The 121846-nt window shown below is 36.6% G+C and overlaps 2 protein-coding genes across 3 annotated transcripts; both read left to right on the top strand.

The window, feature by feature from the left end:
* Window positions 1-19364: 19364 nt before the first annotated feature.
* LOC117408724 (aminopeptidase Q-like) lies at window positions 19365-47058 on the top strand. Its single transcript, XM_058992653.1, has 20 exons — window positions 19365-20237; window positions 25169-25311; window positions 25925-26064; window positions 29600-29726; window positions 30056-30210; window positions 32358-32471; window positions 32569-32709; window positions 33502-33567; window positions 33704-33769; window positions 34353-34522; window positions 35115-35185; window positions 35376-35512; window positions 38219-38274; window positions 39339-39486; window positions 39573-39667; window positions 41013-41123; window positions 43189-43356; window positions 43684-43824; window positions 44539-44614; window positions 45163-47058. The coding sequence occupies exons 1-20, from the start codon at window positions 19612-19614 to the stop codon at window positions 45316-45318; spliced, it is 2907 nt and encodes a 968-aa protein (XP_058848636.1). The 5' UTR covers window positions 19365-19611; the 3' UTR covers window positions 45319-47058.
* Window positions 47059-49508: 2450 nt separating this feature from the next.
* LOC117419323 (COMM domain-containing protein 10-like) lies at window positions 49509-102524 on the top strand. Of its 2 annotated transcripts, none has more exons than XM_034903352.2 (7): window positions 49509-49654; window positions 50245-50335; window positions 52932-53042; window positions 54325-54480; window positions 55732-55842; window positions 101924-101983; window positions 102055-102524. In XM_034903352.2, exons 1-7 carry the CDS (start codon window positions 49626-49628, stop codon window positions 102076-102078), a joined length of 582 nt encoding a protein of 193 aa, XP_034759243.1. In that variant the 5' UTR covers window positions 49509-49625; the 3' UTR covers window positions 102079-102524. The 2 variants fall into 2 exon arrangements, with proteins under 2 accessions (XP_034759243.1, XP_034759238.1); XM_034903347.2 differs by having other exon boundaries at window positions 49510-49654; window positions 102075-102524.
* Window positions 102525-121846: the final 19322 nt, after the last annotated feature.

Here is a 121846-nt window from a genome sequence, read left to right as displayed (position 1 = left end):
GCATGGGCTAACACATAGCGAATCATGCGCCCAGCCAATCAAAGCACAGTTGGGGGAGTAAGGTTACAACCAATAAGGATTCAAAATTCCCTTTAAGAGGACCTGTACGTCTGCGATAGCGAACGCATGGCATTTTGAAACCCCAAAAAAGAAGAAAGGAAACAAAAGCAGAAGTGAGGAGGATGACCAACACCCCAAGCAAGGATATTGTTGTTGTTGTTGTTGTTGTTGTGTTTTTTTTTTTTTTTAACAGCCTGGAGGTGGAGTGTGAATACTTACGAAATAAAAAAAGTTATCTATAAGGCTTTGTCTGACCTGCCTGGCACTTGGAGCATCTGCAATTTCCACCACTGGGGCTTCAAGTTCAGCATCTGCTTCCCTCAAACCCTGTAATCTTTCCTCTAAGTTCAACATCACATCCATTATAGAGAGCTATGTTATGTAAAACACAACCAGCCAGGAGGAGTGTACTGTAGTGTTCCCCCAGAGACATCCAAACATCGGAATCACATTTTGAGGATTCCAAATGTTCGCTCAATTACAGTACCCACCTCTGCCACTGCCACTGACTGACTCACTGTGTGACCCTGAGCAAGTCACTTAACCCTCTTGTGCTCCATCCTGCGGATGAGATGTTAAATCATTGTCCTGTTGTAAGTGACTCTGCATATAATGCACAGTTCACAGCCTACCTCTGTAAAACGCTTTGTGATGGTGGTCCACTATGAAAGACGTTATATAAAAATAAAGATATTATTATTAAGGCGGCTGTTTTTACATTAAGTACCTCATTGGTGCTTGCAGATGGCTGTCTTGGCAAGTTGCTATTTCATTGGTCCACAAACAAGTACTGCAAATTAAAAAGTTATGGTGCAGTTCTACAGTTCACATTGCAGAAAACTGTGAAAATAATGGAACGAATGGAAGGTGCTGGCAAAAAATTAAGATACATATATATTTTTTTTCTGTTTCACTTGTGCAGCGAGCGAGCGATGGGGGGGGGGGGGGGGGTGGTTGATCGCAGACATTGTTGACAAACCCTGTAGACCCCCACTCTCCTGGAATAATCCATACATTAGGATTAGACATAGTCTAACAGTAGACATAATAAATACTCGTCACAGTAACTACAGCCAGTAAATGTCAACTTTGTGCTTTTAAAATAAACATTTACAATATTAAATGCTTAGTATTGCAAATAGGCCCAAACGAGTGGATGATTAGCTCACGTTCAAGAGCTCTTGCCTTGTGTGTGCCGCACTGAAAGTATTTTGTGTGGCTTCTTTTGTAGGTTCAGTGTTTAGGCTTGTTATTGTTATTATTAAAGCTCAAACAACAGGGGGAAAGGAAGGTGCCACAAAAATAGAAATTAATAAGAACAATTGAAAGTGTTCATAATTCTTTTTTGACCTTTAACAATTAAAAGGGAGTGACTTTCTGATGTAAACAAGTTGCATTTGAGATCCAAAGGAACAAGAACATTAAAAGAAAAGACATGCTGTACAACATTTATTTCAGCCCTTGTGCACAGGTAAGAAAAAAATAGATTTCACTTGAAACTAAATATATATTTCACCTCAACTTTATTTGACTGGATACTTCGATCAAGTTTCGCAGACCCTATTTTACTGTCCTGACTTGTCAAATAAAAAAAAAAAAAAACATTTACCTAATTTTGCTTGGCAGGTGCTGTTTTGTTCACTCAAGTATTGGCATCTCTAGGTTTGTGAAACCAGCAGTTAAAGTTCATGTAGTGTTTGGTATACATTCTAATTTCAGGTGTAATCTGAATCTTAACTTCATTCAATTTGGGTTCCTGAGCAAAAAATCCAACATGGCAGTGGATCCCAGATTCCTGCCACTTTTCAGCTTTTTTTTAAAATTTTTTAAATTTTTTTTACTTCTCCTCACTTTCATCTCTAAGGACTACAGCTTTCCTTCCCCTGCTCTGCCACATAGGATACACAGTCAGAGTGAGAAGGAAGATGATGCAGTTACAGTGCCGGTACACTTCACTTTATTTCACTTCTGGCAGCCGCAGCAACACTTTCCTACCACATAACTCCCCTGAGTCTAATTATTAAGTGAATGCATGAAAGCATGATATTGGACAATCATCTGAAACCCTCCGCTACAAAACTTGGTTTAAAGCGCTACTGGACGTGCCAATACAACAACGATCCAAAGCGCACATCAGAATCTACTTTGGTTAAAGAAGAATAAAATCAAGGTTCTGGAATGGTCTAGTCAAAGTCCCGATCTAAATCCGATTGAGAATCTTTGATATGAGATGCAGAAGGCTGTGCACAAAAGAAGTCCTCAGAATTTGAATGAACTGGAACAATTTTGCATTGAAGAATGTTCAAAAATCACTAAAGAATCATGCCAAAAGCTCATTGACAAATATCCTAATCGTTTAAAATAGGTTATTATTGCTAAAGATGCCCCAACTAGCGTTTAATTTCACTTTCCTTGTCAGGGTATGAATACTTTTGAATTAGCATTTTTGGAGTTTTGCAAAAAAAAAAATGCTGAAATGCTACAAAAGATTTTTTCTATAATTATTTGTTTTCGAGAAATTTCTAGAATATCTAGATTATACATTTCCATTGGGGTATGTAAACTTTTGAACAACTGTATAATTAGTGTGTAGTGACAAAGTTTACCTGGTATAATCCCCCAACAAATATGTCTGTTCTTTTTCAGCATAAAACTATTTCTGTTTTCTTGTGTATTAGCTTTGCCAATTGTTATTTATCAAGAATGCAGAAAGCAGTTAGAAGGTTTCCAGTCATGCACTTGGGGACTCAGTAAAAGATAATGCACTGTTTTATCAAGTTACTATTACTATTATTTATTTCTTAGCAGACGCCCTTATCCAGGGCGACTTACAATTGTTACAAGATATCACATTATTTTTACATACAATTACCCATTTATACAGTTGGGTTTTTACTGGAGCAATTTAGGTAAAGTACCTTGCTCAAGGGTACAGCAGCAGTGTCCCCTACCAGGGATTGAACCCACAACTCTCCAGTCAAGAGTCCAGAGCCCTAACCACTACGCCACACTGTTGGCAGATTCTGAGCCCTAATACCATACATTCATTATTGTAAATGGTTCACAGTGTGTGATATGTTTAAATAGCCAACACAAATAAAGACTTGGACAATACTACTAATTCAAGGGCTGCTGGGAATTATCAGTGACCCTGACCCTCAATTTTCATACCATTATTTTAGATGTAATTTGTTTTTAAGTGTAGTTTAAGCATGTGAGAACCTGGAATGTTTATACTTATTTCACAACACAAACCATTGCTGCTATTACCAGTAAACACTGTTACATTATAAATAAAAAATAGAGTAAGAAAAATTGTAAACTTGGTTTCTTGTCTGCAAGGAGAATCCGCCCCTAACCAACACATCATCAGCAAGCGCATAAAAGCTCAGTGTGTTATTCTGCCATGTCGCTTCTTTTGTTTCGGCCTGTCAGTCACGCGCTGGGAAGCCGAAACAGGAATCGACAGCTTAGAGCCTGGAGGAAGGGCTACCCTTAGCCACGGATTCCCTGAGGTTTCCCCCTACATCAAAAATAAAAAATCTGTGAGTAGGGGTTTTTTCCTTACCTGAGTGCTGAGTGGTTCTTATTTAGTTCTGGGGGGTGAGTGGTCAGGCTGGAGAGGCTGGGCTCTTTCCCCCAGTGCAGTCATGCTCTGGGGGACGGGCCGTGTGAGCTGCTCATTTTCATAAATTTTTCAATATTTTGGGGGGTAGGTGGAAGTGCGCCACTGGGGTGCGTTAATCATTTATTATTATTTTGGCGGCCTCGTCTTTTGGGGGGAGGTGGCCCATAGCCACTAACTATCAGCAAAATGCATGTAACTGTTCATGTTTTTCCAGCCAGCCTCGCACAGGTAGCCGTCGAGGACCCACGGACGAGGCCTCCGGCCAAATTTATCATTCACTCGGGTCCTGAGCGCCCATCACAGTCATCGGGCCCTGAGCACCAATCACAGTTCATTAAATCATCTGAAATTGCAATCAATAAATCATTCATTCATTGCGGATTCTACGTGCTGAATAAATAAATATATTTATTATTTATAACAGTGGTAGTAAGTGTGTTCTTTAAGTTAAGACAGGTATATGATATAACCTGCAACTGAGTGAACTGATTGGTTAAAAACGATTCTGTGGTGTAATGGTTCTAGGATCTAGCTGTTAGAAAGTTTAAGTTAATAATCGTATGCAACTTTATATTTTACTGATAGTGTAGCACACTTTTGTTGGTAAATATCAATCAACAAAGTTCTTTATACAGGTTCTCAGTTAATGCCTGATACTATATATTTTTCCTTCATCTTGTTAAATAATTTCTTAATGGTCCCTTACGCAGTGCCTCTAGAGTCTATGACTATTACAAGCCTATTGAGTATCTGTAACATTTTTGTGTGTTATCTAACTGGAAGCCTGCTGCATTGCTTTTTATCAGCATACGTTTCTTTGAAAATAGTAAGTCTGGGAAAACAATGAGATAAAATCAGGCAGCGGTTTTAATAAACAAAATGACAGCTGGCAGGACATAACAGGCCCCTTCTTATTCTCGAATAGCTTAGTGCTTTTTTTTTTAATGATGATTGCAGAATCAGCAGGGAGATCAGGCATACAGCCAGTTACATCACCATGTGACAACCATGTTTTCTCCATTAGGGGAAATTAACATCATTAAAGCACACGCACAAAAACAAAACATTACAGCTTGAAAAAGGCTGCTATCACTGTGCAACGTGGGCCTGCTACACTGTACGATTGGAGAAACACCAGTCATACTAGACTCCAGTAATATCATTGCTGGTGCAGCAGTGTGGAGTAGTGGTTAGGGCTCTGGACTCTTGACCGGAGGGTTGTGGGTTCAGTCCCCAGTGGGGGACACTGCTGTTGTACCCTTGAGCAAGGTACTTTACCTAGATTGCTCCAGTAAAAACCCAACTGTAAAAATGGGTAATTGTATGTAAAATAATGTGATATCTGTATAATGTGAAATAATGTATAATGTGATATCTTGTAACAATTGTAAGTCGCCCTGGATAAGGGCGTCTGCTAAGAAATAAATAATACTAATAATAACCGTGTTTTTTATAGATGGGAAAAGGACATAATTTTAGTTAACTTTCATAAATCTAATTTGGTTCTTGTGGAGTATGTGGGGTGTTGTCACCCATGTAGATGTGACATTACTCGTGACATTACTCTTTCTGGAACAGACACACTGTCACTCCACCCAAACAACCTTACTTCCAGTTGAATGACAATAACGAAAACAGGTCTGGTCCAGCACTGTCAGACTTTAATTTCAGACCTATGTAAAATCTGACATAAGTCAACTCATATTACGGTGAAATCGTAAGTAAGTCCAGTCAGACAATAATAACCTTTACTTTAAGTCTGATTTGACTTATGTCCGACTGTGCTTGGGCTGAGTTGACAGTGAACTCAGACAAAATATATTGGTTGTCACTTGAGAAAGTTGTTTAGTTCTAGATAATGATCTATGGTAAAGATGATATAAGCTAAAAGAAGATATAAGAAGTATAAGAAGACTGTGATTTTTTTCTTACATTTTTCTTGGGGAATAAAAAAAACACTTGTTCAAACTACAGTATTACAGTATTTTAAATTATACTATTTTAAAAATAATACACAGAGAATCAATTTAGCTACAGAACATCATGTTCAACACATATGGGATTATTTACTTTGTTACTGCAATAGATGATGGGCCTCCTGAGCTCTCGGAGATACAAATGCTTTTCCCTCATCTGTGCTGTTTATGATGTTCATCCCCCTTTTTGGTTATCCCCGAACACGACCCAATAGAAACTTCAGAACCTTCCTTAGTTACTCCATCTGGAGCTGGCAACTGACAAACCAGATGTTTGATGAAAATACAAGTAAGATTCTTTATTGACAGTTACATGAGAGCAGCTGGACAGTAACAGGAAACTGTCCTGGGTTTTGTGGTATTTCACCCGCTGCTCCAGTAAACAGATTGGAGTGTTTGGTGTCTTTTGATCACATTTTTTTTTGTATGTTTTGGTACTGTTGTTTATTACAATAGGAGGAAAACTACTTGGAAAAATTCTATCCAAAAACATTTGGCTTTAATTGAGATGAGAGAAGAATCTGTTTCTTAAGGATGACGATACATACTAGGAAGGTACTGGAGTGGCTAGTGGCGTGCCACTATCGAACTACACATGAAACACAAAAATAATACATGAAATTTGAGAATATAAGTAAAAAAGTGACCCTTGGACGTGAATGGCTTCTTTTTATGACCTCCATGTTTTTTAAGATCTTACCTTTGAACAAATTCCCCCAAAAAGAAGTTGAAAGATTGTTTTCTTCTCATAAAATATTTTTGGGATGACACAATCATACACCATCTGACTCACAAAGCATGGAATTAATCATTGCAGTCCCACCTGGAAGCATAGAAGAACATACTTTCAGATGAGGCTCATCGACATCATCAAGTTTCATCACGACCGTCTTCCATTCAGGACTGGTGGATCAAGTTACCAGTTTGTTATTATCATCAAAGGCATCCCAAAGATCATGACAGCAAACCCGATCAAGTTTGTTACCTGTAACTGAGACCCAGTACCCCGGTGGTTGAAATGGGACATTTATCTGTTTATCTGATTAATAATGATCTAAGGAGAAATAGCAACACTGAATTATATTAAACACACATAATAGGATATAAAACAGATGAACAGTTAAAGATTCTGAAAATGTAGCTGGTATAAAATATCCCTTTTGTGGTTTACAGTATTTAATGGTTGGTGGTATTAAGATCATTAGTAATTTCTTAGTAATTAGAGGATTAGATAGCCATCAGTCAAGTGGTCTCATGAGCCAATTTATCCACGTAAACAGAAGATATGTTCCTATTTAAGGCAGTTTTTTTTACAACAACTTTAGACAGATTGAAGGCAGCGACAAGGTTGTGCAATTTCTTTGATTTGAAACAAGGTTTGACTATCATTCAAGTTCAACAAAACTATTAATTAGAGCATTTCATACTTTACAAACAATGAAACCCAATGATAGACCTATTATATAAAAGTCCTGACACGGGTAGTTAGATATGTAAATGTTTTGAATCAAAGACTGCAAATTAAATCAAAGACTGCAAATCCTCATGTAACCTTTGTCTTATTGCAGTTAATCAGATAGTCTGGAACAGACTGTGTGGATTTGAAGCCAGCGCACATGGAATAACAGTGCAGAAGTCTGCAACACCCATTAATCATTTGTAGTCTTCTACAAAAAAAAGTGTGGTTTACCAAACGTGTGTTTGTTAAGATAGGATGCTACAGTACAGTGTGTTACATCTAGTCTATACAAGTGTCTTTCCTTTCCAGCAGGATATTTTGACCAAATCGGTTCACTTTTGTGAATATTCTACATCGATTCCGAATTTGAAACATGTAAAATAGATCCAAGTGACAGAATAATAAATCTACAATCACAATTTAAAATGATGGCATGTATACCATTTAATTGTACATTTTAGGCTTAAGTTTTGGAACAACAAAAGGTGAAAAGTACAAAAAGTCAAGCAGCTGTTGTCTTTCTGAGGTTTTTGTCATTTCGATATTAGCTGGATGTCAGCTGGATATTAGTTTAAATGATTTCCTCACCAGGGGCTATATATTTCATTTTTACATCTGCAAATTTGACCTGCAAGAAAATAATTGTATGTAGAAAAGAATTACAGAAACACATTGCTGCCAAGTGAAAATCCCCCCCACCCACTCCCACCCGAAAAAACATGTCTTTACAAGTTAGTGTCATGTAATTGCGTGATATTTTTGATGTATTTTACAAGTAAATAGAAATCAGTTAGTGGCTGTTATTTGGATTACAAAGCTTGAGCTCACGGGTTAAAATAAAGTTTGATATCAATGAAACTGTTAAAGAAACCAACAACAGACTCAAACAGCTTTGTGACAGGCGCTGGTTTAGGCACAGCACGTGGAAACCCTTCTTGGATCAGCCACACTCAGACTGAGAGAATGCTGCTATGCAATCTGTCCAGTGCGGTGTTGAAAAACAAAACTTCAACAAGTGGCTGCCTCAGCACGTAGCAAAAGCTGCAATTGTACGTACGTGCTGTTGATAGTAAAAATAAAACCAGACCATAGCAAAGCTTTATACAGTTGGTTTAACTTTGATTTATTTCTTTAAAAGTCTTTACTCAAATAGTCCTGCATATAAGCATAAGTGATTTACATATATACTGTAGTCCCCTATTAGTGCAACTAATGGAAATCATAAAACAAAACATTGGTCTCTTTCTGCACAGCAGTAGTGCTTCCACTAGACAAACACAATACAAGGTAAGGTCTGTTGTCATCGTCGTCAGCCGTATCTGTTCACGTACATTTTTTTTCGGTTTGTTTGTTTTCAGGGGCACCCTGTCAGCATCACAAAGAATCCTTGAATTCTTAATACATTTATCAGTAACTTGTGATAGAAGTACACTTGTGACCCAGTCAGGATAAGTAAGTCTTTGTTTTACAATAAAGTGATTTGCATATTTTAAATTGCTCGTAAATTGTACATTGAATTATCCTTTTCACCCTTAAACACATATATAAATGGATTAGAGAATGGCCCCAATGAGCCTCTCTTACTTGAAAACAGATATTTAATAACATGTTTGGCTTTTATTTTAATCCACTGTACTGTGCGTTATTTTATTTCAAACAATTACATTTCATACAAGAGCCAAAGCTAATTTCGAGCGCAAGATGATGCTGCCTCATTCTACTCCTTTAACTCTTGTTCATTATCATTAATAATAATATAATTATTATTTCAGTAGTTCGGGACAAACACCAATCACAAAATGTTTTAGTACAAATATTTATTGTAGAGAATGCGGAGTATGCGATTTAACAGAAAAGTATGCTGTATATACACATTCATTTGGCATCAAACCTAACTTGGTTTGAGGGTTCGCTGCCTGGCCAACTGGACGAGGCTGAGACCCCCATTTGATAAAACATAAAAACTGTTAAGAAAGGTGGAGATGGGGAGGTGGTGGGTTACGATGAAATCAAAACGCAACTGAGAGATAAGTGAAGAGGGTATTTATAGTGCTAACAATTTAAATTAGCTAATGTGTAAATTGAATGATTCAATTTGGTGATGCAGAGATTGGTGTCTGACCCTCCTCCCGAACTTTAATTATAAATTTCATTTCAGTAGTTCGGGACAAACACCAATCACAAAATGTTTTAGTACAAATATTTATTGTAGAGAATGCGGAGTATGCGATTTAACAGAAAAGTATGCTGTATATACACATTCATTTGGCATCAAACCTAACTTGGTTTGAGGGTTCGCTGCCTGGCCAACTGGACGAGGCTGAGACCCCCAAAAAGAACAAGCCGGTCTCAATGCCACAATTAGAATTGAATATAGCCCACTTGAAGGTTTAGCCAACCTTTAACAAATGATCATCAGCACGCAGGAGAGGAAAACAAAACCCATTTTTGGGAAATAAACCTCTGGGAATCCATGGCTGATTCGATTGCCCTTCCTCCAGGCAGGCTACTAACACTTAAGAGCACATTTCTGTAAAAGCATTTTTAGGCTCCATAATATTTGTTATAAATGTAAACTTGGTAAGCACTGGAGGATCAACGACCTAACCGTTTGATAAGAGAGTCTGGAACTCAGTGGGAAAAAGCTGCTACGATTCTGAAGGAAGGACCGGAAAACTGCTCAGCTGCGAATCCGGACCTGGAAATAAATCAGGTGAAAGAAGAACAAATGTTGGGTGACGATTGTTCAGTTTTCGTTAATAAACAGCGGGCCTGAGGGTGATGCGCCCTGAGAAAGATGGAGATGGACAAGAGAGAAAGGGGTCATATGGGCCAACATGGGAGTTTAATTTATAAACAAAATTGAAAAGCTTTCTCTAATCTTCCTGGTCCGTTTTACTTCTTTTGAGCAGGAAGGAAAGGGTATCAGATGAGGGGATTGCTAGGTCAGAGATTAAGGGGTGAATCTGGGGGTTGAATTTGAGAGCGATGTAGCCTCCCAGCACCTATGGGAACCCAAGAAGGCTAAGAGAAAGAGCTGTAAGGTTTCACCTAAAACAGGCAGGAGTAGCTGGAGCAGATGAGAGGCACCAAGAGAGTACGTTGATGGCAATAGGTAGGCAAGCAGGAGGAGAAAGAGATTGATAGTTGAAGCCCTTTCAGGATTAGTGAAATTTGTGAGTTGCAGAGTGTAGAGCTGAGACACTGAAATTGAGTTGAGTTTGTAGAAAAACTTGATGCCGGAAATTCAAATCTTATAGCTCTGTTCTTAAGGGACATAAAACAGGATGACACTACGGGCACTGAAAATGATGGAAAGGAATGTTGAATGCAAAGTGAAATTTTAAAGCAATTCCAGGATGACCGGTACATTTGCAGTGAGCGGGGAGTGATGCTGAGAAGAGTTGTTTCTTGAGTCTGCAGAAATCAGGGAATGCAGCAGGTGGCTCACATGAATGTCAGGTCTGAAAAATGAGGAATCTGAGTTTGCAGGAGGTAGTCTTCGGAAGCCAATGCTCTGAATCTCTGCGTTTGGAAACGAGAAAGAGAATCAATTATATTCAGGTGGCCGAGAATGTGTTGAGCTCTGAAAATGAACTGATGAGTAACAGATAAACAGGTAATCCTTCTGAATATTCTCATTATATGGTGGGAGAATGAACGATCTTGTTAAAGATTTAGACTGAAGGTGAATTGTGAGTGGAGAAGAATGGATTTTGAGCCCAGGAAGACTCCCAAAAGGAGTGCGGCTACAGCAAATGGACACACTTTGCGCAATGACGAGGAGTGATCGGTTATAGGAATAATGCTGAATTCGTTGGGCCATGGAGCAGAAAACCAATTTTCCCTTGTAGTATCCTCCAAAGCCAAGAGAGGGAGCTGCATCTTTGAACGGCTGAATGTCTTTGTGCAGCAGGAGACAGTTGTCGTAAAAGAAAGTACTGCCATTCCTTTTTTAGTAGGAGCTCCCACAGGCGGAGTTCCTTGCGAAAAAAAAGGAACCAAACCATAAGTACGACATCATTGAGGGAATCGACAGAAAGGATCAAATAGAGAGAAGGTAGGAGATAAAAGCCCTGCCTCGAGGATTTATCCTCATTGCGTACAAATTGCAAAGCATATGACATGGTTTATTTAAATTTCGAGAAAGCTTTTGACAAAGTCCCACATAAAAGATTAATTTCTCATATTGAACGCAGTAGGGATTCAATGAAATGCATGCACGTGGATTAGGGAGTAGTTAACATGTAGAAAACAGAAGGCCTCCAGAGTATGCAGTATTGCGGCCCTGACTGATATTCAAAGAAATGGGAATGGTTTTGAAAGTGTTTGAATAAACTGCCGGTAAGCTGAAAGAAGAAAAGCATCTCACAGAGAAGAGACCACTATGGGGTCGTGCTGGACACCCATGGCGGCCAGGGAGGTCACTGCAGGGGCCTGCTGAATGCCTGCAGTGAGGGGAGGGTAGCCTAAAAGGTTACATTTGGAAGACCGCGGAGGTAAGGAATAGAAGGGGGCAGTGGGGCCCTGTTGAAGCTCGCAGCTGGTAGAAAACCGTTTGACAGAGAAGGGAGCACTATGGGGGCCTGCTGGACGCCCATAGTGGCCAGCGAGGTCACTGCAGGGGCCTGCAGTGATGGGGGGTGGGGAATGCAGGAGCAGCCGCACCCAACTGCAATTACTGATTAGAGGAGACATAAAAAATAGAGCAAGGTAACCAGTGGTGTATTACAGGGATCAGTATTAGGTCCTCTGCTATTCCTAATCTACATAATGATTTAGATTATGGCATATTAAGCAGACTTGTTAAATTTGCACACAACACAAAAATAGGTGGAGTGGCAAACACTGTTGCAGCAGCGAAGGTCATTCAAAATTATCTAGACAGCATTCAGAACTGGGCAAGCACATGGCAAATGACATTTAATAGAGAAGTGTAAAGTACTGCACACAGGCAAGAAAAATGTGCATTATAAATATCATATGGAAGATACTGAAATTGAAGGAATCTTTGTAAAAGACCTAGGAGTTTATGTTGACTCAGATATGTCTTCATCTAGACAATGTGGGGAAGCTGTAAAAAGGCCAACAAGATGCTCGGATATATTGTGAAAAGTTTTGAATTTAAAATCAAGGGAAGTAATGTTAAAAATGTACAATGCATTAGTAAGACCTCACCTAGAATACTGTGTTCAGTTCTGGACACTTCATTAAAAGAAAAAGGATATTGCTGCTCCAGAAAGAGTGCAAAGAACAGCGACCAGAACTGTCCCGGATTTAAAACACATGTCGTATGCAGACAGGCCAAAAGAAAAGAAGCTATTCAGACTTGAACAAAGACTACGCGGTGATCTGATTCAAGCTTTCAAAATCCTAAAAGGTATTGACAACGTCAACCCAGGAGACTTTTTGAACCAGGACCAGGGGTCACAAATGGAAATTAGACAAAGGGGCATTCAGAACAGAAAATAGGAGGCACTTTTTTACATAGAAAATTGTGAGTGTCTGGAACCAACTTAGTAATGTTGAAGCCGACACCCTGGGATCCTTCTTGATGATACTCTGAGATCAATAAGCTACTAACAACCAAACGAGCAAGATGGGCTGAATGGCATCCTCTTGTTTGCAAATCCTCCCATGCTCCCATGTAGTTTAAATGGCCTAGGAGGGACAGAAGATTGCGTTTAGTAGGGGGGGGGGGGGGGGGGGGGACCGGACCGGACAGAAAAGTGGAAATATAAAAAATACAATCCCCTGAGGACAGGCTCAATGGGCATGATTTTAAATGTGTTTGATATATTGACTTTAGCCAGTCATGCGTTTTTCCCAGCAATTTTGATTAAGAATATGGCGTGGTCGATTTGCATATTGCAGGGAGCAATCTTCGTGAGGGACTGTTGATGCTGGGTGTGGTGGAGTTACGGTGAGCAGAAATGAAGGAAGTTACAGGCAGAATAGCACAGGTTCCTTCAATGAAGTTATTACAAATCTGGGAAAACAATCTCTGGATACAAATGCTCAAAACTGCCGATGAGCAGTGAGGGAAGGGAACCAGAAAGGTTAGGGAACCTGCAGTGAGAGAAGGGAACCAGAAAGGTTATAGTTAGAGGTGAAGGGAGCACTATGGGGGCCTGCTGGACGCCCATAGTGGCCAAAGAGATCACTGCAGGGGCCTGCTGGACGCCTGCAGTGAGGGAAGGGAACCAGAAAGGTTATAGTTAGAGGTGAAGGGAGCACTATGGGGGCCTGCTGGATGCCCATAGTGGCCAAAGAGGTCATTGCAGGGGCCTGCTGGACGCCTGCAGTGAGGGAAGGGAACCAGAAAGGTTATAGTTAGAGGTGAAGGGAGCACTATGGGGGCCTGCTGGACGCCCATAGTGGCCAAAGAGGTCATTGCAGGGGCCTGCTGGACGCCTGCAGTGAGGGAAGGGAACCAGAAAGGTTATATTTGGAGGTGAAGGGAGCACTATGGGGGCCTGCTGGATGCCCATAGTGGCCAAAGAGATCACTGCAGGGGCCTGCTGGACGCCTGCAGTGATGAGGGGGTGTAACCAGAAAGGTTACAGATGCATATTATACAACAGTGGCGGGTGTCAAAACCCCAGGATAGATCGCGGGAGCAGCCGCTCCTAACTGTAATAACAATCTCTGGATACAAATGCTCAAAACTGCTGAAGCGCAGAAAGAAAAGCATTTCACAGAGAAAGGATCACTATGAGGGCCTGCTGGACGCCCATAGTGGCCAAAGAGGTCACTGCAGGGGCCTGCTGGACGCCTGCAGTGAGGGGAGGTAACCTGAAAGGTTAGAGTTGGAGCCAGAATGCTCAGGATCTGCTAAATGAGCCTTTGATTGACAGGTGCGATGGTCCTGCTTTCGGATTTTTCCGGTAGTAGAAGCGCTTCGTGGAGATGCAGTCGGTGCGGGCGAGGTGTTTCAAGTCCGCTTATAATACGCGGAAATTGGGCTAGCTTCTTGAGTCGCGGGTTGGAATTTGTAAAAACACCCATACTGACATGGGTTGGGCTTGTTTTGTCTTGATACTTGGCAACACTGGGTAAAGCAACGATCAGTGCTGACGTCATAGCGCCTGCGACGGGAAGGATGAAATAAAGTAAAACAAATTCTCCTTACGTGCTGTAGATTTGAATGGGATGTTGTTGCTACGAAGATAAAGCTGGAGCCGGGAGATCGTCCAGTCTCTGATTTCAGGAGTTGCGGAGGAACGAGTGGCCAGGCGGGAGCCACAGCAGACAGGAGAAGCTGACATCTGGGCAGAGAAGTTTGGAGTGGTAATACCGCCGACCGAAGTTGTGGTGGAGTTGGCCCGGGAAGGGCTGGTTGAACTGGTTGCGTGGATCTCGGCTCCGGTGAAACAGCAAACAGATCATCATACGTCGAAACAGAATAATCCAGAATGCAGACCATGATGCGTGCATGTACGATGAAATCAAAACGCAACTGAGAGATAAGTGAAGAGGGTATTTATAGTGCTAACAATTTAAATTAGCTAATGTGTAAATTGAATGATTCAATTTGGTGATGCAGAGATTGGTGTCTGACCCTCCTCCCGAACTTTAATTATAAATTTCATTAGTCGTAAGAATGCCATCAGAAAACTTTGTAGTGCCAACTGTAAATATTAACGATGAACAAAGCTACAAAGGACATACACAAATACACAAAGTCTATAATTACTTTTCGAACCCTAGTGAATACTCTGGAAGCATCAACAGTACATGTGCTATGTTTTTTTTTTTTGTGCTTTATTCAATAATTGTTAAACATGTATAAGCATGAGCTATTGGAGACACATGAATAGTAGCCATTGATTATTAAACATTTTTTTAGGATCCTCATTCAAAAGATGGGGATCCTTATGCACTGATCATGTCTGTCTGTCTGTCTGTCTGTCACACGCTACATGGTGAACACGATAACCTTGATTTTGTACCAGTCTTCATTTACATAGCCTATACTCCTAGCCTCCTGTAGACATATAATCAGATAAACTATTCATACAAAAATAACCTTTCAGGTGCTGTGTGATTATCACAAGATTGTGAGGACCCTCTGTATGTGTGTGCACTGGTTTGCAGGACAATACGTAGCAATATTACCATATGCACAAATCTAAATGTATTTGTTAAAGGAACTCAGTTGGTTTAAGCCTGTAATGCCCATTTCTGTATCACATACGATACAATGCTCAGCCACCCCTCTGTACTATTATGTTTAAAATCCAGAGTCACAAGCCAGAATTTTTCATATACAGTACATTATGTCTTGTATTCACGGACAGGGGGGGGAAGCATTTTGTGCTGAAACTGAATCTAGTTACATAAATAAAGTAGCTTTTCTCATTTAAAAAATGCGTGGATATTAAGGAGTTGAAGAGTGACAGATACGCATTTCTGATTTCCCCCTCAATTCTTACCATGTTCTTGAATACATTTTAAATTGGTTTGATGCAGCAGAAAAGCAAAAAACTAAAACATGGAGGAAGGATGAAAACAGTAAGAAAGAACTATTTAACAACCAAGGAGTGAAACGAGGGAAAGCATTTAAATATGTAAAAGTAAAATTTATACATTTTCTGGTAGTCATTTGCAAGTGTCTGGTCTGTGAATGTGTCTTGTAAAAGAACACACATTTTTTCAGAAGTCCATGACTTTATATCTTGTTTTTTTCCAAACACCATCTGCATGTAATAACTTTATGAGTCATGGAAAAATGTTAGATTTGTTTAAAAAACCACAAGTATCAGTGCCACATTTAAGAATGGTATATTAGTATATCTTTTTTCCAATAATTGTTATTCTTGTTTAGAGCATCTACCCGAAAAAACAATGCTAAATTAAGGAATATTATTCACAATGTGAACTATTAAGCTTTCTTTATATGTAAATTCTTAAGGCAATTTCACAAAACAAATTATTTATTTAGATTGTGCAGCTGGTGAGGAGACAACAAAGAACAAATGATTCTACGCAATGCCATTTTTTTTTTAAAATTACAAAAGTTTAATATCAGAATTTCTTCCAAATGAAAATACAGTGGTATTCACAAATACTTCGTACCCATTGAATTTGCATAATACTGCATTTGTCTGCTTATCATCTGCATGATATGTGTTCTTATACATCATTCATTGTCAGCACTAATATAATTCGGTGGTAGCACTAATGAGCATAATGCAGTCACCAGCATATTTTACCTTGAGACAGTGTCTTAGCAAGTCTGTACTGTACTGCAGATGTGTATAAGATTAGTGTTCTGTCAAAGATATATTTTGGTTGTTGTCCGAGTAACAATCCAGACTTCTTGTTGCCGGTGTCTGTGCCTGTTTGACGCTGACAATGGAGATGTTGCCCACGAGTGTACGTGGCAAACGTGAGTCTCAGGGACCGATGCGTTCACAGTAGAGCAAAAAACAGACCAAAGCCGTCACAGAGCCCCCCTCTGGACGGGCCGCTTTTAGGACAGCTGGACCTGGGCTGGACCTAGGACGTCTGCTTTTGCACTACAAAAAAATAATAAAAAGTGTTACCGGTGCACACCGTTGTGCACCGGTAACATTTTCATCCCTGAAAAAGGGATTTTGCTAGATATTTTCCATTGGAAATCTTTACCGGGGCTTTAGGATGCCATGAATGACCTATTGCTGCCAATTGTAACATCCCCCAACACCTGCAGTATATCTTTTAGTTAATTAAACCACGCTCATTGAACTCTTTGCTATTTTTTTTTTAAATCCCATTGAGTCTCACTGTACGAATATTTATAGAGTTATTTTTGGCACACTGATTTATGTAAAAAGTTTATTCACAGTTTTTCAGATAATAACCCCCCCCCTCCCCCCGCCAAAAAAAAAAAAAAATTGGAAAAGAGATTTCTTTGTTCATGTGCAGTACAAGATTCTGCTTCCACAGCAGAGCAGGTGCAATCTGCAAAACTGTTTGTCCAGCCAAAATCTCTGTATGCATAAGGTCATCCAACATGCAAAGCACATCTGGAGTAAGACTATGCATGTGGGTTGACTTTCTCCTGCATCCTCTCTTATTCATTTCCTCTTCTCACACAGTAGCCTACTGTCCTAAATCCTACTAATGTATGAACTGTACATTGTACCTCACATACATACAAACACAACGAGCCATAGTTTGAAGCAAGTACAAAAGCAAATGCTAACTTCTTGCTTAGTTGCATGTAGGAGCAGTAATCACCATGCAGGTACTCTCAGTGCCTGTGGATTCAAACAGGAAGCATAGTATTCATCTCTCCACAACAAAGTAGTGACGAGCATTGCCATCCATCTATGCAAACCAGGTACCACAATTCAAAGGGAAAGGGAAACAGCTGCATCTCTGTTGGAAAATTCTGTTGTAGACTATACGTTTTTAGGTAATTTGACAGATTATGCTATCATTATTATTATTATGAATTGGCCAATTAACATACATACAATTAACATAAAGCGACTTACAGAGGCTAGGAATGTGAACTATGCATCAACAACTGCTGCTGCAGAGTCATTTTACAATAGGACCTCGGTTTTACGTCTCATCCAAAGGACGGAGCACAAGGAGGTTAAGTGACTTGCTCAGGGTCACACACAATGAGTCAGTGGCTGAGCCAGGATTTCAACTGGGAACCTCCTGGTATCAAGCCCATTTCTTTAACCACTGGACCACCAAGCCTACCATATGAAACAGTATAAGTTTGAAAGACATTTACTAAATTGTATGTATTTATATATAGAGGCTGTTTGGTCCAGTGGTTAAAGAAAAGGGCTTATAACAAGGAGGTCCCCAGTTCAAATTCCACCTCAGCCACTGACTCATTGTGTGACCCTGAGCAAGTCACTTAACCTCCTTGTGCTCCGTCTTTCGGGTGAGACGCAGTTGTAAGTGACTCTGCAGCTGATGCATAGTTCACACACCCTGGTCTCTGTAAGTCGCCTTGGATAAAGGCGTCTGCTAAATAAACAAATAATAATATGTATGTATGTATTTATTTGTGCATATTTGCCTTTTTGTGTTTACAATTACATGTATTCTAAGGGGGTCTTTGTTCTGCAGCTTCAATAAATCAGACAAATGCATGTCTCTCGGGTGGCTGTAATAGACCAAATTGATTATCAGTGTGAAGGGATAACATATCTTTGATGTTCAACAGAAGTGTGAATGTAGCTTGACTCTGAAAATTCAAACCATGCACAGAAAACTTTCCCTTATCTTAATAGCCCCCAAGCTCTCTTCACAAAATATAGAGACGTGCAATTAACATATGTAAGGCTTTTTTGATCTGCCTTGATTAAACTGAAAAAAAAAAACTTGACATCTATGATATCTGTACCGTATATGATTTTGTGTACTTTGGTGTCTAACTTTTATTGATAAGATTCATAACTAAACTTATGAATCCTATAATAACCATGGTAAGAAGAAATAAAATAGACCTAACAGTGTAAGATATTTAAATGTGGGTGATTTATCAATGCACTTATTAACATGAACACATAAAATAAAAATGGAATGAGCCAAAAAACTGATTTTTACATTTTTGGATGGTGGTATTAAGATCCGCCACTGTTTTGATAATTAAAATGGGCAGCAGTGTGGAGTAATGGTTAGGGCTCTGGACTCTTGACCGGAGGGTTGAGGGTTCAATCCCCAGTGGGGGACACTGCTGCTGTACCCTTGAGTAAGGTACTTTACCTAGATTGCTCCAGTAAAAACCCAACTGATTTTTTTTATTATTATTTTTCTCTTTCTGTTTTTTTTTTTTTTTTTTTGCTACCCCTGTACTTTGCAGGGCTAGTTCTGAATATAAAAAAAAAAAAAAATCAACCAAATCATGTTTTGCAAGACAGCCTTCTTTTTTATGTTTACGGAGATGGGGTCATTTGCAGACACTTTCCAGGAATGTCAGTATTAAAATCTTAACATTAGAAATCAGGAATAAAGTATGTTATGTGTTTATCCAAAATGTACCATCTAAGCAATACATGTTTTTTGTCTTTCTTGTTCTTTTCGTCACTATGTTTATACACAAGCGTTAAGTATTTCAAAACCTGTAGTAAACCTGCATGGGAAGGCATTAAACTGAAAAAAAAATGTTGAGAGAAGTATTTGCGTGGAGAGCTGAAGTTTTAAAAAAGTTTGTATAACAATTCAGTTTCTGTGTTCTGACCATTTTAAATAGGCGTGGTTAACATGTCGTGCCGGTACTCCTCACTCCCGAGAATGGTACTTCAGTTCAGTTAAAATAAAGTTACATTTAACTTGATGACTCCCAGCCACTCTTTACAGAAAAAGTTGAAGCAATTGGGTTTTGACTGATAATAGCACAACCCACTTTTCATCGCAGCTCTGTGAATGTAAACCAAGACTCCTGGAGAGGAAAGCTTTCAATATATATATTTTTACATATAGCTGGCAAGTGAACGCTGAAGTCACCCCCAAATCAATACCATTAATCCTGCACTATGGGTCCCAAATGCAAAAGTGGTTTTTACGTAAGTAAAACAGCGGCAGTTCTGGTCACAGTGCTATTTGCTGCTTTATTGATTAGCTTTACCGTTTTGGCTGCTCTGTACGCCATATCAAGAATGGGACATGGCAATGCGACTATGCATGAAGAGCCAACGCAGGTACCGATACCTTTCAGTAGCACTTTTGCCGCTACCACCCAAAAGCCCAGTCGCCCCGGGATTTGGGATCACTACCGACTACCTCAGACCCTGGTACCAATTAACTACCAGCTGGAGCTTTGGCCGCGTCTAGATCCTGATTATGATGGGACTTACCGTTTTACCGGTGAAGCCAACATCACTTTCCAGTGCAAAGAAGAAACGGATATCATTTTACTTCATATTTCCCATTTGAATGTCACAGTCAGTCAACTGGAAATCGTTTCAGGAGGTACAGAGGTTCCTTTGGTCCTGGATGTTTGGAAAGCCGAGGTTAATCCTTATATGGTGCTCGAATTGAACACAACATTGAAGAAAGACAGTGTGTATGTGCTGAGGTGTGTTTTTACTGGAGCAATCGGGGAGAAAAGGCACATGTACGGACTCTTCATAATTCATTACACAGACGAAGGACAGAACATGTAAGTACCGGTAGATACATGAAAGATTAATAATAATAATAATAATAATAATAATAATAATAATAATAATAATAATAAAAGTTAAGAAAACTATATGCATTTTAAGATGTGAATGAATATATAGGCGTATATATATATATATATATATATATATATATATATATATATATATATATATATATATATATCAACAATGTTAGGAAACTAATATGACGTTTAGTGCATAAACAAAACTGCCACGTCCATATGTTTCGATTTGTAAAGTAAGTTAGGATTATATAACCAAATCACAACACACTGTAGTGTAACTATAGCATTGAAATAATACTGTTGTTATTTATCTTATTTATTTATATCACATTTACTACACTTTAGAAACAACTAAACAGGTTTATATTGTTTAAGCTTATGTAATTTACTTTTAGCGAACGTTCCATTAATAGACAGTTTCAAACAACTTATGTCTGTGTGAAAAAAAAACTCATGTTGTGAATACAATTATCTATTTGGGCAAGTACAAAACATAAGTTTTATTTTTTTTTTGTTTTACTTTGCTGGGACACAAAGTAATAAATGCAAACTAGCTGTAGTAGGAACTTGTTGACAGTCACGTTTGTTTACACCCCAGATGTAGTTTTAGCTAGAGGGGCAGCTTTTAGAAATTAACGGAAAATTGGCCAGTGTTAAATTACCTCTGTAGGAGTCAAATCCAACACTTTCCCAGTGTGCATATGGATCCACGCTCCACTCTCCGGCTCCGGGCACGGCACACAATCAGCCAACAGGTGGCAACGGCGAGTCAGTCCAGCCGTGCCCGTTACAATATATTAGCCTGTCTTGAACTTCTCCAGCACGGACAGAAGCGGTGCCATTACAGAAACCGCCGATTAAAATCACGAATGTTGATATAATTACTGTGGATTAGTGTACTTTGTTTTACACTGTGAAATATACCTTGGTTTAGATATGAAACAACACCGTGTGGTGTCAAATGTGAAAATGTAACGCCTGAAATCAGCACTGACGGCTAACACTGGGATTTCAACACTGGACAATTTGCTGTGCGGATTCCTCCCCTCAAAATTGGTTATATTAGTAACATTTTTGTGAAACATTAATTTATAGAGCTGATATTTTAAGCATGTTCTTTTAGTGCAATAAAAAAGCCTCTAAAATGACATCTTAATGGTAATACATCCACTTTCCAAAATGGATTGAGAATCAATCAATCAATACATCAATCTTTATTTTATATAGCACCTTTCACAAAGTGCTTTTACAAGATGCAGTAACAACAAGAACATTCATAATACATTAAATACAGTGGAAAGTGCATAATACATGATAGTAGTATAATACATGAAATAGTAGCAGCTAATAGCAGATATCAGGCTTAAAGAGCATGGAAAGCAAGAGAGAACAGGTGGGTCTTGAGAGCTGATTTAAAGCGAGCGACGGTGGGAGCATCACACACCAAAGCTGGGAGAGAGTTCCTGAGAGTCTGAGAAGTTTCAATTTGGCACAGATGTCAGTTTTCATAAGGTATATTTAGCTCAGACATGTCCAACCATATTGATGAACAGGGATTTCTTGAGCCATACACAAACATATGTCACTAATGTAATTTTAAAATAATTCTGAATAAATAGTAGCAAAGAAAAAAAAATGGATACAATGACATTAGATTTTACCTGACTAGGGAACAGCCTCAGCAGATTGTGCTCAATATTTTTTAAGCACAGCATGCTCTATGTTTACTGAATATTTACTCTACCTGCTTCATTCAGACTGCAGATTGTCCTTGCATGGGACACTTCCTATAAGAGCCACACTGTATTGCGGAGCTCAATGAGTCATATGGTTAAAGAGCCATCCGTTACAATTGTAATGTTATATTTTATGCATCTGCCACAGCACAACCCAGTACTGTCTGTGTGATTGCCTACTAATGTTCTCCTTACAAGCACATTGACAGATACTGTCTGATTAGGTCTCAGTTGTGTTATTTACACCTCATGTGACCTCAAGGCCAAGGGAGTCCCCACCAAAACCCAGCTAGAAATGTTTCATTTAAGTTGTATTGATTTTAATTTAAGTCATAAGGCAAATACATCTAATTGTTTTGAAAAGCTTTAGTAAATATTTATTTGAAAAGCAAAATTGTAACACTTTTTGTAGTAGAATGTGCTCTTATTTCCATCTGGTTTTGAACATGCTCAAATACAAGTAAAAAACTGTGTTGTGTGATGTAAATAACTTAAAATCGCATTTCAAGCAAAACAAACACAACGGAAATTTGGATCTAAGCAAATCTATGTGCGATGGCACCTGAAGGCAGTATATTGTATGTATGACCATGGGGGTCCAGAGAGGTGGAATCTGAATTTAACAAAAAAAAAAGTTGTATAGTGTTTTCAGGAAAATGAATAGACTGATCTTTAGATCTGTGTTGCATTTTTTAAAAATGTATTCAGTTTTTTTTTTTGTTTTTTTGTTTTTTTAAATAAACAAATAAAAACAGACTACCTCTAATTTTCTCCAAGAGACATCCTCCCTCAGTTAGTGTCGAGACGAGTTATACACACTCACACTAGGGGTTCCGGCTTTGTTTTCTTCCGACTTTTCGCCTCTCCTTTACAAATTAATTTCACAATTAACAGTTTCTCTGTTTTAATTCAGAAACAAAACAAATTAAACAGTGCTCATGGTTATTTTAAAAAGGGAGTTACAGTTAAACACGACGAAAACACAGATATTGGTGAGTAAATGACTGAGGGCTAAGGAAAGGTCACGTGTGCGTGACGAATCATTACCATTTTGCTAATTTGCATACGTTTTGCGTCGTGTTTGGTATCGTTTACGGCAGTTGTGACAACACGCGTGAAGATGTCAGCACCCAGGAGGAAAGGAAAGTTTGCTTCCAAATGTTTTTTAAACCTCATTCCATTTAGAAAAATGTCATCGATCACACATGTACCAGCAGAGGAAGTTGAATTGATCACAGCGAGCGATCATATCCCGTATATGCAAAAAATGGCACACAGAAAAGAAAGCACCACTCCACAGCAGGCAGTTCTCAGAAATCCTACTACGATGTCAACACGAAATGTGCTGCCTGTATGTGTAAAAAGTGGTCAAAAAAATGGTGGACTGAATTGAATTAAAATTGAAAGGTCACCATATTCTTTATTTCCTGTACGCCATAGAAGGCTAAGAACGCAGATGAATTATATATATATTTTATGCAAAAACCAATGAGGTATGTCTTTGCTAAAGTTCACAAAACAAAATTCAATGTACACTCATCTTTTTCAGACAAACATAATTGGTTAAGAACAAATATGTAAATAGATATTGGTCTTGTTAAAATGCATTACCTTGAAATTTTACCTTTGACCTTTTTTGTCTCACAATGCATATAAAATGACCCAATCTTAATTGATTTACTTTACACATCTTAACTAGTAAATAGTGAGAAAACAAAAAAAAAAATCTATCTGTTATTTTAACCCTTAACTGTCTCAGTTAGTGGTACGCAATAATACAGAGGAGTCACCTATTCGGGTGATGATGTGATGTTTTTGAAAGCTATAGGAAAGCACACCAAGCTGATCAAAAGGATAACAAGCGGCTGTCCAGAGATTCTTGGGCAGGACCTTTTTTTCACTGGCAGGAAATAACTTGTGCGTTCAGTGTGCAGACTACAGGGAGAGAAAGGCAGCACGATGTTAAAGAACTCGCACATTCAAACAACCAACATTTGGTGGATGTAGGTCTTGTTGATCTACTTTTTCATAATACTGATGTATGATGCAGTGTGTTACCAACATTATATCAGAAGGAAGCTTGCCCTTAAAATTGAACTTTTGAAATGTAAATAAAGATTACATTTTGGTGTGTTGTAAGACAAAAATGTGATGGGTCATATTGTGCTAATGTTTCATATAAATACAAATGCAGCTAAAGATGAAGTTGTGACAGTATTTTCATTGAAATCATTTGGTACCATGCCATTTTAATCTCCAGGTGTGAACAGGATAGCTGATGGTGATGTCAGACCACGAAATGCAGGCCACACAGTACTGGGGTTGAATGCGCTGATGCGCCAATTTATTATAAAGTAAATAAAAGATTTTAAGCAAAACACTTTAACAAAACAAACAAAACGGCACAATGGCCAAAATAAACAGACAAAAAAAGAGATGGATCAAACAAGTATCGTGCTGGTGTAAAACCAGAACAGGTAGCAATTGTTTTCTATATTATTCTCTTTATCTCACGACTCATGTCTCTCGTTCCGCCTCTGAACACACTAACCTCGCTCAGCCACAGCTGTGGGTTTTTATACATGTGACGGCCTCCAGATTAGTAATAAATCTATAAATCTGGAGACGGTCACATTCTGCACGGGTTTAGCATGGATGAGGAATTTTAAACCCATCCATGCTGTAAAACAACAATAACAAAACATACTGTATTTAAACAATAAACAATACATTTAAATAATAATACCAAATAAACAAAATACACACGGGGGTGGGGGGGTGTTACCCCGTCACACCATATTTCCAGGTAATCTGTTGTGTGTAGTAATAGTGTTTTCCTGATCAAACCCATAAACATAGGGGAGTAGAATGGATTCCAATGTCCAGATGTGAGACATCTTCAATAATTTTACAACCTAGCTTTGCTCCTATTTAGATCAATTGAATAGATCCCACTGCATTCCAATACTGCCCAAAATGGGAGACAGGTTTTCCCAATGAAAGGTCTTACTGACTTCATAAATCATGAAACTTGATTTATTTTTTTAAAAATAGAGACACCAACCGTACTGTACCATCAGCACATGCAGCTTGAGCAGTATTTTAGCTCTGAATAATCTTATTACCAAACATTGGATCAGTCTTATTTATTGACACTTCTTCCAGGTCTGTGGTTGCATCCCAAATGGAACCCACCTATGCAAGATCTGTTTTCCCCTGCTTTGATGAACCGGCAATGAAAGCCACTTTCGATGTCAGGATTGTCCATCTTTACAATTATGTTGCGCTTTCAAATATGCCAGCTGTTGGTGAGTATTGTCAAAGTAACAGCCAAGAAACTGTAAAGTACAATACTCTTTGACTACTATCCCATTTTATTAAAATTTACAGAAATGTGAGGGTGAAAAAAAAGGCCCTGTTCACAAAACTCCAAAGGAGAATGTTTAGTGAAGGACCAGTTTATTCTAATGTCGTTTTGTTAAATTAAATCAGGTTTGCAGTTCTTAAAACCCTTGTTTAAGAGATGGTTAAAAGTGTATTCTAATTTTCAAAGCACTGTTTAACTTGAGAGAATGGTTACTTACGCTTCAGAAACACTCCGTAAACCACTCTAATAGTGAATCCAATATCTATATGAACCACAAATGAGTGAAAAGTAACAATTAGAATGTCTAAATATAGGATCACTTACAGGAGGCATACAGGGTTTATCTCCATAAAAGTGTTTTAGTGACTATACTGTAAATTACAATGTCTTAATATCTAGGTTGTAAAGGTGGATGTTTTGCACGATAATAAAAGCAAAGAGAATAGACTGTCAAAAGTAATATATACATATTATAAATATGTATAAATAAATATGATGTCATGTTTTCATTATTGTAAATGATTATGTTTTAATTATTTATTGTTTTGTTTCAGATGTAACAATAAGAGAAGATGAGAATGGACATAAATGGAATGTCACAACGTTTAGTACGACACCAAAGATGTCCACTTATATAACAGCTTTTGTAGTTTGTGAATTTGATTATGTTAGCAAGTTCGAAGGAAGTAACGAGGTAAACATTCACCCTGTTAGAATTGAATTTGCTGTGCAGCAGTACCCCCCCCCCAACCCCCCCCACCCGATATCTTGAAAATATTTTATTTTCTGCATTAAAGTAAATCTGCAATTGGAAGGTCTAATGATATTTGCAGGTAAATATACTGCATATTAACAAATATATAATATATATAATATAATTTGCAGCATGTTTTTCTGTATAACAAATATCAGTACTGGCAAACAAACATTAGTACAGTACTTTAAACAAACATAGCTTGAAATTTATTCAGAAGCACCAAAATGACCTTCCTTGTGTTCCCCAGAAGTATCGAATATATATATATATATATATATATATATATATATATATATATATATATATACAGACGTGCTCAAATTTGTTGGTACCCCTCCACAAAAAATGAAGAATGCACAATTTTCTCTGAAATAACTTGAAACTGGCAAAAGTAATTGGCATCCACCATTGTTTATTCCATATTTAATAGAAATCAGACTTTGCTTTTGATTTTTTATTCAACATAATATTGTAAATAAGAAAACAAATGAAAATGGCATGGACAAAAATGATGGGGCCGCTAACCTAATATTTTGTTGCACAACCTTTAGAGGCAATCACTGCAATCAAACGTTTTCTGTAGCTCTCAATGAGACTTCTGCATCTGTTAACAGGTAGTTTGGCCCACTCTTCCTGAGCAAACTGCTCCAGCTGTCTCAGGTTTGATGGGTGCCTTCTCCAGACTGCAAGTTTCAGCTCTTTCCATAGATGTTCGATAGGATTCAGATAAGGACTCATAGAAGGCCATTTCAGAATAGTCCAATGTTTTGTTCTTATCCATTCTTGGGTGCTTTTAGCTGTGTGTTTTGGGTCATTATCCTGTTGGAGGACCCATGACCTGTGACTGAGACAGAGCTTTCTGACACTGGGCAGTACGTTTCGCTCCAGAATGCCTTGATAGTCTTGAGATTTCATTGTGCCCTGCACAGATTCAAGGCACCCTGTGCCAGGCGCAGCAAAGCAGCCCCAAAACATAACCGAGCCTCCTCCATGTTTCACTGTAGGTATGGTGTTCTTTTCTTTGAAAGCTTCATTTTTTCGTCTGTGAACATATAGCTGATGTGACTTGCCAAAAAGCTCCAGTTTTGACTCATCTGTCCAAAGGACATTCTCCCAGAAGGATTGTGGCTTGTCAATATGCATTTTAGCAAATTCCAGTCTGGCTTTTTTATGTTTTTCTTTCAAAAGTGGAGTCCTCCTGGGTCTTTGTCACAAAGACGGCCAGAGTGGGTGGCGTCAGACCAGACAGGAATACACAGACAGAGACGGTGGTGATGATGAGCTGAGTGCAATGGCTGCACTCAGCGTTTATTAACAAAATAAAAAGGTTTAACAGTACAAAAACAGGACACGGCACTGGTAGCCAAAAGAAACATATAAACAAAACGGACTAAACACTTAACAAACGGTGCACGGAGACAAACAAACACGGTGAGTACAAACAACTATTATAGTTACGCTTTCTTTCACTATTTAGTTTCTCCTTCTCCACACCCGTTCTCCACTCTCGAACACCCAACCCTGAGTGCAAGAAATGTGCGTCTATATATACTATTGTGCTGGGATTCAATTACTAATTAATTATTCACTTGAATCCCAGCACGTGAATTAATTCTGTGCAACCCCGTGCTCACATATTACATTTAACCAGCACGTGAAGTGATTTGTGCTCTCCTCGTGCCTAAATACAAATATACAATTTAAACACACGTGAAACACAGACCCGTTTATATCCCGTGTACCAATCTATACACCAACATTAACATACGCACGCATATATACAACACAGAACACACAAATGCACACAGGGGCGGGGCACTTTGCCACAGTCTTCTTCCATGGAGCCCACTTTCGCTCAAAAAGCGACGGATGGTGCGATCAGAAACTGACGTACCTTCACCTTGGAGTTCAGCTTGTATCTCTTTGGCAGTTATCCTTGGTTCTTTTTCTACCATTCGCACTATCCTTCTGTTCACTCTGGGGTCGATTTTCCTCTTGCGGCCGCCCCCTAGGGAGGTTGGTTACAGTTCCATGGACCTTAAACTTCTTAATAATATTTGCAACTGTTGTCACAAGAACATCAAGCTGCTTGGAGATGGTCTTGTAGCCTTTACCTTTACCATGCTTGTCTATTATTTTCTTTCTGATCTCCTCAGACAACTCTCTCCTTTGCTTTCTCTGGTCCATGTTCAGTGTGGTGCACAGAATGATACCAAACAGCACAGTGACTGCTTTTCTCCATTTAAATAGGCTGAATGACTGATTACAAGATTGGAGACATGTGTGATACTAATTAAAGAAACTAATTAATTTGAAATATCACTATAATCCAATTATTTATTATCTTTTCTAAGGGGTACCAACAAATGTGTCCAGGCCATTTTAGAATATCTTTGTAGAATAAGCAATAATTCATCTCTTTTCACAGCTTCTTTGCTTTATTCTATGACATACCAAAGGCATGCAAGTATACATGATAAAATAGCTTTTAATTTCATCACTTTTCAGGAGGAATGAAGCATTATTTCAATGAGCTGTAAGGGTACCAACAAATTTGAGCACGTCTGTATATATATATATATATATATATATATATATATATATATATATATATATATGAATGAAAGAATGTTGTTTGACACTGCCTTTATTATGTGCCAAACTATTTATGCAACAATATCAAAAACACTGACCTGCATACTATTCCCAGTGGAATATATATAAAAAAAACACCAAGTATATCCACCACAGTATTTATTTCTTCATTTTTATTCAGTTGTATCAATATCTGGCTTTCAAAATGATCTTCCCTTGCTTAATCACCATAATTATATAAAAAATGTATGTATTTTGGGGTTAAAAACACCACAAAGAAACCATTACAGGCATTTTCCAGTACTGGAGTTTCTCTTATTGAGCTCAGTGTTGAGCATCTTAACTTTGCTTCACGCTCCTCTTGTCCGAAGTGCATACAATGACATCTCTATAACAATAAGAGACACCATACACGTGACGTCTTAACTTACAGGCCTAAATGACTTATGAAGGAATATTTAAAACTTAAAAATCTATGTTTTCTCAATACTTAAACTTGAGTAGGCATCTAATGGCTGGCATTTTGTCTGTTCTAATGTATAGGAAGTAGTGTGTAGTCTGGTAACCATTAACTACTGGGTACGTGACAAAAATACAACTGATCTTACCACCAAATGAATTGCAGCCTGAATTAAATACAAGTTTGTGATGTTGCCATAGCTTTACAGTACTTAGTAAAGCCATTAATCAGGTTCTATATTTTAGAGAATAGTTGTTGCATTTACAAAAAACTACCTTTAAATGTTGGTTATGTGCCTTAGACCTTTTTGGTTATGCATCCAATATGGTGTCTTGGCTGACCAAAGATGACTGACCAGTGGCCCAGGAGTCTTTTTAATAGACACATAGATGTGTTGTTTACCATTTTTCCTCACAGATACGCGTTTGGGCTCGTAAAAGCGCTATTGAGAATGGTGAGGCTGATTATGCTTTAAATGTCACAGGGCCAATCCTAACACATTTGGAACATTTCTTTAATGTGAGTTACCCACTGTCAAAAACAGGTAACACCATTTTTAAAATCAACACATTCCATACTGTATTGAATTTAGACATTATACGCTTATTGATGGTACTGTATTTTATTTGTGTATACTGCAGTCATAAAGATGACTTTTCTAAACCCTATAATTCAATTTGAAGATATACATTGTTCAATTTTGTTTTTTACATAGTTGCAAAATCACTACTATGGTATTCAGCTGTAATAGTATTTATAAAAAAATATATAATCCATCTATGTATATTCTGACAATTCTTGGGAACAATACAAAATTGCTTATTCTGTGGCATTGACTCACTTTGACCATTACATTGTTTCTGTGTATTTCAGATCTTGTTGCACTGCCTGATTTTATTGCAAATGCAATGGAAAACTGGGGGCTCATGATTTACAGGGAGGATTATCTGTTACATAACCAAATGAAAGATTCTCTGGATCAGAGAGCAGTCATTTGCACTGTTATTGCACATGAGCTGGGACATCAGGCAGGTTATAGCAACACCTTTCAACTTACTATATCATCATTTGTATCATATTATCATGAAGTATAATGTACACAACAAAATCGTCTCTAGTAGGGGTGTGTTGAAACTCATATTTTCCGAATAATTACCTTTAAGAAATTTGAAGTTGTTACGTATTAATTAAATGGAATAAAACGTGTTAATTGTTTCCCTTGTTTGCACAATTATTGAGTATCGATCAATACCAATCTGACAGTGTTAAACTAACTAAAACTCATTTCTATTTTATAAGCGATTACACTATGTAACACAATTTTTGTTCCTGGGTAGTAAGTGTTATTTCCTAATTGCTTATGCCTCAAAAGTATAGCAAATGGCTATTATTCCCCACAAACTTTGCTTTTGTGACCAGGACAGTGATATTTTGAAATTTACCTCTTTCCAATGAAAAAACAGGTGAATTTGTGTCTTTTCGTTCACATAAAGTCAGAAAAAAACAACATATGAATCCAGATTAACATGTATTTATACTAAAGTAATACAAAAATGACTACAAAAGATTTAGAAGTGAGTAGTTTTTCGAGATTTATGATTATACTGTAAATCACTTTCACGAATCAGCCCCCAAATGTAGTCTCCCATCATGTTCTCATTATACTGTCCTTCATTGACAGCTCATCCAGGAGCCTCAAAGCCGTGCTGCTCCATAATGGTAACAAGTACCAGTCTCTTCCCCTGGCTCACTCGGTGTACCTCAAAGAGGATTACAACAGCATCAAGACTTTGCTGGACGCCTTGAAGTATGATGAGTACGGCTGGGACCCCTGGAAGGTGCTGATGCCACCACTGCACATCAAATTGGGCCTTATGAAACAATTTGTCAGCGCTCTAGATAAGGAGTCGGCAGCCTTCAAGTACCTTCAAGACTTCTTCCCTAAGCTGTCTGAGGCAAAGGTCAAAGCCGGTGTCTTCGTCGGACCACAGATAAAGAAGATCCTGGAGTGCAATGAATTCCCCAAGAAGGAACAGCTTTGTCGCAGTGGTTCGGGGCTTCCTGGGCAGTCACAAGGCCGAAAACTATGTGGAGCTGGTTGAGACTCTGGTGAAGAACTACGGCACAATGGGCTGTAGGATGTCCCTCAAAGTCCATATCCTTGATGCTCATCCTGATAATTTCAAGGAGAACATGGGAGCGTACTCGGAGGATCAAGGCGAGCGCTTCCACCAAGATATACTGGACTTTGAACGCCGCTACCAAGGACAGTATAACGAGAACATGATGGGAGACTACATTTGGGGGCTGATTCGTGAAAGTGATTTACAGTATAATCGTAAATCTCGAAAAACTACTCACTTCTAAATCTTCTGTAGTCATTTTTGTATTACTTTAGTATAAATACATGTTAATTTGGATTCATATGTTGTTATTTTCTGACTATGTGAACGAAAAGACACAAATTCGCCCGTTTTCTCATTGGAAAGAGGTACATTTCAAAATATCACTGTCCTGGCCACAAAAGCAAAGTTTGTGGGGAATAATAGCCATTACTATACTTTTGAGGCATAAGCAATTAGGAAATAACACTTACTACCCAGGAACCAAAAAAAAAAAAAAAAAATGTTACACAGTGTTATTTGTTTTACCTTTCTTTTAGCCTTTTGATATAAAATCTTTTTTTTTTTTCAGTTTCCTTAGTTTCCTTAGAAATGCATCGTCTCTGCAGTGGATTGTGGGACGTAGCCCTGGGCAAGGTGTTATCTGTGATTAAAAAAAGAAATGCATATCCCAGTTTCCTTCTTAAAGGTAATTCGGTAATTAGTTGTAAAATATGAGTATCAGCACACCGCTGGTCTATAGGAACCCAGGATATCAACAGGGTATAGGTACTGGGGAAACTTAAATACATTCTCATATAGTGTATGCCACATAGTCTCCAAGTTTAGAGTAACAATCCTTGTTCTGAGACCAGCAGAGGTAAACATTTTTAAGTTTGGAAACAACTGTAAGGAAGTGCCTTTAAACTCTTTGTATTCGTTATGTTTTTCTCATTGTCTTACAATTGATCTACAGGGACTAGGAATCCAACAAAAAACATTTTTTATGAGTTTGTGTATACGGTATTTATTATTACATATATTTAAACATGTGTCTTGTATTTACTTTATAGTGGTTTGGAAATCTGGTGACTATGAACTGGTGGAATCATTTGTGGCTAAATGAGGGTTTGGCAACATTTGTTGAGTTCTTAGTCCCTCATTATGTGGAACCTCAAATGAAGTTGGTAAGTTATTAATATTATTGAGGCAACAATATTATAAAACCATTTCATTATAAAACTGTGGGTTGTTCTTATTTTTTTATTGTAATTGCTTTTCAAGAATGAACTACATGCTTTCGCAGACATGCAGGAGATGTTTTCAACAGATTCATTTCTGATGTCTCAGCCGCTGACTGTAAAAGAAGAAGAAATACAATCTCATCAGATACTCCCTATGTTTAATTTGGTGACTTACAATAAGGTATAGTATGTGCAGCAAAATACTTATACATTGCAGTGAATCAGGGAGAGTATGGAATGACTCAACTAAATCATTTACAAACCAAAAAATAAATGTTACTGGGAAGACTGCCCCATGCATTACAGTAATGGCTAGCTTAGATTTCCAGTCACACATCCAGATCCCCAGCATCCTCACTTGATTCTTAGTCATTGTTCTTGTCTGGTTCTTAAAGTTCTTAAAGGATCCTAAAGATACAACAGGGCTATTTGACCAATTCCACACCCTATGTAAAGAAGTGTCTGCTTGCCTCTGTCCTAAGTCTTTCTCCACTTAATTTTCAACTGTGTCCTCTAGTCCTGCTTTCTGTGCTGTGCCTAAAGTATTAGCCAGAGTTATTTTAAAGACCAGTTAAGTTGCTACTATACTGTGGAGATATTTAAACTGTGAGTTTTAATGTAGGAATAAAGTAAAAAAAAAACAAAAAAAAAAAAAACAAGTAACTTGTATAGTACTGCTTAGCTTTTATTGAACCTAAACACAAGACTTACAATAAGCTGTCTGGATATAACTTAATTATGAATCTACTTTACAACCCTGTGGTTTAAAATGTTACATTTGTTTCAAAGAGCTGGTAACAAGTGCCCATTGACTTTCTCTGCACAGCATGAGCATTTGAAGCAATACATATTAAAAGGTTAAATGAGTGACTCATTGTGGCACATGAAAAGTATATGCTGATGGCTTTTTTTACCCTTCATTTTACCCTTTTTTCATTAATAATTCAGATGTTCTCATTTTTGTAATCCTTAGGGGGCTTCCATTGTGAGAATGGCTGCCAGTTTCCTGACTAAGAAAGTGTTCCAAAAAGGGCTCAGCGTGAGTTTGAAAAGGTCTTTCCTTTAGTTAGCAGGCTTTCCATATATAGATTAACAAGGCGTAATAAAAAAAAGCTATTTTTTATAACATTTTGTTTTTAACATAATAAGCTGTAGTAACGCTTGTTTCTTTACAGTCCTATCTTCAGAACTTCTCCTACATGACCGTTGAGCAGGATAACCTGTGGAATCACTGGCAAAAAGTAGGCTACTGTGTTAATTATATTTTAGGTTTCAAACGCAGTAGTTCTGAACACTACAGAGCAGATGATCCACACATGGACTTTGCATTTTAGATTGCAATTCAAATGGCTGGAAATGAATGGCATTCATAACATTGTAGTTAACAACACACATAGCGAGGCTACTATTTGTTTGCATGTGTAATTAAAAAAATGATAATGTTTTGCTTATTGTAATAACAATGTCATTGCATGTGTAGTAGTTTTTTTTAAAGCCCACTTTCATTATGAAAGAGTTTGCAGTTCATTAAATCCTTTTCAACTGTAGGGAGGGTTCATTCGTTTATTTTCATTTTCATTGACCTAACAGAATGTTAACAAACGCTGTTAAAAAAAATAGCCCTAAAAGAAAAGTCCTTGAAGTTTTGTGAATAGGGCCCGTAATTCTGTTGTTATAGTGTTAATGTCAAATACAATTAACACCAAAATCTAAAACATTTAAATCTATGTTCAAAGTAAACTAATCCCCTGTAAACTGATAATTACTATATTAAAGTTATTCAAATTTCGAGTGTAATAAAGGTCTTTTTTGTGTTTTAAAAAGTCTGTAGACAGTCAGAATGAACTCCAGTTGCCAGCCCCTGTAAAAGATATAATGGACTCCTGGACATTACAAATGGGATATCCTCTTATTACACTGAATACATCTTCGGGTACAATTACTCAGGAAAAGTGTTTCTTAACAAAACCAGATAATCAAACTTCACATGGCAAGTATGTGTACTCTTTCTTTTTTAATCCAACATTGCTTTAGTGTAAACAGGCACAGCAATTTTAACCAGAGATCAAACATGTCCTCATACGACACACACAAGTACAGCTGAGCCCAAAAGTATTTCAATGTAACATTTTCCAATTCACTTCATTTCAATTTTTAGACTTTGTGCTACATGTCACAAGCTGTATAAAATTGAGTCAAGGGCTGTATTGCAAAACTAAAAACATCACTCTACCTCGACCCTCGCTGATCCTCCTCCAGTTAAAGAGGTCTGTAGTCTTTGACTTAGAGATCGTGCTTTAGTGCAGTTAATGTCCTGCAACTCGTACTTTCATCAAAGCTTTTTGACATCTGGAGTGCCTTTTGCTCTTATTGGCAAAAGAAAAACCCTTTCAGTGTTTGTTTGGGAATGATGTCATGCTATATTTTGATTTTTGGAAAAAGAGAGAAACAAATATTCATACAGAGCCTTTCAAATGAGTAATGTCTTAATGTGCTTTAAAATCAACAAGCAGCATTAATGTGGTGTAACATTTTAAAACAGCACACCGTATAAATCATAAGGTTCTCATGTTATATTATTTTTAGTTGGTTTGTTCCTATAAATTGGATAAAGAATGGATCTGTGCAACCAATGAAATGGCTTGAAGGAAATAACAGTAAGTTGAAACATATTTCTGAAACATATTTATAATCTGAAGAGACTGATAAAGATGTATGGTCAAAATGTTTGTCATTGAATTTAAAAAGATGCATTTAGTATTACTACTTTACAATCTAGATTGGAATGTGTAGTTTATGAAGAGGAATGCTCTGTATTTAAATATGATGTATATGTTGTTATTTTAGGTCTATTCCCAGAGATGCAGGCTACCTCAGACCAGGACTGGATCCTATTGAATGTGAATGTTTCAGGGTATTACAGAGTGAACTATGACCATTCAAATTGGGAGAGAGTGCTGAATCAACTAATGAAAGACCCAAATGTAAGTTTTAGGTCTATGTGTTTCTATGGAAAGAAAGCGGGTCAAAAGCAAGCTGTTTAGTACATGTGTGAAATAAATGTGTTCTAATTCAAATTATTAAACTAATTGTAAATAATTTGCATAATAACTGCAAATTACTTCCTTGAAGGGAATATGCACTTTTGATTTCACTACCAGTTTGTATTTTTGTTTTTATGTTTTATAAAACATTTTGCTTCAGCCTACAAACTAGACTGTGATTGTCAACAGTATATTTCTCCAGCTGATTGTCTACTCTGTCCATTAATTAAATTATTAAGTGATTACAACAATATAACCAGAATCCGAAGTACAAAAAAAGTACATTTGCATATATTACATAATTTATGTAGACAGCATAAAAAGGTAAGGACAGTAAACAAAAAAAAAAACATTTGATATTGTTACACTTCAACTGAATTGGTCATAAAAATTAAAACAAGTCTGCACAAGCCACTCCCAGTATTATTATTATTATTATTATTATTGCATCACACATGAAGACATTCCAGTGGCTTCCAGTGGAACATCTTGATGGGTCCATACAAGTTCAAACAGCTTAATGATGTTTACTGTTGCCAAATGCACAGAAAAGTATGGAAAGGTCTAAATATTAGAAAATGGGAAATAGGGATAACATTTCATCCTTGCAAAGGAGAAGAAAGGAAATAACATACAAGTATTGCTGTGATGTTCTTGTGTAACCACACACACATTGGCTATGTTTAAAACAACATTATTTACAACATATGCAACACAGGCACACATCCAGATGACACTGCTGATAAAAACACTGAAATCTCACTATTAATCAGCAACATCTCAAAGCGCTTTACAAACAAACAAAACAGAAAATAAAAACAGTCATAAAAATGCCTTTCTATAAAAGTAGGTCTTTATGCTAGATTTAAAAGCATTAAGAGTAGCAGAATCCCTGTTCTCTTTAGGAATGGTGTCCAAAGTTTTGGGGCATAACAACAAAAAGCCCTGTCGCCCACAGAACGCAGGTGAACAGAGGGAACACATAACAATCCAAGATCAGTTGAAGGGGTGTAGACTCATAAGAGATCAGATAAATACTGTGGAGCCAAACCATGTAAAGCCTTAAAAGTAAGAAGTAAAATTTAAAAATCAACACGAAACCTGACAGGCAACCACTGCAGGGACTCTAGAACAGGAGCGATATGATCCCTTACACGTGACCTTGTCAGGATACAAGCTGCTGAGTTCTGAACATGTTGTAATTTGGACAGTGTGCTTTTGGAGATGCCTGCAGGCAGAGTGTTACAATAATCAGTCCTCAAAAAAACTAATGCATGAACCAGCTTTTCAGCTACAGAAGCAGAAAGCATAGGTCGCACCCTAGCAATGTTTCTAAGGTGGTAAAATGATGCCTTAACAGTATTCTGCACATGAGGTTCAAAAGTTAATCCAAGATCAAAAATAACTCCCAAATTTCTAATTGTGGATCTAAACTCAAGCATAGTACCATCAACTGAAAGGGTTAACAGCATTGGTTTTATGTAACTGGTGGGCAGTGCCTAGCAACATAACCTCTGTCTTGTCACAGTTAAGATGCAGAAAGTTTTGTGACAATATCTTAATATCAGAAATGCAACCAGCAAGCACAGAGGCAGCAACATCAACGTCAGATTTAGTATGCACATAAATGTGGGTGTCATCTGCATAAAAATGATAATTCAGGCCATGTAATCTTAGTATGTGACCAAGGGGAAACATGTAAATACTAAATAGTAGAGGGCCCAAAATTGAGCCTTGTGGGACACCAGATGTTACCAGCCCAACCTCAAAACTAAAACCACCAAGAGAGACAAAGTGTTGACGCCCAGTAAGATAAGACTGAAACCATTTTAGTGCAATGCCAGAAATGCCAAACAAACTCTCTAACCTAACAAGTAGGATAGCATGATTTACAGTGTCGAATGCAGCACTAAGATCCAAAAGAATTAAAATTGATAACGCACCTGAGTCAGCTGCCATAAGAAGATCGTTTGTAACTTTAACAAGTGCAGTTTCAGTACTGTGTAGTTGTCGAAAAACCAGATTGCAAAAGGTCATAGGTTTATTTGCAGTTAGATGGCAATTTAATTGCAAAGTGACAGCTCGTTGTAATATTTTACCAAGATGGCAGATTTGAGATGGGACGATAATTATTAAAATTATCCAAAGCAATGTTAGCTTTTTTAGGCACTGGAGTGACTATTATTGGAGGGATTAAGTTGACACAGCTTTAGCACACCATATTAACATACATTTTTTTTGGCTATAAGGTCATCTTAAGGGAATCCTTTGTCCAATAATAACACGTACAATATAGTAACCATTCTCAGAGGTGGAGAGAAAAAAAGCTATGAAAAGTGTAATGGTTAAAATATATCTGCTGTAAACCATTGTGTGGCCATTGTGAGGTCAGTAACATTTGAATGTTTGTGTAATAATATTATTATGAAATATTAGCATAGCCCACCCTTAAGTATCATAAAATGACAGCCACTGACACAGCACTTTGAAGTTTGTTGTAAACCCATGTTGTGGTAAAACACGGGCAGGGTTAAATGGATTTCAAAACAACAACATAGCCTGCTACCTCTTTGTTGTAAACCTCTGTTGGCGTTATAGTTGGTGTTGTTTTGTCTTTGGCTAACTCTCTTTCCTCATCTTTCACAGGCAATACCAGTGAAAAACAGAGCACAGATAATTGATGATGCTTTTAAATTAGTATTGTGAGTATTCAATTAGATAACCTTTCACTGAGGTGATCTTTTATTGTGGTGTAGATTACAGTATATTGTGATGTACAGTACTGTGCAAAAGTTTTAGGCAGGTGTGAAAAAATGCTGTAAAGTAAGAATGCTTTCAAAAATAGACATGTTAATAGTTTATATTTGTCAATTAACAAAATGCAAAGTGAGTGAACAGAAGAAAAATCTACATCAAATCAATATTTGGTGTGACCACCCTTTGCCTTCAAAACAGCATCAATTCTTCTAGGTACACTTGCACAAAGTCAGGGATTTTGTAGGCATATAGTCAGGTGTATGATTAAACAATTATACCAAACAGGTGCTAATGATCATCAATTCAATATGTAGGTTGAAACACAATCATTAACTGAAACAGAAACAGCTGTGTAGGAGGAATAAAACTGGGTGAGGAACAGCCAAACTCAGCTAACAAGGTGAGGTTGCTGAAGACAGTTTACTGTCAAAAGTCATACACCATGGCAAGACTGAGCACAGCAACAAGACACAAGGTAGTTATACTGCATCAGCAAGGTCTCAAGGTCACGTCCAGTCCTTAATAAAAAAAACACGTCATAGGAAAAGCAACGATTTGTTACTTAGAAGGAGAACCAAATGTAAAAAGGGATAACAATTCTCTTCTTGAGAGTAATATTGTAATTGCAGCTTTTCTATCATTCATGTGTTTTCAGTGTCATTTTCGAAAAAATAAGTAACCTACAAAGTGGTGGTAATAAGATAGATCTTCTGTTTTTTGATAGCCCCATGTATAGGGGGTGAAATAGACGATTTTTCCTGAAAGTGACCAATACTGTAAATGACATCCTTTCTGACCAGCTTGATATAAAGTCCAGTTCACCATAAATCCCATTTTCTGTCTCTTTTTATTAGATTTTCTACTGTTTTACTGTATTTGTGCCCCCTCTTAAAAACCTAGTGGCACGGCTCCTTGTTGTTTTAAATCAGTGATAGATATTTATAGTTTGTATTTGATAAATTAATGTTTAAACATGCCTGTTTTAATACCTGTTTCCATTTCAATTTAGGTCTGGGTATTTAGATGTTGAAACTGCTCTAAGCACAACTAAATATCTCTCCAAGGAGACAGAATTTATGGTATGGAGTACAGCACTAGACATCATAGATTTGCATCTGAACTTTCTGTCAAACACTCATTTATATGGATTATTCAAGGTATTTAAAAACTAAACATAGTTCACATGCCCATCATATTAAACAATGTTTAACATTTTTTAAATAACTTTTTTTTTTTCTTTTAGCAATATTTGTTAAGAATATTTTCTCCGCTTTATAAATATTATATGGATTTAATAGGAGGAGATGTCTATAAAGTGAAGGATGATGCGTTTATGCAGTAAGTATCATAAAACAATTTTTTATTGTATTACCATCTTTTTATTTGCATTTGGTATTGTACAGTGTTGCCGTATTGTATTCCCTATTTCAAATTATTTGATATTTACATCGCATATAATTTGAATTGCATATACAGTACAATGTAAAATAACCAGACAAATAGGGGTGTAAGTAGGCTTATTGATTTTCTGGATAACTGACCAATGCCAAGACCAAAAACTACAGCAAGCTCCTAGCTTTGCATGTATTAAATACACAACAATGACAGTTATTAACCTTTATAGTCTGCCAAACCCAATTTAACGTCTAAGACCCCATTCACACTTGCGATTAAAGGTGGCCCAGGGCTGCCTCAGGGCCACAGTTTCTCATATGTGAACCCTCCAAAAAAGAAAAGGCAGCTGTGGACCGGCATAGATTTAGGCCACCGTTTCGATGTGGCCTAGGGCCTGCAATTGCAGGACCAGGGCCAGCCTTTACTATATATGAACGCAAAGCAGACTTAGGGCCGCCTTTTTGTATCACATGACCAATGTGGTCATGTAGCTCAGTAGACAGTCCCATACTCCCACACGTGTGAACGGTACATAGAAAAGCGAATGCTCTGCTAGCCAAGACGGCAGTGGATCAATATTGAAAGGTAATTATTTCTACATCATACAACTTTAATTATAAAAGTATTAAATTAAAAAAAAATCTATCGGGTTGACGTTCAGGTTGTGTCTTTCACATGATATATGAGCTGGTGCATTCATAATTAAGCTTAATTTGTTACAATTACCTTTTCTTCCTGTTATTTAATAACTAAGCAATAAATATAAAAACTGCAAGATTGTGGATCTCAATAATGATCAATAATGCTGGCTACTTGGCATATTCAGCCACCATTGTTTATTTGATGCACCATAACATTAAGTCAAAATAATCAATAATATATATAGTTCTTTTTAAATATATACCATAAAATTGCTACTGTGCTGCATTGAAAAATATATATATTAATAAGAAACATCTGCTACAAATCAAGGATTATTGTATATTCTGGTAGTTCTTCCATTCTGAGTGCAGACTATCTTTCCATAAAAAAAAGCAATTTGGCACATTTTAGGACTGCTTTTCAGACATGTGAACGTGCAAAGGCTCCTTAAACCGCAAATGTGAACGGGGTTGCAGACCTAAATATGCGGGTGCCCTGGGCCAGCACAGTACTGTGAACGGGGTCTAACAGATTTTAAAAAATCATGTGGATCCAAGTTGTGTTCCGGTTAATTAACAATTTCACTGCATAGGTTTCAGCATAATAGATGGTGCAATACTGTTTTTGTTCATTTGTTCTCTTGAAGGGTATCAGTGCACAGATCAGTGAAAACAGCATGCTGGCTGGGTCTTAAAGAATGTCTCCAGTTAGCAGCTTCACTTTATGGAAGATGGATGAGCAATTCTACTGAAAACAAGTAAGTGTGATTTTTAGACAGCAAAGATGGAAAGTCAATAAGATACCTATTGCTATGAGTAGCTGAAAAAGTACCCAAATTGTTTTCTATTATGGTTCTATCAGCTGCTTACACTGTGAATGTTTGTTTGTAAACATGCATATGTAGTACAGTTCTCCCTTGATATTTTGTAATTCAGTCATTTACAAATTGTATGGCCTGTATCAATATTATTAATATTATTTATGAATTCGCCAACATCCAATATTTTCCTGACACTATAATATATTCACAGTTTAGCCAACGTATGTTTTTTTTGGCCGTCTTGAGATTTAAAACCTGCTCCAGTACATTGAATGCTCATTAGATAACTTTCACCATCATCGCGAGTTGGAGAGATGGAGTTCTGCCTGCCCGCCATCTTAACTGGGGCTCAGGGAATTCCAATGGAAATTGATTTGATGTCAATCTGCCGCTGATGGGAATAAAGTCCTTTTTCAAATCGCTATCAGGGTCGATCCCAGTGGCAGATTGTTCAGGTTCCACTTAGTACAGTATCACGTAGAAAATACTGCCAATTGACTCAAGATGATGACTTTTTTTATCCTAGTAAAAATAAAATATCTGACTGAACTTAAAATGAAAAGCTGATAAAATCTTGTAGTCATATAACACAAACCGGAAATAATGTATAAGAATATAAATATATTTATTTTGTTTCTAGTTTACGATGAAGGAAATGAACTGCAACCAGAACTAAAAAGTGTTTGTAAACAATTCCATGTAGCTTCCAGTGCTTATGAGTGACCTACTGTAGTTTCAATATAAATAGAGGATATGTCATGAAAAACTATGAATTACTGTATTTATGTCATGTGATTATTTAGACAGCTAAACACGATCCAGGAGCTGTCGCTAAAGGCCAGCACGAACCTGGACAACACTTCACTTTGTTTACACAATAATAAGTAATGTATTTTCATCATGAGCACTAGAGCACGCACTGTGGAATGGTGTTTGTGTTTGTGTATGTGTTACGTGTGGGTGAATTAAAACGGGACTGTTATTATTTCGGGGCAAACCCGCGGATTATAAATAAGCAATACACGACGCTGTATTGCTTTTCATTGACATTGTTATTATTTACTGTTGTTCGCCATCAGCATTGGGATTACAAAATACAACCATTAACCCTTTGCGGTCCTATGTTGGACCAGGTCCAACATTACAATTTTCCCTTTCCGGTCCGATGTCGGACCCTGTCCGACATCATCAAAAAGATGTAAAACACAGGTCTCTAGTCGTTTTTTCTCTGGAAAAGCCAGGAAAACCATTCAATGGCCGAGTGAGACCGATAGGAGCCGAGAGAAGCCGAAAAAACCCCAGAAAAAAACCAGAAAAAAACAGGCGGATCTGAGCATTACACATAGCCTGGCACCACAGAGATAACATGGACATAAACAAACAAGATAGCTGATTCTGTATCCAGGGCTCAAAGAATATCACAGATTTTGCAGAGCTTTTTGAGATATTATAGTAATAAAATAATGACTTGGATCATATTATTGAGGAGTTTGGTGATAAAATGAGTGATCAGGAGATCATTTATCGGTATGCACGACTATGAAGAGGTATGTGAAAAATACAGCGAACAAGGGGTGGGGTGGGGCGGGGCTGGAGATGCAGTACTGAGTGTCCTGTTGATATGCAGTGTCTTTTAAACACGTTTTACTGTGAAAAAAATACTTTTAAACAGCGCGTCTAAAATAAACTGTGCGTGTGAAAATAAATTGGACCTGACACGGCTGAAACGCGCTGAATAAATGGACAGCAAAGGGTTAAACAACATTGCACCTTGATTATAATTGTCTATGTTTATTGATCACCTGCACACTGTTATCCACTTTGCCACAAACGTAGAGTAAAAAAAAAGCTTTCCTGTTCCATAAATGGAATGACAAAATATACTGCAACAATATATTTTAGAATGTGACATTTATGAGTATTAAATTAAAGTACCATTTTTTTTTACAACCAAAGTGGCGAAACGCAAAAAAACTAGTGCTTTCTTTTTTTCCTTTTTCAGAATCCCATCATATTTAAGATATGATATTTATTGTTACGGAATTGCCTCTGGTGGTGTTAAGGAATGGGAGTTTGCTTGGGAGATGTTTCAAAGTCAGAATGGCACAGAACAAGATCAATATTTACTCTTTGCCTTGAGCTGCAGTAGAGAACCATGGCTTTTGAACAGGTAAAATTCCTCATTATAATGGTATTTCACATCTGGGCAAAATCATGACTGATTACACTGTTTGGTGAAAAAACTGTTTCCCTGGAGCACCCCTGAGTGAGTTTAGTGCACAGGGGGTCAGTTAACGTAGAGTACTCAGAAAACATTACAAACCAAAATGTCCTTGAGTTATTCAGCACAGGTCAGAGCTGATTAAGGATCAGCCTGCTGTCAATATGGCAGGTGGACCTGCATTTTCTATAATAGAGAGTATGTTTTTCATCTTACCATTATCACGTATTTATTTGTACTACGACCTTCATTTCAATTTCAACTTTGTTCTTGAAGGTACCTACAGTATTCACTGGATAGCTCATTGGTTCAGAGGCGATATACAGGATCTTTATTGAACTATGTGATAGAAAATGACATTGGTCAGTCATTAGCATGGGGCTTCATACAAGAAAACTGGAAACATTTTCAAACAGAGTAAGTATCCACTCTATTTGTTTTATTTGTGTTTTTGCTGGATAATTCTTGCACATTTTCTATATATATATATATATATATATATATATATATATATAACATGTAAACTTCTTTATTTGAATATTGAATTTGAATGTCTTGTAAAGCAAAAGTAATATTGTAATGACGAAAAAAAAGACTCAGAAGGCTGAGGCAATGAACAAGTTATATTATGTTTTGTAACCAATTAGTGGTGGTTAGAGGAGGCATTTTTCCAATGAGGACCCAATGATTCAGCGCATAGTGCAAAGCTAATAGGCTTCCCCACGTCACTGGAATAGTTAGTAAGCACAGCAAAAAAGGGTATGGGTAGCAGTGTGGAGTAGTGGTTAGGGCTCTGGACTCTTGACCAGAGGAGGGTTGTGGGTTCAATCCCAGGTGGGGGGACACTGCTGCTGTACCACTGAGCAAGGTACTTTACCTAGATTGCTCCAGTAAAAACTGTATAAATGGGTAATTGTATGTAAAAATAATGTGATATCTTGTAACAATTGTAAGTCACCCTGGATAAGGGCATCTGCTAAGAAATAAATAATAATAACAGATACAACTATGGAAAACTATGACTCATTTGTAAATAGAAGCAGTTACATTGTTGTATTGAGCTGGTTACTAAAGAAGCAACTAACAACTCCAAATACTGGGAGGAAACTTTAACTGTTTCTTACTTTTCAGGCATGGAGGCCATCAATTTACATCTGCACTAGGAGACTTGGCTGAGAGGTTTTCAAGTGAATTCCAGCTAGACCAGGTGTGAAAATGATACCATTACTGTAGTTTGGAAGGTGACAAGTCATGTGCTGTTTGCACCTCATTGAATGCTTACCCTTTTCACATATGGTTCATTGCAGTGAACCGAACCAAAGCCCTTTGAACTATATTTTTATCTGCTATATTTAACTCTGTTTCATATGCAGAAATGTTAGTGAAGTATTTAAATGTAATCTCCCATATCAATTATGTATTACAATTCTGCTTTGTTCCTGTTTACGGCTGTCCTCACAAATGAAATAATGCAACATTCCATGCTAGTTCATGGAGTGTTATTATCTTTATACAACAAGCACAATGTATGGAAAATAGCGAAAATATCAAGCTCTGCATCTGCATTGTGGTGTAATTATTCTGACGTTTGATTTGAATGAATGCCAGATAAGATCTGGTAAGAAAAAAGAAAAGATTAATCCCACTGTTGGGCTGAATTCACTGTGAGGGCTTTTTTCTTGGATCTTTTAACATATGCATATAAATGTGGTGATTGACTAAGTGGTATTGAAACCATTCTGTTTATATTTTCAGCTGGTGAAGTTTATTACTAGCACTATGGATGAACACAAGCAACACGAGGCTATTGAACACATAAAGGAAATGAAAAAATCCCGTATCTGTTTTAAAACCAAATATTATTCCAGGATTTATAACTGGTTAAAAGAGAATTTACGTAACACAGGTTAGTAGTGGCTCTCCTGAAGAAATCAGCCTGTGATTTTGTTAAATCTGTATTTTCTTAATGTAACTGATAAAAAATAAATAAATAAATAAAAACTGCTGTATTATATAATATTCCATCAATGTCAATTAATACAAATTAACCTTTTAACCTTGCACAATAACAACTGCTACCATGTACCATTTCATTCAGATCTGCAAATTCGTGTTTTTGAAATGATGAATGGATTTAGTTATCTAAAAAACACAACTGGCCGAAAAAAATACTTACATTAAGAAAATATTTAAAACAACAAAAAAGTAGCACCATGCTGGTAGTTACAAAATGTAAGCCATTTCAGTTAATGTGGTTTTACTATACCATTCAACCTGAACTGTCACCAAAGGGATTACACTTAGATGTCTGATATAGAAACAGTAGGTGGCTGCTAATTCTCAGTCCTTCACTTGTATTGAAAAAAACTCAAATATAAAAATGGTACAATAGTAAAAGAGGGTCTTGGCTTATTGAAAGAAATATAGGCTTATCTCTGTACAATATGTAAAATGTCACGTTCAGGTTAGTTATGCCAATTAATTTGTGCTGAACATGTAGCGTAAACGCTGGAAATTCCAGCAACTGCTGGTAAGTTGGTGACCAACAAGTGTTGGGGAATTAGAACAAATATTGACTGGCTTCCTTAACCTGGGTTAGCTATAATTTGATTACTTGAGGAGAGTAGACATCAATAGTTCAATAATTGTGCAGTAAAGGGATTTAAAATGATCTTTTATCTAAATCAGTATAACTAATTCTTTAACCAACACAAAGCCTCTTTGATCAGTTTGACTAATTGAAAACCAGTAAGCTAACAGTTCAGACCAGGAAAGACCTTTGACCTCTGGAATTAACATCAGGGTTTGTAGTTTTGTCCCACCCTTCTGTCAGTATAAAGTTATAGAATTCACTGCTACTTTTCGATCTGCCCATGAAACCAGTCTGTAAAACATCAAACTACTGTATGGCTGCCACCAGTTCCATCTGTAGTCCGATCTACAACACAAAGGTCAAAGATTGCAATGTCAGATTATATTACATTTTAAAATCATTCACCTACAGTACTTCTAATATTTCCCTGATAAAATAATTAACTGCAGCAGTGTGGAGTAGTGGTTAGGGCTCTGGACTCTTGACCGGAGGGTCGTGGGTTCAATCCCGGGTGGAGGACACTGCTGCTGTACCCTTGAGCAAGGTACTTTACCTAGATTGCTCCAGTAAAAACCCAACTGTATAAATGGGTAATTGTATGTAAAAATAATGTGATATCTTGTAACAATTGTAAGTCGCCCTGGATAAGGGCGTCTGCTAAGAAATAAATAATAATAATAACTGACAGTCCTTCTTTCTGCTACTCAAAGTTTAACATCCACATTTGCATTGGCCACAGTCATAACTAGTTTGATTTTGGCTTCTTGTTGATAGAAACGAACAGGACACATTTCAAAGAGCTTTCAACTCAGTTCTAGTAGCAGATGGAAATGCAGCATGAGATAATTAATAAAGGGCCTAACATATCAAAATGTGCCTAAGTACAGACTTCTACAGTACCAAATATAAAACAGATGTTCTATTGTTGTGTTAGTTTTTGTATTTGTTATACACCCCATTGTATATTTCTATATGAACTTTTTTCTTTGTATAAATTATTACTGTAACTTTCATAGTTAATAGTATTTTAAAATATTTGCTAAATAAGTCAATCTTAATAAAACAAATTCAAACAACACTGTGTCTGAATGGATTAAATGTATTCTATTGAAACATGCCAAATAATGTTACATCAGGATGTGAACAATGAATGTATTAGTGTGTTAGGTAAAAGTGTCATTTGGGGAACTTAGTGGAACATGGAATTGGGCACTTTTTCCTAGAAACATATTTGGCATGCTGTTTGGCATATTTACCAAAGTAATTTATGATATAGGGCCTAATTTTTTTAAATTGAAGAAGGAATCTATGAAAAAGACCTAGGAGTTTCTGTAGACTCAGAAATGTCTTCATTTAGACAATGTGGGGAAGCTATAAAAAAGGCCAACAAGATGCTCAGATATATTGTGAGAAGTGTTGAATTTAAATCAAGGGGAAGTATTGTTAAAACTTTACAATGCATCAGTAAGACCTAATCTAGAATATTGTGTTCCATTCTGGTCACCTTGTTACAAAAAGGATATTGCTGCTCTAGAAAGAGTGCAAAGAAGAGCGACCAGAATTATCCTGGGTTTAAAAGGCATGTCGTATGCAGACAGGCTAAAATAATTGAATCTATTCAGTCTTGAACAAAGACTGCACTCAAAATTCTAAAAGGTATTGACAATGTCGACCCAGGGGACTTTTTCAACCTGAAAAAAGAAACAAGGACCAGGGTCACAAATGGAGATTAGATAAAGGGGCATTCAGAACAGAAAATAGGAGGCACTTTTTTACACAGAGAATTGTGAGGGTCTGGAACCAGCTCCCCAGGTATGTTGTTGAAGCTGACACCCTGGGATCCTTCAAGAACCTGCTTGATGAGATTCTGGGATCAATAAGCTACTAACAACCAAACAAGCAAGATGGGCCGAATGGCCTCCTATCATTTGTAAACTTTATTATGTTCTTATGTTCTTATTTACTAAATGTTGCTAAATTTAATGGTTTTAAATTAGTGTGTATGTTCGTGATTGCCGGATTTACTATTGCAATTTTATTCATTACTGATATATTAAAATGAGTATACGCACTAATAAATGATCACTTTAACACACGCACTAAAATGAACGCCCTTTAGTAAATACCACGTGAATAGAGCTCATCTCATTATTCTGAGCTGTATTCACGTGGTATTTACTAAAGGGCGTTAATTTTAGTGCGTGCATTAAAGTGATCATTTATCAGTGCGTATGGAAAGTAGGCTTTAACCACTGATAGGCGTAGGGTTGCCATCCCGCCGGTATTTTACCGGACTGTCCGGTATTTTTATGTACTTTGACCCACTGTCCGTTTTTTTTTTGGAAGATGTCCGGTAATTCTAAGCATTCTAATCTACTGGATATATTCTTAAAAAAAATGTGTTACAATAAACGATTTAATATAACATGTTGTGCTTGTATGAGTGGAATTCAAATACTATAACACAGCGCTGTGTAAATGCACCAGAAAGAATTGAGGTAACAACGTAAGCAACCAAAACGCGGTACCGTCATGTTTTTAATTGCGTGCTCACCGCTGTGTGTTATCTGGTATGAGCATGCGCGCTGCTGTTAAGTTTGACAGCCTTTGAATGAAGAAGCGCGAAACTATTAAGTAGCATACTGTAACGTTAGTCACAATGGCAGAGACAAATGAAGAAGTAGACAATAGGAGGGGATGGGGCGTCCGGTATTTTCCAATCTCAAAGGTGGCAACCCTAGAGAGGCACGATTTAAACCTATTTTTCTCGGCTGTAAACCAGTGATGTGCACTTTGATTCTTTTTACTGACTCGATTCGTTTGGTTCAAGAGCATCCAGCTTATGTTCTTCCACAATGTGAGGGAACTGCTTGGTCATGCGGATCACTGAAAAAAGAAAGGCTAAACATTATAAAAGGCTGAATTATAATTACATTTAATAGATGTATATGCAGTTGTCCTCTTCGATTTTGTACAGTAATGACGCTAAAAAACAGAAACTAATAATATTGTTAAAAGGTTCCCGGGTGGGATTTTTCTGACCGGGAGATTGGTGTTCAAAACGCGAGGGTCCTGGTCAAAATAGGTGACTTGACAGGTCTGTATACAGTATACCCAAATTCAAATGCAAAGGTGCTTTATTAGCATGACAACATTAACAGTACAGTATTGCCAATCAGTTAGAAAGTACAGTATACAATATAATACACCAATACAAGTAAATACATTAAAAGGAATAATTCAATAAAGAGGAAGCCAGTGCCCCTGTGCAGAATGTTCACTTTGCGTCCCTCGGGCTGTGACAGGCACAGACATACTGGACCAGGTGAACACTGAGTCTGTACTTACTAGTCAGGGTCTGCCTCTGCTTTGTGTCTTTCGCCCTTGATCAGGTAATCTGCCAGGGTAAAGTCTATTGTTAGGGCCCGATAACATTCATGTTTGTTTTGTATTTTCGTTTCTTTGTACCAATGAGTGAGAGGTAGTATTTGAAGTGAGAAGAACCGAAAAAGTGTTTGACAGTATCGGTCTTATTTGACCCTCTTGGGCTTCTGTCACAACAATTCTTACAGCTGACTTAGAGCACGTGACTCCCAGGAAGAGAAACACTGCGCACAGACAGAGGATGGCTGCGATAATTAAAGAAACTCAAAGGTAGCTGTTCATGAGTATTTTTTTTTATTACGATTATGCTGATCATTTGTCTATAAAGGTTTTTATGTTTTAAAGAAAATATTTCTGTTACCTAAACACTCATTAAATGTAGGAAATGGGTACCAACATTGAATTGGGTTGTAAAAGGTATCTGTTATAGACAAATCTTATATATATATATATATATATATATATATATATATATATATATATATATATATATATATATATATATATATTACATTTTACTTTTAAGAATTAATTGTGATCGCTTTATAATTTGACAGTTCTGCCTCATAAAGTCTACTTTATTTACAGAATAAAGTTGTATCATCTTACTGCAATGACACGACTTATTAAAAAGGAGCCGAGTCTTTATTGATTCAGTTCTGTGGATTTTCAAGCGACACGTCATACATTTTCTACACCACAAAATCATAACAAAGAAAATATAAAGTAACCACACTTGTTTGTTTTTGTTTCTTTTATACTGTTTATTACATTTTAAGTACATCCGGGTGTACTTTCATATTAAGATTTACAGAGGAATGAAACACACAATTCTGTTTATTTTTTATTTTTATATATAGCATAAAACAAGCAGTGACCCTTATCAATGGCATTGACCCTGGTAAATTCCCAAGACTGCTTTCCCGCATCCTTCAGAAGCTTCATTTAAAGGTATGGTATTGAAGTATTGAATTACTAGCAACCATTACATGTATACATGTGCTGTGTTCTTTCGGAGTATGTCCTGAACCGATCTGCACATCATTTGCAGTTGGTTTGAAGGTTTCCCTAAAATCATTTTTATCAGAGTAAGAGCTGCACAAATCTTCCATCTAAAGCTGTTCTTGGTAATTTGTATCTTCAGATTGAAAATGGAAATGTAATTAAGAAAGAAATATCAATAAAAATGGCCAGTGGTAAAAAAGAACGGTTGGAATATTATATATATATATAAGTTGGAATATATATATATATATATATATATATATATATATATATATATATATATATATATATATATATATATACACACTACTCCTGTAGAAATTAACTGTTCTCAGTAATGCAGAATGACCTGTCTGTACAATCACCTATGTGTAGCCAGTGTACAATAAAGAAGTGCAGTGCCATCTTATGGCCAGAAGGCAGTATTACAAGTCTTGAGGTTGACACGGTGGCACAGTGCTGAGGTAGGCAACACCAGCTATGGAGGTTTAATAGGTAGAATTGAAGGATGAAGCAAGCGCTAAAGTGCAAGTACCAAATCAGAAGCAACTGACATTCCCTTTAAGAAAGCTGTGATTTTGATGAACAAAACAGTTCTTTATTGCCATCACACCATTTGTTAATGATGGTGTTAATGAACTATTTAGAAATATTTACTTAATTGAATAATTTTGCATGTGTATTCATTATATATATATATATATATATATATATATATATATATATAGAGAGAGAGAGAGAGAGAGAGAGAGAGAGAGAGAGAGAGAGAGAGAGAGAGAGAGAGAGAGAATACTTCTACTTTTAAATAAATGGCTTTGAAATAAATGGCTTATTTAAGATTTATATGGGAACTGTGGTTTGGAATGTGGCTTAATGCTTCTGTGAAAAATAAATATTTGTAAGAAACATTTTTTTATATACATAGGCCTACACCACATACTTCATAATTTCTGGAAGTAATTTAGTTCAACACATTTTATATTTTGATATGAGCTTATTATTTTACTGTCAGTCTTCCAACTATCTCTGTATATGTTTCAAACCCGATACAAAGAAATGGTGCATTAAAAAATATTAAATGATCTGGAATCAATTACTAAACACAGGTATAAAATATGGTCTTATATTATTATTTAAAAAAAAAAAAAAACATTTTTTTTTATTTTTTTAGAAACCTTCAACATTGTAGATCAGTACTAAAGTTTATGCAGCCTGTAGGAAGTGTTAGGTGGGAAAACAAAGCACAGGAACTGTCTTAAAAACCAATAAACTTTAATAAATGTAATGTTTAATTAAATAGCAACTGAGTCAACCAATACACTTACTAACTAATGTTTACTAACACCTGACGTGTGTGTGTGTATATATATATATATATATATATATATATATATATATATAATGTACAACTTCTCTAATAGAACTTCTGCTAACTCAGGTAGCTGAATCAGTTACTTGAATGATAAAATAATACATTTCCTGTTGGCTTGCACTTCACCTATTCCTCATAAGGAATTGAAAAGTTGCACAGTGAGCTGTTTAATAGTGATGACCGCAGTACAGGCAATTCATCTTTGATGGATGCAAGCTGTGACCATCATACAAGAAAAGTGTCTGTATTAACAAATTACAAATACCAAAATAAAATGTTGACCTTAGGTAACAAATAAGTGATGGAGCAGCGCCCCACCCACGATAAAAGCACCAACACTCTGCTCCTCTGCGGCCCAATTGCACCTCTGATACTGTGTCACACAGCAGAGCCGTGTCCACTGTATGTCCTGTACAGAAGCAGTCAATCAGTCATTTACACTCATTTCAAGGTACTTATAACATTGTTTCTGATGTAGCATGCTGGAATGTAAGTTAGGTCATACGATAGTCAAATGCACTGATATCTAAGGAAATGAATACAATTGCGTAACTTTGTGTATTCCATTGTTATAAATTCGGTGTTGTGCTAATCCAATACATCAATGGAAAGGGAAGAATCTTTAGATTTCAAAAGCGTGGATATTATTTTATGATAGTTTTACAAAATGCATTTGAAATAAACCACCTCTTACCTGGTTAGTTTGAAATGCAGTTTCCCCTGTCCGCATCGACATCAAAAATCGCTCAAAGCTAACATGCAAATGAGGCTACATCCCTACCACCAATTCCAACCACTGACACTAACACAGACGGAAAAGGACAAGGCAAAGCATGTCACCAAAATTGCATGACAGTGCAAAGGCAGTTTGCTCAGTTTTTTCATCAAAGTTAACGGTTTGCCCCGTCATCAAAATCGGATCCCTAGACTTGTGTTGTGGTTACCTATCCAGTACAGTATATCGCTATGCTGCACAATTTGGTAATAATATATATTTTTTTAACTTATTTGGCCTTCTACTATCAGAGCAATATATTATATGCCTACTTTACAGTAGTATTTTGATATTAGTAGTATTTTTTATATTAGAAAAATTGTAGCATTTTATGCAGTTTATTGTATTGTTGATAATAATTGTGCATGGACTTACAGTAACACTTCATATTGCAGGCAGAACGTTCCTTTAGTGAGGAGGAAGAGGAGAAGCTACAGTCTGCTTTCTCACTGGAAAAACAAGATCTTCAACTAATCCTAGAAACTGTGTCGTTTATTCTAGAACAGGTAACGTTTTTACCGTCTGTAGATTCTTGTTCATTTTTAACCCCTGTTTTTTCTGTCCAGTTTGAATGTTACCTCACCGCTGCAATTCTACCAATCAGGAGAACTGAAGATCAGTGGGTGGGCTCCTTTCCCAATGTCAAGCCAAACACTTTTTTTTTAAAGCTGCTGGACCTGCTTTCTTGCTGCTGTTATAAGAATTTAACTTCCCAACTGCTCAGATTCCCCATGACTTCTGTTCATTTCTCACAATAAACTGCACATAATATGGGACTATCTGTTTATTTATTTATGCATCACTGTTTATCCTCCATTCTGTATGTCTGTCAGACAATCCTTCTGTTCTAGTATACCATTCGGAATAATTACACTGTACATTAAATATCTATTTAAGGGTCTCAACAGCTGGGGCTCTAAATACCACTGCTGTTTAGATGATTGCAATGGAATTGTTTGCATAGGAAGGCTATGAGAGGAAGGCTGAGAGTTTTGTCTCTTAAAGTGTAGGTATTTAAAACATCAGGGAGGACCCTGTTTTATTTATTTAATAGGTGATGGTATTTAGACCCACCGCTGTTTAGAATGATTGTAAGATAATGACTCCATGTGTGTTTTGGACTTCAATAATCTGTTGTTTTAAACTGGAACATTTAAACAATGCAGTCACATCTCTTAATTCATGATACATCCTCTATGGACTACTTTGTGTTTTGTTTTATTATTATAAAGCATCTCTGGGAGGGGAGCTTTTATGTTTTAGTATAACGCTTAGAGAGCTTGGCTTCATACTTGGTATTCCCACACCTCCTACTCTTACCACAACACTGTCAAACAGTGGACAACTAACTTCTTCATGAAGGAACCCTGACTGACACAAAATGGTCTCATGTTAATCAGTTCACTCAGAATCACTAATACATATCAGCTACAACAACAACCTTTATGCCTCGCGGTGGTAATCCTGGAAGTGTGTGGCCCATCATTTGAAATGGTACCGCCTCCTGCCAAGTTTCAGGTTCTAGGGTACATTTTTTTTTCCCGCTGCAGCAGCACAAAGCAGGCAACTGTCTTTGTAATCAGCCCTGTATATTTAAGGTAATGCTCTGATTCTCCTAATTTGTTGATAACCTACTGTACTATTCAAACCCACTACAATAAATTTTAATGAGCAAGCTATGAGTCTAACACAACTGCTGTGCCTGGAATTGCTTCATCCTGGTTCACCAGTGTGCTGTAGTAGGATAACCCATCTCAGTATTTTAATGTATTTTGTGTATCTCTGCAGGCCGTCTACCACAATGTAAAGCCAGCTTCTCTCCAGCAACAGTTAGAAAATGTTCACCTTAACCCTGAGAAGGCAGAGGCATTTGCCCAGGCATGGGCCACTACTGGCCAAGAAACTGTTGAGAAATTCAGACAGAGAATGTTTGCACCGAAGAAGGTAATAATAAAATGATATTAAATGCAAATGTATTATAATAATCTAATCTGAAATAGAATAGATAATAGTATAATATCAGCAATATGTAAGATTTATTTAAAGCACATCGTATTATGGATTTTTAAAAAAAAATATATATACTAGTATTTGCACAATGAATTTTGTAAAAAAAAAAAAAAAAAAAAAGACCTCTCGACAGTATGGCAGTCATTTTTAAGTGTTCAGCCAGTCTGTGGGATTATAAATTTGGAATTACTGCACATTTTTCCAATCAATCCTTCTTCAAAGTGTGCCCATGGGCCATTATGTGTCTAGTAGAAAAGTCCTTACTCATTACCCTGGCTTCATTAATTACTGCCTATCCAAACCATCACCTTCTATAGTTCTGTAGTTAAAGAACCAGTAATAATTTGATGAAAATGAATATATAATCTTTTGAAAGCCTACTGGGTCAGCTATGCTGTCAGCTATGTAAGTACAGATTGTTTCATTTTGGGGGGGGGGACGACAGACACCACAGCTGTATCCTGACACAGTAATATACAAACAGGACAGATGACAGATCTCTCCATATAGCCACATTGTGATACTATCAATAACCTCTGCTAAAGGATATTCACAGCAAGCTGTATTACAATTGGATAGAGGGTTCTATACATAGTGTGTATCCATATAAAAAAGGATGAGAAAAATTGTTAGATTAAAAAGCAGAGGAAGAACAAATAAGGGACAGGCAGGAGAAGAAAGGGCTGAGGAGGTGGATGTTTTCAAGCTATTAATTGGATAGAATTAAACGTTTTGAGGATTGGGATTTGCTTTTGAACATTGTCAGCTACTAAGGTTTTATCAGCTGTTTATACCTAGACTCGTTTGTGTGTGGGGGGGGTCATGGTGAAATGTTTGATGGTACATTTTAATGGGATTCCTCTATGCTGGAGGTGTTTATTATTCTTTTCATATTCAATGCTCTGTATTGCTCTATAAATGGCATAACAGGTAGATTTAATACGAGGTCTTCTGAGTGTGGCAGACGAGAGTGGGGGATCTAAAGGTGTCACATTTACATATTCACAGTACATGCAGTTTAAGGTGATCTAGTTTTTTCGTCTTTTACAGCAGCGATTGTTCTTATTTTAGATTTACAGCTTTCCGGGGGATGTATTATTATTTAAGGACATTCAATTCAAATGTTTTTCTTTTATGAATATATTCATTCTTCGTTCTGTTTTGCACTGTTCCTTTTGTTTTAAGCTCGAGAGTGTTGGATGGCAGCTCAGCCTACAAATGGCACAATCCACACAAGCCAAAATGAAGTCACCTTGTGCTGTTTTAGAGCTTGGGGTCCGCAGTGAAGATTCAGAGGTAAACATTTACTTACATGCCTGTATGCTGTAAAGTGAAGTGAGACCATTCAGATTTTACATTTTTAGGTGTATCCTGTGTGGTTTCCATAAACATATGCTAGAATTTAAGTATTCAAAGTAAATATACAAGGTTTGAAGGCACAGAGATACACACTGGGAACCTGTGTTCATTAAGAGTCCTTTGTATATTCTTCTAGAGCTTCTTCATAATGTTAGGTTACGGATGTAAGCCTGGTTCCCTGAAAGAGAAGACGACCACCAACCAATACTTTTGGGATATGCCTGCCACAGGTCAGGTATTTACTGAGCATTTTATGTCAGAGCTTCCGATAGGCCCCTCCGGGGAGAGACGTCCTCGGTCCCGCCTCCCGAGTGAACAAACAGTCACTCCACGGAGCTCACTTCCTCTTTTGCATCGAACCTGCAAAAGCAACTGATGCGACCTCGCAAGGTTTGGTGGTCGTCTTCTCTTTCAGGGAACCAGGGTTACATCCTTAACCTAACATTCCCTTTCAATTCAAAGATGACCACCAACTGACTAATGCTGGTGTTGGTGGTTAACACTGTTGTGAAAGAGGTGCAGTGAATGGCAGTTCGGGGAGGGATTGGGTTGTGTTTTTGGAGTAAAGGTAGATTTATTTGCTTAATGGTTGGGTAATAGAAGCAAATATAATTTCAGTAATTTAATCTTCAGAACTAATACAAAAATAATGTTAGGTGTTACTTTGTCAGTTTGGTATGTATGTGGCCTATATGCCTAATTTGTCCAGCTATTCCCTTTTTTTTTTTTTTACAAAACTATTTCATTCAATGAAAAATGCAATCTAAAGTAATCTGTGAAAGGTTATCATGTAGCCCAATGCACATTTTAGTGAACCATGATTATAGCTTGTATTTTGCATGCTGTGTTTCACTGTGGTTATTACTGCATTTATGTTGTCTCTAGCATGGTCTGGCCAATTACATAGCAAACTTTTTTTCCCAGAGGCACATATAATTTACCTACTAACAAAAGTACTTCATTTAGGCCTGCTGATATATACCCTGCTGAGAACCAACAATGGCCCCTAGCAGAAAAGCACAGTTAGAAAAACACTGGTATGTGTGTGTGTTGGTAAAAAGGACTTTTCTAGCTGTTGTAATTATGCAACTGTACAGCTGGTGGCAGTGTTGCTACACCTAAACTAGTTGTCTGTTTCCATGTAACAATTCATATTTATCAAGAAGTTGCTAATAAACAAGTTGCTAATGATTGCTACTTGGATTAAAGACTGAGTTTGAAATACGTTCCAGCATGTTAATCCATTATAAAGTTTTTAAGATTGGATATGCTTCAGCACAGTAATAAGGAAAGGTATAAATAAATGAGAATCCTAACGTGATGGAAATATTCAGGAACCATTTGCCTTCGCAACAGTATTGCTGCCTTGTCTATGTGAAAAGCTCATTTAATTAAACAAAAGGGCCAGTTCCTTTTTACGCAATTCTAAACTCATATTGACCTTTTCAACAATTTCCTACTGCAGCTTTTTCTTTAACCAGTGTTTTTCTTTCACCAAGAAGAATACATTGAAACTAAAATGTGTTTTTCTTAGTGTTGGTATTTAATTGAAAGAGAGGTGGAGTGACATGTTTGTGTTCAAGTGCATTTCAAACCAGCTTTAAAATATTCTCAACATTGCACTGCTATTTTTCTTGCATGCAGTGTTGTGTGATTCAAAAGAAACATACATTCTTAGATATTTCAAGTATGCTGGCATTGAAATAATATCTTTCTATTAAAAAAAAATGAATACAAAATGTATCTTCACAGATACTATTCATGTCTGAAGATAAAATAATAAAACAAATTTGAGTTAACAATTAGTAGTATCAGTAAGTAGCAAATCCATTTTATGACAAAAAATGTCAGCAGAAATTAAATTGGTTCATTTCTATTGCTTTACAGGTATTTGAGGCTGCAAATTCATCTGACTGTATATGTACAGTAGATGCCAATGTAATAAATGCATCAGGTATAAGATGGTAGTTTGAAGAAAAACTAAATAAATCTGAATATTTAACAATTATTGCTCTTTAATGAATAATGTACCAGTGTTTAAGGTGTGTAGTACTCAAAGAAGGCCTATTCAGCAATCTGTACAAGTCACAAAGACAAGTTCTTCAAGGTGCGCCGGTAGCAGATCTAATAGCTGAATGATACAGAGTATCCACAATTGTCAGTGAGGTCATTTCAACGAATAAACTGATAAAAAAAGCACACAACTTAATATAAAAATGGGAGTATATGGGACTATAGTCAGTGAGTGCCCTGAAGCTACAAAATCTAATCAATGACATGAATGATCTTTATGAAGTACAGAGAAAAACTTGCAAGGTAGCTAGCTATGAGGTTACAAGGCATGAGAGTCACTACTTCAGCAAAACTGAAGGAAACAAACTGCATCATAAAAAAAAAATGTTTTATGTTATTGATTTGAAATGCAACCATTCCATGCAAGATTCTGTTTCTGTTCTCTGAAGAGCTTCAGAAAGCAGTAGAGTTCAATATAGTTCAACTGGCTGGTAGCAGACAGATGTTTATTTTAGGAAACTCAAATCCGAAGTTTAAAAGTCTGTCTAGAATCAAAACCCTCTCAAATGTTGTGCATCTGTGAAAACAGATAACATAAATTGGCCCTATCACTGCCTCTGTTTCACCTTTTGTCCGACAGTCTTTCCGTCTGTCCGTTATTTCCACTCTACTCATTGGCATATGGGTGAACTGCATTGAATTGCAGTGACTTGTGTCCATTTTTATTTTAATTCTACAAGCTTTAAAATTGCACTAATTTTATTCAACCCTCACATGGAGAAACTTTGGGTCAAAGGCCATTAAAACAGGTGTTTTTATCACCTTGAGTTACACTTCTGTTTTTTTGCATTCGCAACACATGCACCCTGGAAGCCCTTTCTCCATTATAACCACAACAAGAAAAACCACCTCCTGAGAATTTGGTCCACCTGAGCTGGAATGACCCTATAGTGACTGGATGTGTATTCCACTATATGGGAATATTTTGCTTCTGACAAATGCGACAACCTGCATTAAAGTACAGATTCTACGTAAGTCTAAGTCTTGCCCCTCCAGCTTGTCCCAGTAGCTATTTATGCAGATGTTTTTTGTAAATCCTACCTAATTTAGGTTCATGACAACTTTATAGACTTTTAATTTTAGCTTGGTTTTGTTTTGCGTTCTTTTCTTTATTAAATGTAACACTAGGGCTACCGTTGCTGGTATCCTAGTGTCAGCACTTGTGTTAATTAAATCTGCACGCCTGCTCTGCGTGTCAGCACCCAATGCTCTGTGTCTGCCTCAGTATTATTCATTGACGACCCACGTATATAACCTCACCCTGTTACAGTAGTCAAAGAGTGGAGCTAATTAGGATCTGTGAAACCAGCCAATAGATATTTTTGACCTCATCTCACCATCCAGTTTCAGAATCCATAACAATAATGTGTCACACAACACTCCTAGTTACTTAAAAAAGGTGTCTTGTTTAACTGGGCACAATTAATAAATAGCAAAGGAGAGATGACTGCTGTGCTATTCCAACTACTCATTTTGCCGATAACTGCAGTTGAACTGTAAAACAAGATTCAGTCTTACTCCTGTATTTTTTTTTATCATTATTTGTCATTAGCTGATTTTGTTTTGTGCATTTAAAAATGTCAAGAACAATGACTAAATTATTCTATGTTTATAAATGATATTGCACTTTTAGAATTCCTGTATTGATATTTTATCTTAAACAGATGTGTTCAGTAAAAACATTATTCAGATTCTACCTCCATTATTACTGACCAGGGGAATAGCAATTTACTGAAATCAAGTTTTGAGGTACAGTATTTTTTTGATTAACAAATATATTGACTAAAGGTAAGAAACCACACTTTTTCTATTGACCTCTTGTAAACCTGTAGTTTTGTCGTGATTTGCCGAACATAATATCCTTGACAGATAATAAGCAAAATGTAAAACAGGTGTTTGAGTTTAGACAATACCACAGTTTTAACAAAACTTATAAATGCGTAGAAAACTGTAAATGTGCTGTGTCTGAACTCGGTATTGGTATAAATAATGGTCTCCTTATGATCCTTTAGAGACATACGTTTTATTACAATCTCAGCTGGACCGAAACAGAAAGGAAGTGTTTCATAGAGAAGGTTTCAACAGCTGAGCTTTAGCATAGGGCATACAGGCTTTTTTTTTTTTACATCAAGGTTCATGGAAACCAGACAACGTTTACATGGTTTATACGTTAACTGACAGCTATTTCCACATTTAGCCTTGTAAATCACTACAGTAGTGTGAGCTTTCTTTTCTTCAAGGAAAGATCCACTTATTTTTGCCGGGTCTATAAATTGCCTGCATTCAAAATGCATTTTGATTCTACACTTTTGTAAGGTTCCATTCTTTATAACTGCAGTCACTGCAGGATCAGACTACCGGGAACCAAACTGTGCTGTTGATGGGGTAGGGATTATTCCTCTAACCTTGATCATTCCAGTGGGAATGTTTTGTCTGTCCAGATCTGAGTCATTTTTTTGCATTAAGTACAAACTGCTGACTGACAGCATTGATAAGGATGAGAGCACTTGACATTAGGCAATGGAAAAACTGTAACATAAGACCGCTTGTTCATGGCTCATAAAATTGTTATTCACTTGGTCAAACAATGGGTGTTGAGATTTCTGTAGATAAAGTATAACAAGCCTACCAAGTTTGATCCAAGACTGAAGGCAAAAGTAAGATTCTGGGACCAATGAGTAAAAGGATGACATTACATCCCCACTCATACACTGTGTTAAAAAATAATGAGGTTAATTAAATGAACAGTTCTTGTACTACTCTGAAATGTAGTTCCGTCATTGTAACATCTTATACAGTCTTATATAGTTTCACTTACTTTTTCTTTAGGTTTAATTATGTATGTTCTACCTGAGATGTAATCTAGATGTAAGAAAAATAGTTACGCTTGTGGAAAATTAAGCTTTGATGTTGCCCAGAGCTTCAGAAATATTATACAGTACACACAGTATTATTGTGTGGTGTTCTGTAAATATGAACCATGTTTCATAGAAAGAAAAATGCTGACACTGTTATATGCAAATCTACTACCAAGGTCACCCTCCCATTACACACCTGATATATTTCCCACATTGTTTAACTTGCAGTGAAAGCACAATGAAAAATGATGTTTAATATTATTTTATTTCAGCATTGAAAAATACAAAAAGGTGTACAAACCAGTTGGAATATACAGTTTAAGTATATTTTAAAATAAACCTGTTCAGAGTCCCAAACAGAAAAGGCCAGTCTCCGCTGCTGTACGCCTGCTTTATTTCTTATGTATTTCTTATCTTGCTGTTGGATTTGTCAGCTCCTGGTTCCCATTAAGGTCTATTAAAAGCAGGGTTTGCGTTTCTAACTTTAAATTGTTATTTACAGCATTGGCTACTGAACATCTTTGATACTCAAATAGACCATACTAAATACAGGGCATTAGTGTCTGGTAATCTTACAAAACAAATGTACATTTGGAAGGTGGAGGAAATGTGTTAGCAATTTCATGTTACCATGTACTTTCAGTCTTTTTAAAAAAAATAAGCAGTTTGGTGTGTTTGTATTGATTTGGTGATGTTTTTTTTGGTCTTAAAAAAGAAAGACCACATATATTGTTGTGTCTCACAGTTTCACAGTATTTTTATGGGTATACTTTATTGTATTAATCATATAGTCAAGTTATTCCAAAACCTGTTATTTAAATTTTCTCTGTAACTATATTGTTTTGATGACTTACTCAAATTTTGTTAACTGCAAAAGTTAAGTTTAAATGTAATTACTTTACACAAATAATAATTTGGTACTTAATGGGTTAATCAAAGTGTATCCTGACATAATTTGTGTTTATTTCATGAGACAGTGAGTCCATCCAGCTTAACAAAGAAGTATGAGATCTTTGCAAAATTAGATTTTCAACCAGGGTACAGACAGAAAAGTAAGTTTGTATTAGAAACTGTGTGAAAGTGGGCGTTTGTCAAGACAAAGTTGCTGAATGTCTAGTTAAATGTAACCTTCCCCCCCCCGCCCTTAGAAACTGCTGCAAGAAAAGAAAAGTGTCTTCGAAATGACAGCTGTTTACAGTCACATTATCAAAAGACCATCAGAAACCATTAGCCTGCAGTGTGGAGCTGTTGTAAGTTGTAATTGGTGGATGATTCATAGGTTGTCAGAAGTCTTTATAATGGGTTGCTGCCTGCAACTTCAAAAGACATTGAGGGGTAGGCAGGTCACAAATATTGAAAGTGGCAAGGTGTTAAGCCTGAGTTGTCCTTATCCTTTCACTTTCTTGATATATAACAACAGTCATCAGACGGCAGTTGCCTTGACAGTTATGCATACTGAAAGACCTAGGAACATTTTTATAAAACATATCGCTTCTTGCGGCTGATTATGATTATATTTGGAGCAATACTGTGAGATGCTTTGCATCTCTGACTATTAATGTATGCATGGTTCCTCACTATGCTCCTTTAACGCAATGTAAAAGCACTGAATTAGTTGCTTGTATTGAGTTGAGAAGCTGAAGCTCGGCTGTGAATATCTGGCCGGCTGGGTGCCTGTTTCCCACAGGCACACTGTAAAATAGAAGAGACGCTTTCACTCTCAATGGCTGTAGTGTCTGCATACCAGAAAGATCAACTAGGGTGTCTTGGCAATAATTAAAGTTACCACACTGAAGCCATTTTCTTGAGTTATAAATGTAAACTATGAGACATTCCCGGGGTCAAGCTATAAATGTCAGCAATGTATTGTGGTTAAAAATGGATCCCTTGGATGTTGCATATATGTGTTTTAGATGGTTCTGAAAGCTCAAATTGGCCAAGTTGATTGTGCCTAGAGACAAATCTTTGTTCTGGTCTTTTGCTGTGTAAAGGGTTTTATATTTTCAAATGAAGACAGAAATGTTATTTTTTTATTGAAATAATTTTGTTTTTTTTACTAAAACAATTGTTCCATATTTATTTCAGTTTGGGTCATCAAAGGCCTGAGAAAATACACAGCAAATAAGTCGCATTATTAACGCATTATTAGTTTATAATGGGGAAAATGTTTTTTAATTTCAGGTGTCATTTAACAGAAATTTAGTAGAAGAAAATAACTAATTTTGTATAATAACTAAAATTGTAATAATAAAGTGTAGTAACAGTTTTTAATGTTCACTCCACTGGGGTCTATTTGAATTATTTAACATGCTAAACACAATAAAATACAGTAAAATTAGGCCCACAGAACACCTGATTCCCTTTTTAAAAATAGGTACACACGAGGACCAATTGTATGAACCTCCCACCACAAAAATATCCCATTTATAAGAATAAATTAGTAAATGTTCCTACTTTTTCACAACTACAGTGCTACCCCCGTTATAACACGACCCATTAGGTTTTATTGTTGTTTACATTACCGTATTTAAACCCATTTTAGTTGAAACTGGGACATACAGTACTTATAAAGCTCTTGTGCTTGCACTGTATTTTTTTTTTTCTAAAAGTAAAAACAAACTGTCTGTTAATGTTACAAAACAAGTATGAAATAATACAAGTGTGTATAAACGTCCTTGGATTCTGTGTTATTTATTTACAGTTTACAACATTTATTATAAAAAATATACAATTTAAATGAGTGGTGTAACTGGTGGAATAGCAGTTTCTATATTGTAACAACCCGGGATTTATACTGTTGCAGGGTGTTTGTTTGTGTGTGTGTGTGTGTGTGTGTTTGTGTGTGTGTTTGTTTGTGTGTGTGTGTGTAAGTGTAAGCAAGCAGGGAAACGGTAAGCTTGCCTCAGCTGGGATTGATTGACGTCTGGGTAGGCGGTGACATGAAAGCCCACATCAACGGGGACAGAGCTGAAAGCTAAGTCAGACAAGCTGCTCTGTGAATGTGCAAGACTGTTTGTTGTTTTTGGTGTGGCCCAGGCTGAAAGAGGCCAGGAATAATCGTCCCAATAAACCGTGGATTTGAGTACCTCCTTCATTTTCCACGGTACACTACAATATTAATTTGGCCATTGTAAATCATTTCGAGAGCAAAAATGCCAATATTCTTTATAAGGCGAGACATAACTAACACAGTCTCCAATTATGGACCCCGACAAACACGTTATAACGGGGTAGCATTGTGTATGTTACTTGGCTGTGTTGGCTTGAGAGTTATTTTTTGTATGCAATATATGAGTGCAAGTTAAAGTGCATTAAAGGCAGAGTGCTATATTGTCCAGAAGGAAAGAGTTGAGTTTTACAGGTGTTGTCTGAAGTGTGTCTTGAGGAGGCGCCGGAAGGTGGTCTGGGACAGGCGGAGCAGAGAGGTCGGGTGGAGGTGTAGAGTGAGATGAGGGTCTGGGGCTAGCTGGGTGCAGTCTGGTCAAGGCATTGGTAGCCTAGTACAAGAGTCTTGAACTGGATGCAAGCGATGATCGGGAGCCAGTGAAGTGAGCGCAGCAGTGGAGTAGCATGGGAGAGAGAACACCAGGCAAGCAGCGGAGTTCTGGGTGAGCTGGAGCGGACGGGTGACGGACTCAGGGAGGTCGGCCAGGAGGGAGTTGCAGTAGTCTAGTTGGGAGAGTACTAGGGCCTGGCTGAGGAGTTGCGTGGAGTAGTTGGTGAGGAAGGGTCGGATTCTTCTTATGTTGCTCAGGAAGAATCGGAAGGTGCATGCTAGAGTGGAGATGTGCTGGGAGTAGGAGAGGCAGGGGTCCAGGGTTGCTCCAAGGTTCTTGGCTGAGGAGGAGGGACAGAGTGTGGTAGATTCCAGAGGAATGGAGATAGAAAGATCAGAGGAGTGGGAAGAAAAGGAGGTCAGATATAGATAGATGTTGAGTTTGAGGTGGTGCGAGTGCATCCAGGAGGAGATAGCAGACAGACAGGTAGAGATACGGGAGGGGATGGTGGGGTCAGAGTGGGGGAAGGAGAGGAAGATATGCATCATCAGCATAGAAATGGTATGAGAAACTATAGGATGTGATGAGGGGGCCCAGGGAGCGGGTGTAGAGAGAGAACAGGAGAAGACCCAAGACTGATCTTTGGGGGACTCCTATTGAGAGAGAGGGTGAGGTGTGGAGATTGAGCCGCGCCAGGGAGACAGGATGGTAGTTCTGAAGTGAGGTTGGGTCGAGGGTTTTTGAGGAGGGGGTGATAGAGACTTGTTTGAAGGCAGAGGGAAAGAGGCCAGAGAGGAGAGAGGTGTTGAGAAGGGAGATGAAGGGGAGTGGAGCAGGAGCAGAGGAGATGGAGGAGGAGGAGGGGAGGGAGGAGAAGGTAGAGAATAGTTTCCGGCGGTTGTTACTGCATTTTCAATTTACTTTATTTTCAATTCATCCACCAATGACGAAACTCCATTCCCAGGCACTACCACACAGTTGCCCATAGAACATTCAGAGAGAGTGTCTATCTTTAAAAAAAAAAAAAAAAAAAAATGGAAAGAAAGCAAAACTTTGAAAAGGTAAATAAATACGCGTTTTAAACAGAACTTTTTTTTTTTAAACTCTGATTTCTTTTAAAGGAAGAACACAATTTCCAATAAGCAAATGCAATAAATAAATTAAACGTTTCCACATAAAAACCTGTACAAATACTATAAAACTGTTTAACTGAATTCAGTGACTTGTGAGAATGACAAATATGATAGCAATCTGCTTACAAAAAAAACTAGTTTTACCCTGTGAATTACCTTCACTACAACTAACAATGAAAAACATGTTTTTGAGGAAATGTTAAGCAGTAAAACAGATCCAAAAATAATTTCAAAGCTACTTTGAAAAAAAAAAAAGTACATAAAGTACTTTAAAAATGAATCTGAATATAAACTCCATGTCAAACACAGCCTTCTGCTTTCTGTCAGGCATCTAAAGGAGGGTTATCTGGTTTTAGATTCTTGGTGACCCATTGTGGTGTCTGCCTGTCATCTTGCTTTTTGCAATCAGAGCTAGAAACCCCTGTTTGCACTGAACCTCAGACGAGTCTGTTGTAACAATATTCAGATAATGTGTTTATAAAAAAGCATTATAGGAACTTTACCTTGGGATAGCAGAAGCTTACCTTTGTCAGGCTCAGTGCTGGTTGAGTGTTGTACATCCTGTATGCAGGCACAATATACTGTAAGTAATATTCCGTCTGTGAAATAAATACCCATCTCTAGTGTTTTCAGCTGACTGAACAGTGAATAATTCTTTGCTTCCAGTTTACTTTAGACAATCAACTAAATGATGTTCATTTACATTGGACAGTTGTTAGTAATAACCGATAAATTGGGCCAGTTACAGTATAATAATAATTATGGGACTTTAATAAAATTTGCATCAAATCATAAGATTTACACACTGGAATTTATTGAAGCATTTTACAGCGGCAGGCGAATTATCCTGGATTGCTTTGACCACCGATCCGTGGTTGTCCTGGTGTTTCCCCTAAAAAATGTAGGGAGATTCCCGGTTCAGTAAAATTCTCTAACAAAATCCTTGGATGGCTTATCTCAGCAAGATATAAGTTGATCAAAAGAATGCCTTATTACTAATTTACATTCCTACAAACATAGTTCATTAGAATTAGTTTGAGAATTGACCCTTGGTCCCATACCAAATATGCCTTTTCCCCTTTACTGCGTAAGATATGTTGTTTCAGTTGTAGATGTAATTTGTACTCCTGGACAACCTCATGTAGACAATGGAGGTTTTTCACGTGAAGTCATCACAGCATGGCGGGGCCACACTTGCGGTCAGAAAGCATTGGCGGGCAATGACAATTTAACTAAGAGCAGTCGTTACACTTTGGATTTTACAATGCCAGATGTGTGTTGTGCTGTTGGGTGCACCAACAGAAGAGAGGAACAACTTTGCCCTCCTATCTGCTGAGCCAGACAGGAGGGCAAAGTGGATTTCAGCCATTAACATGGCAGTAAAAACACAGTCGAAGCAGACAAACTGGACTCCAACTCAGTACACACGTTTAGCTGTCACTCACTGAAGTTAATTTTACAGGAACAAAAAATCTTCAGATTCCAGTTACTGACACTTTGTAGAACAAAATTAGTATTATTTTTTTAATCCCCATACAAAGTTATGATACTCTAGTCTATACCAAAAATGTCATATACAGTCAACCTCAGTTAACTCATCTGGTAGATAACTCCCAGATTTTCACAATGAGTGAGAAGCAAAAAATGAGTTCTCGTTCAATTGGCTTTAAAACCTCAGGTTATTTGGGATAACAAGCTTGTCAGCAGAACTTTCAAAGCACATGTTTTTGCATGCGAAACAATTGGCAATGCTTGATTTCTGTGTGAAACTAGTGTGCTCTGTGGTTGCAAGTACATTACATTTTTGTGCAGAAGATACCGTATTTGCATTAGCCGTCATGGTTGTTTTGACCACCAGTATAGCGGCGTAGCCTACTGGAGTCACATGACTGCAACACCTCAATTGACTGCGCCATTTAAATGTCCCGAGCTAGGTAATGACCTCTGCAGAGAAGTAATAGCATTTCTAAACCAAACAAATGTTTTAGTGTGCAAATCATTTTTTTATGTGTTTTTACATTACATTTTGGATTGCTAAGGCAGCCAGAATTTCTGTTGATGTTTTAAGTGAGTTTCAAGATTCTAAATGAATGTTAGCTTTGTCAGGCATCTACCACAGGGATAAAGACTGCTCTTCTCGGAATCGGATTTGCTGTGCAAGTCATAAGGTTTACAATCTTTAGCATGGGAAGCATTACTCTGATCACGATCAGCAACCACACAATAGAGCCTGCAATAGAAAAATATTGTCCCCCTTTTTTATTTATTCATTTATTTAATTTACTTAAATACATTTTAAAACTTGGATTCAGATTGTTCATTGATTTGTCGTGTACCCATCCAATGAAAAATGTAAATATTCCTGATAAGTTAAATAAAAAAACAAGAACAACATTCATATTACGAGTTGCATGCAATTTCGATCAGTAAATATCATCTTCCCAGTATGCATTTGTGGTTAAGTTGATTACATAAAAAACATTGTGTGAACACACTGTGAACTCTCTGTCAGTAGTGTCAGGATAAAGTGATTGGTGTGGCTGCTGTTTATGCAAAACATAGGCCTCATGTTTTTCTAGCTTTTGCCTGGATGACTGTGGAGCCTTTTGACCTTGGCCCCTGTTACAAAGAACATAAAATTAGTAATTAAAGAATGTTGTTTCAAATGTAGTCCAGTGTATGATCTGATGTCAAGTACATAAACCACATCCAGAATAGTCCCATCCCCTCAAAATTTGAATACCAAAGAAACTCGTGCAAGTCGTGCTCATGTGCTGCCTTTTTGACTCCTAGGATATTATCTCCTTCTCATTTCCCCACTGTCAAATTCAGGAATTTGCAATATTATTCATCATATTTTTAAAACATAACTTGAAATCATACTTATCTATATATATATATATATATATATATATATATATATATATATATATATATATATATATGTATATATATATATATATATATATATGTATGTGTGTGTGTGTGTGTGTATATGTACACACACAGTACTGACACAAATTATGGAAGCAACAAATGATTTACAGAACAACTAGAGGTGGGATTTTACTACCCATTTTTACTCACTGAAACCTCTTACTTACTAAATATCTTGGTATCCCTTTAAAAATATACAAAATATTTGAATAAGCAAGACTAATCATAAGTAGAATGGTAACCCAACATATTCTCCTTTTTCTAGGAAAGCAGTGCAGCTAAGAGCTTGCTGCCAGATAACCTCACTCAGACTATTTGCTCACTAAATATCGTGGTATCCCTGAATAGATAACTGTCTCCTCTTTAAAACTATTCTAACGATTTTCAGAGCAATCTTTCTCACAAGTTCAGTTCAGTTTAGTACCAATGCTGAATGACTGGGTGCTGCATTTGTTCTCTATTTTACCCCAACAATGAGTGGAGAGTGCCAAGACTGGTACAATATTCAATGTGTAGTAAACAATATTGTTTATCCAGAAACATATTGTTGACAGTAAAATTACCAGCAAGAGAAATTGCCATACCCAGTAATTCCGCATTGGCTGTATTTGGATCATATTTGGGGTAGCACTGCAATTCATTAAAATTTTGCACATTTTTAAAGAGGAGACGGTTATCTATTCAGGTCGTAGTTTGAGTGAGGTTATCTGGCAACAACCTCCCCATTCCCAGTTTTACAACTTTCCTTTCAACAGGAAAACATGTTGGGGTACCACTGTACTTGTGAGATGAATTGCTCCTTAAAATCTTGTGCATGAATAGGTAGTTGTATATTCAAAGATTCCAAGGTATTTAGTTAGTAAAGGGTCTAGGTGAGAAAATAATGGGCAATAAAATCCACACCCCTAGTCTTGCTGTAAATCATTCATGTTTTCAATAGTTTGTCTATATTGAATAGATTTTCTTATTTATTTATTGTGTTTTATGTAAGGTGACCAGATTTGCAAGTCCTTAAACTGGGACAGTATGGAAATATTGTGAGGAACTTCCAATGTCAAATCTACGGGGAAGGGTTAGGGTTTTTATTTTCACTTTGGCAGTGTTTAATCTAATATCATATTGAAAGTGAATGCAGAGACTCATGGTGATATTCAGAGTGGAATCTTTTACTTGCAAAAACTTTTTTGTGAATAAATAATCTTATTGTCTTTGTAATGTCATTTCTACTAACAGGTATAGTTATTACATTACACAGTAGCAATTCAAAAATATCAAATTCCGAGATTCTATTTTATTGCCGATTACTGCTGCTAATCTAGTCCCTTTTCTGCCTAATAAACTGCATCTTCTCTCTTTGATTTCCACTTTACACCTTTCTCTCTCTCTCTCTCTCTCTCTCTCTCTCTCTCTCTCTCTCTCTCTCTCTCTCTCTCTCTCTCTCTCTCTCTATCCTCCAGTGTCCAATCTGAAAACAAGGCCCTTCCTGTATAAAACATTACATATCTCACTATTTCTATTTATTAAATGGTTACTTCATGAAATCTAGTTTTCTGAAAATATTGAATTTCTTACCATTTAATATTTTTTCTACTGCAGTTTCTGCTTGGATTCTTAGTGTGCTGTGATTAATAGATAGTATGATTTTTTTTTTTTCCCAGCCACTTTCTACTATTAAACTATGAAATGTGTTAAATATCTTTTGACTGTGTGCAATAAATGAAGCCCACTAATCAGCTTTTCTGAGTTTTGTTTAGAAGCTGCCCTGATTGCAGAAACAGGAATTTCCTTCTGAAGTAGTTATTAAGTATGGTAAACAGTAATCACATAGGCAAACTTTTAATTTTCTCAGAATAGTTGTATTTCCAAATTCCCCCTTTAACATGCTGTAAGCTGACAGGCATCACCTAAAACAACAAGGAACCTGTTAAAAACGTGTTAATTGCATGATAACATTTCCTGCCTGTTCACTTTCTCATTATAATTGATTGGTACTGAAGAATTGCATAGACAGGAAGGCAGGAAATGTCATCATACAATCAACACGTTTTTAACAGGTTCCTTTCTATTTTAAGTGATACTTGTCGGCTTAAAACGTGTTAAAAAGGGAATTTGGAAATAAAACTATTTGGAGAAACTTATGTTTTTATCAATGTGTTGTTTTTCTTCTATTAAACTAAAAGCTGTGATAAAGTAAAATACTTATAAACTACCTTATAGAGCTATCACACCTACGCAACAGATAGCATTCATTGTAAATATAAGTACTCCATTGTCTATTTTATTAAACTTTGCATGATAAAATATACATTTAAGAGAAATAAAAATAAGGGGCCGCCAAATTAAAAAGAGATGCCTCTGCGGCAGCTTATTTACATATTATTTAAAGAAAGGTAAAATGAAACGAGGACGTGGTTCTTTTTTTTTTATTGTTTTAAACTATTTGTATCCAATACAGTACTCAACTATCAATGTAAATGTTTTTGTTTTAAAGAAATTAAATTTGCACCAGGAGACCTGAAAAAATAGTATTTCATTATTGCTAAAAACAACATGACATGTATACTTAAAGAAATAAAACATTTTCTCACACTTAATATTTTTACAATTTGAATTTCACAAATGTAGAGAGTAATAGATAAAATAATAGAGGGTACCTGTGGTGAACTGAAAGTGAATATAGACTTATTTCAAAAGAAAATATGTTTCCAAATACTTTTGTCACATTGTACAGCCCCTCCTATCGTTGTGATGGGCTACTTTGATGCACAAAGTGTTCAAACCACGACAAGCTTCAATGCACTTCGTTGTAAACATGTCAAAGTAATGTGACATGACAGCATTGATTTCTGCAATTGTCGCCTATAGCTTCACACGAAGCAATGTCGTTTGCATGCAGATATACAAATATCGTGGATGAAAAGATTAATTCCAATACAATACAATGGTACCTGTATGAGCCATTAATGTTAGACTACAGTAGACTAACCTCTTCAGGCAGCTAGAGTGATGATTCAGGCGAGGATAGCCGCCAGTTTGTTTTAGCAACAGTCAGTGGATAAACCCGCCCGCAGTTCTCTTTGATTGGTTGCAAATATGAACGTTGACTGTTCAGTAATTCTCCAGAGTTGCACGGTGCTGTACAGCTGCTTTTTAATGCTGCTGGTCGTTCAACCTTCTTTAGTCACATTAAGTGTCATTGTACTGTAACAAGTTAGATATGGTAGAAACACAGAAGCCTGCATGAAAATACAATATTCTGTAATCTCTGTTACCACTGTGACGATGCTCTGGGGAAAAAAACAGGACAAAATGAGCGTCCCAAGAAAGGTTCTGGGGACACCGGGACCTGTGCTTCAAAAGTGTGACTGTCCCGTCCAAAACAGGATGTCTGGTTACCTTATTTTTATGTGTTGATTCTCACAACCTTACCATATTCTATTTGTAAAACTGGTACTTAAGAAAATAACTGTAAAATAAACCAAGACCACTGCAATAACCAATCCCTACATTAGAGATTTACTTCCTCTTCAAAGTACTGGCTGCTGTAGAATATGTGCCACATCCCAAATGTTATTTAAAGTCCACTGATGCTGTTACACTTTCATTAAATTATTTAAAACAGATGTAGTCCAACTAATGCTGACATTATATTTAATTAACAGTTGTGTATTGAAAATGAAACCTAAATGTGTAAATAAATCTAAATCAGAGTGGCAGATGTTGGGGATACCAGATACACCAATGTCATTACTGTTTAACCTATTTAAAAGTGCATTTTCAACCCAGTATAAATAAACTCCCTGGCTACAAAAAGTAGGCACATATGAAATCCATAAAGTAAATGTTGGTTGCCTTGGTTACCTGTGAGATTCAGGTTGTCACACATGAAAATAATGGTCATCATTACTTTCTTTTTGAAAAACAGAATGAATAAAAATGAAATAATGGATTGCCTTTTGGTTTTTATACTCACCTCTGGCTCAAGGTGAAAAGTGTACTAACACTGTTGTAGTTGTAGTCACTGAAATAATAAGCAGTACCTGATGTCTCACACACAAGTACTAGTTGGGATAAAATGCATATTTCTCACAGTGATGTTTTGCAGAATGAATGCATTTTGTTTACTTTGTTTTGGATAATACAATGAAAAGTGCAGCATATACTGTGTACAGATGGGACTGCATTTGCTCAGTACACAAAATGAATGTGTAGTAAGAATTCCGTGGGCTGGCTTATAGATTATTGATAGTATGATGCATTTGTAGTGACACTAAAAAGCACTTATCGGGCATTAAGAGAAGTTTCTTTGATGTCATGAGTGATGGAATAGCTCTGTCTGCTCAGTTCTTGCTTATCAGATCCTTAGCCCTCTCTTGAGTGCTTCATACTGTCCTGCTTCTAGCAACATAGAGACAAGCTCAAAATAACAATTTCATGTTTTGCTTCTGTATATCAAAGAATACAAATGGCTTATTCCGTCTGGAAGGGCAATTATATGTCCACCTGATGGAAAGTAATTTATGAACGAAATAAAAGCCTGTAGTGATGAATTATCTTTTTTATTATTTTTTTCGCCATTTAGCAGAATGGAATAGACATTGGAATAGCAAATAACGGAAGTCTGATTTCCTTTTATTACTAGTAGTTTGATTTGTTCTAAAAAAAAATTTGAATTGGATATATTTTTTTTTTTTTTACAAATTACCAGCGAAGTAAACACATTCATTTCCTTGCAGCAAACTAACCAAGTCCTCATGTAGCATTAGTGGGGGAATCAGACGTGTGCCAAGCTGAAACAAACTACAGTGCTACCGCGTTATAACGCCACCTGTTATAGTGCGAAATCAGTTATAACATGATAAAGTTGTGACTCCCATTTCCCCCATAATGCAATTTGACTCACAAACTTTGGGTGAACATTCCAAGTTATCCTGGTGATGTTATCGTGAATTATGCTAGGATAAATTGTAATAAAAACAACAAAAAAGAAAAGAAAACGAAAGAGAAGACGACCAACAACAATACTTTTGGGATATGCCTGCAACAGGTCAGGTATTTACTGAGCATTTTATGTCAGCACTCCCGATAGGCCCCTCCGGGGAGTGACATCCTCTGTCCCGCCTACCAACGGAATAGTAGTCGCTCCGCGGAGATCACGTTTCTCTTTTGCATCAAACCCGCAAATGAGAGTGATGTGACCTCGCAAGGTTTGTTGGTCGTCTTCTCTTTCAGGGAACCGGGGTTACATCTGTAACCTGTCGTTCTCTTTCAATTCAAAGACGACCAACAACAATACTTTTGGGAAAGTATATCAAAGCCATCGAGGGGGAGCGTGAGCAGACAGCAGATGAGGGACGTCTCGCTACCACCAAAGCTTTACGACCTGCTTCCCATAGGACCCTCTACTACAGGACCGTCCTGAACCCGCAACTCGCTGCAACACCGTCTTCTTATCCCCGACCCGACCCGCTTTAATTAGACCTGCAACCCTGACCCGAACCCGCAAGTGTTTGTCCTTTACCTACTGCCTGCATCACGACTCTCTCACGCAAAGATATCTCTACCATTCTCCACAGATTGAGTTTACACAATAGGCTGTACAGCGTGGTAGATTTCTCTAGTGGCCTGGGTATATTTTAACATTGTGACATATTACTATCTCTATCGCTGCTTACTATACTATAAAATACCTGTCTCTTCCTTTCGTGCCACCAGATGAAAGGGAGCTACACCTGTGCTTTCACAGAGATGATGTACCAGTTTTGTGGCTGTCGTTAACAAAAACATAATGACAGGTTTTACAAGCAACGAATCCAGTCACATGTTCATTATTTTCATTTGCTATGATTCCAAAATAATTCCACACTTCTGATTTACCTCTCGGACTATTATCCACCTCATGATATAAACACTGAGCTATCTTTTGTTTCACCTCGTTCACACACATTTTTAATATCACCAAGCAGACGTGATAAAAAAGTCAGCTGACTCCTCCCTAATCGCCTCCTGCTTTAGCAATGGAAATACTGGTATATTTACCTTCTACTATGTTATTTGGTAAAGGGTTACAGACGAGTACGCTGAAAGGACAGAAAACATTTTTGGTGATTCAAATTCAGACCCGAACCGCAAACTGGGAAAAAGTCCACATTCCGACCCGAACCCAACCCGCTTTTGCCGACTCTAAATCAGACCCAGTGGAGGAAGCACACGTTGTTTTTTTTTTCTTAAACTGCAAGGCAGTGAAAAAACTGACACACACACACTTACACACAGCAAACGCTGAAGGGTAGGGTTTTTATTATTTTTTTTAGGTTGCGTAGACCGAGTGGGCAGGCTGAATCAGCCCAGTGGCGTCGACTCAACAACGGTTGCGTCAAAAAGCAGAGGAAAAAACACAGACAGCAGATGCTGTAGGGTCAGAAAAAGCAGACTACAGTCGCCAAGCGATGTAGGCTGTTGAAAGAAATATATATTTTTTTTTTAAATGGCTCACAATTCCGCAGCGTTTCAAGCTCAGTCTTCAGAAACTGAGTTTCAGATTCCGGGGAAGTGGTAAGCCGACGTCCAGCAATAAATTACAGGGGAACGAACAGAAAACTCGAAGTGAGAGCTTTTTTATAAAGACTCACGCAACTGGAGAGCTTAGTTTGTACCTACCTTACCTACCTGATTGTGAGAAGCAAAAGAGAACGCGATCTCCACAGACTACTTATTCCCTGGGTAGGCGGGACCGAGGACGTCACTCCTCGGAGAGGCCTTTCGGCAGCTCTGACATAAAATGCTCAGTAAATACCTGACCTGTGGCAGGCATATCCCAAAAGTATTGTTGTTGGTCATCTTCGAATTGAAAGGGAACCTACAACACTGTGATTTTGTTTTATTATTATTTTTACATTACCGTATTTAAACACATTTAAATTGAAACTGGGAAATACAGTACTTATAGTTTTTATTATACTGTATATATTGTAATGACCCGGGATTTATACTGTTGCAGGACTGGTCTACGGACCCTGTTGTTTGTGTGTGTGTGTGTGTGTGTGTGTGTTTGTTAGCAGGGAAGCAGTAAGCTTTCTTCAGCCAGGATTGGTGGGTGATGTCCGGGGAGGCGGGGACATGAAAGCATATAGGGGGTTGCCAACATCGCCGCGGGAAGAGCCAAGTGAGTTAAGCTGCTGTGTGATACCAGGCTAACAGGGCCGGGAACATTTGTCCAAATAAACAGTGGATTCGAGTACCTGCAAATTGTGTGTGTCTCCTTCCTTCATTTCCCACCATACGCTACAATATTAATTTGGCTTGTGGTCATTGTTAATCATTTCAGGAACAAAAACACCAATATTCATTATAAGGTGAAACACAAATAATGCGGCCTCTTAATTATGGACCCCGACAACCGCATTATAACGGGGTAGTACTGTAATAACTTTTACAGTTCCAGTCTAATAACGACACTACTATCCTCACAGCAGTTCTTAAAAGTGATCAAATTACAAAATAAACAATAACAAAGGGTTAGCAAATCTTATTCATGCATTGTTTGTGATTTTTCAATAATTTCTAAAACATTCTTAATTGCTGATAGAGCTCTGCAACATCATTTATCTTGTAACCTGAGATATCAAGGGCCCAACATGCCAGGAACTTGCAGTACAGCAGTCTGAGCATGGAAATTGCTATAATGAGTACAGGCAAAAAAAAACATTTGTAAGTATTTTACTTGTTATTGCAGTATAATATGTTTTACACTTGGAATTACATCGTAAGAAGATCAAGTAAGGTTGAGTAACCAGAATTTTCAGTTTTGTGATTTAAACCTATTTTTCAGAAGGCCATGTTAACTCCTTGGCAAAGGATGGAAGGTTATTTTTAAAAGCTTTCCACAATTTGCTGAGTGATACATTGAGTAATGAAGTCTCTTTTTAGTTAGATTACATCTGCCGCAACCACCACTGCTGGTGAGTATTAATAATGCAGGTAATCCCATTAGGTCTGGGCATTTGCTGTCTTGCAATTTACACAGATCATCAAACAGTCAGAATGTATGGTGTGTGAGATGGTGGCCAAAAGTGAATAGATGATAATTGTTTTATCCAGAGCTGGCAAACTCAAGCCGTTATTTATAATTTTTTTAAAAAAAAAACGAAAAAAAAAAGCTCTGTGACTAGATATAGCTATTGCTGTCAGCATTGCAATATGTACATTGATGTGCAGTACTTAATAGATAGAAAAATACCAAAATAATGAATGTTTATAAATGATCCTTTTAAAGATTGCCAGTGATTAACACATTGGGAAGCATTCCACTTTCTCAAAATTAATATATTATTGAATTAGGTACAGTGCTTGCCCTTGAAACTATCCTGCTATTTTTCTTTTTTATTCATTGTTTGTTATTATCTGATCTTCATCCCTGACCTTATACGGTGATTTAAATACCCCTACATTTTTATTTTTGTGCTCTTTGGTTGCAGTATGTTTGTAAAAGCTAATTTTACAAGTTGTTCTTCAAGTATGTAGCTATTTTGAAGCAGTCGGTGGTGCAAGTATTAATTTGATTTTCATGGAACTATTAGAAAGAGATGTGACAGTGAAGAAATAAAAGGAAATGAGCTGCGGAAGCTAAAAGACATATTTTTGATTGTATCCTTTTATTGTTTGAGGAGCAATTGATGCATAAATTACAGTACATTTTGATAGTCTTATTAACGCAGTGTCCTACCTCTGTGTTCTGTTTTGAAAATGTGGTTGTGGTTTGTTGGCCAGGTTTTTGGCTTAAATGCAAAGAATAATGCAAGTCTTGTGATAACTAATTGAATCTAGCAGCTGGCCCTGCTCTGAGCAAAGTTTTTGGAGGGTTTGAAGCTTTTTATTTTAAAGTTTCAGCATTGTGAATGCTGAACACGAAGGCTGCTGGTGATGACTTTGCAATTTAAGTGAACCATTTTTCCTTGTCCTCCTCATCTTTCTTTTCCTCCTGATTTGATCTCAGAGATGTGCTGCAAAATCACTTCCACTTTTATTTTTGATTATCATTGATTACACCTGGTAGCAACTATATACAACAGTGGATGTGCTCTGCTTGTGTATGTGTTCTTGAGAATGTCAGATCTTAAGTCATAATGACCTACTGACTTTGGGCTTGTAGTTATAATGAAGGCTGTCTTAAGAGCGGTCTGTCTGAATTTTAATAAAACATTATAGGCACGCTTGTCACAAAGGTATTGAAATTACTCTGATTTATTGGCAAGTGTCTGTATATATCATACTTTCATGTTTTTACTTGTTATCTTAAGATCTGATTATAGAATGATAATATCTATATACATTTTTATTAGTTTTTTTTCTTCAATGAACAGATAACAACACATAAAATCTAATCAATTTAATGATTGAATTTAATAAAATAAATTCTTCTGTTAATTACAAATCTTTAACTTTGTTTTCTGAGGTAAATCAAACAGATTTTTACGGTCATTAACAGATAGGTTAGTGTCACTTGTTAGCCAAAACCCATTGGAAATGTCATGTGACTTGGTTGAGACCCCCAGCAGACTGGTAGCCTGTGGCAACCTAAACAAAAGATGAGCTACATACTGTTTGTTTTGACATAGTGATATGTCTGTCTCTTGTGTATTTTATGAATTCCTTTTACTTTTCTATGTATAAATCAGACTTGGTTAACAGTAATCCAGATTACTTTGTTTCTATTAGACATATCTGGATTAGGTTATGGACATTATTTTGCAGGTCTGGGAACATCAGTTGTACATGCTGGAGTGCTTTACAGATTCAATCCATGTCAAGCAAACACCCTTCACTCTACCTGCTCAGATGTTGCTGTTCTCTATCTGTTGAAATCATCCCGAAATCTCTCCCATGATGCTGAAATTTGAAAACATGAACAAAACTCGCAAGACAAAGATGTTGAACATTTTTGTAATTGTAATTGAGCTTTCCAAATTACCCAGTACAGTTCCATTGGAACAGAAATGTTTGGATAAAGACTGTTGGTTTAGCTACAGATCATCCAAGTATGGCTGTATGTAAGCTGCTGTTGATTGCTGTTGTAGTGGTTCATACTGTTTAAAGTAGCTTTGGCTTTCACTCTTTCTTTATGTAGGTCTTCCTTGTGTTTTTTTTCTTTTTATTAGTGCCAGTATAGCATGTGTTAAAACAAAAACTATAATGCAAATGATTTACACAAAAGAACAAGTGAGACACTTATATACTGTGTATTGTCATAGATGAGAGCATTGTGGACTAAAAGACAGCCACGGTAATAAATTGCCTACCAATGTCTGTTGCACAATGGACATAAGGTAAGAATAATTAGCATAGTGTATTAGTTTCAAAGCTGTCATGATGTCCATCCGATGTGAATGAAGTACATTATGAAACCTAACACAGAACTTCAGTTTTGGCATATTGCAGGCACTTTCAACAGGGAACCATTTTTAATTGATTGAGTGTTTTAATGGTTTATCTGATTTAATGTGATATGCTTGTTCTTGCTGCTGGACCTGGCTTTATCACTAGAACCGCTGCGGTTATACTCGTACCTAAAACCACCGCCAGCAGTCATTATGACGGTTACATTTTAAACAACATATTAAAATGAAAGACAAACTATCAGCTACAACTCCAAAGTTTTATTCAAGGGCATCATGTCAAACATCTGCACAGCCAAAACACCGTATTTAAATGAACAATTAAACATAAAAGGGTTTATTTTCTAACTTACCACATATAAACCACTACTTCAAAAAATTAAAAACTATAATAAAATAAACATTTCAAAATAAACTTGTGTGTAAACAGGTATATGTACATACAAAATTGTAAAAACTAAATTATTTTTTAATTTAAAACTAAAGTAACATATTTTCTCTTGCATGTGTGACTCGGTGCAGCACTGAATCCAGGTTGAGCTGCAGCAGCTTGCTGCTTTGCAGTTTTCTGTGGCTAACTTCAAGATTAAATCTCTCCTACTGATATTTTCCCTGAGGCATTCCTTGAACAAAACGAAGGATTTGATGACTGACAGGTCCAGTAGAGATAACAACAGGCTTGTATATACAAAAAAATGGGCAGGATTATAACTTCCTTATCATGATCCTGCCTTTCAAATGCCGTCAGGGTATTTAATACATGTATTTAGGAAAAGTCATGAATGGACAACCACATAACTTTCAGACACGCAGAGTAATTTAAATTTGAAAACCTCAAACATTTTCAGCTCATTTGTATGGAAAGTTTTTGCTTGCAAATGATTTACCATTGCTACATATGACCCCTTATTGAATATGGAATTGATTTAATGATGCCGTTCAAATGTGATCTAGCTCTGAAGGACATTGGCTAGAACACCAGGGTTTGGGTGATCCCACAAAGTAAAAATGGTATCAGCATCGCATTGGTAAACTCACGCAGGCTAGCTCAGCAACAACAAGTACAATCTTGAAAGTTATTACTGGTCTCTGTTTTTAATGCTTTAATTTAAAAAGGCTATGCTTTGGAAGTTGAAGTTACAGTAGGCTTTCTCCTTACATTTCATTGTCCAGGTTTTCCACAAGGAAATGTACATGGTTTTGTGTTTTAAATCTTGTTTAATTCTTCTCTTCCAGTTGTCCTGATTACGTATCGGAAACCGTTCACAAGCTAACTGAAGAGTAACTAAGAGTCCTGCCAATACAAAACATTTCAGATGGTTTAAGATTTTTCATATGAGGCATTCTCATTTGGCAGTAACTGCTACAAATGACCAACTTTCTTTATAAATAGCAGCAAACTAAAAGTGTATGATGAGTCACTTTCAAAAGGGAACTCGAACATATGCTTGCTTTTTAATTGCAGGATCCCATATGTCAGTTCTTAAGACATTCCTAATGGATTGGCTTTCAGCTTCATTAAGCAACAAGGGCTTGAAGTGGGCAAACAACAAACTACACAAGCAGTTCAGAATACACACAAAATATATTTTTTTAAAAGTCCAAATTTCTTGAGTGGAAACCTTAAAGAATATGCTACGCAGTAGATTGGTCATGATGCCAGAAACTCTATACAATGTTGTTTTACTTCTCTGTTTCATATGTGCTCCCGGAGCCAACAGAAATCGCGTGCATAAGCCACCCAGAGAGAGAGAGAGAGAGTATGTTTTTCTATGCAAAATGAATTATACATTTTGAAGATGGCAACATGCATCACTGTTTGAATTTGTTTTGAACACTAGGGATTTTTAAGTATGTTTCATAGTCCCTGATCTTGTTCCCCAGATTATTCCCCATTCATCTTTTGTTTAAAAATTCTACATATCCGGAATGGCACTTTTTAGACAAAACATTTTCAAGGATGACTGGGAGACTTTGTTTTCTACACTAGTTTTGGATAACCCAAAACCTAAAAATGTCATGTTGGAGAAAACACTGTGTCCTATATAGATTATATTATTTGGTCTCTGGAGTGAATTGAGTAGTGAAGCCTTTGATAAAGCAAAAGGGAGGAATATTGACATGAATGAGGGTCAATAAATGCATATTTTCTCCCAGACTCATCAAACCTTAGGCAAACCCAATAGTAATATCTTTGATGATATCAAATGATAACCTGGAAGCCTATAAGAAAAGTCGATAGCCTTTTCCCATGGTCTCGCAAAGTCTGCTTTTGTAAATGTAACCGGCAGGTGTGATAAAATAAATTGTACAAGAACAAACCTACAGAGATTTGTTAAATTTAGCCTCATGGCTTGAAAACCCAGGAAGGTAGAATAGGAAATATGCTTGTAATATTGCATTTCTTCAGCACTTGTGAAGAAGTATTTCTTTTTAAGTAGAGGTTTGGAAAAGTCAGTAGCTTCTGATGTTAATTTCCATACTGTGAAAGCATCGCTAGGGGTAATCCGCGTGTGAGCACAATTTGTCCTGATGATTGCATCTCATAAAGAAGCAGACTTAGCTGCTACAAGATTACAGGCTCAAATCAACGTGTTGCAAAGGGACACTGTTCTAAGTAAGGCATTATTCTTCACAGCAAATGATCGATCGTCCAGAGTAAAAGATTCAGGCAATGAGGAGGTAATATTCCACTTAATTGGGTTTGGCTCTTTTTTTTTTTTTACAGTGCTTAGAATGCTGGGCTGGCAAGTGCTAGGTAATAGGTACATCTAAAAACACTAAAGGTGGAATGAACTTAACCATTAAATGTAACCATTTGGGGCGTACAAAAGTGAACATTTCAGGTTTGCAGATATGCGTGGTCGCACTAACATTGAATTTAAATAATTGAACACAGGACTGCATGACACTGTGATGATTCCAGCACATTTACATTAACATAAATCAAAGGAAATAAACATAAATATGCATTAACATGCAGTAACGTGTTTCCAGTGTGCACTTTTCCCTTCTTGTGGCTTTAACTCACCCACTATAAACTGTAGTCACAATATTGTGGTTATTGAGGAATAGAAGAAAGGAGGGCGAAGACGAACACACGGTGTCCTCCGAAGCGTGTGCCGTCAGCAGACCATTTTTTTTTCACACTGCAGACTCACCATGCAGCCACCCAAGAGCTACAGTGTCGGAGGACAACGCAGCTCTCGGGCAGCTTACAGGCAAGCCCGCAGGCATCCGGCCAGACTACCGTGGTCGCTGGTGCGCGGTGAGACGAGGACACCCTGGCCGACCTAACCCTCCCTCCCCCCGGGCGACGCTCGGCCAATTGTACGCCGCCCCCTGGGAGCTCCCGTCCACGGTCGGCTGTGGAATAGCCTGGACTTGAACTCGCACTTGTGGGTGGTGTCAGACCAGGGAGTAGACAGACACATCACTGGAGTATGCAAGTGCTGATGTGCAGTTTAATAATAAATAAACAAAACAAAAGGTCTGAACAAAACACAAAACACTGGTACAAAACAAAACGGCACTGTGGCCAAAACAAATAGACACAACAGACATGGAACCGACATGGAACCAACAAGTATTTTAACCAGCACTGTCAGCAATTGTTTTCTCTTTATGCTTCTCTCCTACTCATGACTCCCGTTCCGCCTCTGAACACACTCAACCCCTTTTCAGCCAAAGCTGCTTGTTTTTATATTGTGGTAGAGGGATTAACTGGCTATCAATTACCTAGTTTTTCCCTTGACCACATTCGGCACAGTGTTTCTCATACCCGTGGTCAACAGCCAGTTTGTCAATAATCACTCGCTGTTGACCACGCATTCTCACAATTTTATCTGGATGGACAATAACAATAAAACAGCATGTTTTCAAATAAACACAAAACTGTATAATTTGGATCTTGCTTGGATACAATTATTACAGTCTCCTGCAACTGTTAAGGTTTATTTATTTTTTTAATTCAAGACCTTAACACCAAAAAGTCAACCTTGGTAATATATGCATAGGGTAACCAGACATCCCAGTTTAGCCAGGACAGTCCCGGTTCTTTATCAAACGCCCTTTTTATTTTTATAAAGTGGTTAACAGAGACATACATGCTTATTCTTCAGTGCACCGTGTGTTTTCATTTAGTTTATTTCTAAACTAGTTTTGAATCTACAATTGTGTGTAATACGGTAATTTTGTAGCTGTTCAGTTCTGGTGGGATTTGGCCCAGACACTTGGTAGAACAGCGAGAGGTTGCAAGCACCCAAAGAAAGAAAAATGCCAAAATGTAAATGTATTTGTAATAATTGAATGTATTATTATTATTATTATTATTATTATTATTATTATTATTATTATTATTATTATTATTATTATTATTATTATTAATAAACCCAATATAAAAGTAGCAATATGTATATAACACAGTATGACTAGTTAAACTAATTAGCCACAAGTTATATACCGAGGAGTGTACTGAAAGTAGCTAGCTGCTTAAAAAAAAAGAAGATAATACTAAGAGTGAGAGGATGGCTATTTAAATAACCATAAGAATATCCAATATTTAAATTGCTTATTTAGTCTTATCAATTATTTAACAATGTGTCCCGGTTTTGAGCTTTGAAAATCTGGTCACCCTATAATATGCACGTCAATAGCTCCTCAACCAAAGTGCGTGCCCAGACACGTCATATCTCCATGACGACTTGCCGCACACAGAAAGTAACGTTTGTGTACTATGTGCAGAGTAGTTCTTTATTCTCTATGTTTACAAATGATTCAAACATTCCTTGTCCATTGTATGGTAAATATGGTCAATCAGGAAGTTGGCACCATTATAACCGTAGTATACAGTAACTAAGGTTAATGTTTGGGAAATAATAACAATAGTGGAAGCAATGAATATCACATTGTGTATTGAGTATTGCTATGGGTTTCTTATTAATTTATTGTCAGGGAATGTCTTTGAAATTGAATGAGTGCATAGGAGTACACTTTACCATACAACGTATTTGTAATGTATTACTGAAGTATGCATGACATGTCTGAAGTAAGCATAGGGGATAATATGGTATAAACTAACTGTAAGCTGGGCAATAAAAAATATTATCTTGTCTGTTTCAATGTCAATATCACGCAAGTGTACTCTTTGTGCAAGTGCTAGTAGCCGCCTGTCAGTGGTTACCAAGATAATCGTTCAGGATCCTGCAAGTTGAGAAGGCCTCTATTATAGCTTCCTCTTAACACCATTTTACTATCCTTAATTGATTTGTTCCAAGAATTATGCTGACAGCGGTATTAACACAGATGTTTTAGCGCTCTTGTTTATTAGAACAAGATCTGGTACAGGAAGCATATTATTAATTCCCATTGTTCTGTGAATCACTCGTCCTTACTACTGTGCACTGGAGGAAAAGGGTGAGGTACATTATGTATGAGAGATTCTTGGATGTTTGCATGCTGTTTCCATCAACATGTCCTGAGGCAGGAAGTTCGAGGATAATACATCCTGCAGGTGTGTTGAACAGAGCTTTTCCAGTATTGATGTGGTTTGCGTGGTCTCTTTACTTTGAGTCCCTCTTCAGACTCCCATGTCTTTGAGGCTTTGCAAATATACCTGTGCCAGAGAATGGTAACCTCATGAGCAAACCCCATGGTTCCTCTTCCGAGAAGAGATGCAAAACACTGGTCCACCTTTAACATTGTAATGTTTGTTCAGCTGAGATAAGTGTACTGGTCACTGGAAACTTACTCCTACATCTGTTGTATGAGATTTGCTTTCCATTTACAGTATTTATTTTTTACAGCTTTCTATTTTTTCCAACACCAAAAACTTTATCTCACACACCTGCCATATATTTGTGAAAAACTATTATGTAAACGTATTGTCACAAAATCAACCAATAACAATACATTTTTCTAGATTGCTCTTGATAAATCAGCGAGATGCTGCCAATAAATTGGCTAATTCAACGGTTAATAAATAAATAAATTATGTCCGCAATTGCATCCTTATAGCGTTAATGTGGTTTCCTGATTTCTATGTGTCCGTTGGCTTTGTTATTAACAACGATATTCTTCTTGCCAAGTTATTTTTTTTTTTTTAAACTCAGTCTCCACCCATGCTCTGCTGGATACGTTATCATCAAAGGCTGTGTCGTGAGATCGTACCTAGATTAAATGTTCACCTCATCCTGAGGGTGGAACCTCTGAAGGCACAGCTTGTCCCCGCACCAGGTTATGAAGTTGGCAGGTGGTGTTAATCTAGGTTTCTCACTTGGAAGATTTTAACCTATAACATTATGGCTCATTGAGAGTTTTACCTACATGTTTTTGCTTCAAGGTATAATGCTCTTTGTTCTGAACAGTAGGAACAATTACATGTGTGATATATTTAACTAATTAGTTAATAATTCAATCATTTTCATTTCTGCTAGCAACTTTATATTTTCAGTGTTATGGAAATTCTTCAGGGAAAAAACTTAACGTCAGCATTCACTTTGACCTGTGACTTAAGATAGATGCCATATTGGAGTCATGTGAACTGTGTTTAACAAATGAATTTTCTTCATAATCAGGTTCCTTTACTATATTCTAAAGCACATTTTATTTTCTTCTATATCACAAAAAACGAGTTCTTTAAGCAATTTGATAAACTGTCTTTGGTACATTAAAATGTAGGTTGTTGTGTGGAATCCTTACAATTACAGTCTACAAACCACAATTTCTATGTTAGCTAAGTGAATCATGCAGAATGGCATTTGTAGACTGCACTGAAATAGATTAACCCATGCACCTGCTCATTAGAAATATATATTCAATTTTAGAAAACACTGACAAATTACTTCATGGTGGTCCAAAGCCTTATAGGAGCAGGTACAAAAAACAAAAAACTGTTAAGTAAAAGTCATGGTGACATCCTACAGCAGACATAAAGGTGTATTGTCAGAGTGGTTCCTGTGAACCCTAAAACTGAGTGTAAAGATCAGACATAGATAAAATGAAAAGCTCTGTTTCAGGTGGTCACTCATCCAGGCCTTCATTCTCATCATCACCTCCCAACAGCCAGTCGACTCTATGGGGGAAGACACTCAGTCAGACATTAGTCTTTCTCGCTTGATATTTTCACAATACCTCACACAAACATCTGAGTGTAGATCAGTTGTTCCAACCCTTTTCCTTTAGAGATTTTTTTTTCCCCCCACAGACCATTATTTTATTAGTCTGTCAGTACTGATACTTTGTACATGTATTACGTGTAGCGCAGAACAGTTTTGGGTGTGGAACTACTATTGGTCACTAAACATCTGTTTATGAGTATTTTGGTAATTACTGTTAAAACTATTGGAACATTGAAAAAATGTGACTACTTGAACTGTCTTGTAAATAAATGTAAATCAGTAGTGGCTCCTGACTTTAATAGGAGGCTGTGTGGTCCAGTGGTTAAAGAAAAGGGCTTGTAACCAGGAGGTCCCCAGTTCAAATCCCGGCTCAATCATCCAGATAAAGCTGAAGCACTAACGGATAACGACATTGAACGTCTCTACAGCACTGAAACACTACGTTTAAAAAAACTCAACTGTACTGCTGAAACTTGTGATCTTTAATATTAGCATCACAAGGGTATCCATGTATTATAAAAAATAATAGATGGGCCTCTTCAGTGAGTTACAGGAAAACAATTCCATCTCGGGTTTCTGAGACAGTTTATAAATTACTCGACCTTCGGTCTCGTAATTTATGATGTCACAGAAGCCCTAGATGGAATTGTTTTCCTGTAACTCACTGAAGCCCATCTATATATATATATATATATATATATATATATATATATATATATATATATATATATAGACACACACACACACACACACACACATGCTTTTTATTATACGCAATCAAATATAACGTTGCACGTTTCAAAAGGTACTTCGTAATTTAATAAGAAATGTTATACAACAGAAGCAACAGAATATAACAAAAACATTGTGGACTTACTTGATTGATGAATCTTGACTGATGTCGTTTGAAGAAAAAATATGTTTTACAGTCCGTGGAAGATTTTTTAAAACACTAGCCCACAGAAATCCACTGGGAAGATGAAGAGCCAGTTTGAAAAACCAAACAGCAAATACTCGCAATCAGCCATTTCGTTTTTTCGTACCATGAGCAATTAAAAAGGCAATTTTGTTTTGGGCCTCCCTGTAGAAGAAGTTCCAATTTAGGGTTTGGACGACCTTTATTGTTATTTTTTATTGTTATTTTTTTCCTCAATTGAAAGTGAGGAAAATGGCATATGAATTAAAAAAAAAAAAAAAAAAAGTAAAAAAAAAATATCTACAACGTACTTTATGGAAATCGAAACTTAAGCGAGTAGCCACACTTGACTCTTAACCTGCCTGCCAACAGACTTGTCAAGATTAAATGTAATTATGAGTGGTAGAGGCTAGCCACAAACTTGCATCGTGTAGCCAATACAAATACATTAACACTTGACAGACAGAGGGTAATTGCAGGTTGAAGACACACAGAATCCCACCTATTTTGAGGCTACATTAGCCAATAGTAATACAGTAGACCTTTGAAAGCATGACATAAGGTAAGCTTTTTTTTACTTTTACAAAATGACACGTAGGCTTAGCTCTATAGGCTCTTATGACGAGCCGCCACTGATGTAAATCCTTGGCAATTCATTCTCTATTGTATGCAGCCCATACCTTGTTTTGCCTTGTTTATTGCTGTCTTGAGACTGTAATATATGAAAGAACTCAGAACTGCCAGAACAATATATACTGCTTTATTGAAACTTTCCATGCTACTCAGGATAGTTCAATAAATCTATCTTATTGACTGTTGGGCTATGCCGTTAGTTCAGTAGTTACATTCTGGATGTTTATAGAAGCAAGCTCTCTACTGCGTTCATCTTAAGAATATTGAACTCTATTGCAGACAAATTCTACTATATTATACAAATCAAACTTATTTCTTATGAGGTTTTTTTGTGTGCTTAATTACTGGTATTAAGGAATCACTTGGTTGTTTATATCAAATATTATTCTGTTGCAGGTATATAATCCACCTGCAGGAAAATGGCATGTTCATTGCTTCACATTGGAGCATTTCTATACAGAAATAAATCAAATCCAACAGTTGTCATGTGTTTGAGGTAAATACAATGTATCGTTTTCATAGTTATCATTTCAATATATATATGTAAATGATAAAGTGAATGAGTGCATTGGCACGGTTGGTGACACTATTACATTGTTTAAAATGTGATCATAACAATTATGTTTAGATAAGTGAATGTATTATTTTTTACACTTACCTGTTTTTTAAAAAAAACATTGCAGGATGGGCAGAACAGCACCATCAGCTGCTGTTGTGTTGGACATTCTCCAAAACGATAAACTAGCATAGCACAGATTGTTTGAATGCATGCTGTTTTGGCTTTGGCATATGTGAATTGATTATAACAGGTTAACTGTGGGTCCCTAGCTAAGTAATAGCTTGTGACTGCTTTACTGCTCTAACCCTCTCCCCACTCTACAGCAGGGATGTTTCATGCAAATGCTTTAGGGCCTAGGCGCATACAACCTAAAGTGAGGATGTAATGCATTTGGTTTAGAAATATGTTGGAATAAATATAGTTCTGTTGACCAATTGCTGACAGTAGGAAGCCTTTGCTTCCATATCCATATAAATGACTGATGTTTCATGGCAGTGATTCTCAAATGTTATTACTTTATGGGTCATTCTGGAGAATGGATTTTAATTAGAAGCATTAAACACCTTGATGACTTGTCACGTCAAATATGTGCAGTCCTGGTGCAGGATTTTTTATTTTATTTTGTCAAATCCCTGTACCTAGTCCTTCATGTTTAGAGTCCATTTTACAGAATAATGTTTGTCTTTGTTTTCCAAAATATTTTAAACAGACACATGACTGTAAATCAGGTATGCCAAATCAGATGTGTGCTCAGAAATGCAAAAAGGGACCCCAGATGCTTAAAAGGGCAGACAAAATGAAATTTGATGTAGTTGATGGGAAGAGCTCTTTATAGTTTGCAGTGTTAATGTGATTTACATTGGCTCATTAAAAGGGTCATTTGCCTAGCCCACATATTTATTAAATGAGATGTGTCCTACATATATATATATATATATATATATATATATATATATATATATATATATATATATATATATATATATATATATATTTTAAATTCTGTTGATGTGTTAACCCTTTATAACTGCTGGACAAAGTACATCTTGTGCTTGGCAGCAATATTATTTTTGCAACTGGCACATCTTTGTTTGAGGTGGAAGGGGGAAGATGAACCTACCGTGAAAAATGTATTCATGATTTTTTTAAAGCTAGAATGATGATGACAGGCCAAAAAAAGCCTGTTTCCTGGGTTAAGAAGAAAGCCTAAAGAAATAAATGAATTATCTTTCCTAAACTATACAGGATAATGTGAATGGTGATTAAATGTGTTCCAGTATTCTTATTGCACATGAAGCTGTAGGCTTTTCTTTGTAGAAGAATTGTATTTGTATTTTATTTTTTTACAGCCAAACAAATGTTTATATTGTAATATAGATTGAATTCAGTTTCATTAACTATGTTAGCTCCTAATTGGTTCTAACTGGCATATATTGATTGATCAGCTGTGAGCATATTTTAATGATCATGTTTTGTTGAAAGACAAAAGAGGATTGTCTGTTTATTATTTACTGTACAATATGTGCAATATGATAATTACATTATTTCTTCCAGTAAATTATATTCTCATGTACTATACCTATTGGTGCAGTCAGTATCTGTCAAAATGTCTGCATACCACTGATAGCCCACCCATAATTGGTTTCCTTTGGAATGTATTATTTTTAATCAAGAAAAATGACTTTGCTTTGCATTTTCAGCTTTAACTGCAGAATCTGCAGGATGAAATATGTATCCTACCCTTGCAGTATTATTTTCAGAGCTCACGTTAGATGTGGTAACCTTGGCAAGGTTATTGGTTGTTTTTGCCAGAAATGCTGTTGTAAGTAAATTATCGAGAAACTCATATTACATTTTAAACCTGTATAAAAGTGTGATTTTTTTGTTGTTGCAACATAAAAGATATTAAACCTTGAAGGTTTTATAGAATTACAAACAAAAGTGCCTTCACATCACAATGATTCCATTGATTACATAGGTCACACGATGTACTATTTTGAAAGTACACACTGCCCTAAGTATTATTTGTATAAATATAGCAGTGAGAAGTAAATGTTTAATAATGCTTGAGGACCTACAGGAATTGTACCTGTAAGAATGTATGCCGTACTTCCTGAGAAACACTTCTACTCTGGGAGACACTGCAGGTAAAGTATACTAAAAAACCTTCCAATCCCATGATTCTACAGTCAGATATACTTCAGATACCACAGAAAGCTCTCCAGTGACAAATGACTTCCATACTATTCTCCATATAAGTCTGTAAATTTTAGTACACTACTTATAAGATGCACCAGAAAAGAAAAATCTATAGCCTGTGGCAACAATTTTATTATGAGCCACAAAAAAATACAGTATCAGTATCAGCCAAAGGTAACTAGACCACTCCGTAGCATAAAAAACAAGATTATTATATGAAGATGGCCGCTATTCACAAAACGTTTTTAAAAAGTTAAGGATTTTTGATGGACTGTTTTTTGAAGAGTGTTTAAAAACAATCTGTAATTTCAAAAATGAGAAAAATGGTCTGAAGATAAGGACAGTTGTTATCTTAGACCCAAATCCTTATCACAATCCTTAAAGATTTGTGAAGAGGGCACAGTGCTTATCAACAGCCAGTTAAACAGCGACAATTCCTTAGCACAAGTACAATTGGTCAATATAAGGTCTCTAGCACCTAATAAAAGGCCACAAGTGTTTTATTTCAGGCATTGTTTAATCTCTGTTGCAAATCAAGCCACCAGCAAATATGTAAATATTCATTGAAGTAATTTGCCTTTTTTTCTACTTGATGAAGGAACATGTCCATTCTAGTACCTCTGAATGTTGTCTTTCAAATCATGTAGACTAAAGGTTGCTTCCTCGCTGTCCTGTAGTTCAATCTGTCTATTTAAATTTAGTTTAGCAAATAAAGAAAAACAAAAGAATGGAAAATGGTATTTGGTGAGTCAGTGGCAATATAACCACAACAATAATAGCAAATATATTACTATATTATAGTTTATTATAGTCTACGGTTTGAAAGTTGTAGAAATCACACTACTGGAGGCAGACTGATTACTTTTGGCAGTTTTATTTCAGCATATCATAATATGCTTCTCTAACAACGACAGGAGTATTTGAATAAACTTTATGAACACACTGTGAATAAACTACTGAACAAAGAGCACGATCACCATTAGTGCATGAAGGCTACTAGATGTTTTATTGTTACAAAACTAGTTTTTTTTTTGGTTTGTTTTTGTTTTATACTTGGCTAATAAATTAGTATTGGGACCTAACGGTACCGTAAATGCTAAAATGTACACATATACTCAAACCTGCACTCAAATCCTAATTAAAAAATAAAAATGTTACTGATACTTTTATTCTTTTACAGGTTTTTTAAAGAAGTAGATAAAAACAAAACAATCACAAACCATGTTCACTTTTATTGGGAATACCCATGATGCAATATTGCCTACTACTGGTAATTTAAAGCTTGATACAGTACACAAACCTGAGATTAACAGCCTCGAAAAAAAAATTATGGAAAAAATACTGAGGAACTCAATTTTAATATTGTAAAGGCCTCTTAATTAACCATTTTAACTGGGATAATGAAGCCTGGAGGCTACGACCACACATTCTAAGCAAATTGCATTACTCATGAAATATTGAGGAAAATGTTTGTATTCATGAGCAACTAAAACTAGTGTGGCATAAAACCATGAAAAAAACAAACTAAACCTTTAAATGTATTTTTATTTTTTTTTAACACAGACATTTTCTAATAGAAATAGAACCCTCACGTTATATTAAATGCCCGCGCCTTCAGCTCAGGACATTTTACTGCATGAGGCGGTAAGCCCTCTCACATGTGTTCTCTTGCTTAAATAATCCCTTGTTCCTCCCTTCAACCTTTATTTTACTGGTGTTAAATACCTTGGCATCACGTTGCAGTTTTCTGATTTTCCTGTCCTAGTTCCTCAAGGTTGCGTTGTTTACAGTATTTCTGAAGACTTTAATAGGTTGATGTAATATCTACAGGTGCAACTCATTTGGCAATCTGTAAACGATTATTAGATACACAATATGAGTCAGTAGCAGAATAGAAATTGACTTTCTGATTTTTTTTTTTTTTTTTTTTTTTTTTATGGTTGATTTAAAACAGAGGAGTTCCAGAGACAGTCCTGTTGTCTGTCATGTGGCCAGCCCTTTCAGACATCGCTAGCTTTGCACCACAAGAAAGGCCTAGGTTAGCACTTTAAAAGAGCCACTTCACTTGGGAAGCACAGAGTATGCTCTCCAGACATATAAAAACAGAGCTGGTTAAAAAAAAAATATGACCTCTAGATGAGAACCAGCAGATACAGAACAGTACAACTGAGTCAGTGATCTAGAGGAAGCAATAGGCAAGAAGTCATGGAAACTAAACAAAAATAAAGGAGGCTGGATCAGAGGTTATTGATGGACTGGAATTCGCTTTCTATCTTTGACTGGGGGTTGATTTGAGTAAATATTTTCTTTCAATTAACAAAAAAAGCTCTGTAAGTGGTAGTGTGTGTAGAAGTTCAAATTTGATTGAAGTTGTGCCTTATCAGAAATAATCTGCATGCTAAAGTGCTGAATTGAAAAAGAAATGTAATCAAGGAGGACAGTGCAGGTTGTAATTGCATGTGCAGTATTATTTGAAAGTGAAGCCAAATACAGCTATCCATTGTACCTTGGGATCAAGACTCTTCAGTGGATATTAAAGTTTTGGAAAATCTCAACACAAAATGTTTTTTAATTATGCCATTTTTTGTAATCCGATATCCCGAGAATTACACAACATTTACCCTATTGTGATAAAACTTAGAATTATTATTATTATTATTATTATTAGAGCAAACGTATTGATTTGTTAGCCCTCCTAAAACAAATCAAAAACACTTATTTTACTTTGAAATCACTTTTAGTTTTTAAGGGGGAGTGTTAATAAATTGACACTGTTAGTTTGTCAGTATAAATCAATTATAAATTGATTTATACTGACAAGTCTGAATGTAGACAATACATTAGCAATCTAGAGCAGCCTATCTCACAGTTTTTGTTGTACTCTATACTGTATATTTTTTCTTGTATGGACATGGACAGACAGACTAATGGTGGTTTGTTGTTCTAAACTAAAACAGATTCCGCTTGTCTGAAGGCAGACGTGTAGGCTGCATGTTGTCTGAAGTAAAGTGTGGTGCAATTTTGATAGTTAAGCCACAACAGAAGATGGTTATTGTAGCAAAGAGGAAACGCCTGCACATGTAAACCTAAACCTTCTCTTTGGAGTGGCATTCCTTACTCAGATTACACGGTACACATTCGTTGTTTTCCGTTTTAATTGGGATTCATGTGCTTAAATTACAGGAGTTGCTTTGTTCATCCTTCCTACAATATTAATGGTGTTTATTCAGTTCCTGGCGGGTTTGTTTTAAGGCCTACGCGCTTGTTTTATTTAAGGATCATAGTCTTCCAGTGATGATTGTGTTTCTGTAAGTGGTGCCACTTGGGTAATGGGTTGCTGTAATAACTGACTTAACAGATCTTGTTTTCTTAGTTTTGCAAGTACATCCTATTTGGCTTTTTAATCTATTTGTTTCAAGTTTTCTTTTGATACAGTTTTCATCCGTTCAGTATAATTGGTGTAGTATTTGTGTATTATTACCTAATACAGTAATATTTATTCAACCCTTGCAGTAGAAGCTTTGTATATCATTACCTCATCTCATCTGCAGTGGTCCAGTTTGTTTAAATAGTTTATTGTCCCTAGTACTGGTACTATATTATTCCTATATACATGTCAGTAGCCAAAATAGATCCATAAACCATGTTGACCGGCTTGAGACCAGGTATCCTTGGATTTTTAACATAGTGAATTGAAAGAAAAAACAGCCATACAGAATATTAGGCTGCAAGCGTGTGACTCATTCTGGTTGATAACTCTTAGACTTGTTTAAAAGCACTCAGACCTGCTTTGCATAAAATGTGTGGTGTTAGGTTTGATTGAACATTTTGATTGTTGAAAAACTATAAACTATTATTATTATTATTATTATTATTATTATTATTATTATTATTATTTTATCCTAGATTTTAATTTCAATAAATAATTTGGTGCTGCTTCCACTCAAAGTCTTACTACAAGTGAATCAGTCATTTGGCTGCTGTGACTGTGCTGTCAGTGGACCCTTTGGAAAGTTTATTTATCCAAACACTGTATTATGTTGTTTTATTGGAGGACAAGGGAATTTGGAATCCCAATAGGTTATTGGCAGACATATTCTACTGATTATTATTATTATTATTATTATTATTATTATTATTATTATTATTATTATTATTATTAATAATAATAATAATAATAATAATAATAATAATAATAATAATAATAATAATAATAATAATAATAATAATAATAATAATAGTAGTAGTAGTAGTAGTAGTAGTAGTAGTCGTAGTCGCAGTCGCAGTAGCAGTAGCAGTATTAACACTGATCCAAGCTTGATGCAGTTTGAATTGGATGGTTTCTGTGGAAACCAAATAAGGTTGCTTTAGACAAATGGCTTGAGGCTCCTTGAATGCTGTATCTGTTATATTGTTGCTAACTCAGTTGTGGAGAGGAAATAAAATAGCCCTTTCCCAGCTGTTTAAAGCAGGTGATTAGAAGTAATGTGTAACTTATTTTTCTATGTTGACTGTTTTGGGAGAGTGCTAGGGGATTTCATGGATGTTGGTAGAGACACATTAAGCTTAGCATGAACTGTGTGTACATTTCACTGGCAACTTTCATAAACAGTAGGGAAAGTACACCAGTAGTATACATACTATTTTGGAGAAACATGATTAGATCCCTTAGGGAAAGATAATTAGATCTCTCCAGACTGATCTGGTATTTGTTTAAGGACTGCCATCTTCTTGACTTTTAATTTTTAACTAAGAGGCATTGAGGTTTTTTTGGCATGTGTTGCCCAAGATATCCAGGACATACAACTTTGCTGCGACAAAGATAAAACCCTTGGATAACCCCTTGCCAAGACCACCCATCTATTAAACATCATTCTACTGGTCCAGCAAGTGGTCTTTATGCAAGTTTCAGTGTTTCTCATTGCTAGCGTTTCCACAATATAGATTGTACCAATAATTTGTTCTGTTGCTTTTAACTGTAGCTTTTATGTGTTTTTGTTGCTGGGTTGAACCATACTTTGACCAAACACTAGACCTGCGCGAGTGTGCTCTTTGACACAAAGCTCTTGTTTCCTACCAACATTCCCATTTCCCTCATTAACATGCTGGCAAAGACTTTTCACACACAGACACAACGCTGCAGAAGCCATGTCCCCAGTAAGGTCAGAGTAAATGGTACTGATATTTGAGCTTGACGCATGCATGACAGTGACATGGGGGAAAAAAAAAAGCTGTTGTGCTGAGACACTCATAAAGCCAGACTGTTATGCACAAATAGAACCGGATCTAGATGCATTGCTATTGTGCAACACCCCATGCAGTCTTTTTAGTGAGCTCAGGAAAGCAGTGATATTAACAAACTGAATAAAAAGAGACAGGGACACCGGGGCCTACTAGAAAAGTGTACTAAGCAACTGAAATAGTTAAGGTATTCTTTACAGTGGGATGTTATGATGATTAGGAATATCAATTATCAGTCGCCATGTCCACTCTTGAAAAGTAGTGGATAAAATACTTGTACGAATATTTTTAAAAAGTAATTTCAGTACAGCAGAAATGACTTCATATAAATCTAAATTGTGATATATTTTTTAAATGAGCTCTCTATGGTTTCTTTATATGCATCTAATTTGATTGAACTACTTTAATAGTACCTGACTTATTATCTAAACAATCAAAACAATGTTTTAAAATAAGGCTTAGCCCAGTGGAGCTCTCAGTATGGTTTCTTTTGAAAATGTAATCTCAAATAAAAACCTTTAAGTAGGGTTTCTTGCTGTCAAACAGCAATCTCCGTCTTTATTCCACAAGTGCGGCACTGTCCGGTGCTGATCAGGGTCTGCAAAACCTGTTTTCTAAAAAGTGGTAGTTCAGCTACCAGTGTTAAATGTTAATCTTTAGAGCACAAGTTTGTGTTTTAAATACATAACTGCCATGGTAGACTTTTAAGACTTTTTTTTGTATGAAATACAAATAATTGTGAAATAATTTATTTTTTATTTCTTAAGAATATTGTAAAAATCACGGTATTGAGTTAATTTCACGATTTCCGCACAGCCCGTGAAATCGCGATTTACACAGAGCCTTATTTCTGAGAATATTAAATGTTTAAGAAGCATACTTTTCTTTTTTTTTCTTTCTTTCAAAAAACAGTGATTAGACAAACGTGGATTGACATTTGGTTTTGCAGTTTAAATACTGTGTATACAGTAGTCTTATAATATGACTAAAACAATCAATTTAATTGTGATCGTTTTTTCCTCTAATACTGTATTTTCTAAATAACAAGGCGAGAACATTACGAATGTTATTTCAAACTCGCTTGAAGGTTAATGTTTAAGGTCACTAGCCTCCTAAATTGCTTACCACAACCCCCTTGCAAATTAGGCCATGGTCTCAATTGGTTTACTACCTGCATAAATATTAAATACATAAATAATGAATCAATGACCTGTATCTTATGAATTATAATTTACTGATTTTATGTTCATTCAATAAAAAAATATATATTGTATTAAAAAGTTTTGATTTCACTTGATGCCCATTTTAAACACCACGCAATTAATTGCTATTTGCAGCATCTTCAAAATCTGTTTGGGAACTGTGCATTTGCTCAAACCACATTTCACAATTTGATTGTAAATTCTACTCAAAGACAGAAGAAGCTGGGCGGTCCTCGAGTGGCTCATCCAGTTAAAGCGCTGCCACTGGGAGTGCAGGATGAGTCACACAGCTTGGACGGCGCCAGTTCACGTCCAGGGTGTGCAAAGATGCCAAACTTTGCTGGGGACCGTGGTAGGTGGGCGTCACATTGGCTCTGACGCTCCTGGGGTGGGGGATGGGAAACCGGCAGGGCTTGCTTCTCCTCATCACGCAACAGCAAACCCTACTGGCCAGACACCGAGCACATTCAGAGTGGATAAGATACGGGACTGGTGTCTGTTCTCCGGGATTGGTAGTGGGATTGTAAAAGCGACTGGCTTTAGGCTTGTGAGATCGGAGGACGCTCGCACGCCCTCAGAACGTCTGTGCTGTGTGGGGACTCGCTATGGTAAGGAAAAAAAAAGCATAATTGGACATTCCAAATTGGGGGAAAAGAAATAAAAATAATAATTGTTTGGTATTTTCCATTTCGCAATTTGAGCAACACTTGCTCAAAGACCAAAATAACCTTTTCTTCCTTTCTGTTTCGGTCTTTGTATTGCTAACTGCTGGTAAAACCTCTTGGGATTATCTTGCTGTGACTGTTGATGGAGTTAACAGATGAGAAACCCATTTAGCTGTCTCCATTGTTTTTTACTAAACAAGTTACTACCTTATCAGTATGCTAAGCTGCTTATGACATATTTACCTTTCCCTCTCTTAAATGTCTGTAACCAGAATGTGTTGAGAAATACAAATTGACTTGTATAAAATGTACAAGTCAATCATACAGTATCTAAAACAATATCTATTAATTTTAAAATCTGTCTTGAGATTAATTCAGATACCACCACGGGACAGATGATAGTTTGCACTGTAGCCCCCAAAGTCTTTAACAGTGGTTTATATCCATAGCAACAGTACTAGCAATCGCTCTAACGTAGACTGCCGTGCCCACCTTTCACATCAAAAAGAATAATTGTAGTGGAAGAGCGTTTTCCTCAGCTTTATGAAGATGATCTTCAACCAATTCTAAATGAAAAAGACACTTAAAACACACCTTTTTATGGCTTTTTAATAACAGTAAAAGGTGCAGTAATTTTGGAATAAAATAGATTGACCCTTGAAACTGTTATGTCTATACTAGTTCAGTTACAAACACACCCTGGCACCCTTTTTTTTTTTTTTTTGGTGTTAACATTAGTGGTACCCTGATGCCCAGCATCAGTTAGAATTTTTAAATGAACACGTTGTATGTGAATGCAGTACTGTACTTGACAAATGGCTGCCGTATAGAGGTTATGGGATATTTTAGGTTTCTGCATTAAACAGACAGCAGATTTGCCATTCCACTTACATTGTGCTACTGGTGAGGCTTTGTTTTTCACAAGAATTATTATCACCCTATTTGCTCATAATAGCACACAGGTGATTATTTTTCTTCTCTCTACCAGGCTGGTTATTTGGATAAGAGCATCTGTTTGAGAGTAGGTGATAATTGTTGACTGTTAAGTCATCAATGCAGCACCACTTATATTACTTATGTGTGCTGTATTATTATTATTATTATTATTATTATTATTATTATTATTATTATTATTATTATTATTATTATTGTTGTTGTTGTTGTTGTTGTTGTTATCATTTGTGTATAGTGTATTTATTTGTATTATGCATTATTATTTTGAATTGTGTATTGTGGCAAGGATGGGGTTAATTCCCCATCCATAAAAACCTTGTGAAGAATGTGGCTGGAGCCTTAATGAGGTCATTGCTTGATTGATGAGTAGTTAAGGCTCCAGCCAAAGGATAAAAGGACCTACTCTTGGCTCATTAGGGGTTGGTTAGAGAAGGAGAGAGACTCACAGAGACAGAGCTCAGGTTTGATTAGACTTTTTGTATTTTGTTTTGTGAACCCTTTGTTTCGGCCCGCGTGTCTTTTTGTTTTGTGTTTTCAAGAGTGTTTTTTTTTTTTTTTTTTAAGTCTTTTGTTTGTATTTAATAAACATACTGCTGCTGCAGTTTCAGTCCTGCATTTCAGAGTTCTGTGTACTGCTTCCTGGTCTTGTCACACACCACACGGCCCATCCTGCCACAGAGTTGTACTGAGTTTGTATAGAATTGTATACTGTAATTGATTCATTCATTGCAGTGCTTTCAACTGTTTTGATAAGGACATTTAACAAAAATAAACTGATATAGATATAGATTTATAATATATATATTCACTAGATGAAATGGTAGCCATATCAGTCCAGAGATGAAAAACAAAGATAAGGCTAATGAAATGGGAAGGCTGAGACATGGACTTTTTTTTTTTTTTTAACCTATTGAAGAAGACAAGGTTGTTTGCAGGCTTGATTTGCTTTGGTAAAATACATTTTGAAAGTAACATAATATTTTAAAATATTTCCACAAAATGAGTGGGTGGGGGGATGGGGCTTTTTAACCATTGGCCAGTAAATCTGGGTGCTAATATGAATAAGGGTTGACTGGACACTATATCAAGCATATGGTATTATGACTACTATTATTATGGCTCAGGTAGACAATTGGACCAAAAGGGGCTTGTATGCACTGAAACCATTTAAATGTCTTTCACATAACACTCACAATATTCAGAAACTGAAAACTACTTCTGGTCTAATGATAGGCTTTGTATCCTAGTTCCAATCTTCTGAGACACACACATTTTCTGGTATATTTTTAAGGGGAAGTGACTCAGCTCTTCAAAGAATTACTAAGACAAAGGGAATGAGAATGTGGCAAGTCCTTAGATGTTGGAGTAGTGTGGAGGATGGTCCACTTGGGAGAGATACGATCGTGCCAGGAAGCAATGCTGAACCGAGAGGAGGCCCTGATGGGTATTAGCTGTGTGGAATAATTGCAACTGCCCTGTCTGTCCCAGCAGGTGTCGCTCTATTCTATTGGTGTGTGAGGTAGTGAAGGGGTAGGGGTCAATACTTGGGATTGTGTCCTTAGATTATGAAGAAAAACCTAAACCTTTATAGAGATCAGACTCTTGTTATATTTTTTTATTTATTGATTTCAACCTTAAAAAACATCCATGTATAAGCATATTGTGAGTGAGAATTTCAAATGTTCTGTAGAATTTCAAACCTCAACAGCTGTACCAGTGCTTTAAATGTCCAGGTAAGGAGAACAAAAAAAGTTTCAATAAAACATTTAGGCCACACATTGGCCTCCTCTTGTCTGTGATTTAAAATGCATTTATACTCTTTTGGCTTAGCAGAGGGAAAATATTTTGTGAAGCCTGAGATAAGAAAGGGTGTACTGTGGTTTTTCTCCTTAGTAGATTCTGTGTTCCTTGTCTAAATGAAACACCCCTAACCAGCTGAATACCCAGCTGCTTTAAATCCGTAATGAGGGTCTGCTGTTCCTTGAGAAAACCTTGAGTAATGTGACAGCATTTTACTTTAAAATTAAAAACCATACTCTGTTATTGATACCCCAGTTTAAGGGTGTAGGATTACACGACCATGAGTCATAAGTTATATACAAAGTTGCTCACCGGCTTGGGTATGATGTGCAAAATATTTGGTGCCTTTATTGCTTTTTAGAGGTTCATGGCAGGTAATAGTAAGAAGGGGAAAAAATCATTATAAATATTATATTAGTCTTGTTATTCCCTGACTCTTGTCTTCATTGGTGGGCTTTGGCGTTGCCTCGTCATGTTTACCTAGAAATGTCAAGCCTGTCAGGACTGTGGCTGTCTTTGCATTGAAAGCTTTTTTAACCCTTTTCCTTTTGTAACAAAGAAAGCATGAACCCAAGCCTTGGACAAAGAACAGCAGCTTCTGTGCTTCACCAAGAGCTGTCAAAGGCTGTCAATTTGAGTACCATGGTAGAGCCATCAGTATGTGCAATATTGAAGGTTAATTCATAGCTTGTCAGTTGCATGGTGATTTGAGAAGGAAGCAGTTGATGGTTTTAATAAACTGCATTTTAAATATGTTGTTTCAGTAACTTCCCAAGACCTGCGTTAAACATTCCATATGTCCAGTAATGGTTACATTTGCTTATAGATTGGGATTATACCGTCTTTAACCTGAAGAACTAGTTATGATAAAGCTGATTCGAGGCTTTCAAAGGAATATATATATATATATATATATAAAATACTGTAGGACAGTCATAGATCTTTTAAATATTCTATATTATGTACTGCATCTACATACCTGTATTTTAGAAAGTGAAATCTGATTGGTGAGCAAATTACACTGCTGTTTTATTCAGCCTCAAGTAGCTGCAGGCAACTGTGTTTAAAAGACTGCCGAGTTCCTAACAAATCTCGTTCATCTAGATGATTAGATTATATTTGTCCTCAGAATGCATTATGCAAATTGATAATGTAATGCCCCAAAATTGTCCTTATAGCTAATTTGGCCCAACATGTCCTTATCCTTATTACAGTTCCGACCAGACCCCAAGCGGCAGTGCACCATTGGCCGTGCTCTTCATATCTTTGTTTAATGCTGTTCAAATGAGTTACAAATATATTAATCTTAAGGGAAATTCTGTAGAAAGACGTATTGATTCATTGGCAAAAGCTCTTTGAATAGGAACATTAGTAGTTTTAAAAATATATTTCCTATAAACAGTTATTTGAAAAAGATTTTAAGGGACAACATGCCTTTTACAACCAAGGCACAATTGGAAATGATAAAAAGAAAGGGAATATGTCTGGTGGAAATTAAAGTATCCCTGCTACTCCATGGAAGAAAATACATGTCTGTCGTCTTGGTATCTGGCTGCTTCAGTAGTGGTCAATGTGGTAGGATGTGAACTTCCTATAAAAATCTGTCTACTAATAAATTTTTGTTTGTGCGGTTTGTAAATAACTTGCAGCAGAATCTATTTTAATAACAGGTTTCAACAGTGGAAAGAAGTGTCTGCATTTGTTTTTAGAACTCTATGAGGCAGATCTGAGGGAACTTAATTGAAAGATTGAAGACAACTAAGTTTTGAAATGCAAATATCATATATATATATATATATATGATATTCTAAATGTGATTTCTCTTTCCCCCCCTTCTAGAACTCTGAGAAAATGTTTGTGGAGTTTAGCCATGAGGAACTTCTTGACTTTTACAACAAGGTTGGTAATGGCTTTTATTCTTCAATAATTCCCCTAAAAATGATGTCATTCTGTTTATTGTTTAATTATAGAATGTGATTTTATCTTGCAGCTAGAAACTATACAAGCACAGCTGGACTCTCTCACATGATGTCATTAAAATTGATCTGAGCAATTAATTTGTGACTGTGTGATGTTATTAATTGAAGACCTGGAAGAACACATATGCTGAATATAACCTTTATCTTAAGAAATGGAAGTAACAACCTTTATCATAGTGTGAGAATTCAACTGTAGTGTTTCTTCCTTTTTTCAGACCTTATCTTCATTTCTGTCTCAAACCCAATGTTTTCACCAATTGCAAACTACTATACAACACAGAAAATGTATTGGAAATGCGTGTCATGATTTCATGTTTGTATCTTTTTGTGTGCTAATGTGGTATCAGCCCAAACTGTTTTAAGCTGCATTGAACTGACTGACCCACAAGCTCCTTTCACATTGACATTTTCATACAAGTCACACTTTGTTTTAGATTTTTTAAAATAAATAAATACTTGAATTATTGTGTCGATCATTCTTAATACATAATAATGTTGACCCAGTTTTTCTGGTTTGTTTTTTGTTAAAAAAATCTGTATTCCTTTATCAATATTACACTTTTGTATTTTTTGCTTGATTATGCATAGTAAATTCAGTCATGGTTAGTTAGCTAAGTGTTATAAACCTCATGGCATTTGTACTTAATTGTTTGTCATGTGATCTGAAGCATTGCTTCAGGAAAAGTGCATTTCTTCTGGTAATAAAATTGCATTGTTTGTAATCCTTCTGGGTCATCATATAGCCTGCTGATTTCCAGCATTCCTGGGGTCTGTAAAGATAGCAATTTAGAAGAAGAATGGTGCTATTTCTTTCTTTCAGGGGTATTATTTCTTACGTCTAGGTTTTAGTTTTCTCGTAATTGTTCTTTGACACATCCGTTTGATAGAAATAACATTGTGGCATGGGAAAGGGGAGGGTACACATTATTATCCATTATTACTAACCACTGACCAAGCTCTGTTGTTGGCAACCAGGTGTTGTACAGCTGGAGGTGGGGTGTTGTCTTCTAATGATTTAAGGCCAACTAAAGCCATTTATAAATGGGGCTGAAGCTCAAGTTACTCATCTTGTTACTACCTGGTCTACTAAATCAACCAAAACAGTTCTCCAATTAACAAAGAATTTCAGACATTCGATATTTATTTAGAAAATGAGTCATTATTCACCTCCATTTTAGGTCTAATGTCCCTACAATCTCATAACAATAGATTAAACGCAAGACAAGAATGTCGTCATAAAGGGTTCACTTGTACTGTATGTACTGGTATGGTCATGAAAAGTATATACCTAAGACTGGCTTTGCTGTTTGGCAGAATTAATAATAGCAGATGGTAATTTCTAAACTGCAGAAAGAAAAGTTTAAATGCTTAAAATAAAACAATTGAAAACATGAAAAGAAAAATAATTTAACTAGATATTTTAACAACCTTTATAAAGAGATACACCACTTTGAAAGGCACATTAGAGTAACAATTTGACAATATAAACAGAGCAAAAAGGCTGTTGTGTTAAAGCAGTATCATTAAATACTGAATACCTTTTCATTAGTAGCTTTATGTTCCCATAGCCAGTAAATTAACATTGCAAAATAAATAGCACATAAATACAAATGGGGTTAACAGTATGGCCATTACCAGAGTGATAACTGCCTGCCTAAAGAAAGCCATTGATTCAGTAGGTTTTATGCTAACATGTATCTTCTGGTGTGGTGATGTCTCTATTTAGCTGAGATGACTTATGAAATTTAAAATAGCATGTATAACAGGAACAAACTAAAGTGAAAATTAATAAATGTTTGGCATTGTCAACAGTGTTAGTAAAAGCTTAACCAAGAGGGTCATTAAAGAATCAATTTGAGGTCATCCTGGGAGAAATGTTGTCCTTAAAAGGGAAGGGCCTCAAAGAAACCATTAGTGTATCTCGTCAACATCTAATAACTACGGAAACTGACAGTCTGACAGCCTGACAACCCAGAAATTGGCTTCAAACAGTTGGCTTCAAACAGTAAGCTTCAAGCAGAAATTGCCATAACCTGAGGCTGCTTTTGCTACTGTTCTCCCACTTTAGAGTCAAACAGATTCTATTTATGATTAGGTGGTTTAACCATTGTTTAAATCCCAGACTCCAGACATGAAGCTAAGAAGATCCACCACAAATACCACTCATTATTGGCCCATTAAAATAGGCTGGTAGGAATTTTTGTCCATTGCCACGACACAGGGTTTTATTTTATCCCCTTATTGCTGGTGCCACATCCCAAGGGTACAATGGGCTTGCACAGGCATTACTGCAATTGAACAAAACCGTCTACAGTGTTAATGATTTGACAATGGATCAGATTAATTCATCAAACGTTCAATGGCTAGATGGGTTTGGGTCAGCCAAGCTTCATTTCTCATATGACGAACCACTTTAATCAGTCAACCAACTGTTAATGGATATGTGATGTAATGTCAGAAAGGTCTCAGGCAGGTGGGCGTGACGCTGGCATTACTGGGCCCTGGGGACACTGAAACAATAGATCCTGTCCCATCAACCTACATTTTGTTTAAGTTTCCAATTTCACCTTAAGCAATGTAGACAATGCCTTTGTATCTCGGGGTTAACATTTCAAGAGTAAAATACTCAAAGTATCTCTTTGCAGACAGTCTGTACCTTGTGCAATCAGATGCATATTACGATAGCCATGCATGTGGAGACAATCGCTGATGAGCTCTTCCTCTGCTAGGCTTAAAATCCCAGTGCTTTTTGGTGTACTCAGACATTCCAGAAGGGCAAACAATGCAATGCAGAGTAATGATGCTGAACTGATGCCGGTAAGGTTTCCTGTCTGTCTTGGTTAAACACAAGAGCAATGCCCAGCTTTCCTTTATCTAATTTAAGCATGGATTTTGCCAGAAAATGTTACGCACAATAGCAAAATAGAACAAAACATAACATGACAGCTTTGGATTTCCGAGTATTATTCCTTTATTTTTTTGTCACTTTTTATTTATTTATTTTTATTTTTTTGTAAAATATTGAATTTTAACCTGAATGATTTGGATAACGAATAATACACACACATGTAAACACAGCCATTAATTCATTGGCAAAAGCCCTTTGAATAGGAACGCTAGTAGTTTTAAAAATGTATTTTCTTATAAACAGTTAATTGAAAAATATTTCTTTAAAAGACAACATGCCTCAAATGGGCCAGCTGAAATAAATATTATATACAGTGCTCCCTCGCTATAAGGCTCTCGGTTATAATGCACCTCGGATATAACGCTCCTACAGCATGTCTCCCAATTCCCTATACAAGTGATGCATGCAATATTTCTACAGTAAATACAGTACCAGTGTTGTTCAAACTGTAAACAACTTTTCAGTCTAACTTCCATTTCTGTCTCTCCCTTTTGATACAGTATGAACTGAAGAAAAGCTGCGCTGGCACTTTATAAGACAGACATCTTATTCAGCATTCGTTTTATAACTAAATAAATATTAGGCCTATTACGTGGTTATCTTTGCTAATGTATTTGCTTTTTTGCTGCAAGAGGAGCTGTGGCTTTCTCCGGGAGACGAGACACTTCAGCCCTGCTCCAGCAGCCGAACCTGTGGCTGGCCCATTCCCTCTTCCCCTTGGTTTGCTTGTCTGTCGCTTCAAACTGAACCCCCGACTGCCGTGGTTTAGACTGCTATTTATGGTTTAAAAACTGCTAATTAAAATGATCCACGATGCATGGTTAATTCACGGAAAGTTATATTTTTGCTTCTCTATATGTGCATTATAGAGAGGGAGTTATTTTGTATTTTAGTCAGTGTGTTGTTATGTGTCCCGCGGCACCCCCCACCCCCTCCCCTGTTTATAACACTCTTTGATTATAACGCTCATATTGTGTGTCCCCCGAGACCCGCGTTATAGCAAGGGAGCACTGTATATATATATATTGCCTTACTATTCCAGAAGCAAAGGTCTTTGTAGGAATAAAAATTACAATCTTTTAGTAAACACTATTTTAGCTCACAGAGAAACATCTGATGCCACAGATGGTACTGTGGGAGTATTGGTGAAAGTGCACAGGAAGCACTTAATGCTGATACTGTCCATACTGCACCAGACCTTCTGTAGCCTTGAGCTATTGGGTTTGTTTCCCAGGCTGTCAAACAAGAGACAGTTTGAAACCAATCTTTATTAGTTATTCAGTCTTTTAATGATACACCCTTCACAGTGCTTTCTCCTTCTTCATGTGTCACTTTAAACAGCTAGAAGCAAAAGTGTTAATATTAAACTTGGAATGTGCTGTAGCTGCCTAAGTCATTTTCAGAACTTTGTCCTATATATTCTTACACATAACACTTAACATAAAAATAATAGATGTTTAAAAGATCACTCTTTATTCTGCAAACTATTTGTCACTAGGGCATTAAATTAGACTTAAACTCCCTAGAATCAAAGATCTAGGCAGATGCAAAAGCGTGATAAAGTATCCTGCTCTTTTTAATGGCTTTCAGACATGCAAGATGTTTTGGCACAAAGTTCCAATTCAACAGAAAGGTTTTTTTTAGTTTCCCGTACAAACCAATGATTGAAAACTATAGCTGTCTAAAAGAAAACAATGTAATTTAAAATTAAGCTGGAATTGTATTACCATGGCAATACAACCTTGCAGAATGACAAAGTAACACTTGAGGCCCTTAGCCATGGCAACCTTAAAAGTCTTTCTGCGAATTTAGACCATACATAATCTCCTACCTCATAACCCAACTCGCCACATTTCATCACAGTATCAGAATGGGCTGTTGACCTCAGCCAGTACCAGGTACTGTGATCTTTGAGGTGTGGCCCAGATTTAATCCTGTGCAACTGCCTCTGAATTTACTCCACACACAAAAGAAACAAATTATATCTCAGTCCCACAAGGCACGCATCATACAGCAAGCGATATAAAACACTGGGCATAGTGTGTAGAATTGCAAGTAGGTTGGTGTATCCTGATTGAAACATTTAAGTGAGGAAAAGAATGTTTATTTAGACCTGTTCTTCAGTTTATTCAAAGTACTGCGGTATGTGCTTTTCATAACATAAGGAAAATAGGAGGAAATGCAGATCCACGACTTGTTTACAGAACATTAATTTGTTTCTAAATGTTGAATGTTTTTTCACTGATTGTAGATAGAACAGCATTGTATTTTGTTCTATATACAACAGTCATTGCATCTGCAGTAGCTTTCAGAAAACCTTTCAAGACAATTTGCGCTTTTTTATAGATCTTATCTTAATATATTCCCCAAAGTAACTACTTTGCCTTATGGCTCAGGTTTGTTTTGCTCTTATAAACACAGACCCAGACACAAGATTTATGATTTTAGTGCTTCTGCTCACTTTTATTATTTACAATAAATAAAAGAAAACAAAACAAACACAATACCTTTAAACCACAAAGGTTTGTTCAGTGACAGCCTCGCTTCACACAGACTGGAGACTGCCTTGAACAAACATTTTCCTTTAATTATATATATATATAATTATAGCCAGGTGTACCTCTTCCTGGCTCCCTCCCCTGGCATTCTGGGGGATGTAGTTCCTTAGCCCCTCCTGAACTACATGTATTTTTCTTCCTCCCCTCAGTCTGTCACAATATATATATATATATATATATATATATATATATATATATATATATATATATATATTGTAGTATCTGCATATAGCAACACCTACTAAGAGAACACTTCGCCTAAGGGAGGCTGTGTGGTCCAGTGGTTAAAGAAAAGGGCTTGTAACCAGGAGGTCCCCGGTTCAAATCCCACCTCAGCCACTGACTCATTGTGTGACCTTGAGCAAGTCACTTAACCTCCTTGTGCTCTGTGAGATGTAGTTGTAAGTGACTCTACAGCTGATGCATAGTTCACACACCCTAGTCTCTGTAAGTCGCCTTGGGTAAAGGCATCTGCTAAATAAACAAATAATAAGGGACCACACTTGTGGTGAAACAGATTTTTCCCATTGTAAAGGAACAGGAACTTCGCTTAATAGAACACCTTCTTGGCACCGATACTGATTAGTTCTCAACGGATACAGTACTGTTTTGTAACCTGATAACTTATCACCATCAAACTTAAAATAAAATGATTTATTGTTTTTTTCAAATGCAACTTGTCATCGCGAGAGTGTCTTGAGGCACACTAATTGGTTTATATATATATATATATATATATATATATATATATATATATATATATATATATATATATATATACAGTATACAGTTTGCATTTAAAATGATCCAATTCAGACCATTCTTTCGTGGCTTTCATTTATTTTTAAACCTGGCCCCATTAAGGCCATATGGGCAGAGGGATATTTTTAACCACACACATACTGCCACCACCTGCCATTTATTTTTGCAAAGATCAATGTACAGGAACAGAATCTGTTCATTCAGTCCTTGACCTGCTTTTCACTGGTCATTTGAAATAAAGATCTCCAAGAATACGCTTAGCCCAGCTTTTATTTGAAAGGAGATTTTGAAATTGGAAAGGTGAGGGAAAATAAATGATTTATGTTTTAGAGAAGCCTCCTCTAGTCATTTCCTTTTGTCTCCTTTTTTTCAAAAGCTCTGCAAAGGACTGAAAAAAAATCTCTTGAGTGGACACCACTCCTTCAGATTATTTAAATTGAGGCCTCTCATCACCCCCGCCAACCTCTTTAGTATAATTGCTAATCCTGTTTTAGAAATCGTTGCTTCCCAGGAGAAAATAAAACTGCCTTCATCCCTTCTCATTAGGAGCTTAAAAACACCTTTGCAATAATTATTTTGTTTTTCAAAATGACTTTCGAAAAAAGGGATCAGCACAACCATTTTCTTTAACTACAGCTTATTGTGTATACTTTTCTTATCCACAACACACAATGTGAGGTGCAGGAGATTGCTGTAGGGGACATCTATTCCATGCAATTTGCTAGACTATATTCTTACTCCTAATAGCTTTCAAGCTGACTGAAACTCATTTAGTCTATGTGTGTATGGCTATAGACCAGTGGTTCCCAACCTGTGGTCCGTGAGTAAACTCCAGGTGGTCCACAAACAACTCCCAAAATTCGGTTACGCAATTCTTGCAAAAAACTACACAATCACACCCTGTGCTACTAATATTACTAAGCAACACAACAAATAGCTGTAACCACATGATATGTAATTATAAGATATGTATGCAGTCTGCATGTTTCCCCTTTATCTGTTTTCTTTTATTACGGGTGTGTTTATAAATTAATATATATTACAGCTCCCTTTGATGCAATACCAAGCATCACCACAATTAACTGAAACAGATTTCTAATGTGAAACAAATGCTAACTAAATAACTTACACATTATGAAGGCACATTTGTCTTTTCAAAATGACAGACTTCTTTTTCTTATCCAGCATTATTTAAAAAATAAAAAACATCTACATGTAGCATTCCCGTAAATGCACTGCTTTCTTATCTGTGCTCATTCTACTGCTTGTGTTCATTGAACTTCAGTAAAAAAAAAAAAAACCTAATCTGGCTGTTCCAGACTTTTCACTTGGCATTAAAGTAACGCACCTCATTGAATATTCCTAACTCGGTTTGAATAACGAAATAAAAAAATTAACAAATAAATAATAAATAATAATAAATTAAAAATAAAACTTGTAATCTTATTTATATGGTTAGTAAAACTGAACATGTAAACACTTTTTTCTGCCACACCAGTATTAGCCTGTTCAGTTTTCAAACAGTTTCAACTTTAAAGTTTAAACAAAAATCTTACACCAGACCAATGCCTGGCCTTAATTTGTCATTGGATTGTCTTGCTTTGTGCTTTTGCATGTGAGCCAAAGACTGTTTTTTTAAAAATACAGTTGTAAAAGTAAGCAGAAGGATTTAATCATTTAAGTACTGGCTCTTCTCTTAAACCAAAAACATTGAATGACTTTGCCTTAACTGAAAAATATTGATTTGCTTCAAGTATTAGGTTAGAGAGTTCAAGATGATGCAAACTTGCTGTTCTGTGAATACAGTAACAGTTTTACATTGATGTGAAGTACTGCTTTTTTCACTTCATGGTAACTTACTGGTGATAACATCCACAGCAGTTATTCCCTTAGACATTTTCAGTAAATAGATCATTAAAAGAAAGTGGAAAGAAGAACCTCCAAATAATTTGTCTAAATGTAGTCATTATCACAATACTGTATTATATGCATCATATGTTAACAAAATAATAATAATGATATGAAAGCGCTGTTTGGTATTTATTCCACATACTATGGTCGTGATGCCATACCCTACTTTTTCCTGGTACTCACTGGATAAGCTATGTGATGATATTATGGTTCTGCTTGCCTACATTTGATGTACTGTAACATTTATTCCATGTCCTTTACTGTAGGTCATGGTAATAGTTTTCTCAGTACTCCTGATTAACCAAGCTACTGTAAGCTATTGATGTCTTGGAAAACACTTGTCATGAAACTATACCTGGCTTATGAGATGTCATCCTGATGCCTTTAATGAGTTATTTATATCCTTGGTGGGGGATATGTTACTGACATACCTTGTTGCTTTTGACTTTATTTGCAAGTATTATAACCCCAAAGTCTCATTAAGAATTGTGACTTGGTGCTGTCTGATCTGTTACCTGTTTCCATAACCTTACATCAAATCAATAATCATTCTCAACAATAAGGCAAAAATCTTATTAACCCCAATTTTTTCAAGGACTGGGTTTCTATTAACCTTTGAAGTCTACAACACCCGCTACCTGTAATCAAATTGAAAAATGTTTTTTTTTTTTTTCTTTTTTCTGTCAGACCATAACATTCGCCATTTTTACATAAACAAAATTGTCCCGGTTAGAACCTGACAGGTGTCATTTAGTCCCCGAGGTGGGAAAATGCTGCTTTCTGAGCAATTAACACCAGTAGGAATCAATGTTCTTATTGTAAATGAGAATTTGCATGCCATCTGCCAGCCTTGCGTTTTTATTTTATACTGGCAGACCTAATCCCTGTTTTGAATTCATCACCTGAACTCACGATTACTGACAAGCAACTTGGTTACCCACCTTTTTGTTCTTCTATTAAAGGGGAAGCTTCATGGGATGCCCCCACTTAATAATGTAGGGTAGAGTATCTTTTAGTTGTCCCGTTCCTGTATTTCCTCCATGTTTCCCTTTCACCACGGCACTTCTTATTATTATTTTATTATTAGTTTCTTATTCGTTTATTTGACAATACTTATATTTTTCTCCAGGAGAAGAACCAGTACTTCATATATTAAATGCTAAATATCAAAGATAAAAAAGGATTTGTGTGTATTATTTTTCTCAAAGTTTTAACATGAGGTAGAACGTAGTGATAGACACTAATACTGTACTATGTTTATTATACCATTTGAAGTTTCCCCTTTCAGTAATAAGGAATTAAACATTTCTATAAATGTAGTTAAGTGACGTGGTAATGATCATTTTAAAATGCATTTAACATTCTTAGGTTGACTGAACACAAAAATTGACAAAACTGACCATTATGCGTCTATCTGTATTTTCTTTTTTTTTCATAGCTGCAATTTTAACTCATGGGAAAATGAAATGACTGCTTATAAAACAAATATCAGAAAGTGTTACTGTACCAATTAAATATCAGCAAGCCAACAGAAAGTGAAATAGAATCCCTCTGATCACTCCAGTCTGCATTTGAATGGAACGATGATTCACAGCAGCCTACAGCTCCTGTTCTTCTACGGTATGTGCGTGACACACCTGACTCAAACACGTCTCTACTGCAGTTAATTAACATAAATACTGTATTTAAACAACACTGTTTGAATAGAAAATCTTAGGCTGATTTGGTCCATATTATCATAGGGAGTTCATATGTCCATGTGCAAGACCTTCGTACTTTGATTAACAAAAAATATATCTGACAGTAAAAGAATGTACATATCGTGTACATTACACAGTTATTTCCATTTGGGTATACTCTTGTTTCTTGCAAAGCCAGCTATTTAATGACTTTCCAATGAGCTGGTTTACTACAGTAGCATCTATTAAAAGTCTTACTTCACATGACCTTCCTGTTACAGTATGTCTGACGAGGTCTACACATCAAGGGAAGGCATTTGAAAAGACAATGAGTCTGCAAGGGCAGCACATTTCAAACTATGAAAAAAGATGATGCGCTCTCATGGAATAATAAAACACAGTTTAACCTTTCAAAATGTTTTCTATGACCTTGTCTATTTCAAACCTGCCTTTTCCATTGCTAGGCAAAAAGTAAAAATACTGTATCATGTCAAATAAAGTACATTAATGAAATGCCTTCCTTATAGGTGTGCATTTCTCCAATGTGAATGTTTATTCCATGCAGTGTGAGAAGAATCCAAATTGATAATGGTGCAGTAGATACATCCTTTTAACCTGTGCAGTGCCGTTGATGAGGTATCATCTTACTTTCTACTGTTTCTCCTAATGTACCAATGAAGAGGTCAGAGGCGGTTTAAAATACAGATGCGCAAAGGAACTGCAGTGGATCATCTGATTTTTCAGCCATGTATCGTACTTCAGAAAACACTGATGGCAGTAAGTACAACCTTTGGAAATCTAGAAAGGATTCAAAAATAGAAAACAGTTCTATAGCCAAGGAGAATCAGGATCCAACAGAATCCTCATTAATCACTAGAAATACTTTATGAAGATGAAAAGTGATTGATTCATAATTATAATTATATATAACCCACCAATACCACTTGGGAGTGTGCTTCTATATATATCAAAACTAGATTATTTTAGTAGACTGGGGCAATACGGTTAGTAAAATAAAGCCATAAGAGGCACGGTGAGGCACGAGAACATGGTGTGCAGGGTAAGTCATACAGTCAGGGGAGCACAGGTTTGTTTGCTACGAGTTAGGGAGGCGAAATCACAGGGACGTTGCTGATCACCAGTTCTGTGAAATTGCTGCGGTGAATGAACATATTTTAATTGGACATTCTAAATGAGAGAGAAAAATGGGGGCAAAATAATTAGGCACTACTGTATGTGAAATGGCTATTTTTACCATGGAGTGAAGAGAGAGGTGGTGTTCTGTTTAGCTTGCCAGTACTTGAATAACATCTCTTTGGGTTTGGTTTGAACTGCTATGCCTAATATCTCTTATAATGTTTGTGCATTAGATTGATTTAAAAAAAATCCTGTTATCCTCTAATAGCAATGTTATTTTCTTTTTATTTATTTATTTATACAGGAATTTAACTCATTGAGACCTAGATCTCATTTACAAGGGCATCCTGTCAACAAACATGTACAATAAAACAACACAACATCATGTGTGGTACTGACTTAATCATTTTAGGAGTCATAAGCAAAAGAACATTCACCCAAACATGTGTGGATCCTTAATCAAGATCAAAACATTTACAAGAAGCCCTAAACAATTTACAGAGATCATTTAAAAGAGAGACTATCAGATGTAGTCCTTATATCATGGTTAAAAGAGTTCAGAGTTTTTGGAAGCCGATAGGCAAAGGACATTTTACCCAAACATGTGCCAAGCCTTGGAACGACCAGGTTGGCAGAATCACAGGAAAGCAGATTATAGTTGGTATCATACCTATTAACCAGAGCAGTTAAATAACAGACACCAATCCTTTAAGAAATTACAAGCACGGCATGAACATCATGTACATAATACATTTCATATGGCATGCCAGCTTGAAATAATATTTCAATCATTTTGTCATCCATTACTCTCATTTAATGTCATGCTTGAATGTATTAATTACAAACAATAGTACAACTTTATAAAGATTGGATGAGAACCAGACTTGGATTGAAAATGCCTTTTCTCCCAGAACTTGATTTATTCAAGAGTTTATGACATATGACTTTGTTTCAGTTGTTAATCTCTTGTAAAACAGCTGAAGTGGTTAAGATACTGACATTGTATAAAAATTACAAGATGATTAAAAGCTCAGTTTGTTAACCAGCAATGTTTTCCATTCAGAACATCCCTAAGCTTGCTGGCAACACCCATCTCTTCAACAAATAATTCTGGCACAAGGTCTGTTTCTACCATGTTGGATTTACTTAGCCAGACAGATACTCATTTTGTACTTATAGTGTGATGATGTAACAATGGGCAGCAGTGTGGAGTAGTGGTTAGGCCTCTGGACTCTTGACTGGAGGGTCGTGGGTTCAATCCCTGGTAGGGGACACTGCCACTGTACCCTTGAGCAAGGTACTTTACCTAGATTGCTCCAGTAAAGACCCAACTGTATAAATGGGTAATTGTATGTAAAAATAATGTGATATCTTGTAATAATTGTAAGTTGCCCTGGATAAGGGCGTCTGATAAGAAATAAATAATATTACCTTTGGAAACATTCCTATGAATAAGCATAAGATATTCAATTATACAATTTGGGTTATAAAATGACTAGGGGTTAGATAGAATCTTTTATTTACTGTTCCCTTTTAAAAATCCTACCGCCAATAAAATATTTATCCACTGGTGGCACTGTATGCCAGGAAAATGAAACTTAAATATTTCTGTTCATATGTGTTTATCCATAATATAGGTTCCACAACCCTAAAAACTATATCTGATTGTTTGAACAGATATTCCCAATTTTTTGAAATGCAGACACAAAGCAGTTTAGCTGCAGTAGAAGTGTCTAAAGTCTCTGAAGTCTCTTTAGGGGCCAAGGCATCCATTCCTTCAACTTTTTTTAAAGGATGAGGGCACCTCTGGGATTTTTCATTGCCTGGGTGTTATTGCTGTTTCAGGTATTTCAGACTTTCAAATCAAAGTCTTTTATGTGGGTGCCTTGTTTATTACAACCAGACAGCATAACCAAGCTTAGATAGATTCACGGTACATTTAGCCGCATCTGTAAATCAAAACAGTTAGATTACTGTAGGCAGTGCCAATGCCAAAGAAAATAGTCTGTCGATAACACAAACCTGCTCCTGGGTAACTAATACTCTGAGACATCACTTTATTATTTACCTATCATTATCTTTTTTTTTAAATTAATTGTCCATAGCTTTTTGATTTCTCACATATTAGCCTTGAGTCAGAACATTTAACATTGCACTTAACATTACCTTATTAAACCAGACAACTGCACGATGCATGATAATTAACCTTGCTCTGTAATGCACAGACCAAGACACATCAAGGGCAGCTCTCAATGCAGCTTAACACATGAGCCAAAGATTGATTGAATTAATGGTTCAGTGCCATTATTGACACGTTTTTAATATATAAAAAAAAATGACTTTTGTGCTGTGCTCAGCAGTTGCTTAAATACACAGAGTAATTAAAGCCAGATCACAAGATCCTGAGCTCTGTATCTGAAAACTTCTCAAAGCCTCTTTGGACTATGCCTGAAGGTTGACTTCAAAGTGCTTTATCTCTTTGTAACACAACCACCTGTTCCCAAGGCTTAATAGCCTTTACTTTTAAATATTACAGTCTGAAGCTGCTCTTCAATGACATTTCATGCAAGGGCTGTCACTTGGAGCTTTAGCAGCGGTACTTCAATTTCAGAAAATTGAAGTGATTATATTGTTCTTTCTATAAATTCATATCTTATATTTGAAGTCCTCTAATTTGTGAAGGCTTTATTTCGCACTTCCTGTTTTCTTATGTTTTCTTATCTAAAATAAGGTTTCACTATGCTATGCCTTTTGTCATTCAAAGCACTAATCCCCCACTGACTTTCTAATGACAAGTTGGTTTATAATAATGTGCAGAGAGCACGTCAATCTGCTGAGATTCTATCAGACGTACTCCTGTGTTAAAAACCTTCCATCGGAGTTCAATTTTCCCACTAGTTGGTGCCAGCTAAAGCTTTTATTATACCCGGGACAACAAGGACTGCTTTATCCTGTATATTCACTGAGTGGCACACCTCCAAAAACATATCTACTGCTAAGTGGTATGTATGTGTTTTACAGAAGCAGCACTTAACCAATAGTAAAACAACATCTCCAGATAATTGTTCAGGTTTGATCGGCATCAGACATTACAAACATTGACATGTTCTATTAATGAAAGGAATAAACTGCCAATATCCAGCAGAACAGTACATGAAAAATTAGGCAGGATGAATATTCATAGCTGTAAACCACTCAGGTAAACTCTTGTAACAACATTACATGCACGTTATATTCTTCAGTGGTGCAAAGGACAGCATCAATGGATTTCAGATGACTGTAAAAGCATGATGTGGTTTGATGAATTGACCTTGTTTACGATTAATTACGAAGTATGAAGGTAGTCACAGATCCCTTTGTCTTGACTTTGTTTTGTTTTTTAAGCTGTCCAGGCTGTTGGTGGCTGAATAATGATTTGGGCATGCTTTTGTTGACATAATCTGGGACCAGTTATACCTTCGGAATAAATGTCAATAAATGTCTGGGCATCATACTTCATAAGGTGCACCCCACAATACTTACATTCTGGATGAGGTGTGTTTTGAGATTACAATGTGGCAATTCAATTGCTACTTGTGTTTGAGTAGTACATGCATCATGAACCAGAACTAATTTCTACACAATCACATGTTGTGCAACTACAATATGTATTACTAAGCAACATAACAAACAACTTTAACCACATTGTACATCATTATAAGATATGGATATAGCCTGCATGTTCCCCCTTTATCTGTTGTCTTTTATTACGGGTGTGTTTATATATATATATATATATATATATATATATATATATATATATATATATATATATATATATATATATATATATATCACTGCTCAGGAATAAAACAAAAACGTATCTGGCTGCCCCAGTATTTTTCGCTCTGCATCAAAGTAATGCACTGCAAACAAACAAACAAAAACCATTAAAACCACAGTTTTAGTACTTTTCATTTTGAACAATATAAAAGATGTGCTACAGTGTTGCCAGGGATAGGAATAGCCCTATTACAGTATGTCCATGTTATATGTTTTAGAGAGGTTAGCTGCATATAGTAATAGAAGTTAATGCGACCACATTCTACAACAAGGACTATCTATATAGGTGGGATGGACTTCACTTAAATAAAAAGGGAACTAATCTACTCAGAAAAAGGATAGTCGAGGAGATTCAGAAGCATTTAACTAGAAAGGAAGGGGGGAGAAATGAACAAAAAAACAGAAGGGAGACTACATCAAAACAAGGGCAACAACTCAGGTAAGATAGCCATTAAATGTATTTATCTAAATGCTAGAAGTCTCAAAAACAAAATGTTAGAACTTGAAGCTACTGCACTAACAAGTAACTATGAGGGATAGGTGTTACAGAAACTTGGTTATCAGAGAGTGATGGAGACGAATATAATATTAGTGGGTATACACTGTATAGGAAAGACAGGCAGGACAGAAGAGGCGGAGGGGTAGCGCTATACATTAAAAAATAGTCTTGAAGCCCAGGTGTTAAATTAAAAACAATGCAAAATCAATATGGGTCACAATAATGGACAAAATAGAAAATAATTAGAAATGCACGTAGCAAAGGAGAAGCCATACTTCCCCCATATAAAATGGGAAAACCCGGTGGGGAGCACGACAGATGGAAATGAAATGGTAGAAATGACAAATGACTGCTTCCTAATGCAATTTGTCAATGCACCGACTAGAGGGGAGGCATGCCTTGATTTAATCTTTTCAAATAACGAAGACAGAATAACTAAAACAGAGATTAGAGAACCATTAGCAAACACTGATCACAATATGGTCTCATTTGAAGTGCTAGATAAAACCCCAAAAGTAATAACTAAAGCTAAGGTTTACCCTTTTAAAAAGGCTAACTATGAAGGAATAAAACAGAGACTAATAGAAGTAGATTGGAGTAAAAAAGAGAAAACATCTACAGAAAAAGGATGGCTATTTTTCAAAAAATGTGGTACTAGAGGCACAAAACAATTACATCCCAAAAGCAGACAAATCAAAATCTAAAACAAAATGGCCAAAATGGTTTAACAGAACAATTAAAAAAAAAAATCAGTGAAAAAAGGCACTTTACAGAGCGTTTAAAAGGGACCAAGAACAAAGTACACAGAAAGACTTAGATTCTGGTATAGTAAGCAAACTTGTTAAATTTACAGATGACACAAAAATAGGAGGAGTGGCAAACACCGTTGCAGCAGCAAAGGTCAAAATGATCTAGACAGCATTAAAAACTGGGCAGACACATGGCAAATTACATTTAATATAGAAAAGTGTAAGGTACTGCATACAGGCAATACAAATGTACATTATAAATACCACAGGGAGATACTGAAATTGAAGAAGGAATCTATGAAAAAGATCTAGGAGTTTATGTTGACTCAGAAATGTCTTCATCTAGACAATGTGTGGAAGCTGTAAAAAAGGCCAACAAAATGTTCAGCTATATAGTGAAATTGTTGAATTTAAATCAAGGGAAGTCATGTTAAAATTTTACAATGCATTAGTAAGACCTCATCTAGAAAATTGTGTTCAGTTCTGGTCACCTCGCTACAAAAAGGATATTGCTGCTTTAGACAGAGTGCAAAGAAGAGCGACCAGAATTATCCTGGGTTTAAAAGGCATGTCATATGCAGACAGGCTAAAATAATTGAATCTATTCAGTCTTGAACAAAGAAGACTATGCAGCGATCTGATTCAAGCATTCAAAATTCTAAAAGGTATTGACAATGTCAACCTAGGGTACTTTTCCGACCTGAAAAAATAAACAAGGACCAGCGGTCACAAATGGAGATTAGATAAAGGGGCATTCAGAACAAAAAATAGGAGGCACTTTTTTACACAGAGAATTGTGGGAGTCTGGAACGAATTTCCCAGTAATGTTGTTGAAGCTGACACCCTGGGATCTTCAAGAAGCTGCTTGATGAGAGTCTGGGATCAATAAATACTAACAACCAAACGAGCAAGATGGGCTGAATGGCCTCTTCTCGTTTGTAAACTTTCTTATGTTCTTATGAAACAAAAATAGGCTATATTTGTTGCTTGACTTGTGAACTGTACTGTAGTGTGAATGATCTATTTCAGCTCCATGTTATTATATGGGTTTATTCAGCCAGGTTTAATATCTCACAAGACTATATGCCAAAAGGAAATTCTCTTAACATTACTTCTGGAAACACTCTCCATTCATTTTTTTATTTTTCAAATTGCTTCCCAGCCACCTTGTCTTCGTATTCCGGTGTGTTTTTTTATACGTACATCGAGCGAAGTTGGCGACTCAGTGAGTGCATTTAGAAATGTTGCGGGGACCAGCACTGGTATTCACATTTACTGTTACTGGATCCGAGGATGACCCAAAGCCCCAGTGCATTATTTGTCAAAGCATTGACAGTATGAAAAAAATTACTTTTTAAAAACAAAACAAGCAGGAACTTTGCCTTCAGCAACTTTCAATGCGCAAAATGACAACATTCCTTGATGAACTGGTTGCGAAGAGTCAAGCCCAGGGATCTTGTTACGTTAGGTACTATATATATATATATATATATATATATATATATATATATATATATATATATATATATATACTTTAAACACGTACTTATACATACAAATTGCTGTTGTTTCAAAATGCTGTTGTGAAAAAATGCATGGCAAGTGGTCTGTGGGAAAAATCTAAACACCAAGGTGGTCCCTGCAGTGAAAAAGATTGCGAGCCACTGGTCTACAGGCATCAACATCGTCTGACGTAAGCAACTGCACACAACACCACCAACTGAATGGTATTCTGCTGGATTACTTTTGAAGTTCTGGGCAAAAAATAAAATGCATTACTTATATTGTCACATGCCATAGATTTAACAAAACTACATTTGGAGTCCTCAAAACAACCTGCCCTATATAAATAAAATATCAAATGAATTATTGTATGAAGTTAGAAAGGCTCCTGTATGAGGACAAAAAGAAGCTTATATGCTGTAGAAAAATGGAAAGTCTATACTTATGAAAAAGAGTATATTAACAATATACTGGTATCAAGAACCACGGAGTACAGATGCAGATAAGAAAGAGGCCTTCAAAAATGTGACTGTGAATGAATGTGGATAGCAGTTAGATATGGGGAAGCTGATGCTTTGCAAGTATAAATGTGCCCTTTGTTTACTCCAACAGTACAATGCAAAGCATTTATGGGGGTAAGGTTATGAATTTCTTCAACTCCCACCGAAGCCAACATTCCCAATTGATTATTGTAGGTCCTGTTTTAAAAAGAATAACATCTGTAGAAACGTGGAATGTTTTGCTGCTGTAATGTGCCACCCCACAGGAAAGGCCACATAGTAGCTTACTGTTCCAGTAGAGACTGGGTGAAACATGCCTGCAGGAAGCTGGACTGATCTTATTTTCTTTTATTATCTAACTATTTATCACATTTCAAATACTGTTCAAGTATTTCCATGATCATAATTGTATACGGTAATTGTAATCAATGTAAACACTCAAAATGTTTCATGTGCACTCTGATTACACCTCCACTGTTGAGATACATACTGGGATTTGAATTTTCTACCTTTATACATTGAATGAGTCAGTCTGGGCACTATTAGATGGACCTCTAAATATCACATTAAAGTCAGTGTTGTATGTACACTGCTAGATTTTGGTACATGTATAAAACCTGTCATTTATAAATATCATAATATGATTCAGTCAAATTTTTTTATACTGTGGTATAATCATGTATTTTATAAATGTGATTGTGGCAGGGTGAAAGCCCTACATGTGTGTTTTGGGAATATTGGGATGGCAGGGAGGGGGTTAAAATTCTTCCTGCCATAATACATGTGAGAATGTGGCTGGCGCCATAATGCATGTGAGAATGTGGCTGGAGCCTTAATTGAATAATTAATGGTTAATTAGGCTTCAGCCACATGGTATTTAAGGAGGAGAAAATGCTTTGTTTGGGGTTGGTTTGAGGTTTGAGAAGGTGGTTAGGTGAGTGTCTGTTTGTAGTGGTGTTGTGTGGTAACTTAGTCAGTGAAGGCGAATACCCAGCCCCTGCTGGATTGCCTTGCCATGCCAGAGTGCCCTGTGCCGCTGCCAGCTTCACCACCACCAGAGGGCATCACTGCCAGCAATGGGACCACCCTCTGTAGAGGAGCCCTGAAAGTAGTCACTCGAGCTTAGGGGGTAGAAAGGGGGTTAAATGAACTTCCCCTCACAGAAGCTCAGGGGTCACCAAGGGGGTTAAACGGGCCCCCTCTTACAGAAGCCCAGGGGTAACCATAGAGGTTAAACGGGTGCCCCCTCATAAAAGTACAGGCTATCTTTAAACAATATCATCTTTTAATATTTATCACATCTCATAATGCTATATCACGTAATAATGTAGCATAAGAAATATATGGCTTCATACGCCTGGCAATTATATTAAAGGTCAAACAACTTCGATAGTAAATGAGGTATACTCAGTAAACCATTACTGTTATAGAATAGCTCTTTTTCCAGCATATCTTGTGATCGTGGCATAATCATGTAAAACACCAGGAGCAATATACAGTTATTTAATTTGAAATAGAAAGGTAATACACTGTCTTGGGTGTGAAGTAGTATTCCTGTGCAATGTTTTTTTAATTCTGCTTCACATAAATTAAATTCAGAATGGATTTCAAGAGATATTAATATTGCCTATTATTAATACCTGTATTAGAAACATATAGCTGGAATATACATATTGTACAGTAGTACGGCAACTGACATTGTATTGATATTCCTGGGATGAAACATGGAACATAATTTAAGGGACTGTTTTCAAA

The sequence above is a fragment of the Acipenser ruthenus genome, chromosome 2 (assembly GCF_902713425.1).
Source record: "Acipenser ruthenus chromosome 2, fAciRut3.2 maternal haplotype, whole genome shotgun sequence".
Lineage (NCBI taxonomy): Eukaryota > Metazoa > Chordata > Actinopteri > Acipenseriformes > Acipenseridae > Acipenser > Acipenser ruthenus.
Note: the sequence above shows the minus strand (reverse complement) of the source record. Positions and strands in the feature narration are given on the sequence as shown.

Excerpts from the sequence above, each read along its gene's own strand:
- LOC117419323 (XM_034903347.2), top strand. The coding sequence starts at position 49,626 with ATGGCTGCGATAATTAAAGAAACTCAAAG. Across the intron at positions 49,655-50,244 it reads ATAATTAAAGAAACTCAAAG|CATAAAACAAGCAGTGACCC; the intron begins GTAGCTGTTCAT and ends TTTTATATATAG. Across the intron at positions 54,481-55,731 it reads GAATGTTTGCACCGAAGAAG|CTCGAGAGTGTTGGATGGCA; the intron begins GTAATAATAAAA and ends TTTTGTTTTAAG.
- LOC117408724 (XM_058992653.1), top strand. The coding sequence starts at position 19,612 with ATGGGTCCCAAATGCAAAAGTGGTTTTTACGTAAGTAAAACAGCGGCA. Across the intron at positions 20,238-25,168 it reads ACAGACGAAGGACAGAACAT|GTCTGTGGTTGCATCCCAAA; the intron begins GTAAGTACCGGT and ends CACTTCTTCCAG. Across the intron at positions 25,312-25,924 it reads TTCAAATATGCCAGCTGTTG|ATGTAACAATAAGAGAAGAT; the intron begins GTGAGTATTGTC and ends GTTTTGTTTCAG.